The 113,851-nt window shown below is 42.7% G+C and overlaps 2 protein-coding genes and 1 non-coding gene across 8 annotated transcripts; 1 reads left to right on the top strand and 2 right to left on the bottom strand.

The window, feature by feature from the left end:
* Positions 1 to 6,815: 6,815 nt before the first annotated feature.
* On the bottom strand, positions 6,816 to 61,751 carry ZFR (zinc finger RNA binding protein). 3 transcript variants are annotated; one of them, XM_075932589.2, is made up of 20 exons: positions 61,564 to 61,751; positions 61,308 to 61,392; positions 42,578 to 42,860; positions 40,328 to 40,472; positions 37,582 to 37,800; positions 35,566 to 35,813; positions 31,182 to 31,373; positions 27,216 to 27,516; positions 26,303 to 26,499; positions 25,608 to 25,727; positions 24,607 to 24,752; positions 24,264 to 24,426; positions 23,096 to 23,301; positions 22,690 to 22,840; positions 21,122 to 21,263; positions 16,297 to 16,394; positions 15,384 to 15,479; positions 10,931 to 11,042; positions 10,698 to 10,795; positions 6,816 to 9,293 (listed from the first exon to the last, which is right to left on the bottom strand). In XM_075932589.2, the coding sequence occupies exons 1-20, from the start codon at positions 61,598 to 61,600 to the stop codon at positions 9,114 to 9,116; spliced, it is 3,219 nt and encodes a 1,072-aa protein (XP_075788704.1). In that variant the 5' UTR covers positions 61,601 to 61,751; the 3' UTR covers positions 6,816 to 9,113. The 3 variants fall into 3 exon arrangements, 2 of the variants coding, with proteins under 2 accessions (XP_075788704.1, XP_075788705.1); XM_075932590.2 differs by having other exon boundaries at positions 27,228 to 27,516; positions 61,564 to 61,750; XR_012904961.2 differs by lacking the exons at positions 6,816 to 9,293; positions 10,698 to 10,795; positions 16,297 to 16,394 and having other exon boundaries at positions 11,027 to 11,042.
* LOC112544719 (small nucleolar RNA SNORA66) lies at positions 46,150 to 46,286 on the bottom strand. The gene has a single exon (XR_003088060.1). It is a non-coding gene; the product is annotated as a small nucleolar RNA SNORA66 (small nucleolar RNA).
* A 7,813-nt stretch (positions 61,752 to 69,564) lies between the features above and the next one.
* On the top strand, positions 69,565 to 97,301 carry SUB1 (SUB1 regulator of transcription). 4 transcript variants are annotated; one of them, XR_012904962.2, is made up of 6 exons: positions 69,565 to 69,671; positions 73,827 to 73,899; positions 74,965 to 75,084; positions 79,357 to 79,465; positions 80,266 to 80,533; positions 85,003 to 85,256. XR_012904962.2 is itself a non-coding variant. In XM_014570199.4 (5 exons), exons 2-5 carry the CDS (start codon positions 73,828 to 73,830, stop codon positions 96,846 to 96,848), a joined length of 327 nt encoding a protein of 108 aa, XP_014425685.1. In that variant the 5' UTR covers positions 69,565 to 69,671; position 73,827; the 3' UTR covers positions 96,849 to 97,301. The 4 variants fall into 4 exon arrangements, 2 of the variants coding, with proteins under 2 accessions (XP_014425685.1, XP_006116587.1); XR_012904963.2 differs by lacking the exon at positions 85,003 to 85,256 and adding an exon at positions 82,706 to 84,507; XM_014570199.4 differs by lacking the exons at positions 80,266 to 80,533; positions 85,003 to 85,256 and adding an exon at positions 96,823 to 97,301.
* The last annotated feature ends 16,550 nt before the right edge of the window (positions 97,302 to 113,851 follow it).

Here is a 113,851-nt window from a genome sequence, read left to right as displayed (position 1 = left end):
AGGCGCGCTGCTGTCCCCAGAGTAATCCGGCTGAGGAAAGCCCAGGGCCTGTGGTTCACCAGCACGGGCCAATCTGCAGCGCAGCGGTGAGTTCCTTCCCGCCCTCCCCATCTCCAAGGCTATCTCCCTTGCATCCCTGCAAACTCCCTGGCCTCAGACACACCTGCTATGTTGGGACCTGCTCCTACCAAGCATACCAGATTTTGCAAATAACCCACTGCATCCCCCCAACCACCATCCCTCCATGCCTTTTTGCAAGAAGGAGGCTGCCCCCAGGTTTTGACCCACCAGACCACACTGCAAAGGAATCTGAATTGCAAAGCAGAGAGTTGACACTTTCCAGTCCCCTGCTGCGCACTGTTTGCAAGCCCAGGACTGCACCCTACTTACTGTGCTTGCTGGAAAAAGGCAAATGGGCAGCAAGAGCCTGCCTTGAGCTCGCAGGCTGCACGGAGCACACAGTGCTCCTGCCCCAGCTTTTGGCTCCTGGCTGGCCCAGCCAGCACTGTATCCCCTTTGCATTTTCCTCTTACAATGCCACATCCCTTTAATGAGCTGATGGGAACAATCTGAGCCAAGACCTGCACCACCAGAATGAAACCCACAGAGCAGTTCAGAGAAATCCTATTTGTTCCCAATCCCCAGCCTCCCCTTGCCTGTGCAGCTGGAAACACCCCAGCTGGGATCTAATTGCAGCCTCTCCCTGTTTAAGTGCCTTCCTCCTCTGCCTTTGCACCTCCTCCCCTATGCCCAACCTGAGGAAAAACTGTGTGGAGAGAGGTGGGGGTGAGCTCAAGCCGTGGACCACTTGTAAGGTGGCCGAGGACCACTAGTGGTTCATGGACCGCCCTTTATCGCAGTGATTCTCAGAAGTAACCAACAGCTTTCAGGCTCTCTGCACAAGCACTATGGTGGAGAATGCTTTGACAGAGACCTCTCAGGGAAGGGATCAGAAGATCCCATTGACTGGAGAACATAGGATGTGTAGTTCTAGGGATTGGGGTTTCATGAGCACCGACCCCAAGAGAAGATGGATTGTGGTGGTCGGGGCCTCCCTTCTAAGAGGGACCAAGTAATCCATTTGACATCCAGATCGGTAATCTTGAAAAGCATACTGCTTACCTGGAGCTAGAGTTCAGGATGTGACAGTCTTTTGAGGCTGGACAAATCTTTGGGTCGCTACCCCTTCCTACTTCTCCCTGTAGGAACTAACAATATTGCCAAGAATGACCTTGAGCAGGTCACTGCAAATTATATAGCGCTGGGAAGAAGGAGTTTGAGGTACAAATGGTGTTCTTGTCCATCTTCTCTGCTGAAGGAAAAGGTCCAAGTAGGGATCATCAAAACTTGAAAGTAAATGAGTGGTTGTGCAGGTGGTGTCAGAGAGCGCTCTTTGGTTTATTTGACCATGGGATGCTATTCCAGGCACAAAGGTTGTTAGGAAGAGATGGAATCCATCTAACAAAGAGAAGGAAGAACATCTTTACAGGCAGGCTTGCAAACAGTGAGAGCTTTGAATAAGGGGATGGTGATCTACACCTTGAGGGAAGTAGGGTATTGGGAAGAAACAAAAGGAGGAAAGAGCAACAAAGGAGGATTCCTGATTTGTATGGAGTAGGGAAATCAGCTAGTTATCTAAGCTGTTTATACACAAATACAAGAAGCCTGGGAAACAGGAAGAATTAGAGGCCCCAGCCCAGTCAAAGAGCTGAGGTGATTAGAATAACAGAGACTTAATGGGATGAGTCATGACTGGAGCACTGTCACAGACAGGTATAAATTATTCAGGAAGGACAGGTGGGGGAGAAAAGGAGGAGTTGTACTATATGCAAGAGCACTATGATTGCTTAGAGCTTCAGTATATAGAGGGAGAAAAACCTGTTGAGGGTGGGTTAAGTTTAGAAGCACAAGCAACAGGGGTGATGTTGTGACTGGTGTGTACTATAGACCACTGGATCAGATGGATGAGGTAGACGAGGCTTTCTTTAGACAACTAAGAGAAGCTTCAAGATCACAGACCATAGTTCTCACGGGGGACTTTAATCACTCTGACACGTGTTGGGAGACCAATACGGCAGTACACAGACAATCCAGGAAGTTTTTGGAGTATTTTGGGGATAACTTCCTGGTACAAGTGAGGAGGGAACCAACCAGGGGCAATGTGCAGCTTGACCAACTGTTCACAAACAGGGAGGAATTAGTAGGCGAAATAGATATGGGTGGCAACCTGGGAAGCAGTGATCATGAGATGGCTGGATTTCAGGATCCTGACAAAAAGAAAGAGCAGCAAAATACCCTGTACTTCAGGAAAGCAGATTTTTTACTCCCTCAGAGGATTGATGGGCAGGATCCCCTGGGACGCTAACATGAAGGGGAAAGGAGTCCAGGAAAGCTGGCAGTAATTTAAAGAAGCCTTATTGAAGGCAGAGGAACAAACCATCCCGATGCAGTAAGAAAAGCAAATATGGTAGGCGACCAGCTTGGCTAAGCAGGGAAATCCTTGGTGAGCTAATACACTAAAGGGAAGCTTACAAGAAGTGGAAACTTGGACAGATGACAAGGGAGGAATACAAAAATATTGCCTGAGAACGCAGGGGAGTTATCAGGAAGGTGAAAGCACAATTGGAATTGCAGCTAGCAAGGGATGTTAAGGGTAACCAGAAAGGTTTCTACAAGCATGATCAGAAAAGGTGTGGGACCCTTACTGGATGAGGGAGATAACCTAGTGACAGATGATGTGGGAAAAGCTGAAGTATTCAATACGTTTTTTTGCCTCTGTTTTCACAAACATGGTCAACTCCCAGACTTCTGCACTAGGCAACACAGTATGTGAAGGAAAAAGGCAGCCCTCGGTGGAGAAAAAACAGGTTAAGGACCATTTAGAAAAGTTAGACGTACACATATCCAGGAGTCTGGATTTAATGCATCCAAGGGTACTAAGGGAGTTGGCAGATGTCATTGCAGAGCTTTTGGCCATTATCTTTGAAAACTCATGGAGACTGGGAAAGGTCCCAGATGATTGGAAAGAGACAAATGAGCCCATCTTTAAAAAAGAGGAGGATGACAATCCAGGGAACTATAGAACGGTCAGCCTCACCTGTCCCTCGAAAAAATCACTGAGGAGATCCTTAAGGAACAAGATGCAATGGGCTTAAACTGCAGCAAGGGAGGTTTAGGTTGGACATTAGGAAAAACCTCATTTCAGGGTGGTTAAACACTGTAATAAATTGCTTAGGGAGGTTGTGGAATCTCCATCTCTGGAGATATTTAAGAGTAGGTTAGATAAATGTCTATCAGGGGTGGTCTAGACAGTACTGGGTCCGGCCACGAGGGCAGGGGATTGGACTCGATGACCTCTCGAGGTCCCTTCCAGTCCTAGTATTCTAGGATTCTATGAAGCACTTGGAGGGGAAAGATAAATTGGAGGATTGGGGCAAAAGAAATCGCGTGAGATTCAATAAGGACAAGTGCAAAGTCCTTCATTTGGGATGGAAGAATACCAAGTACTGTTATAGGCTGGGGACCGACTGGGTAAGTAGCAGCTCAGCAGAAAAGGACCTGGGGATTACCGTGGATGAGAAGCTGGATATGAGTGTGCCCTTGTAGCCTAGAAGGCTAATGGCATATTAGGGTGCATTAGGAGGAGCATTTCCAGCAGATCTAGATAAGTTACTATTCCCCTGTATTCAGCACTGGTGAGGCTACACTTGGGAGTACTGCATCCAGTTCTGGGCCCCCACTATAGAAAGGATGTGGACACATTGTAGAGGATTCAGCAGGGGCAACCACAATGATGAAGGGCTGGAGCACATGACCTACAGGGAGAGGGTAAGGGATTTGGACTTATTTAGTCTGCAGAAGAGTTGAGGAGGGATTTGATAGCAGCCTTCAACTTCCTGAATGGAGGTTCCAAAGAGGATGGAGAGGGGCTGTTCTCAATAGTGATGGATGGCAGAACAAGGAGCAATGGACTCAAGTTACAGTGGGGGATATTCTAAGTTGGATATCAGGAAAAACTAGATGTGGTGAAGCACTGGAATGGGTTACCTAGGGAGGGGGTGGAATCTCCATCCCTAGAGGTTTTTAAGTCCTGGCTTGACAGATTTAGTTGGGGTTGGTCCTGCTTTGGGCAGGGGGCTGGACTTAATGACCTCTTGAGGTTTCTCCCAGCCCTAGGATTCTATGATTCAAGAAGCTGCTAGTATGAATTTTTTTTTATTAATTACTCACTGATTGTTAGAAATTGGGTTAGGGTACAGTAATTATGAGCCTTATGTACCTTCTCCATATTAGTACTACACTCCATATAAATCAGCCAGACCCACAGACCACCTTTAGAAGTGGGAAAAATACCTCCTGAGTTTGTATCTGACCCATAATTGGATAAAATAAGAGCCCAAACAGTACCAAAGTATGTATAAAGTTCACATCTGCCTGTATCTTGAGTTCAAATATAGCAGAAGTTGTCTGCTGCTACCTAAGAATCCAAATCAGTGATAACTTTCACTCCAGGCAGTGTCAAGAATAAATCAATGGGAACATAGCACTTCTGGCTGATAAATTGATACAAGTAAAGATGTTATGTAAAACTATTTATTACATTTAATCACATGCAGACATAAGCAAAAGATTTAGACCATCCCAAATAATTATCTAGAATTACGATGAATTGAGTAATTAGCATCAGGTCAACAGTGGCCAGTCACTTCCCCAAGAGGAAGTATGGTGTCAGGGAAAAAGGCTCTCAGGCTAGCATCTGATGACTTCTACAAAGTACACACTATTATCTCATCTTTTTATGACTAATTGTTACAAAACACATAGCTGATAGTGACCATTTGGTCCTCACTTTTCCTAAACTTCAATGAACTGCTTAAAATATTTAACCATCTTGAATCATAATAAATTTATGCATAGAGGGTGCCCAAACTCAAGGTTTCCATCCCCTTATTTTCTTTTACTCTCCCTTTGTTGACTTTTCTTCTTGCCGGCTCTCATGACCTACAGGAGTTAGAAAAATGGCGTGGAAAAAATCTTGGGCAACCTGAAGCCTGCTAAATTGTGTGTTCACAGGTGTACAGATCCCAATGTATTTCCACACGATCCTCAAGTTTTTAGGGAGTGTGAAGTGAATCATCAGTAGACTGAGCAGTTTGTTGCCCTCAAAAGGAAGGTCTTTTTTATTTCCCTAGGGAAATAAAAAAAGCTGCAGCCAAGATGCATGTTGCATCACAAATTGTGGGAGATATGGATTGGGCTGCAGTACTGGTGGCATCTAAGGAGACCTGTAATGTTGTTTTTGCCATCAGCTAGCCTTCTTGAAGGATGGCCTTGAATTGCTCCAAATGATTCTCTAAATACATTCAGTACAATAATTAAACCATAGGATCAGTAGATGAGGGATAATTATGCCTCTTAGAATAAAGAACAACCCTAATACTGACATTTATGAGTCAGAGGAGTGCTTCTTAACATATTCCAGGAGAGAGAACTTTTCACCCTGTATGGTTTAAGTCAGCAAGATTGCCTCAAGGACAAATGTGGAGCTGGTGACTTAGCAGACTGCAGTACCGTAAGATGATTGGTATCAGTAAATAACACAAATTTAGGCTCAGTGAAGACCAGCAGGTCTTTAGCATATCTAAAATCCTGTACTACTGATTCCACATTGGTGGGAATATGATGATTTTCTTTGGAGACCAGTTTTGATATTGATGGTACAGACAACTCAAATACTGGATATAAGAAAGATCAGGGTAAAATTCTATTGGTACCAATGCAGATTGTATAGGTACCAAAAGGATAACAGAGTCCGATGCAGACATTTTGAAGTATAATCTTTACTGTCTGTAGCTGAAGAGGTCCTCAATATTGAATCCCATTGCAAAGCATGTCTCTTAAAAGATGTTTTAGAAACCTTCAGGTTACCAGAGCCCTTTAAAGCCTCAAAAACTCCTTTTGAGATGGTCTTCTTGCAGATGGTGATCAAGATTTCATAGTACAATAGGTGCTCCTGCTCTCTATTGGTGGTCAGACACTTCAATAATTCAACTCTTTAATCTGTAGCTACTGTCACAGAAGCTGTCTCTCCTCAGGCTTTTGGTGACCCTGAGGATGAGACACACTTGAATCTACAGAGCTGCTCAGTGAGTGTGATCGAGATATAAATAGAGCGCCTGTGGTACTGCAAATAGTGTACCAGGAGTTCCTTGGTACCTGGGTTAGAAGCAAGCCTTAATGCTTGTTCCATCATTAAAAGTCTAAGTTTGATTTTTTTGTTCATTTGAGATCTGGTTTTGAAAGATGAGCAAATCTTGAATGTACTGGGGATGAGGGCTCTCCCTAACAAAGGAGCACAGAGGATGCCCATCATTTACTGGGACAGACTCCCAGCCAGAAACCATCTCTTAAAACACAGGGAAGCTGGCATACATTAGAACAATCCAAGATGCAGGACTGTATGTACTCCTGAACTGGAGCCTCTACAGAGACACTACTCAAAGAAGATAAATATTTGCTAAGAGTTATGGAATGTGTTATCAGCATTATTCATATTAACTATTACTACATGGGATAACTGAATTCTCAGTTTATGTAGTATTTGCATTTGCAAACCAGTTTTAGGTGCTTTTTTGTAAATGCAGTCACACAAAGATTTAATAGATTAAACAGTTTGAATAGAGAAGTCTTCTATACATTTGTTAAAAATTAAAAAAAAAACCTGTCTTGTTTTTCCTTCTCTTAATTCTGCAGAAGACAGTAAATTTTGTGGAGATTATCTCTGGATTATTTTATGGTTAGGGAAAAACAGGAACAACTGCAAATCCACTCTTTACTACAGAAGATGAAAAATCATAGTCACAGCTTCATATTTAATGGGGAATCATTTCAAATATACAATATTTCAAACATTCAGAAACTGGTTAAGTTATAAGTCAGTGAAACAAAAATGCAGGAAATCCAAAACTCATCTTTGATCTTTTTGTCTTCAAGGATAGGGTCAACATGACTGAAGTGACAGCATGTGTCATTTGGGCAGGTAACTTTGGTATGGAGTTAAAATGGCCAGATGAACAGCAACTGAAATAAGACATAAAGCAACTTCCAGAATAATAAATGGCAATGACTGGATATCATGCCAGCGGAGGATCTTGCGCCACTTCACACTGCTAAACTGATTGCCAAACTAGCACTAAGTAAGTTAGAGCAAACCTCTTTTGTTAAAAATGATTTTTGAGCATTACTCTATTTCCCATACTTAAATTATTTTAAGGAATCCTTTTCTGTAGTGGGAAAGCTTTGCATTATTTTGTTTGCTAACCACTAATGTCTATGTATTAATTTTTCAAGTTGCAGAGTTTGATGCTCATAGGATATTTTATAATTCAACTTACCGAGATGCCTCTCCTATATTAATATTGTATATACATTCCACAAGCCCATTGTGTTAAAATGTTTTGGAGTTTCTCCAGTATATTTTTAAGGACAAGCAAAAAACAAACGAACAAAAAACCCACTTACAAGCTCAGAGATAAGTTTGACCTGATAAATTGGAACAAAGGTTTTGAAGTCATTTTAAAATCAAGAAAGCCAGTGTTCTTACATTTTCCTACAACAATCTGTAAAATAGTTATAGGAATGTTATTATAGTCAATATTAAACCCATGTATTTTTCCAGGTCATTATCAAAGCATAGTGCACACCAACAAGGAGTGAAGCTTCAGTTTCCAGTGTATAATGAACATTAAAGTCCTTTAAATAAACTTTAGTTTTTATTTGCGTATTCCACTGTTGCGTATCCCACTGTAGTGCTGACACAACAAATCACACCGGTGTACTGGAGCATACAACAGTTATGATGTAATTTTACTTACACCACTGCTATAATATTTAGCTTTTTGAAGAAGACATAAGCATACACTGTGGCCACACCAAATAATTTTCTGGGTTTTTTTTCTTTGATAACCTTCACTTTGTCAGCAATACTTTATCCACTTTAGTTTTAGTATTCAAGTTACTGAAAGAAAAAAAAAAAATCACAGAAAAATAGCTATACAGGAATAGCTACTAGGAGTTACCTCACAGGCACTGATATGGCAAACATCTATTTTAAGGGCTAAAGAAATGGCATTACTATCATATTGACAAAGCTGTTTGAAAACAACTGCCAACTTTGTCCAAATAGGAAAATGCCCTCTTTTACTAGCATCTTAAGAAAAAAAAATCAGAAAGTTATTTTGGCCTTGCTATGTCACAAAGTCAATCCTACAAAGACCTATGCATTAAACCTAAAATGATAGTTTTAAAAGCCCTTCTATTAAAAACAAAAATGTCATGCATTTTTGATCAATTATGCAGCTGCTTTAAAACGGTTGCAAGACCATACTGTATATATTAGCTTTTTATACTGCTAATGCACAACTAACAGCAAACTTGATTAGATTAACACAAATCTGTCTTAATTACACCGTTATATCACACTAAAGAGACAAATGCCACAAGATTGGCAGAAACATTTAATTCTGAGCACTCAAATGGCAGGATAATTATGTGTTGTAACCCTTCACATTTAGAAAAAAAACAAAATCCTGCGGTCTCACTTTACAAAAAAAGTTCTGCTGTAAAATATTAAATGGGAGGGAAACTATACCATCTCTAACACAGAGTAACTTAAACAACTAGTGTCAAAGGCAAATAAAACTTCTAAATAAAATATCAAAATATTCATAGCTACTGAAGCACAAATGCTGCATTACATACAGTCAGGATTTTAGACAATGCACTAGGTTAATAAAAAGGACAAAAAATAGGGAAGGTACTACAGTTAGCAACTTATTTCTAATTAAAAAATATAATGGGGGAAAATTAAGCTAGTATTTTAAATCAGAGCACAATTTCCATTTGTGGTGTCTTTACATCCATAATTTGTCTGATACTGCACATCCATTAAAGTTTAGAACGTCACAGAAGAGTTAAGTCCTCTTTCTACAAAACTGATCTTCCATCTGTCTTTGGATGTTTTAAAACAGACATTATTATGAATAAAAAAAAGAGTCAGGTAACAAATGGACTCCTATTATCACCTCCTATCTTAACACTGATGACAGACATTTTTAAAAGTTATCATAATCTTTTTTGTCTTTTTTCCCCTCTGCTTCAAATCCATCAACTCCATCACTGTCTCTTCTCCTTTTACGATTGTTATGAATGTTGAAACGTTGGTTCATCTGTGGCAATGGATCCATTCCTAGAACTTTGTGTATTTGACGGAATGCAAGGAGTCTCAGTGCAAACTAGTAACAGGGAGAAAATAACAAAAAAATCTTCTGTCAGAAACAAATGTTAAACCTAAATATGACAAATGGAGACAGTTAACATTTTCTTCATAAACCTCATTTAGAAGAAGTCAAAGCTAATGCAAATGTATCTACAGGAATACTTTTCATTCCAACAGTTTAAAGCTTAAAAAGGTACAGTCATTTAAACTAATACAGGCAATCATGAAAATCCTTGCAAGTACACAAGGATGGAACTGCAGTAATCCTTTTCCTAACCTGGGCAGTTGCAACAACTACCCTTAGTCCTGTATCTTAGCATAAAATAAAGCACTCTGTGCCACAAAATTGACTTAAAACTGTACTAGAAGTGCACCTGGAATGCGCCACTCCACCCAAGGAATCCTTGTCTGGCATAAAGCCATCATAAAGACTATCTTAATTTAAGAACTAATTTGACCTCCAGTGTAAGGCTACATCTAGACTACGGTGTTTTGGTATCCCGGAAAATCTCCGTCACATCCAGGGAACGTGTCTGCTCTTTCAACAGTTTTTGTGGAAGAGCAGATGCGCACTTTCAGAAGTCCCTAAGAGCTTTTTCGAAAGAGGAGGTTTTTCCAAAATTTGGCCCAGTGCAGACAGGGGGAAACGCCTCACTCCCCCCCCCAAAAAAATTGGAAAAAGGTACGCAGATTGTGCAGCGCAATTTGCTTACCTTCTGCTAATAAAACTCCATAGTCTAGACGTAGCCTAAGTGCCCTCAGGATCAGTTAACAGCAAGGCTACGTGGTAGCAATGCCTGTCCCCGGGAGGTCAGAGTTCTCTGCAGACAGCGGCTGCTCCACATCTCCCAGAGCAGCCGCTGTCCGTAACGAGTCTGGGTCTCCCGTGGGCAGAGCCTGCTTCCCAGTAGCAGTCCCTGTCCACGTGGGGTGGAGGTGTCTGGGGTCCCCGCGGATGGAAGCTGCTCCACATCTCCCAGAACAGCCTCTGTCTGTGGGGAGCTTGGACCTCCCATGGACAGGAGCTACTGCCACCCTGGGCTGCTGCCTCTGAAACAAAGGCAGCAGTGCAGGGTGGAAAGGGCTCCCAAGGAGTGAGGCCAGGAGCGCACTTGCTGCCAGCCCCGCCCCCTGGCAGCTACCGAGTAGTGGTGTAACCAATGATGTTTTGTGCAGTCACACAACTATTAAATTATACACTAGCTAACATCTCTAATGTTTACTGCTCATTTCTAACAGGTACACTGAGCAGTATGTTAGAACAGGTGAGAACTCAGCCCTTAAAATGAGCATATATCTATGAATTCATTCAAACTTTTATTACATGCCCATTTGTTTTCATGTTGAAGGAGAAAGATCTTCAATATTTAAGCAGAATACTACCACCAAACTTGGCTACCTTTATTATAATTTTCATTACCTGTGCACTCGAAGTAATATCCTCTCGCTGCTGGTCTGTCATTAAAGCAAGTGTGTCATAAGGATCTTTCTCACAAGGATCCAAAAGGCCAGGACCACCTATAACAATACAGCTAGTTACCATTATTAGCACCTATATATACTGACTATATAGTAACTATAATATATATTTTAATGGAGATTACATATTTTAGATTTTCTCAAGGGTATTTCATTTGTTCAAGAGCAACTTGCCTTTAAGGATTATTCCTGAGGATATACACTCAAAAACTCTCCTTAGTGCATCCCCAGGGCTTTGTGGTGCAGAAGCACTGCTGATTGCTTTCTCTACTAGTAACTCCATAGCCTAAATAAAGAATAGAAAAAACACAGACTATTTTACTAAGCTGCGTTTAAAAAAAAAAAAATTCACATCAGCTCTTATGGTATAAACAGCTTAATAAGAAATTACACAAAATACTGTATCCAGCTGAAAAGTAAGGAAAAGTAAAGACTACCAGATTTTTAGGTAGCTAAACAGTGATACAAAATTAGTCTAAGAGTAATGAACCCGGTGTTTAGGTTGTCTAATACTTCTGTTTGAAGCAGCAGCAACTCTCATCTCTGGTCCATGCCCTTTACCATTCCCTAGAGCTGGAACTGAGAGCCAGGACCCTGCATGCAGGGCAGGCCAGCTGCAGGCAGCAGCAGGCCCAGTAGTTGGAATTCCAGGCAGTAGGGACTGGTGGCTGGGCACAAAACCTGGAATGCTATAGCACCCTCCCGAGCTTCTATTTTCCATGCCTATGTCCTAGGGATACAAAAGTACATTTTCTTTGACTCACTCAATTCTGTTCAGGCTTAGCTGACAGTAAATAAATACAGGCAGTCCCTGGGTTACGTCAGTCCGACTTAAGTTGGGCCCCTAGTTACGAACCGGGGGAAGGGGGGGCAGCTAGTGCGGGGTGCCTTCCCCACTGTCGCCGCCTCCGGCGGCACGGGGGGTGCTTCCCCCCAGCAGACCAGGGAGATGCCGAGCTAGCGCCCCCCCCAACAGACCAGGAAGACGTGGAGCGGCTTTTCTCGCTGCGGAGGACGCGGGCGGTGGGACTGCGGTGCGTCTCGGCGGTCCCGCCGCCCGCGTCCTCCGTGGCAAGAAAGGCTGCTCCGTGTCTCCCTGGTCTGCTGAGGGGGGGGGACGACGCAGCTAGTGCGCGCCCCCCCCCCTCCAGCAGACCAGGCTTTTCTCGCCGATGCCTGGGGTAGAGCAGCCGGGGGGCTGCCGGGTTGGTCCCACAGCGCCGAGGTGCGGTGCTACTGGACCAACCCAGCAGCACCCTAGCTGCTCTGCCCCAGGCGCCCAAGTCAGCCGCTGCTGAAAATGACCAGCGGCTGACTACAGGAAGCCCGAGGCAGAGCTGCTCTGCCCCAGGCTTCCTGGAATCAGCTGCTGATCAGTTTCAGCAGCAGCTGACTTGGGAACACCTGGGGTAGAGCAGCTGGGGTGCTGCTGGGTTGGTCCAGTAGCACCGCACCTTGGCGCTGCGGGACCAACCCGGCAGCCCCCCGGCTGCTCTGCCCCAGGCGTGTCCGATTCAGCCACTGCTGGTCAGTTTCAACAGCGGCTGAATCTGGATGCCAGTTCCAACTGGCATACAAATTCAACTTAAGAACAAACCTACGGTCCCTATCTTGTACGTAACCCGGGGACTACCTGTAAGTAAATAAATCACAGCTTCCCTTCCATCACATCTACTGGCAGTATGACAAAACAGTCCTGTGAACATGAATAGATTAAGCAAAGTCTGGCCCACCCCACTGCCAAAGCAGCACCAGTAACAAGAGACTGCACTAGGAATCCCAGAGTGAATGCACTCTTCAGGAAGAGGAATGGGATGGGGATGGAAAGAGCGCTACCTGGCCTTGGTTCCCCCTTTCATGTGTGAGTGTGAGTGAGAGAGAGAGTGTGTGTCTATATATGACACACACACACACATACACACACACACACGGCCAGACTTCCTCATGGACTTAAACAGTTCTATAGCTCTAGCTGTGTGGCACAACTGAAATTTCAGAGTTCAACCCTTGCATCTGGTGATGTATGATGGTGAGGATGATACATCTGCACATAAAACAAGTTAGTGTTTTTTTCTTTTAGAAGACTAGAAAATTCCATAAAAAAATTAAAAACGTTATTTATGTTACTAAGTTGAACATCAGAAAATAAGACATTTGGATTGCCTGTGCAGCCTTAATTCTGCAACTTTGTTCCCATTCATTCTAATAGTATATGAACAGGTTAATTAAAGACAATACTTTTCAATGAATCCCTCCTTTGTTCAGTGCACAAGATTCACAGCAAGCAAAGAATGAATCGTAACAGTTTGTTTGTAATATCCCTGCTTCATTTGGTCGAGCAATTGGATTGTGTGTAGAAAACAAGGTAGGTGATGGCAAAAAGAGAAAGGCTTGAGGCTAAGGTAGGTGAATGGAATACAGGAGAATTCAATTCTGTTCTTGCTTCTGCCACAATCTTTCAGTATAATGCTGAACAAGTTACTTAAGCCAGCAACTTGCTACCAATTGTCTATTCCTCATTCCTGCTTTGCTCAGCTAGAGATTCTTGGGAGTCTGATATGCAGATATCTGGAGCACTAACAGCTATAACACAAGTCAATGGGAGCTGTGAATATTCAGCAGCCCTAGCAATAAGCCAAATGAAACAAAGAAAGGATGAGAACCAAGTTAGGAATCCGGAACTGGTGTTCTAATTCTAGGTTTGCCACTGATTCACTATGGGCTTGTCTTCACTACCGCAGAAATTGACACTGACGTGGTCAAATCTTCTGGCATTTGACTTAGCAGGTCTAGTATGTCTACTACTGCTATGAAATTGTCAAAGCTGGAATTGAGTATCTTATATCAATTTTCTCTGCCAGTGAAGATCTGGCCAAATCGGCCTCAGGCAAATCTTTGTGTGTCAGTTTCTCTACCTGTAAAGTGGATACCTCCCATCTTTTAGTATAAAATAATTCACTAATGTTTGTGAAGAACTCACAGACTAAGGTGATGAATACCCTTTTTAAAAAAAAAAAGATTATGGGGAAATAAATAATTCTTCGGAGGGTATCTGGTAAATAAAGAAGGGAGGGCCACTAATTGAATGGGGAGTACCAAAATATCAAAAAGTTGCCTCATTCTCTGAGCACTGTCCATCCTATAAACCAAATGAGGTAGGGATCACGTGGAAACACAATGTAAGATCGTCCAATAAATAACACAGCATAATGAATATGAGCAATCTGGCAGAATTTGCAATGAATACATAACCTAAATTCTGGCATTTCCTAATGCTGAGGGTTTGATTATTTTTTGCAATCTAAAACATGGTTTTGATGTAGTATTTTGCCCTGAATGCAATGCGTTATGTAACTTGCTCGACAGAAAGCGAACCTGTATCTAAATTCCTTGGGGATACCAGGAAGTATGTATTAATGAAGAGTTTAGTAGTAAACTTCCTTCTCCCTCTGGCTCTCCACTCCATTTTAAATCGTTAAAGGATCACTTTCACTTTCCTAGAAGAGGAAGTTCAAACCATAAATAATGAAACTCTTAAGCACCTTTTCTACCTGCAGAAATGTGTAACATATGGAGGAATGAGAGTAAAGAAACTATGAAGTTGATTTTATGCCCGCTTGGGCTCCCATACCCCACAGAGATGCACCAAGCACATAGTGCCACATACAATTTCCAGTTTAAGAGGTTTGTTTCAGGGTCACAGCTGTAGTTCTCATCACTATGGAGACCCTGCAGCCCTGAGGGCATCCAAGGAAGGCCATCTTCTGTCAGAGCAGCCTCCAAAGCGCTCTTAGCTTTTACTTGGGACTGTTTCAGCCTCTCAGCAGCTTGGAATCATGATGGCTCAAGGAGGGAACCTTTGCCTTCTCTCTGCTGGACTTAAGCATTGTGTGCTTAATGAGGGGTAATAGAAGGGGTACTCAGCAAGTAGCTTATACACAAAGTTAATTGTGTAATGGTTATCCAGATACATTTGACTAATTATTTCAAACAAACCTCAGGAAAGGCCAAATAACTCAGAGCAAACCGAGAAGAAAAATAATCATGGGTAACTTCTATACAGGCTCAAAGAGGAAAAAAATGTACTGAAACCTTTGGTATTTTTGTTTGTATGAGAAAAAATTCTTTAGAAGGTATCTAACTTCAGAAATCAGAGAATATCAGAAGTTTGGGTCCTTTAAAAAGATGTTTAAAAAACTGTTTGCTGAGGGAAGGAAAAAAACTAATCCTTGATATATATGGCTGTGTTTTAAAAAGTTGCATCAGCATTTTCTGACACTCAACTTGTAGCAACATTGTGTACGCAATAGAGGGGAGTTTCCCAAACTTTTCTGGCTGCAGTTCTACCAAGTCTGGAAAATTTGGTGGAGCCCTTATAATATCATGATTTTTAATTCAATGGATGCCCAAATAAACAGACAAGATTTTGGAATTCTATTTTTATTTCTTGTACATTTCTTATAAATTCCCTCCCTCCCCCCAAAACAACAATAAGAAAATTAGTAACAAAATAGCAGGGTCATACAACTGTGATTAGTATTTTCTGGTGGAAAATTGCACTCATTGCACAGAACCCAAGGGCTCCACAGAGCACACTTTGGGAACCCCGCAACAGAGAATTACTCACCCAGCTTGGGAAGTCAGACCAAGTTGGAACTCTTTGACAGAGGTCACGAAGAATACGTATGATAATCACACAGGACTGCAGACCATTAGCTCTAGCCTTGAGAGCAATACAAAATCAAGTTAATTAATCCCAGCACCTACAGAAAACAGGCCACAGGTTGAAAAGCTAAAACACCACTGTTCAATGGAAGCTCAGATTTAGAATAGAAACAAGTCACTCTTAAAGCGGTGTTCATGAGCTGCCATTCATAGCAGTATTTTATGCCAGGGTTAGTAAACTGAAAGTGGTAAAAGTCAAAGTGCACAGGTTATACAAGAGTAATATCTTCTTGATTCCCTGTATACTTTGACCCATGTTCATCTGTAACAATACATATATCTTTCTATATTAGAAATAAAGAGAATAAAGATCTAAAAGTATGTATAGAGACTGAAAGGTTGAGGGAATCTGTTTGGTTTCTTTTTTGTGCCTTTGCCAGAGTGCAAAGTCACTAAACCAAACAGTTATTTCTCACCTTTCATTCCCTACACTTAATGCACTTCAAGAAATAGGAAAAAAGTCTTAAATCTAAACACAAAGCTTTAAACACATATTCCATTATTTAAAGCAAAGTTACTCTGCAGCCTTATGGAATATATTATAAATACACACACATTGTGATCATCCAAAGCGAGTCAAGCTTTCAACATCGCCTTCTCAATGACCAGAAAAAAAGATTGTGTCAGATCAGCATTAACTGCATAAAGCAGTTCTTCCATACTGAGCTTTCTATATTAACATTTGTCTGTTCATTTAATTTAAAGTATTATTATTATGGGCAACCTTGAGTGTTTTCACACAGTAAAACATTTATATTGCAACTGAACTAATCTCTCATAAGGCTACAAGAAGAAAGTAAAATGATGTTCCGAACCTGGAACCACTTAGCGTGGCGTAGAGCAGCCAGAGCGTCAAGGCATTTTTGCCTGTCCAAGACGTCCGGTGGGTCTTTCACCATACCCGAGGTTACATCTAAAATGGATTGAATTGGCAAAATGCAGTGAGGAATGGGTGTTTGACCAGGTGAGCAAGACACTTCTTTAAAGTAGCTTCGATGTCACACGTGCCATTTAGAGTTTAAATCCTTATCCAACATACAAATAAAATCCCTTTAGTTGGGATTAGAATATAACCCAGTATAAAGATCAAGAGCACAATACAATTTAGCCCTCAATCTACTTTTTAAAAATGAATAGCAGATTCTGCAATAATTTGCAGTTACTCATACAAGCTAACTCTGGAAATACAGATTTCCCGAAATTAAATATTGAAGGAAGGATGGTTGGACACAGTGCACCAGCACAAAGAACACAGACAGAAGGAACACAAAAATCCACTTTAATGGAATAGAGTTTACAACAAACTGAGTTTGCTGAACAACTTTAAATGGTCTCATGTTATTCTGAACCTATTTCTAATGAAAAGGGGCAAGTATAACAAATAAGCTCTGGAAACACACAGTCTGGTGATATTAAATTTTAAATTAATGTAAATTATTTTGCTGTAATATGACTGAAAGAATGTGAAATATTCTAGAATTTCAATAATTGTTTATTACTCTCTACTATAATTTCTCTAATTTCTATAGCTTCTGCACCTCCAAGTTACGTGTATACGCGCGCACAGTCCAATTTCTCTAGAAAAAACTGAACATCTGAGAAGACATATCTTGTTTAAAAGTCTAAGAAGGCAAAAGAAAGAGGAGTAGTAAAAGCATTAGAATGTTTGGAAGATAAAGAGAAATACTGATTCATAGTGCAAAGATACAGGGTTTTGATCAAATCATGTTGAACATGACTAGCTAATAAGGGACCAAAACAATAAGTTTTTCAAATTAGTTGCCGCAAAAAACAAGCAACACAGAATGATTCTAAACAGTAGCTTCTCACTGGTTATTCATGTACTAATGGTGTAACTCAAGGATTAGTTTTATAATTTTTTTAGCTTATATATGCAAATGGCTTTTGTGGTGAATAACAAAATATGTTGATAGAGTAGATGAGGACTAATTAAACAACTCCATTTAACTCATTCAGAAAAATGGTAGAGTAATAAAACGTAGTCCAATGTTGGAAAATGTGACATAAGCAAGGTAAAGCACCACACAGAGCAAGTGTTTACATTTAGTACAACACCCAAATACTGTTTGGATTTGGTCTGTTTTTCACTGGAAACGTTATTTTGCTTTGGACCAGGTAAAATATAAAAAGACACAATGATCTTACATTAAGAATTTTTGTCGGGGGAAAGTTTAGATACAGTTTCAAAATTATACTCAAAATTAAGTATTTCATAAAGTAGAACAAGGACCTTTCACACTGATGAAAGGATCAAAGAGTAAGTGAAGTCAGTAAAAGTAAAATTATTTCAGTCAAGAATAGTAAACCTACAGGAAAAAAAAAGTTGTCAAGTAAGGTCATCCATGAAAGAAACGTGAGTATTAGAGAAAATGGATACACTTGGAGAAAACCCCATAGTAGAAAAAGCAGGGCAAGAGGCTGAGAAATTAACACATGCTTATGGGCTACTAGGTGAAGTGGCGTCTGTGTATGTCAATTATCTACATTCTTATGACATGAATAGGCAAATAAGTGTGTCTGTGCAATCTTTCAGCATAATAATTTACTATGCAACTTGAAACTCCAATTATTCAGTTTCAAGCACTGAAACACTTTGGAAAATAATTCTATTATGAAATATTTACATTGTAATGCACAGCAGACAATCTGACTTTAATGATGGAAACATGGATCTGAAATATGCCATGTGCCATTAATAATGAAGACTCTGAATAACTTTGAAACAAAGCTATTATATGAAAGTCAGAAGATGCCAAGGCACCTATTGCAACTAAGAATAAATTTTGGCTGAAAATACATTAGAAAAAACTCTTGTAAAATTTCATCTGTGGATTTTTGCACCTGTTTTACGTTTCAAGTGGATTAACCCCTTAAAGACTATAGTAATTAGACTCCTAGCCTACCACCCTGTTATCCTACTATAAAAGCTATGTTAATTTACAAACAAATACAAATTCTTACCCTATGTAACTGTACTCTATAAATAACCTAAACATAAGGGGTTAATCTTTGGTTAGAAGACATGCTGTGTCCACACTATTTCCTCATTAAAAGTTAACAGGTATATCAATTTCAGTAAATTTCACTATGTGAAATGTGTTACCCAGTCAACTATTTCAAAACTAGTGTGAACACTGCTTAATTCTAGAAGAGAGACATGGACAAAAAGAAAAAAAACAAACAAACACAAAAGTAACAGTAAATGCTAGGACTATGCAACCAAAACCCCTCCTTTGTGCAGTATGGCAGGTGTGACACCGAGCTTTAGAAAACCTTGGTCAAAAATCCTTCCGATGTCTTGGCAGCAACCCCTGACAGGATTCACCCCTCTCTGCTTAGAAGGCTTTGGACCGGGGCTGATAAGCTAAGGATTTAAAACAAACAAAAAACAAAACGCACACATACATCTATAATATGCTTTGTTTGCTGAGAGAAAGGATTTCACAGCAAGCATTAGAGCATTTTGAACGTATCAGATTCTAAGTCAATTCAAGGAAATGTTGTAGAACTGTCAAACACAATACTGTATATAGCATAATTGATGCGTGGTTAACAGTTTTATTTTTAAAATACTTAGTTTTCTTTTTTATCCTTTTATCATTTAATGGCATTATTATTACATGCTAAATATAATTTTATTTCACATGCAAGTCAGTCTCATCTTTAATCAAACTGTTTCTTCCGGCAAAGCCTTCGTTATCACCTAAAGCTAGTTGTCACCTAACCTAGCTTTTCCCAAAGCCAGCAAGAGACTTTAAACCATTTTAAGACACAGAGCATTAGCAGCTGCAGGTAAGAGAAAAAACACACACTGTTATTCTGCAGCAAATAAGCAGCAATCTTCATAATAAGACCTGTTTTATTAAAATAATCTGCAGTTTAATATTCTGCATTCTCTTCTAGTTTCACAAGTAAACTTTTCCACACATCCAGTTTACACTGCTCAATGTCTTGAATTTACTCAATTTACTTCTTAGTTAATTTTGCTTCCCTAAAGGCAGTATCCTCAACTCAGCAAGTGATTCAAATTCAGAATGGCAATTCTAGCTCAAGTCTGGGTCAGACAAAAATATAGTTTTGTTTCCTTTGGAAGGCATAAAAGCATTGAGGAACTGAACCCGGTGATTTTTTTATATACTTTTAAAAGATAGCATACAATTCTAACAGCCGCAAACCAATTTTACTATAGTTTAGAACTGCAGGGTGGACTAACTGCAGTTTTCCACAGTACATTAAGCAATAAAGATAATGATTTAAATTAATCTAATTTCATAGCATCTATACTCAAACCTATAACGGGGACAGTTTTTTTTCTTTAAATAATTGTTAACACAATGAAATGCTTTGTATATTCATTCTGGGTGAATCAATTATTTCTGACCATTTCAATTGTCAAAAATAAGAAGAAATGGCTGGGTCTGATGTAACAGTATTCGTGCAAAACATGTATAGTCAAAGATACACACACAGTGCATTCATTACTTGTGTACAGAACACTACTAAAGATCAAAACTAAAAGACATCTAATCCATATCCCAGCTTTGTTTTCTGGTGTGGGGAGCAGATGATAAGTTAGTTAATTCTCTAACTTCAAAAATATCTAACATAAGGAAAATATTTTAAAGGTTAGATAAAACTATATATTTATATATATATAAAAAACACACACACACACACACACACACCCACACACCCTTCCCCCCCCACCCAACCTGTATCATGAAATAGCATTAATACAGACTTAAATTGCCTGTTTGTAGGTTCACATTCAACAACCTGGTTTATCATCTTTTCGGACTACAAAAACACAGGGATGAAAGGAAACAAAGTGAATTTTATCTGACCCATAGAACAACAGAACCAACCTACTGCAGACATGAATCATGCTTGTTGGCTTAAAAGCTTTTGGAGCTTTGAAAAAGTGTTACAGAACAGACCCTAAAGCAACACTGCTGGCACCAGTGAGATTGCACATTCACAAATATAGATCAGTTTAAGAGCTCTGACTGACTTCTGCTTTAACTCAGTGACCAAACCATTTCTTGTACTTCTTAATATCAGGAGCTTGTATAGTTAACAAAATCACTCCAGTCAAAAGACAAATCTCAGATAGCTGGAAAAATGCACATCTTCCAGACAAAACTACAAGAACTATGAACATCAAAATCACGTGTGTATATTATAAGTAGCAATGGTGGCAAGACACATTCAGTTTCAAAACCATAATGTAAAGATTTAGTTTTGTAATGTACTGAAAAAAATCTGAGGACAGGCTTGTAACCAGTTGCCATAAAACATGTTTTTCAAATAACTGAATTTTGTAATGGTGAAGGGAGAGAAAGGTTCACAATTTAGCATCTTTTCCAGTAAACTGAGGTTGCATATTATGATGGGGGGTGAGGGGGAAGAGATGTTTTGAACTAAATAAATGCATCATAAAAGCATTTAATTTTAGGAAATGTTCTATAGCAAGACTGGTTGTTGAAGAAGAAGGATTTCAATCAAATATGTATATTATGCCAGCATGTTGCCTTCCAGGACTTAATGTCATCTTAAACAGACTAGATAAATGTACAAAAGCTGAGTATATAGAGATGTCATCTTTAACAACTTTCCAACCTCCATCCCTCATGTTCTCCTCGCGAATGATTGGAGATGTCAATGTGATAGTAACTTGCATTTTGGGTTCCACACATGAATTCAAAATTATCGCTGCTTCTGGTACTGCACATTTTATTTCATACTTCTCAGGACTTATTACCTAAATAATGAAAAAAATCAGAAGCAAATGCAGTTTGAGCACTTATACAAAAACAGAGAGAAGGGAACATATTCCCAGGGGGTCACGGAACTTCTATACAATAATGGTATTTGCTCAATACTTAATTATATGATTTTAATAATTCAGTTTTTAAAAAATATGGACTTCCATATCATTTCAGAGATATTAACACATTTAATCATTCCCTCAAAAGCATTTTTAAAAACACCACAGAGGAAATTAATGCACAAAATATGTTAAAATAGAAGCCAAATTCTCAGTAATATTTAAGTTAGGAAAACAAAAACAGTTGTAAACCCAGTTTAACCATTAACCTGGTTTTAAAGAAATCTTTCCATCACACAGGGCTGACGTGGTTCTAATGCACAACCTCTTTAAGTGCAGGTGAACTGCTATATTTACTTTTATTCTTCATTGCTGGAGTAGTCCTTGGGGGGGCACTTAACAGCCCACACAATAAGGAAGTCATTCCTTAAATCAAGACAGCTGACTCCTAAATAACCCAAGAGAGCTGTCAGCACCTTCATCCCTTCCTCTGCAAGCTGCAAGCTGGTCTTGAGAACCTGACCCAAGGTTTGCACATTTTGCTTATAGCAATAAAAGAAAACAAAACAAAACAAAAAAAAGGCAGTGAAAGCTAGCTATTTCTCAGTTCATTCACTGTGCCAGCAGGTTATTTTACAATATTTCCATCTGCAAAGTGATGCCAGAACAGAGGATTTTTGGAGTAGGTGAGGAATGGAACAATGGTTTTAAGTATGAATTTTTCATTATTTACAGATTTATGGTAGATCTTTTACTTCACAATGAGTGCTATGTATGTGTGCAATCTCAAGAGTAATGATGTAAGTGTCTTTTTTTAGGATACTGGAAAAAAGATGCACAAGGTATGTTAAAACTTTAGTCATCTAATTTTGGAACTGTAAATCATTTTCGTATACAGATCTCATTCTATAACTTCTATATAAAAACTGCAACAAGTGAGGAGTGTATAGTGACTGATAACAATATACTCTCCATTGAAATAAGCCACCTACAACTGTTATCGTGCATGTATATTCTGTCTTTGGCACTGATGGCAGTTTGGACAAAAGGGGATTCTTACATCACCTTCTATCTTCACATATAAAGGGAGGGAGGGATTACCACATCTAAACTGGCACTCCCTGTGAGGGGTAGAACAAACACTTCCATGCTCTCATGAAGTGGATCCCACTTCTTGCTTAACCAAGCAATGTCAAAAGGACACCTTTCGTGGGCACAAAATTCAGACACAAATACTCGCAAACTGCATCAACTTTTTAATGCCCCTGCTGTAGAACTGGGGCACAGCCAGCCCTACAAATCATTTGACCTCAGAATACACTGTTTATGTCATCTTCTCAAAAATCCAAATCCAACTTACTGCAAGTTGTTTGGGAAGGCTTTCTGCAATACGACTGAGTAATGTCTTTGAAGGCTTCTCAGCACACAGCAAAACAAGGTTTACATTTCGGTCTCCACGGAGAAGCAAGCCTTTAGCCAAAACTCCTACCCGTAAAACTCCTTTCAAAGCTCTGCAGGGAAGTGAAGTTACATTTACAAGAGGTGCTTCAAATCATGTTCATCACTCCTAAAAAACTTTGAAGATTAAAAAAGGGGTAAAGTAAAACAAAGCATTCCACATTTTCTGTTATCATGGTGATGTACGCTTTCAAAACCTAAAGAGAACAGAATCTCAGGAGGCACTAAAGAATATGTACAGAGAGAAACACGGGATATTTTTTTCCTCCTCAGCACAATGTTTTTAAAAAAACATAATACCGACATACCTGTCTTTACTGCCATCTTTCTTATCCTCTCCCTCTTTGCCCTTGTTTTTTTCATGGTCAGTCATGCTGTCAGACACAAGTTTCAAAGCACGCTCAGTGATGGAAACTATTTTTTGGACTGCCTGAAGTTCCTCCTCAGTTGGATAAATGGCTGCATGTTTGGTCATTACGTAACGGTCATCGGATGAGTCTGGACGACGAAGAGGCTACATTGAGAAAAATAAAAGTTACCATAACAAAACAAAACCAAACCAAACCAGTAACAGCATCATAGCAGCAAACAAAATGCACTATTTTACAAGCAACAAAAATGTGAAATTAAGGATTGACGTCAAGGACACGTAACTTTAAGAATATTCAAGCAAACATGCATAACAACCAAATATAGTCTCAGAAGGGTAGTCGTATTAGTCTGTAACTTAAAAATACTTAAAACAAGTAAGTAAGGCTGGAAGATTTAGATTTTTTATCAGTAAATGAAGATAAATGTTGACCACACACATACATACTCTTAACACATCCCTGTGATGAAATAACAGCTTGATCTATACTTTGCCTTGTTTCAAATTTAGTAAGAAAAGTCTGCATAAGAACTAAGTATATACTCTGATATGTATTTTAATTGTTAAAAAGCTTTAGATTTTTTAATTCCAATGCCTACTCATTAAATTATTACTGTATGACTCCTACCCCATAATTTCTTGTAATAAAAATTCAAATGGATAAAAATAAATGTTTAGATCTAACCTAACTTTTACCTGCTTTCTTAATACAAGTAGGACAATAATTACTTGAACTAGGAAACAGATACACAATAATCAATGCACATTTTTTGTAAAGTACTTAATTTCTGTTTCTTGAAAATAATATTTTATATGACTATTAACTCATGGTAAATTTATGCAAGTAGACTTGCAGATGGTGTTGAACATATACTTTTACTGTGCGCATGTACTGACAATGAATCCAACTGGACTCTCACTGACAGATCCTTATACCTGTAAAGAGTCCCACTGTGATTTTTTTTCACATTTCTAAGCACTTTATTAGAGAATAACTTCGAAACAGATTAATGTGGTAATAAAAATGGATAAAATAAAATATTCATAAGAACTACGCCTATAAATGAGACATCAACTTTTAATTTTTCAATTTAAGAAAAACTTACAGCTGGTCCCTGGGGCTGAGGAGGCATTCCTGGTCTGACACCTAGCAAGCCTAGAGGTCCTGGAGGACCATGTGGATATCCTCCATCAGGTATTCGGCGACGGTCATCCCAGTGATGCTGTTCTTCCTCCATTCTCCTCCAGTACATGTCCTCCTCGTAGCGTCTGAATTGCATAAATCAAAGTATGTTCTTTACACAGCAAAGAGGATTTTAAATTATTCTTAAAAATTATTTGATACTATTCACTAGTTCACCCTTAGCAGTTGTGACCTTGGGAGCTCCAAAGGATAAGTAAAAAAGGAAGGTCACATTAACAGCAATTTAATAACATTAGACTTGTTACCTCATTTCCATCCTCCAACGTTCCTCCTCTTCTCTTCTTCTCCAATATTCTTCTTTCTGCATCTGCTTTCTCATCTTTTCTTCTTGAATTTTCCTTGCTCTGATACTGGGCTTTACTTCTACTTGCAAATCTGGATTTACTTTTTTCTAATGTTTCAGAGACAGAGAAGTAAAACCAACATTTCAATTCATTATACAGTTATGAGGGGCGGCGCTAAGGGACCAACCCAGCACCCCAGCTGCTCTGCCTTGGGCATCCCCAAGTCAGCCGCTCCTGAAACTGACCAGCAACTGACTCGAGGAAGCCCGGGGCAGAGCAGCTCCAATTGTCCGGCTGCCTGGAGCACTTCCGGTTGGTGCCGGACTATCAGAAGTGTTGGGCCACTGGATGCTAGACAACTGGAGTTTTACTGTACCCTGTTTTTAGGAATTTCTCTTTATAGTATTTTTCTACTATGTCAAACATTAGCAGTTTAGAACACAGGATTTTGCTCATTGAAAGCAAATTTCAATAAATCATGTTTACAAGATTATGGAATAACTGAGCAACAGCCAGAATTAAATAAAATTAAGAAAAATACTGCCACAAAAATAGCAAGTTTCAATTCTCCCATCACCCCAAGGCCAATTTAAAGAAAAATATTCTGTAAACTAGATCTTCATGCTAATCCTATATTATTGTTATTTCACAGTAAAGATCGCCCAAGGACCTACTGTTGCTTTATTTAAAAATACATGTAATGTTTCTAAACACACTCAAGTACAATGATGCTTCACATTTTCAATTAAAAAAAAAAAAGAAAAGAAAAAGTCACAGTACACATCCCTTCTTTGAGCCAGATATATCATCTTGAAATACATATCAAGAAAGATAAAGGCAATATTTTTCTATACTTTTACATACCATTTGGGCATTGTAATCATTTCATCTTGAATGAGTAACTAGTTACTACTATTAAGGTCTTTAAAGTTTAAGCTGTCAGCAGCAGCATATAAACTAACTTTATATTGAAGCCTGTGCCTCCTTCCTTTTAGATGCATCTCCTTGGCGTTTGGATCATTAAAGCTGCACTCACAAAGTTTGCAGTGGAAGCGGATCACCTTCCCTTCATCATTCCGTACCTTGGAAAGAAAGTGTTGTACGATTTTTTTTTTTAAAGCCAAAAAAGCCCGCCCCTCTCCAAAACCCAAAATTTAACTTTTCTACATACTAAGTTAATTTTACAAGACTCTCTCTCTCCATATACACACACTCACAGGGATCTGCAGCGAGCCCCGTTCACCAGCTGCGCTGTCCTGCAGATCGCCTGAACCCGGCTCTTCCGGGTACATAGTTTATCGAGCCCTGTGTTTATATATGTGTATGTGTGTGTATATATATCTCCTACTAAAAATGTTAACGTTTATATATGAATGTTTTAGTATGCACTTCTGTAGTTTTAAAAAAATTCTTTGAGACAGAAGAATTAGTGGAAGCCCTTTTTAGTATATTCAGCTTAGACCCTGGATCCTACAAAAACATGCATACATATGCTTATACCATAACACAATGTGTAAAGTTCCATTGACTTTGAAGGTTTAGTCACAATGTGTGACCTTACGCATGTTCTTAAGTGGGGTCTTGTTTTGAAATCTTGACTGACATTAGATTATAATCAAACAAATATATTTATTTAAGAGGGTTTTCAGATTAATACCTCCTCCACGTAGTCATGACCCACTGGCTGGACATCACTCTGCAAAGCAGCAAGAGTTGTGGGAGTCACTGGTTCTGAGGCTGTATCTGTTTTTACTTCCTGGGTCTGTACAACAGCAACAGAAGGAGTAGTCTTAACATTTTCAACAGCTTTCATATCTTCCTGTTTACTTCCTGTTGTCTGTAGCTTATTACCACCTACAAATCAAAGAAGTTAAAAATGAATTGTTAATTTTGGTAGAATGATTATATGCTTACAAAAATATCTACAGATTAAAGATTTTACTTGAAAAAGTCAATGTTTTGGCCAGTGCCATCATTTTTCCAGAGTTATAAGTAAACTTAAACACTATAAACATGCAATTGAACAGATCATTTTAAAGGTTCAGCTATAATCAACTTTTTAAGCTGTGTTTTTTTTCTTGTAAATAACTTAATGATAAACTTTTTAAACTCTGTTCGAAGTTCTCAATTTTCAAAGTAAAGACTTAGTAGGCTTGAGCAATTTAAACTATTAAATCTAGCTTACTGCTCTGCAAGTAGGAGACAAGACTGAGAAGGAGCAACTAATGAAAGGTATTCAGACAATCTTTTTTGCTTTCATAAGTAACAGAGTATGTAATTGCTTTCAGAATATAAATGTATTGCTAATTGGCTGGGGAAAAAAAAAACAAACCACCACCAGAAAACATCCCAGAACTGCATGTCTGTATCAAACAGAACATGTAGCACTCAATGCTGCCAACACTTATGGCACTTGACTTCTAGGGGACTTCTCCATGTGGACAAAGTTAACAGGGCTATTCACATGCATAGTTATGCATACGCATTAGTGTTTGCAACATTGAGACTGTACAGACTAAATATAGATTTAAAATCCCTATAATAGGTTAGGTTTCAAAATGAAGACTGACTTCTGTACTTGCCAACAAAGTTTATTTTCGGTGTAGATATTTTCTTTACGGGTATATTAGCAGCAGCTATGGACACTTTGTTGTTGGATGCTGCATTAATTGGTGTGCTTGCTGTGGGAGTAAGAATTTTCACTGCTGAAGATGTAACAGAGGAGTTCACAGTGCTGCTGCTAGTTGCAATATTTGAAGCAGAGGCAGTTGGCTTGGAAGCAGATGCAGATGTTGAGGAAGTAGCCTGGGTAACAACATTTGGTTCAGTTGACGGAATGGGCTTGCCAAGTTTTGTGTGCAACTTAACCACCTACGGGGAAAAAAAAACCCAAAAAATTAATAGACTCATCATTAAAAAACATGAACCACTTGGTTTACATTTTTTATATATAATTTGGCTATTATTCATTAAAAAGGTGATCTGCAAGTGAAGAAAAATGCACTTTTGGCCATATTGTTTTTTAATCATTTATAAAGAAAATTTTCAGACCTGTATACTTCTCTCTGTTTATTTTTTACATTAAAAATACAGGTCTTATTTATTTCAGAAAAAAAATCGCGCCATGACTGGACAACTTGTTTTAAGATTTCATCTGTTCTCTCCCATCCTGGCCATGCCCCTTGGTAGGGAAGTTATTAAACTATTTTATCTACCATGACTAATAAAGCATCTGACAAAACAAAGTAGGTCTTTGCCCATGAAAGCTTATGCTCCAATATATCTGTTAGTCTATAAGGTGCCACAGGACTCCGTCGCTTTTGCCAATTCAGACTAACACGGCTACCCCTCTGATACATGACTAATAAACACTTTGCAGAACAGATATCTTTATTGAAGATAACTCTGCCCCATCATTTAAGTGTGATATCCCACAGCACAGACACTGACTTGCGCATTAACATGCCCTTCAGCAAAACCAACTAAGATCCAGTTGATGATATCTAAAAGTAAAAAATGAGCAAGAAAGCAGGAAAACAAGTATTCAGGTTTCCTTTATATATCAGATAAAATCTTTTGTAGGACAAATTTTATATTACAATTAAATTTCAGTTTCTGATGAGATTCAACAAGGACAAGTGCAGAGTCCTGCAGCAGAGTCCTGCACTCGGGATGGAAGAATCCCAAGCACTGCTACAGGTTAGGTTCCTAGTGGCTAAGCAGCAGTTCTACAGAAAAGGACCTGGGGATAACAGCGGATGAGAATCTGGATAATTTAACAGTGTACCCCAGTAGCCAAGACGACTAACAGGATATTGGAGTGCATTAGGAGGAGCATTGCCAGCAGATCTCAGGAAGTGATTAGTCCCCTTTATTTAGCACTGGTGAGGCCACATCTGGAGTACTGTGTCTAGCTCTGGGTATCCCATTACAGAAAGGATATGGACGCATTGGTGAAAGTCCAGTAGAGGACAACAAAAAAAACCTATTAGGGTGCTGAAGCATATGAATTATAAGAAGCTGAAGGATTTGAGCTTATTTAGTGTACTGAAGAGTGAGAAGGGATTTGAGAGCAGCCTTCAACTACGGGAAGGAAGGTTCCAAAGAGGATGGAGAGAGGCTGTTCTCAGTGATGACAGAACAAGGAGCAATGATCTCAAGTTGTAGTAAGGGAGGTCTAGGTTGGATATTAGGAAAAGCTATTTCAATAGGAGGGTGGGGAAGCACTGGAATAGATTGGGGAGGGATGTGGTGGAATCTCCATTCCTACAGGATTGACAAAGCCATGGCTAGGATGATTTAGTTGGATTGGTCCTGCTTTTAGCAGGGGATTGGACTAAACTACCTGAGGTCTCTTTCAACCCTCTGATTTATAAAAAAAATAAATAGACAGGCTCCAAAAAAAGTAATTTAGTGATCAACAATAAAGGGTACAATATGGAAAGTGAAGGTGATGAAAGGGATAAAAATCGTCTTGGAATAATCTTAAAACGTTTGACAGCTATAGTCAAATCTCAGACTTACTAACACCAGAGTTATGAACTGACTAATCAACTACACACACCTTATTCGGAACAAGAGGAATGTAATCAGGCAACAGAAGATACAAAGGGGGAAAAAAGGAAAATGCAGTATAGTACTGTGTCAAACTATTAAAAGAATAAAGGGAAAGTTTACAAAAATATATAACGTGGTAAGAAAACTGTTTCCGTGCTTGTTTTATTTAAGTTAAGATAATTAAAAGCAGCATTTTTCTTCTGCAGAGTAAAATTTCAAAGCTGTATTAAATTAATGTTCAGTTGTAAACTTTTGAAAGATCATAATGATTTGTTCAGTTAGGAACATTTCAGTTATGAACAATCTTCACTCCTGAGGCATTCATAACTCTGAGGTTCTACAGTATAGCATTCACAAACAAAAACCAGAATCTAAATCACATTATTGATCAGAACACAACAATTTCAAAGGAAGGTAAAATTTTGGATTAAAAATTCCAAAAATGTAATCAATGCTGTACAATGATTTTTCATAGCAGATGTTTTCGGTAGTATAATCCAACGAATTGCAATAGATCCATTTATTACCTCATTTTTACACATATAGCAACTTTAATCTTATAAATATTTCCGAAAGTTAGTTAGTTTGTCCCGAAAGATCTCTGAACGGTAAGAGCTAGATACACAAAATTTTGCATGGATACTACTGATTCCTAAACTTAAATAACTGGATGGGTTATATCTCGAAATTGGTTCCCCCGGAGCCTCAACTGGGCCACTAATTAGCTTTTAGTAGCGCCGGATTATAGACATTTGTTGGACTCTTCTGTTAAGCGTGTCACAAACTGCAACTACGAGATCCTTTCCTTATGATAAAAGAAAAAGTATTTCCAATAAAATACGTTACGTTAACGTAATTTACGTAGTTCATTCACCACACCTTTTGTTATCAAGAAATGAGTTGAATGTAAATGCATTTTGTAAGCACGTCAATAGCTATGTTAATTTCTTAAAGTAATATATAAGAGAAAAGGATTTTCAATAAAATATGCTATGTTAATGTCACTGACGTAATTCATTCATCACACCTTTTACTATATTTTCCCTGGGCAACGCTGGGTATTTCTGCTAGCTAGAAATAAAAAAAAAGATGTGGTGAGGGTTCTCTGTCCCAATTTATAACATTTAAAAAAGCCATCAATAAAAACATGAACAAGCAATGCCCTTATATTTAACACTGCGCATACGTAGTGTTCCATTCTACTGTCTGGAATATTTAAGTTGTGTTGTGTAAAATAAAGTTTTCTGTATCAATTTCAGAGAAAAACGTATCAACTGGGCACATTTCTATATTAAAGTGCTTTCATTTTTGATGGCTTAGTCAACAGCACAATTCTGCTCAGACACAAAAAAAGGATTTATATAAAAATGCTTTCTTGAAACAAGAACCAAAACTGAACATCAAGAATTTAGTAATGGGATAGTTATGTCACTAGCATGAATATTGCCTATTTTAGGTGCAATAATCTCATAGCTGGTAATCCAGGTGAAATCTACACACATACTCAAGTAACATAGGGCACCATCACAATTCTTCAAGTGCTCCAAAGTATGGCTTTGAATTGCTAAGCACCAGACATAGTCCTTAGGCCAAAGAGCTTACTATCTAAGTAACTCACATTAACCACTTCAGCAAAGGCAACAAGTATCATGCAGACCCCCTCGAGCTATTCAGTAAACAGTGCTGTTACTGAATCCTCTCTATTTTTGCTTCCGTACCTATTCCATTCTGCTCCTTGACTGCCCTCCGCCTCTCTACTTTCCAATGCAAGAAATATTTCATTGTGCTCCAGCAAGCCCTCCTAAAAACTCATCTTTCATGTTAATCAACCCTCACTCTCATATTTCATTATTACATAATTATACATATAAAATAATTACACATTAAATATACATACACAATAAATCTAACCAATAAGGGGATGTATGTGCAAACCTAAATAGTTTCAATTGGATGATTAATCAAGAATAAGAACCTACCTTCTGATGTTTAGCTCCCCGAATATGGGCAGCATATGCATCTGCTCCTGTACAAGACACATCACAAAGCTCACAGCGCAACTGATTCTGAGTTCCACGAGCAGAAGTACTGCTGTTGCTAGTGTTCTGAGATGCTTTTAATGCCGCTTCTTTCTTTTTGTGTTTCTGGCCTTCCAAATGTTCTTTATAAGTCTATTTAAAAATGCAGTAAAAAAAAAAAAAAAACCCACACATCTCAAGTACATTATTTTTACTCCATCAATTATGTTAATCATTATACGGGCAATAAGCCAGAAATAATTTCAACACCACTTAATTTTGCTAGGGAAAATATTTCCTATGCACAGGACTTTTACTATGTTCATGCTTTGAGGCATAAACCCACTGCTGACAGGGACTAGGAAATAATTTTTTTCTTTCAGGATATACAGGACTCTGTACCTGGCAAAAGCATGGACTTTTTTCACCTTCCTACTTTCCAAATCAAATATTAATCAATATCAAGTGACAGATATTAACAAATAAGTGATCTTAATCAGTAGGCTGTACTCAGTCGAAAGTGACTTAGAACACCCCAAAGAATACAGTAATTCAAAAAGAAATACTTCTTAAATATAGCTGGGCACAAAGTAAAACTTTCAAAACAGAGTGTCCTTACATGGGAACGGACAATCTAAGAAGGAGAAGTAGAAAGCAGACACTTTTTAAATGTGACATGCAAAAAAAACGGTTACTTACCTTCTCATAAATGTTGTTCTTCGAGATGCGTGTTGCGCATGTCTATTCCATGTAGGTGCTTCTGCAGCACGTGCGGATTGTCAGAAGGCTTTTCCCCTCAGTAGTACACATTGGGCCAGCAGGGGAGCCCTCTGGAGTGGCACCTGCATATATACCCCTGCCAGCCTGCCATCTCCACAGTTCCTTTTTGCTGGAAAGCTCCAAAGGGGAGATGGGTGGCATTTGGAATGGACATGAGCAACACATCCTGTTGTTCCAACTGTTGTTCTTGGAAATACATAACAGGTTTTTGTTTTTTTTTGAGTGATTGATTATGTTCATTCCATGTAGGTGATTCCCAAGCCGAATCTTCAGAGATGGGGTCAGAGACTAGCTGGAAACTGACTACAACACTGTTCTGCCAAAAGCTGCATCAACCTTGGTAGTGATTCATGAAAGTATGGACCAAGGACCAGGTAACCACCCTGCAAATATCCAGGATGGGCGACTACACAACAAAGGCAGCAGACAAGGCCTGAGCTCTGGTGGAATGGGCTGTAAGCAGAGGAGCTGGTAGTGCCAGCTTGTAGCATACCTTGATGCAGGAGGTAATCCAATGCTGGGTCAAACCTGGGAGGTCATTCATCCTGTCTGCTATGGAGATAAACAGCTGGGGGGGACTTACAGAAGGCTTTTGTTCAGTCTAAATAAAAAAGGCATATCTAACATGTAATGTGTGTAAAACCTGTTCTTTACTAGAAGCATGTGGATTGCGGTAGAACACAGGTAGGAAAATATCCTGGTGACACGACCCTGGGAAGGAAGGCAGGGTGCGGGCAGAGCCTAATCTTATACTTAAAGAAGACAGTTTGGAGGTATCCAAGGTTAGAGCTCGGAGATCTGTCTAGCAGAAGTAATGGCTACCACAATGGCTCCCTGCAAGGCTGCCCAGGAGACAGCTTAGCCCTCATCTGATAATGCCCAAAAGTCCTGGCAAGAATCTTGGGGTAGCAAGTCTTTAAACTTGTTTAGAGCTGACCAGGAGTTGTAGGCTTATCTGCTTAGGAGCACCTGCTGGTTGGCGATCTTGAGCTGCATCCAACCGGATGCATAGGCCTCACAATCTAGGAGGTCCATTTTCTTGGCCTCATTTTTCAGGGTGGGATCCAGCTAACTCTGGCATTCACGGTGGTTAGTGGCCTTCACCACCAGTATACCGGTGGGAGGTGGGGGGGTGGGGGTGGGGATGTGTGAGTGTGAGTGAGAGAAAAAGGGTGCTCATGGCTGGTCTGTGGAAGAAAATACTTCCAGTTGGCAGGCCTATTTATAGAAGGGATTGTGGTGGGAGTCTGTCACAAAGTTTTGGTAATCTTAGTCCCTGCCTTATTGAGCAGCCAGGATATCTTCAACAGGGCCTCAACATTAATAATGTCCACTGTTTGGCCAGTCTTCCAAAATCTGTTCTGCTTGGCTTCTCAGGCTCTGGGCCAAGCATCTAAGCAGTTCCTGATGGGCCCTGAAATCCACAGAGGGCATGAACGGTGACAACTCCACCAACGCTTCATCAGGGGATAAGGAGGAGGACTCATGAAAGGCCTGCTCCTGGAATTGCTCAGTGTCATGAGAGGCTGCAGTGATGCTTTATGCAGATTTAGGTCTGACACACCCTCTAAGGGGGAAACTTATGGACTGAGTGTCTATGGTCCAAGACTGGGGAGGAAAGGTGCGGGGTGGTGGGTGGAGGTATCGAGGGCCCGAATTAAATGAGCTGGGGTGTGAGGTAGTGGTCCCCTAAGACTAATGGCATGCACATGGGGTCCAGAAGGGCCACTGGATGGGAGGCTGCCACTGAGGCAGCCACATGGCCTGGAATGGCTGCACTAAGGTGCTGCAGTGCCAGGAGTGGTGTCAAGAAAAGGATCGATACTAGGAGTGAACACGGAAGGCTGTTGCTCTAGAGTTGACCAGCTCTACATCAGAGTCTGAAGAGTACTCCAATGCAGACCACAGCAATGTGGTGGTAGACAAGGCCGGAGAACAGAGCAAGGACATGTGCTGTGCCATGGCCTCTGGCTTAGCCCAGTGCCATACCAGTTGGAGGAGCCAACACAAGTCCTGGTGCTTGGGCCATTGGCAGTGCTGCAGAAATGGACAGTGCTCTTGTCTCAGAAGGGGTGGTGGTGCTGTGAGGTGCACGCAGCACCAAGGATGATGTCAGCACTGCTGGTGCCAAGACCGGAGTCAAAGATACTCTAGGGGCCAAACACCACCACCAGTGCTGAAGTGTCAATGCAAGATGGCACATGGGAGTCCTGTTGGTGCAGAAGTAGAAGCTGAGGAGGAGGTTAATTTGATCAACTCCCTGGCTACCTCGAAGGTGCCTGGGGTTGAGGACTGGTCCTCTGAACTAGGCTCTCTGGCTAGGCCTGACTGTTGCCGCGAGGGACCTGGAGCCGGAGGCCTTGACATTGACGCCTGAGCATTAGAGTGTCCCTAGTGGAGACATACTCTCTGAGCACTGTGTGATGGAGATCTTCACCTACTAGATACCTGCCTTCTTCTGTGGCACCGGAGACTGGGAGTGGTGCTGGGCAGCAGAGCATTTTGGCCCCAGGGAAGCTCTAGATGGGCCCAGAGTGCTGTGAGTGGATGGCGCTGAATGCCTGGCGGGTGCCAGGTGAAGAGCTAACTCCATCAGCATGATCTTGAGGTATGAGTCTCTCTCCCTCTTGGTGCATGGCTTGAAACTGTGGCAGATCTTGCTGTTTGCTGAGAGATGAGCCTAATCCAAGCACTTAAGACACGCATCTTATGGCTCACCACAGGGCATGAGTTTGAGGCACTTCGAGCAGGACCTAAAGCCCAGAGGGCCAGGCATTCCCCAGCAAGGGAGAAAGCGGAATGAAAAGTGAGAACCCCTACTAACTCACTAACAACAACTAGAACTCGAACTATTACGAACTATACTGTTAAGGCACACTTGCACACTAAGGAGCATTCCAACAACCATCATAGGCAGTAAGAGGGAATTGAGTGGGTGGTGGGCCAGCAGGGGTATATATGAATGCATATGCAGGTGCCACTCCAGGAGACTACCCTGCAAACCCCATGGGTACTGCTGAGGGAAAAACCTTCCAACGATCTGTGTACACAGTGCACCCATACGTACATGGAATGGACATGGGCAATTACTCAAACAACAAATATACTAAACAAGTATGTAAAAAATTCATGTTCTTTGCTGTCCTCTTCTGAATGCACTGATAGTACTTCATTTAGCCATTTCAAAACTAGACTGTAGTATGTTTTCTCTTTCTAGCATCCAAATAAAATATTTTTCAAGAGAAATTGCATAAAAGCTTAAATTCACAAGGATCCATCGGTCTGAGAAGGAAGTCTGCCCAGGAAGTTTGCTAGTGGGCAGTACAAGTGCTTCAAATGGAAAATGTAAACAAGCTTTTACAGTGGTAAGTAAAATTCAGCTGTTCAGGTAGAGCCCAAAAATCAGTATTTTTCCTTTCATAGTGATACACATTTTCAAAGTACTTCTACAGCCAAGTTATTTAAATAATTTCCTTAATCCACAAGTGTTTTTAAATAATGTCTATTTTTAACTATATGAAAAGATGACTAAAAGATACAGTGGAATGTCATGTAGTTCAGGTACCTGTGGTCCAGCACAGCTGATTTTACAAACATCACAATAGTGGATCTGTGGTGGTTTGGGAGGTTGTTTTGGTTTCAGTTGCTTATTTTGGAATGGTGCCTTTTTAGTAAAGGTGGTCCCTGTCCATGCAGCTGTTGCGGCAGCAGCAGCAGCTGCTGCTGCCGCCTGTTTCTGTTGCTGCTGCTGTTGCTGGTAATAGGATGATGCAGCTGAATATACTGCAGCTTCATAGCCAGAATAAGAGGTACCTCAAAGATCAAAATAGAAAAAGTTACCTTATTATATAATGTATATCACAGTTAGTTACATATAAGCTAGTTCCAGCTACACGATATTTAACTTTTTTCCAAGAAAGGTACATTTTGACATGGCAACAGTGATACAATGTGTAGTGAAATGATCTTATCACTCAAACAGAATTTTACTTGACCTTTTATGATATATAAATTTAAATGCTGTTTCCCATCTATGTCAGAGGGATGTTTTCTCTCAGATGGATCTTTGTAGATAAATAACTTTAAATATACTTCAACAACAAATTGTCTGGTAGCACTTTACAGACTAACAAAACATGTAGATGGTGGTATGAGCTTTCAGGGGCACAGCCCACTTCTTCAGATGACCAGAGTTTTGAGTTTAGGATGCGCAGACCCAAAATAAATGGGGGAGGGGAGTGGAAAAGAGGAAGGAAAAAAAGGAAGGGGGCAGGAAACAAGGAACACAGGGTATGAAAATATCAAAGAGAAAAACAAGTAAGAAGAACTGGCAAGTAGGCTTGTTTTTCCCTTTGATATTTTCATACACTCTGCTCCTTATTTCCTGCCCTCCCCCCTTTTTCCCTCCTATTTATTTTGGGTCTGAGCATACTAAACTCAAAATTCCGGTCATTTGAAGAAGTGGGCTGTGCACCTGAAAGCTCATACCACCATCTACATGTTTTGTTAGTCTATAAAGTGCCACCAGACCATTTGCTGTTGTTTTAAGTTTATCCTGTACAGACTAATTTGGCTATTCTCTGAAGCTTTAAATATATGGTGGTCCACTATGCTGGCAGAAGTATCAAAACTGCCATTCAAGAATGTGCTAAAGCTCCTGGTACATCTCAGAGGGCTGGTTATGGCACAGCAATGATGAGACTAAAGCACTAAAAATGAATGTTTGTTCAAACTCAGGTTTATTAATAAGTATTATGTAAGATTCAAAATGCAAATAAAAGGATACACATGATGTGAAACAAAAACCACAACTGGGTTTAAAAGCCTCTACTCTCTGATATTTAAACCAAGCAACTACAATTTGCCAGTTGATTACCATCTGATTACAAAGCCAAAGAGGATTCTCCTTCTACTCTTAATCAAATCTTGAATCTCTTATTTTAGAACCAAGTTCTTATACCCACTCCCTTCTCCCACGGGAGATGAAAATAATCTGAAGTCTAAGTTTTACTCTAAATTATCCCATCAACCAGTGTTCCCTGTAAGGAGAGTGCTTAGTCAGCTGCCCAGGAGAGATTCAAATGCTGCCCAGATAATTAGCGGAGCACCCACAACCGACAGCATATGAATCTACTGATAGTATACATCCACACATGCCTCGGTACACATAAAATTTATCCTGCATACTGATGGAAAAAGTTACAGGGAACATTGCCCTCAATTCTTTAGAACTGTTGCCTGATGGCAGTACATTGCTTCCTAAAATTTTATTTTCTTTGGACATTTGTCTCCTTTCCCCCGCTCCCCATTCCATGGTCTCTGTTCCCTTCCCAAACTGGACCACTACAAAATCTTAACCAAGTAGTGCTGCAATCTCTCGTTTATGAGCAAAACAGGAACACTTACAAATATATCCACATATTTTGCCAATATAGTGATCTAACTGGCTGTATATATCCTGGTGCTTTATTTTATAAACACAATTCACTCAAACTTAATTACCAAAATGTTGAGATTTAAAATCCTTTTCCTTAAGATGAATTGCAAAACTCATAATAATGTAACATGCAAAAATTCTTACCAGAATAAGTAACTGCTGTTGTACTATATGTAGCACTCTGAGTATAGGATGGAACTACAGTTGCTGCAGCTGCTACTGGCTGTACAGTGGAGGATACTGGATATATGGAGAAAGTTGTTGTAGCTGGACTTGGGGTGGCTGGTTTTATGGCTGTCACTTGTCGAGTTTGTTGGGCTTGAGTGTACTGAGTTGCTCCTTGACTATACCCTGCTTTTGGAGCTAGTTAGGATGAAAGAGTAAAATTGTTCAAAGATGTAAAAATTTAAGACTAGGTGAATTTTGAACCATATTGAAATAAATAATTCAAATTATATACTCAAGTAATTAAGCAAACAACAAACAAGGATTGTTCTGTTAAAACACACATGCCAGAGGGATAGCCAGGTACTAAAATGAGTACAATCCCAAGGAGTTACATCTGTGTAACTCATTTCACTTTTCTTCTCTAAATATAGCCAGGCATTTTTCTTAAGGGTTTTCCAATACAGGTTTGGACCTCCCTAGTCTGGCACTCCGGGGACATGACCGGATGAGGATTTTGCTGGACCAGGGAAGGTCATTTCTGTCCCCTCCGCTCCTGCCGCCAGCCTCCCAGTCAGCTCCCTCCTGCTGCTGGCCCTTCAGCACAGGGCTCCCAGCCCCACTGTGGCAGCCCCACCCCACCACTGCCAGGCTCCCGGCCTCGAAGGTAGCCCCCCTGCTGAGTTCAGTTGTGCCTACAGACAGTAGCCCCGCTTGGGCTTCAGCGTTATTGGGCAGCCTTGCTGCCTCCCAGCGTCACCTGGCAGCTCAACCAGGTACTGGCAGGGTTGCCGGGCTCTTTGTTGCACCTCTCAGCACCCCCACTCCCGGGTTCCTGGCCTTGACACCAGGCAGCCCCACGGTCAGGCTTCCAACCCCATAGGGCAGCTCCGCTGCCTCCCAGTCCTGCCGCACAGTTGAGCCACTGGTCAGCAGAGGGAATGCAGAGCTCCTGGTTGTGCTGCTAGACAGCCCTGCTGCTGGGCTTCCTGCCACCAGCCCTCCACAGGACTCTGGCCCTAGAACATCCCTGGTCCTTCCGAACCAGAGATGTTGCTGGACCAGTGTCCTGGTTAAGAGAGGTTCAACCTGTAGCATGAAAAGTAGCCAGGCCTATGATGACCACTTCTAGCTTAAAGTAGGGATGTAATCATGTAGTCTATTAATCAATAAGCAAAAGCTTATAGATTAATGCTATAGACTACATGCATTTCCCCCACCAGTAAATTTTTTAGCATGCTGGCCAGCAGCTCGTCTCAGCTCCGGCTCACGCCAGGTGCGGGAGCTCATCCCCACCCCGGACAGGGGCTGCTGTCACCCCACGCTGCTGCTTCTGTATCAGAGGCAGCAGCACAGGGCAACAGGCAGCTGGTTCACAAGGGGAGCTGTTTTTTAAACTGGCTTCCCTTGTGGGCCACCTTCCACCTGGCAGCAGCCCAGAGTGACAGGGGGCTCCTTGGGCACGGGGCCAGAGCACAGTGGTTGCTGGCTCCACCCCCGGGGGCCAAGGAATAGTTGAACAACAGGTAAGATTAATCAACTATTCAATTAACCGACATATAACATCTCTAGTTTAAAGCTCATTAATTTACAGTAGTTCAGAAGCATATTACACAGAAGCTAGTTTTAATTTTAGCCTGGACTTCACGCACCCTGAACCACAGCAGGAACTGGGAGGAGAGGAAGAGAGTCCCAAGCACCTACAGGAGCTACAGGGCAGAAACCTGGAATCCAGGTCTGTGGTTGCAGTGCAGAAATGAGGGTGTCACACTCACTTCTATAATGCCTGTGAAGATGGGCCTGATCTCGCCTCCAAAACAGCTGTTCTAGGGAAGGACAAGTTCTGGTCCCTTCCTAGCTCTGCAGAACTTGCAGATTTCAGGAAGATCTGGTTTCACAGGGAAAAGCTTATTTCATGGTCCAGGACACAGTTTTCATTGCAGTGAAAATGATAGGACCCTAGATATAGTTAGTGACACTTAGTTCACACTATGTTCCTGTCCTGAGCAGAGAAGACTGCCTCTCCTCCTGGAGCATGAGAGGCACTAATTATGGACTCAAAACTGTGCCCTATATTTATGGTATTAGAGTATAAAGTTCCTTCCAACAACATTTTTTTTAACTGTATCCATATATTGTACAACTGGCATTTTAAAAAAACCACATACATAGTAACTTTGGTCTCTTTGCCCACAGACTAGTGTTATTTCTTAAGCAACTTGCTCACCATATTGTTTTCTTGAAGCAAACCTTTTCTCAACATATAGCTAAAGTCTGCCATCCATACCACCACTACTTGTTTAAAAAGTATTTCAACTTTGTGACGGCCAAAATGGGTTAATACTGATTTATGCTATTTCATGTAACAAATCGGTGTTCAAAAATCTTTTTCTTATTCAGGTCTCTTTCTGTTTGCGCTGGCCAGCCAAAGTGAATTTGAACTTGGTAGGCTCAACAAATTTTAAAATATACTTAAGTATTGTTAAATTCAGTTTGCATAGAAAAATGTGAGTATATTTTTAGACAAAAAAAGTATTTGAGGCAATGTCTCATGAAGTGCTGGGTAGCAGTAGGATTTTTGTCATGCATTTATATTCATGAGGATTACATTATAAAGCCAAGAATAAAAGTCAGTTTGAGATATGCAGATAATGTTTTTTAAAAACATATGAAGCAGCACACTGTTTTGCACGGACCAAAAAGGAATTTCATGCACTCAACCTACCTGTCTGGTAGTATGATTCGGCTACTGAAGGCTGAGGCTGGGCAGCAGCAGCAACTGCAGCTGCAGCTGCTGTTGGTTGTTGATAGTACTGCTTGCTGTCATAAGCCACAGCTGGGGCAGTAGATCTAACATATGAGTAGGAGTCCTTAAAAAGCATGCAAACACAGAAAGAACCTAAGTTTCTGCTTAAATATGTCTGGTACCTGGGATAAATCAAAGGCAGCCAAAGGGAAGGATAGTATATTGAACTAAGTCAATCAATTCATTTAAATAGGTACATGATTTTAGAGTTAAGTAAAGCTTTTATTTTAAATTCTTTAATCTTAAGATAAGAAACAAGTGTTGAACAGCTTTGATGAACAATATTAATAGACCCATTAAATTCAACTCTTGCATTTAAAAGTATTTTCTCATTTCCCCCTTAATTATTTCCATTAAAGAACAGAAAAACACTACTGTCAGACTTTTCCACTATTTATATCAGAACAAAAATTCTATACAATTTTAAGGAAAAACTCACAAGCCTACATAAAATATGTATATTCACAAAACTCAAGTTTTTTTTTTAAAAGAAAAGCCCACCAACCCCTACTAGGTGTTACAAATTTGATTTAGCATTTTTTCCTATTTGCATTAAATTACAGAGGGAAATGTGCATCTTTTATAAGCATTCTGTTATATACTGTATCAACCATTCTGCAGTCTAGAGCAAGAGTTTTCCATGTTGGGTCGTGGGCCCACCTGCGGAAAGCCACTGACAGACTGCGAGATGCTTTGTTTAGCTAAGCGTCCATAGGCATGGAGCCTCGCAGCTCCCATTGGCTGCAGTTTGCCTTTTCCAGTCATGGGAGCTGCAAGGCTCTGTGCAAATGGATGCTTAAACAGCATCTTGTTGCCCCCCCAGTGGCTTACTCTGGCAGGCCCACAACCCAACTCTGAAAACCCCTGGTTTACAGACTGTTCCACTTGGATTTACAGTATTTGTTAAGAAGCAACATTTCATTCCCTGGAAATTTGGGTAATCTTCTATTTTATTTTCTTTGATTAAGGCTCCTTTTTTGCTGTCTGTGCATCAACATCTAGGAGGCAGCATAACCACTGCTCATGTAATTACTAGGATGTGTTAGCTAATTGCTGCTTCCAACCCTTGAAAAGAGCTCTCTTGTTTTTAAGGACTCAAAACAGAAGCGGCTATTAAAAAAAAAAAGATACCTAGAGGGAACATTTAAATAATCAGTTGTACCATCTAGCTCTTCTAATGTGCTTTTCATCAAATTAAAGTATTTAAAATCTAGAAGGATCCCCCACTAGATAATTGTATAATGTGGCCCTTTAAATAGAGCAGTCTTTCAATGTATTCTGCTTTACTTAAAGGAAAATAGCAATATCAATACCTTTAATTGGTACACAAAAATCAGTTTCAATACTTCCAATACCACATTAATTATAACCAATGCCTGTATATTTACCTCATCTAAATCTTGGAAACAAACATGAGCCTCAAAGTAACCAGGAACACTCCAAAGCTAGGAAAAAACTCCCACTCATTTTAATGGGAATCGAGATAGCAAAATAAATAATTTAATGTATAGGGCCCATATCCTGTAAAAAGAGCTACATGGGCAGACCTGTGCCCGCAAAGAGCCCCAGTGACTTCACTTTATGTCCCACTGACTTCAATGGACTATACACATTCATGAATATTTGAGCTTAAATTAGCAGACAGGGATGATGGCAGATTTTAGTTTATTTTTAAATGGAGTGAATACAAGTTTGAGAAGAGTGCCAGATTAACAGTTCTGGAGACTAAAACAGATGTCTTGCAGCCATTCTTGGTGTAACTTTCTTCACCATTCCCTGGTTATATGCCTCAACCCTCACTTGGAGAAAAGGACAGTGCAGTCGCCATGCCCAACCCCTCTCCCCCAAATTTGTGGCCTTTTTAGAGGATAACAATGAAGTTGCTAAAAATGATGGTGGTTTTTACAATTTGGACATTTGCCCTGTGGGAACTAGATAGATTACCAAACTCATTTCACACAGATCACCAAACATCAATCAGATAATTTTTCATCAATACTAATCTGAGATAGATTCAAAATGAGACCATACATGTACAGCTAATTCTAATTCCTGTAACCATCCATTTTTGTTTCCTCTGCAAATGTTATATATTATAAAATTTACTAGCTGTACAATAGGATTATAAAAGAGTAAACTGAATTGCAATTTTCCTATAAGTACACTTACCTGGTAGTTTTGTGTAGTGACTGGAGGTGGGGGTGGCGGTGCTTCCTGTTGTCTTTGGGTATAACCGTAGTCTGTCGCCGTGTGCGCTGTAGGATAACCTCCATAGGCAGCAGCTGTTGCAGCAGCTGCAACAGCTACTGGTGCAGGCCTGGCTACTGCAACTGTAGCTGCTGCTGGAGCATAGGCAGCAGTAACCGTGTGTGCAGCTACTGGAGCCTGATGCACAGTGTAGCTAGCAACTGTAGTTGGATGGGAATAGGCTACACCCGAAGCTGGCTGCTGGCTATATTGAAAAAGGACAGTATTACCCATCAAGTAATGAGCCCATTTAGCTCAACAGTTAAACATGCTAGAGTCGGATACCTAAATATTTCATTCAATTTCAAAATACCAGAAAAGTCTTAAACTAAATCCTGATTTACACTTAAAAACATAGGCCAACATAACTATGGTGCTCAAAGGTGTGAAAAACTCCACACTCCTGAAGCACCATTGCTATCCCAACCTCAGCTATAGTGTAGATAAAGATGGGTTAATGAAAGACTATTTCCTTCAAAACCATTGCTCAGGGACATGGCATTCCTATAGTAATGAAATTCTTCACTGTAATATGCCTCAAGACTATAGGGTCAAAACAGCATACCCCGCAACAAGGGTCCAGCCACCCCCACCTTCTGCCAGCAGCTGTGGGGGAAGTGGAGCAAGGCGGCTTTAGCTGCTTTACTCTCCTAGCATGTGGTTATGTGACGGGTGGCCCCCTGAACAGTCGCCACTGCCAACCCATGCAGGCCTGTTGACTGGGACAGCTGAATGAATGAAGGAGAGTGACTTCTCACAGGTTTTATAAAGACAGTGCAAAAATCTCAACATGGAGAGACGTTTGAAACTGATTTCTGATGAGGGAGTCTCCCTCCAAATGTTGAGATTAGATAGGTAGGCCATTCTAGCTAGAAAAAAAAAAAGTATTAACAGAAGGTCTGGTTAGCCAAATCAAGCATACTATAGAAGTGAATGTGATGATTCTATCAGATTCTGCCAATCTTACATGCACAAAGCAGCATACAGGGAATTTCAATTAACAAGAGGCAGATACTAATAGTTCAAAAAGAGAAGGATGGTGTCTTGGAGGGTGCAGTGATTATTTCAAAATAGAATCTAATAGCGGCCATTGTCCTATATCAGTGGTCTCCAACCTTTTTACACCCAAGATCACTTTTTAAGTCTCAGAACAGGCGAAGATCTACCGCCCCGCCCCTTCCTTGAAGCCCTGTCCCTACCTTGAAGCCCCGCTCTCTCTATTCTCCTGTCCATCACTTGCTATCCCCAGCCCTTATACACTCTGATAAACAGTTTATTTTTAAATTATGCAATATATAAAATTAAGATCACATGTTTATACTTATGAAATAAATGGTCTGTTTTTAATTCATGCTATTTAAATGTCAAATGAAGCATTTACAATTATACATTTTGTTCTCTGCTATTTTGTAAATCTAAAATCAAATATTGATAATTATATATTTTTTCTTCCAATAACAAAGCCTGTGTGACACCTGTGACTGAACAGTATCTGCCAGTGTCTTGAAGTCTGAGTTGTAGTCTGAGATTGCTAGTTGTATATAGTCCATCAGATGGGCATCTGTGATCCTGCACTTAGCCTGGGAAGCTTGCTCCAGCACAGCTGGAGCTAAACGCAACCTCCCCGGGCTGAGTGCAGGGCAGCTGGGCTGGAGGGAAGAGAAGTGGCTGCCCGGCCAGCTGGCCATGGCGCTCAGCCAGGGTGCACCAAGCTCCACATGGGCAGGCGCAGAGGAGAGGCCGCCAATCAGCTGGAGCATGGGGCAGCCTCTTTCAGCTGAAAGCCAGTCAGCTGGCTGGGGTGTTTCAGCCCTCCTAACCTCCCAGCTCCCACCATTCCTCACAGCTACCCACCTATGTTGTTGCTCGGTGAGTAGCTGCTCCTCAAATGAGGAAATCTAATGTAAATGTACTGCGCAGTTCAGAGAGGGCTCAAGAGCTACTCTTAGAGCCCCTGAGATCTACCAGTAGATCGCGATCTACTGGTTGGTGACCACGGTCCTATATTGATTTGCAACATATGTACAGTATGAATGTATCAACTATCCGATAAGCAAAAGTTTCCATCAGAAGCACTGGATTTATCTTCCAGTGTAGGGCACTGGCAGCTGACATGTCTCCATGCTGCCAGTCATAGCAGGACTCCAGGCTTTCAGCTGCAACAGTCTGATGCAAGCAATACAGCATCTACATTGACATTGCATTGACCTAACTACATCAATCTAACTTCCATACTTCTTGCAGAGGCGGAAAGTTGCTGCTGTGGGCAAAAGCACACCGTAGGTTAACGTAAACTATTTTAAGTCAACTTTAAGTGCAGACCAGGATCTGCATGCACAGATTTCTTTTTTCCTCTTCAAAAGGACAAAGCAAAGAATTCAGGCTCTGCAAAAGCAGACCTGAGCAGACTGGCTTCTGGTGGTAGAAGGTGAGAGCTGCTACCCAGAGTCAAACAGCTAATTATCAACAGAGAAGTGTGCATTTCCTGTATTTGAGAGAAGTTGTTCATCACAAGCAGCTACTAAATATAAGCTAAATAATGAAATGCTCAAAAATGTTGACAGCAGGCAATTATAGTAATAAGGCTTCATTATAGTTTACATTATACAGTAAAACTCAAGTGGGGATCCAGCAGCTGACTTGGGGACACCTGGGGTAGAGCAGCTGGGGTGCTGCTGGGTTGGTCCCGCAGCCCCGAGCGGCAGCGCTAGGGGACCTACCCAGCAGCGCCCCAGCTGCTGTGCCCCAGGTGTCCTTAAGTCAGCCGCTGCTGAAACTGATCAGCGGCTGACTCCAGGAAACCCGGGGCAGAGCAGCTCTGCCTCGGGCTTTCTGGAGTCAGCCGCTGATCAGTATCAGCGGCATCAGCAGCATCAGCAGCATCGGACTTGGGGACACCTGGGGCAGAGCAGCTGCGGTGCTGCCGGATTGGTCCAGTAGCGTCGAGGAGCGGCGCTGCGGAACCAACCCAGCAGCACCCCAGCTCCTCTGCCCCAGGCGTCCCCAAGAGCAGCTGGGGTGCTGTCAGGTTGGTCTTGCCGTACCAAGGGTCGGCGCTACCAGACCAGCCCGGCAGCACTCCAGCTGCTCTGCCCCAGGCGTCTCCGATTCAGCTGCTGCTGGTCAGTTTCAGCAGTGGCTGAATCAGGGACGCCTGGGGCAGAGCCGGACTATCGGAAGGGGGGCTATGAGGTGCCTGGGGTGGCATCCCTCCCCCCACCCCAGACCTCTCATAGCCCCCCCTTCCGATAGTCCGTCATATTTGATAATCTGGCACCCCCTGGGCCCCAAAGATGCCGGATTATCCGAAGTTTACTGTACCAGGAAGTATCCGTTTAAGCTAGGGTCACGTCTATCAAACTAAAGGTCCCCTCACACGGTATCCTTAATTTTTTTTAAAAATCTTGTTTGTCGGTAGGAACCAATTTCTCAGCCATTAGTGAAAGTTTATCAAGATTGATCATAAAATCTGAAAAATATTGTTTGTCAAGAACAGTTGTCATGGTACAGAATGAACAGCCCATGTCATGTGATATCTAAGGCTAATAAGGTTCTATTACCATGTTTACTTTAGCAAATCTGTTTCCCTTGCTTCCGCAACATCATGCAGAGCTAGTGATCGAATTTGCGAGATTATGGCCAAGTATTCTTGTTTGAGTGACAGCTTCTTAGGCAAATTTTACATGATTACTATCAGAGTCCTACTATTTGGAAGAATATACAATAGACTTCGGATAATCCGGCACCTTTTGGATGTAGGTGGTGCCGGATTATCAGATTTGCCGGAGAATCGGGAGGTCTGGTACAGCTGCACGGCTTAACAGCTGGCCAGGACACAATCTCCCTCCCTCTCCCCACCCTCTGTCTTGTGTCTCTCTCCTCCCTGCTGTAACCTGATCCTCCTCTCCCCTCTCCCCTTCCCCTGAAGCTGAAAGCTCTTCTCCATACTGTAACACTGGTTACAGCCAGCACCTGTGCTAAGCCATAGGCTTTTTAATCAGCTCGTCAGGAGCGCTTGGCATCTTGATGCCGGAGTATCAGGACTGCCGAACAGTTGGATGCCAGACTATCGGAGTTTTACGTACTACACTTTTCTGGAATCTTCAAATCTGGCTCAATATTAAAAAAAAGCCCTCTACAGTTCTTTTTTTCAGTATCTTTTACTCTACCACAGCTGGCCTCTATCTAATGAGTATCATATCATCCCTGCTAAATTATGGGTGGTTTTGTCAATATGGCTATAAACCACAAGGTATGCATTTATAAGATACAACGCACACCCTGGGTATGTTACCACCAACCACCCCACATACCATCCTAATGCCACACACCCTGGCATGACTTATTTATATAATTACCCACACTTCTGAAATATAGACAGACATCTAAAAATTAGAGAGAGAGTAAAAAAGGAAGTGGGGAGAAGTAAATGGGTAGTTCCGCAGAATAAAAAATGGTGTTGATTGTCATACAAACCAGAAATCTAGAAAAGAAAATATCAAACGAGAAGAGTTACACTGCGCTTTTGGGTCCAACTTCTTGTCAATCCACTCCTCCCTATCTTTTAATTTTTAAGTTCCATTCTACACATCATTTGATTGCTTCTGGATTATCTACCTTCTGCCCTCTTGGTTTGCTTAAACCCTGGAACTTCAATCCACTGAAGCTTATCTTTTCAAGTGATACTATATAAATTGAGTTTCACAACTTAAATTTTAATTCATTTGATTTTAAAAGGCTCTCACTATTACTTTGAAGGTACTTTAGATCTTGTCCATCCACTCCTGTGCCTTCTTCCTGTTAACCCCAGTAGCCACACAGGCAGTGACCAAGCCTGAAGAAATTTCCTTCCTTATGTACCCAAGTTGTAGGAAACATTGCTTGCCTAGACATTGGAAGCAAGTTTTGCATCTGATATATACATGGATTTCTGGAGGAACATTATAATGTTTTTAGACTAAGGACAGGATATTATGGACTCTCAAGAGAGAGGCTTTTTTTTTTTTTTAAAGGAACAGAGCACTCAGGAGGCAAGTAGGCAAAAGGTCAAAGGGTGAAAAAATCATTTTCAGTGAGTTCGTTTTACATACAAGACAGACTTCTTTCCCTTAAAAAAAAAAAACCCCAACAACCTAAAGGAACATACCTGGATGTGGATCCAAAGTGGCCTTCATGTAGGTAACAACTAGGGCTGGAATTTTTAGATCACAGCACAGACCTCTACTACTTGAGTTAACAAGGTATTTGGTAAATTGGTAAGTAGTAAATAGGCTGTTGACCTATATATGTTGGACCAGCCACTAATTCTTGCTTCTATTTCAAGTTTCAGAGAGGAATGTATTCCAGTCATCACAGCTCTTTCTGACCCATTCATTTCCTATAGCCTTCCCTCGAGTGGCTACATCTAGCATCTGCTTCTCTCCCAGTCCCCACATACAGGCGGTGCCCAGTCTCTCTCCTCCCATTGTCCTCCCCTCTCCAGTCTGAGTCTACTGAGCTAATCTTAACCTTCAGGACTACAATCTGAGCCTGTGCCTGTCCCAGTCTGCCTTCATTATCCTCAGCTTCCTCAATCCCCTACACACTTCCTGCATAATTATGCCAGGAGCACAGCAGATTGATAGCCCTGTCTCTGTCTCTCTCGAAAATTTCAGCGTGAATATTTAAAGTTTCATAAATATAAGCAACTAAAAACAAAGACAAAGTCTCATAACACCAGGTATAATGCACCATTAACTGTAATGTATCACTACAAACACCGCAAATATTTACAAAAACTCATCAACTTGCCCCCCCCCCATATTTTTAAGTTCATAGCATTTAACTTAGTCTGTTTCTGAAAGAGAAAACCAATCTGGAGTAACAGAAGACTAAAGAAAAGCACCTGCCTATATTGCAGAAAGTATTGTATCCAGGATATCTGGGCAAATAGCTCCTAAATGATATTATAGGGGGGAAAACAGCAGTCATGGACTTCAGATAAGGAGAGGACATGGAATGTTAACATGCATTTAATTTTGTAAAAGTGTAACCCCTGAAATTTACAGTGGTTACACATTTACACACAGGGTCCAGAAAAAGCAGGCTCCCGCAAGTGCTGGCTCTCTCTACCCCATTCTGCAGGAAACTCCATGAGAGACGGATTCCCATGTGCACCAGCTCCTGCAGCCCCTTTCCTCCCATCTCTGATATGGGGAAGTGGGGGGGATGCTGCATGTAACCATTAGGATTAACCAATGAGCCCAGGCTCATTGATTAATCATTTAAACAGGTACACATTCAGGTTATACCTACACTGCAAGGTTTTTGTGCAAAAACCTGCTGAGCGTCCATAACTCAAATGCACTTTTGCACAAGTAAATCAGCACTAAAATGGCAGAAAAGAGAACTTTTGCCAGTGTAGGTAAACTCCTATGAGGAATAACTCCTTTTTGCACTACAGCTGTTGCGCAAAAAAGCAAGTGTGGACGCTCACCAGGGTTTCTTGCGCAAGAAACCCCTATGGGAAAAAGCACAGGTGCTTTGATGACCATTCTGTGAATGGCAATCAGAGCTTTCTTGTGTAAGAGCACCCATACAGAGTGGATGCTCTCTTGCGCAAAAGCACATCACTTTTGCGATGCGCTTTGAGGTGTGGACGTGCTCTTGCACAAGAAGTTTTTGCGCAAAAGGCTTGTTGCCCAAGAAGCTTGCAGCGTAGACATAGCCTCACTTTCTTAGAGGGGACTGGCAAAATAGGCAAATTATCGTAAGTGGAAAAGGTTTCTAGAAAACAGAAGTAAACTCATTGTGAGAAAATGGAGTATTGGAAGCTTGGAACTTCAGCTTACAAAATGTGATATTTTCTAGCTCAAAAACTATAAGGATTGTTAAAATTCTAAGTTTATAAAAAAACCAACATTCTAAGTTGCAGTGAATGCAGATAATATAATCAAACCTTGATTTACACAATTTTTTTGGCATGGTTTCAGTTATACAGTCAATTATGACCCTTGTATTTTTGTAGATTACAGGGATTCACTTTTACATGATGCAGCACAGTCACCCAGACATGCTAATGAGTGTCAAAAGGATCTTGACAAACTGGACAAATGGTCTGAAATGAATAAGATGAAAGTCAATAAGGACAAATATAAAGTGCTTCACGTGAAAAGGAATAATCAATTCCAGGAATGGGAAACGACTGCCTAGGAAGGAGTACTGCAGAAAATAATTTGGGGTTACAGTAGATAAACCTAAATAAGGATGTAAAATCCCATTTAATTAGTTAACTGGTTAAACATTAAGTTTAACTAGTTAACTGATTAGTGCACCCCCCTCCACATCCACTGCGGCCAGGTTGGAGTGGTCACCAGTCACAGGTATGGGATGCTACATCCCAGCTGCTTCCAACCCCCAGCTCCTAGCCAGTATGGGGCCAGCAGAGTGGTCACTGCTTCTGGATCCAGACAGGACTGCTCTCCGGGTATCAAGTAACTTGTCAACCTGTTAACCTCCCTAACCCTAACATAAGTCAACAATGTAATAATGTAGCAAAAAAAAAGCAAACATCATTCTGTGACACTTTAGCAAGTGGTGGTTAACAAGTCACAAGTAGTAATTCTTCTACTCTTCACAGCAATGACAAGTCCTCTACTGCAGTATTGTGCACAGCTACAGGAATCACAATTTGGGAAAAATGCAAACAAAATAGAGAAAGTGGAAGGATAAAAAAAAAGCAATGAAAACGAGTGGCCTCAAAAACGCAACCCATGAAGAAAGACTGGAAAAAACCCTAGGTTTCTTTAGGTCATAGATGAGAAGACTGAAGGGGGCACGATAACAGTTTTCAAGTAAGTAAGAGGTATTATAGAGAGGAGAGTGATAAGTTGTTTTCTGTATCCACTGACGATGGAATAAAAAAATAATGGGCTTAAATTGCAGTAAGGAGATTTAGGTTAAGACATTGAGAAAAGCTTCCTAACTGGAAATTAAGCACTGGAACAAGTGGCCCACACAGGGAGTAGAATCTTTATCACTCAAGGTTTTTAAAAACAGGTTAGAAAAAACATCTGTCAGGGATGGAATAGAAGGAGTGGGGAACATTTTTTGGGTCAGGGGCCACTGACTGACAGAAAAAAATCAGTTGAGGGATGCACATAAGTGAGAAAAAAAAATCCAAAACAAACCTTCACTGATGTGGCCCCTGACTGAAAAGGAGAAAGACACTCCTCACACAGCAGAGCCTTGGGGGACCCAGGCTAGTACACTGTGTGCGCCCAAGCCCCATTAGGAAATGGAGCACCACCACGGCTCCATAATATTGGGGGGAACCTCAAGCCTCAGGGGGCCAGATCTAAGCAAGCCAAGGACCGCATCTGGCCCCTGGGCTTGAGGTTCCCCACCCCAGAATAGAAAATACTTAGTTCTGCCTCACTAAAGGGGACTGGATTAAAATGAACTACTGAGGGACCTTCTAGGGATGTAAGCAACTAATTGACTATCCGTGCTTAAAAGCACTGTCTATCCGCAGGGGAGGCAGAGGCACATCAGACAAACGGCATGAGCGGGGACTGCAGCAGCCCAGGGTTCAGTCCTGGCTCATGCCACCCCCCAGGAGCCAACTCCATTGTGACTCTGCAATTTAAATGCAGTAGGAACCGAGCTGCCTGCACGCTCAGCTCCTACTATATTTAAACTGCAGAGCCGCAGTGGTAGTAGCAAGCGCACCCCTCCCCAATTGACTAATCCAATAGTCAATGGAAATTTGCTTCTCAATTTGCTAATTAATCGCAACTTAACATCCCTAAAAGGAATACAAAAGTGTCATACTAGATTAAACTCCCCACCCAACTAGTCAAATATCCTGTCTGCCACACTGACTAGCTGAGAAATGTCCAAGAACTACCTACATAGATGTGAGAAACTCGGGGCAGGAAGAGGAGGGCGAAGGAACCTCTCAGCAGGAGACAGCCAGGTCAGCTGTGGCCTCAACCTGGTCCGACACTCCTGGAAGGAGACCTTGGGTTACCTACCCCCCGAGAGGGGGGCTGATGAGTGTGTAGGGAGCAAAGTGCACTTCCCACTAGTATTTTTGTAACAGGGGTTCCCAGCCTTTTTGATAGCAGGGATCAACAAACCCATTCACAAACTTTTGGCAGACCAGCAACATTGTATTTACATATTCATTATACACATAATGAATATTCAAATATGCTGCTGGTCCACCAAAAGCCCTGACCTCCAGAGTCCCCCAATTCCAGCCCTGGCCCCTATAGCCCCTCACCCCTCGACTACCCCCAGCACCAGCCCCTGACCAGAGTCCCTTGCACCCAGCCCCCCAGTGCCAGCGACCCACCCCTTAGAGCCCCCCAAGACTTCCCATGCCAGCCTATTTTCTGAGCCCCACTGCACCCAACCCCCCCAGAGCCTCCCCCCAGCATCAACCCTCAGTCCTCATTAGCCCCATCCAAAGAGCCTCCTAATACCAGTTGTGCTCCCATAGCCACCCCCACTACTTGCCCCACCCCCAAAGCGCCCCTGCACTAGCCTCACCCCTCTCACCTAGCCCTGTGCTGACTTCCAGCCACCAGCTGAGCATTGCTGCCTGGGTCACAGCTACTTGAAGGCTGCTGTGACCGACTCCACACAGCCCTCCCGCTGCACAGCAAAGCACTCACTCTTCAGTGACTGGGAGGAGATCCCTGTCCCTGACAACCCGGACCCTGACATTCACAGGATAGGCAGTGTTTGCAGCAAAAGCAAAAGGGGCAGGCACATATTTTTGGTGGCTCGAGAGTTCCTCCCCAGGCCATTAAGTCGGGGCCTAAAGGAACAGAGTCACTCAGCCCATGCAGGTCTTGGGCTCACGGCACCCACCCAACAGCCAGACAGTACTAGCCCACCTGACACCCACTGGTTTGGTTAAGGGAGCCCAGCCCCTCTGCCAACTCTGACTGGCACTGCTAGCTGTGGCACCCTGGGATGTTGGGAAGCTGGGCCCTGCCTGAGGAATGGAAAACATGGACACCCAGCATGGCTCCCCAGGGCCTCTAACCTGATTCTCCTTGGTAATATTGATAAAAAGGTTGGGACCCTCATGGCCATGAAGGCTCCGCTCCCTAGTCCTGAACATGCCACCCACAAAGGAAAAGATATGGGGTAGCTGCCAACCATGCAGCCCCATTGGTCAGCTGCTGCTGCCAGTAGGGACAGCCTCACTGTGGCCCGGTTCCAGCTGCAGCACATGGGGCAGCCTGCAGCACCACTGACTGTGGGAGAAGAAACTTTAGTGCGTGCGCAGGTATGCACCTTACAGGGAACTGTGCTTCCCAGCAGGCAGGGCTCATTAGCAGCTAGGGGCATGGCCTGGCTGGCAGGCAGGCATCCATCCATGGAGCAATGGTTGGGAACTGCTGCTTTGTAAGACGGAATGACCACTCACTCACACTGTATAACAGATGAAGGCAAACCATAGGTTTTAGCATACTTTATTAGTTTCCATTCCATTCTTTATGTGACCTAATAGATGATTTGCTTTTGGAATGGAGCTACATACAATGGACAACTCGGTGACCATCTCTACTTAAAGATACCTAGGTCCTTCTTCCATCACTCTATTCCTAGTGTCATTAATTTTATGAAAGAAACTTTCACAAGTAGTGATATTTGATAACATACCTAGACTGCTCAGGAAAAAGGAGAAACAATAGCTATGGTACTCTGCAGAGTGAGACCCACGACATTATTTTACAGGTTTTTAAAATTAAGAATTTATATGAATTTAATAAAAACATCAATTCTGAAGATTTTCTGCTTGGCACTGATATGGAAGACCTTAGATATATTGTGCAATGCAAGAGACTCGATCAATATGAAAAAAAAAAAAATCAGTCAATTTGATAAGCCATTCTACATTTTCTGTCCCAAAATAAGATGGCTTCCCCCCCCCCCCGGTTTCACCCTAGAATGTGTTGCATTTAAACAGTGGGTAAAAAGTTTTTAAAATGGACCACATTAGGGATCATGGCTGACAACTGAAAAGTTACAACTGCAAACACCTTAATTTGACCTTGCAACCTATATTAAGTAAGCTGTTCCTAGGGGAAAAAATATTCTAAACCTTTTTCTTTAAGTGTTCAATCCTAAAAAATTACCCTATTTGTCAAACCTGAAAGTGAGTCACGATTTTGCAGCCCTCAAGACTATAAACCCACAAATGCACACACGGATGTTGGCAAACAGTATAGTTTAGAACAAAGCTAGATTTAAATAAACGTTATTTGTAGTGATCATTATTGACTTGAACTCATCAGCTAAGACACTATAATGGACTACACATGGATTTATGCACTGAAAACTTGATGCACTAAAATACCTCACTGACACTACTATTAGTTACAGATGTTATTGCCCCAGGAAAGTACAGAGTAAGAGAGAACAACTCTTGCAATTACTTTCCTTGCTCAGGTAACGTCCAAAGTTTTCTAGGCAGAAACTTCGTGTTGAGACTCCCTCCTTCTAGCTCGGTGGTTTTCAAACTTTTTCCTTGCAACCCAGCTCAAGAAAATTGTTGATGCCTGTGACCCAATATAATTATATGGATCCAGAATGGGGTTCGTGTGTGTTTGGAGGAGAGGGCTCCGTCTGCGTGTGCAGGCACTAATTTTGGAATATCATAGTGGACTCCAGACTGGGGGTCAGGGTACAAGGGATTCAGGGTGAGAGGAGAAACTGGGCTGATGTGGTGGTGGGTTTCAAGGTGGGTGCAGGACCCCTCTAGGAATGCAGGCTCTAGGGTGGGACAGAGACGACATGTTTGCAGCATAGTAGGGGGGCTCTGGGTTTAGAGAGGCTCAGGGCTAGGGGCTGGTGCTCAGGGTTTGGGCATGGACTTTCTTCTGCAATCTCCGAGTTAGAAGTGCAGCAGGGTTGCTAAAGCAAGCATCCTGCCTGTCCTGGCACCATGGACTGCACTGCACCCCAGAAGTGGTCAGCAGCAGGTCTGGCTCATAGGAAGAGGTGCACAAGTGGGTCTGTATGCTACTTTCGCCCACAGGCACCACTCGCACCGTAGAACTGGACCAGCTTCTGGGGAAGCCTGCCATAGCAACCCTGCTGGTCACCCTACAACATGGGTGGGCAATAATTTTTAAGCAGGAGCCACTTAAAATTTTTTTGAAGTGGTCACAGGCCACCCCGGGAGGGGCGGAGACTTTAAACAGCAGTAATTTAAAGAGCTTGTGCCTCTCCTGCAGCTCCCATGCATCACATTAGCAAGAGACAGGATCTACAAGCCCTTTCAAAGCCTGCTATTTAAAGGGCTCAGTACTCCCAGACTCGATGATAGGATGTTGCTTGGGAGCCAGGCGGCAACCAAGCCCTTTCAACAGCTTCTACTGAAAGGGCTTGCCGGTTCCCTGTGTCTGTTGCCTGCCAGCCATAGGGAAGGCACAAGCCCTTTAAATAGAAGCAGTTGAAAGGGCTTGCGTGGCTCCAGCTCCCAGGCAACACACTAGGGGGCAGGGCCTGGAAGAGCTCAGTGGGACAGATCAAAGGCCTAGGTGGGCTGGATTTAGCTTTTGCCCACCCTAGTCGTACAGCAAGGTGACTCAGTGCCTGACATTCTGTGATCCACTACTGGGTCATGATCCTTAGTTTGAAAAAAATCTCTGTTCTATTCATTGTCATCTTTCTATTGTGGTCTATGAACAAAGTCCTGAAATCTCTAGTACACTTACATGTATCTGTGCACTCAGACATGCACCCATGCAAATAACAGTTTACGTGCACAACTCCCCTCTCCCCCCCACACCCTCTCCACAAATGAGATATTACGGCGGGTTTGAGACTACACGAGAGAAATGCAGACTGGGAATGATAATGAACCTCCCCTTCGCAAAACACTTCATCTCCTTTATGTCATAATTGACAAAAAGTTGATAAATATTTATTCATCTGTAACTAAGCCCAATGTAACTAATGCAAGATAGCTATTCAATTAGTCAGTAAGAGTTCCTCTGCCTTTGAAGTGTAGAAACAGTCTCAGGGTCTGAGTTGCTAGCTGACTCCGGGCTTCATATGGTGGTGCTGCCCCTTTGAAACACCCCCTCCTTTTCCTCCACTCCTTGATGCCTCTTTCTGATAGATGTAAGGAGGGGGCGGGGAAGGAAAGAGGAGGGCCCGGAGCAACTAGTCAACTAGCGTGCTGACATAGTCAACTAGTTGTTCACATTCCTACTCCACAGCTCCCAGGGCACATCTACACAGCAGAGCAGAAGTCGAATTAAGCTATGCAATTTCAGCTACATCAATTGCGTAGCTGAAGTCAAAATAGCTTAATTCAGCTTTTGGCACTGTCTACACAGCAGGAAATCAAAAGAAGAACATTCTTCCTTCCACCTCCCTTACTCCTAAAATTAGGGTTACAGGACTCGGAGTAAGAAGTCCTCCATCTTGACATGATTTTGAAATAATGGCTTGCTGTGTAGATGCACATTTTGTTATATTGAAATAACATCGGTTATTCTGAAATAACACTGCTGTGTAGATGTACCCTCAATGTCTTGTGGCAAAAGCTGAATTCATATAAAAGAAGAGTTAATGCTAGCCAGAAGAGGAAAATATGGAGACATATTCAATACCCACTCTATTTAGGGCATGTGATGTCAGATTGTTAAATTCTTCTACGGCCTTATGGTCTTGTAGATTCTGCACGGCATTCGGACACTGAAATAGTCACAATGGCAAAAGAGCTCTCCCAAGACCATATCCAATTCTAACTAGTGTCATTAAGCCCCGAACAGATCACTGCAACTGTTTTTATCTAAAATATGAGAAATCTCTGAGGAAGATCAGATTACAAGTTCACTACTCTCTGCACTGAAAGAATATAGTCCAGTTCCAGGTAGGGATGTGAATGTATACACTAGTAACAGATGAGCCTGGGGTCATCATTTAACCTTCATGGTTACACACAGCCTCCCCAAGCCCATCAGTGCTGCTCCCTCTAATACAGAGACAGCAGCTGGAGGGGAAGCAGGAGCTGGTACTTGTGGGGGGAGGGGGCAAGAGTGGGGAGGGGTTTCATGTTTTTCAGCATGTTTGACATTTAACTAAATAAACACATTTTAACATTCCAGTTCAAGATCACTGAATGGATTCTCATTTGAAAAACTGTCTCTCTGTAGCTACGACCTCTTTCACTGAAAGAGTGAAACTGTCAACCAATAGGGGAAGACGCAAGATGTTAACAGGAACTAGATCAGGACTTTGGAGCTCTTTTCCTGATGATATAAGGAAGGTCATTAACTCCATCATATTTGGAGCCAAAGTAAAACCCCACTTATTTGCTCAAGCCAGTGATGGGGAACCTACAGTTTACTTGGATCTGACCTGCATCAAGCCTCAGATTCAGTAGTGGTAGGTGCCAATATAAGAACTTCAGGATCACAAGAGGGAAGGATTACTTCACACGGTGCCATTTGTACTTAGAAGCTCTTAACATAACATTTTTTTAACTGTCAAGAGATTTATGTTGCAAATCAAGGTACGTACAGTGAATTTTTGTGCGCTATACCATTACACATTATACATTCTGTTCAACGTAATGGAGTACTTATAGCGGTTACCTTAACTGGTCATTTCAATAATGTAATTTTTCCCCCTTGTACACTGTAACATTATAGCTATCTAGTTTATGTAAATAGTTTTAATGAAGATTATGTAGAAATAATTAGTGCGCAGCACTAAGGAAATAAAAACATGTACTCAGTTATTTGTGTATAACATTTGAGCACTTAACAGCTCTTGTTTCCTAGTCCATCTCCAGTTTACAAATTTTTCACTCACAGTTTATGTATTACAAATTCAAAATCTTATAGTGCTAAATAGGAGATAAAAGTAATAGACTTCCATGCTTTTTTAATCACCTAATCAGTTCAAGGACGTGCTCTGTTTTCACAATTTTAAGTGTAAGTGATGTTATGACTGTTGCACACCTGAATTACATATGAATTACCTAAACTCAGTCCCTAACACTTCAAATTTAGAAGGTGAATTATAAATGTATTTTATCTTTAAAATGTTTTATTAATTTTACATGTTAAAATACTTTAGATTCATCCATCATACAAATAATATTAGACAAACTAGAGCCACAGCAAACAATTTCTATTTCACTTACATTTTCACCTTTCTTTTTTGTCATTGTTCATAAATGGAGGAGTTCCCTAGTTTATTTCTCTCTGATCCAAGTAGTTCTTGCGTAATGTACATAATTTTTCGGTTGCAAAACTGCATATTTAGTCAGTGTATTCAGGGTGCTAAAAGGATTGCTATTTGGTCTTTAAGTTTTAATATTGCAATATTAAAAAAATATAAATTAAGATAAAGACTCAGATCCTAGAAAGAAAATAATGCAAAGAGATTATTGTATCTTCATCCATTTCCAGTGAAGTAAATGGGATTTCACATAATCATAAAGTAGAGATTTAATAGTGCAGTCTATCTGCTTGTCAGTTAATGCTATAGACTACTCGCATTTCCTCCCTCCCTTGCCAGTAAATTTTTCAGCAGGATGAACAGTCTGGCTTATGCCCGGTTTGGGACCTACTCCCTACTCTTGTGATGGATTTTTTATTTTGGATTTGATTTTCCAACACAATTAATATCTTCTTGTCTTAATCTGTCTAGTATACAAAGGTTATGCAAAATACTTTTTACTTAATCTCATTTCACATCCATATCTGTGAAGTCTCTCTCTCACTTAGAGGAAGGCAAGGTTTGACATTAAGAAAAAGTTCCTTTCAGGGTGGTTAACTGGAATAAATTGTCTAGGGAGGTAGTGGAATCTCCCTCTCTGGAGATATTTGAGAATAGGCGTTAGATAAATGTCCATCAGGGATGGTCTAGACCATGTGTTCACAAACTGGGAGGCGGGCCCCTGGGGGGTGGGGGTGAAGAAATTCCAAGGGGGGTGCGAGGTGGCCCAGCCACAACCCCTCCCCCATCATTCCCACCCCACGTTTTGCTGCTATTTTTTGGGGGGGGGGGGGCATAAGGGTTTCTCAAAAGTCAAAAAGGGGGCATGATGCCAAAAAGTTTGGGAACCGCTGGTCTAGACAGTATTGGGTCCTGCCATGAGGGCAGGGGACTGGACTCGATAACCTCTTGAGGTCCCTTCCAGTCCTCGTATTCTATGTTCTATGAATTCTTGCACTAACATATCTACAAAACAATAACCTGCATTTGTGAGGGGAACACAAAATATAAAGACTGTTTCAGCACTAATTCCTAAGATCCTGTTTAAAAATTGATTCTGTAATTAATTCTGAAGTCTCATCTCCTTCCAATGAAGGAATTTTGCTGTTTGCTTCAATGGGAACTTCCATCCCTCACTCTTAATTTTTCATTTTGTCAACTCAGCAAGATCCTCCCACCCAATACAAAGGGAATATTAATTATTTTGTGATAGTCTACAGCTCAAAACTACAAACCTGCAAGATTCAGTAATTTGGGATACAACAAAACTGTAAAATGTGTATTTAAGTAGTGTTTGTCATTCAGAGTTAAGAGTGGTGTTTACAGTTTTCTTTTGGGTGGTAAAGGATTTTTGCAGTTTTCTCAGCAAGTCATTTGCAACTAAGACTGTAAGTGCCATATATGCTTACTGTGCATAGTAACAACATAATTGGCAGACCTATCAAGTCTCACTTATTAATGAGGGAGGTTCTTTGCCTTAAGAGCTGATCTCTCACATTTTATGTTTCAATTCTGTACTTCCAGAAGAGGATGAAAGCAACCATCTCTAATTTCCAATATGCATTTTTCTATTTTGAGTTATTTCAAGGGCACTTTTCAAAGTCTCCTCTTGTGATCAATTTTGGTAAACATTAGGGTTATTAGATAGCCTGTGATTGAACAATCATGTAACCGCATCAAATTAAAGTGGTTACACAACTATCTGACAGTCCCAAGAGATGGGGCAGGTGGCCAGTGCACTCCCAGCCTCACTCCCAAGGAGCCCCTGCCACCCTCTGTTGTTGCCTCTCGCAGGGTAGGGGTGGGTAGCCAGTCCACAAGGGGAACCAGTTTAAAAACCCTGCGCTCTAGCCCGTCTGCAGGGAGTCCAAGCAAGGGGATGGGAAGATGGGTCCGCAGAGCCAGCATGCAGAGAGAGCAGGCTTAAAAGCTGACTCCCTGTGCGTACTGGCTCCTATCTACCCTCCTCACCCTCCCTGCAGCTGACTCTCTATCAAGAATGCATGAAGTTGACAGGAGTAACCAATAAGTCGAGGTTTAGCGGTTAATCATGAGGTTGTCTACAAGTTGACATCCTTAGCAAACACCAGACATAGATTGGAAACGATCTCAAGGCTCCTTTTAAACATAAACCTTCCCTAAATCATCCGTCAGACGAATAGTTACATTATGCATACACCTTATCTATAGGAACACAGGATTGTATTAGCATCAGATTACCTCAACTTCTCTCTTGGTTAGCAACAAAACATAGGTGGATAAAATAAAGACTCCTAAGGGTAGAGCCTGTCTTTACTACATTTGTACAACTCTTAATAAAAACTGTTTTTGTCCCATAGGTGCTGTCATCATCATAGCTGGAGACTGAAAATAATTACTAGGTACTTATCACCTTTTGCCCACCAACCCCACTGACCAACTCCTCCTGGGCTCCCCCAGTGCCTCCTGCCTACAGGAAGTGACACTGAGGAAGCTCCATGAGGAAAGGCGAGGAGTAAGGATAAGGTGCACTTGGAGGAGGATACAGGAAGAGGCTGCAGCTTGGTGAAAAGGGGGGTTGAATGCTGACAGGAAAAGGCAGGGTGGGGGCTTTGGGAAGGGGTAGTGTGGGGACAGGGCCTGGGTGGGAGGTTGACCTGTAACACAAACAAATCATTTTAACAGCCCATCAGATCACCTATCCGAAATGTTGCCACTACTAGTAGACAGTGTTGACAGAGAAGCCTTAGTGAAAAGGTCAGTCCATAATTATAATTATTAGCATGCTAATACTTTACTGAAGTGTTTTTTCAAGGCTCCTTTGCATTTTGTAAGCCATATGTAGTTATACTCCGAGCTCCACTGCTGAAACTTCAAACCTCACATCTGAGTAGAGACACCTTTTTGTGGGAATGGGTTTTAAGGGTCCCTTCCTTTTTCTCCCTTCTGCAAAGGTTTTAATTTAATATAGAGAGAGGCTCAGAAAAATAAAACCCTACATTCCTGGTGCTTCAACTCTCCTTCATTGACCAGGTTCCCCCAAGAGGACTCTGCAGGGTAACAAAGACTCTCCCATCTCGCAGAGAGGGAGAGAGTCTGTGTGCGTGTAAATAAAATCCCTTCTCAGCGGGAGGGGATGAGAGGAGGCGGCAGCTCTGTCTCCCCAGCGTCACAGACTGTGAGAGGCCATTTTAATTTAAGGGCCTAGGGATCTGCCGCTGCTCCTCCTCCGCACGGAGCCCAGCTCCACCCCCACCCCGCACCCACCCCAGAGAACGGGGAGGCCCAGCCGCACACGGCGTGGGGCAGAGGAATCCCAGGCAGACGGGGGCGGCCCCACATGAGCAGCGGGAGAGGGGCTCCCGGCGGGCGGGGGAGTCGGGCGCCGGGCACAGGCCCCCCAAGCCGGGCGGAGGGCGGGGCGCTCGGTTACCTATACTGGGCAGCAGCCCCGCTGTGGGTGAATCCAAAGTAGTTGCCGGTGGCCATTTTGGCATCTTCCCCCAACCGGCTGGGCACTGCGGCGGCGAGGCGGCGGCGGTCGCGGCCATGGCGAGAGGCCCGGCGGGCGGGGAGGGGGGGGGAGAGAAAGGGAGAGCCAGCGAGATCAGACACGAAGCCTCAGGCGGCCCCCGCGCGCGGCCCGCACGGCTGTCCCCCTCCTCCCCCCCCAGTGCGCCGTTACTCACCATAGGTGAAGGATACTACCGGGCATATGGGAATCATGGGTCCGGGCTGGCAGCAGTGGCGGCGGCCGCTGAACTCTCAACTCTCACCCCCCTCCCTCCTCACCGCCGCACTCTCTCCCTTCCCCCCACCCACCTACAGCCTCAACAACGACGGAGTGATGGGCGAGCAGGCCTGGCTAATGCGCGTGCGGCGAGTGGCTCGTTGGGGCTGATGGGAGATGTAGTCCCCGCTCATCCGGCCGTCACGCGCGATGTCGCGCATGGCTCCTGGGGCGGGGAGGAGGAAGCTGGGGAGGTTGGCGCGGTGACAATATGCGATCGCGGCTGTGCGGCGGCTGATGGGAAATGTAGTTTTCTCCTACTGCTTCTTCTCCAGCGTCAGCAGACGTGAAGAAGCTTATGAACAGGCCCAATGACGTATAGCAGCAACCATCTCAAACACACGGTCGGTTTTTTCCCCTGGGGAAAGACGTTCATTTGTTTTGCACTCCCGTGTTTTATACTGAACTGCATGTGGCTGTAGTTCCGTTACCCCGTTCTCTGTACATGTCCACATATACACAGTCACCCATTATATAATATAACATTGAGAGTAGCCATTCACCTTGTGCCATATGCTATCTCTCCTCACCCTCAACTTTTGCAGGTCCATCACTCCGACCAGATGATATTTGCACGCACCAAAGGAATAGCCACTTACACCTTTATCCTGCAATAAGCTTCAATCAGGCCCCAACCAGGGAACATCTTTAAAATCAATGAGGTATTAGACAGCTTCAGGGTTCTGCCAATGAGGCCCTGATCCTGCACACAACAAACGGATTCCTTATAGCCATGTGAGGATCTACCAGCACATCATTGCATGAAATTAAGAGGCCACATAGGTGGATCCCTTTGCAAAGCTGAGGCATAAAGTCCATAAACTGCTCATTTCACTCTCAGAAATGGATCCATAGAAGATTCCTTTGAAAACATGGGTTTTAGGGTTGACCCAGTATGAACAGTTTAGAGACAATTAATATGATCAGCTTTTGTTAGTAAACTTATTGTCCCAAGAGTCATCAAAAAACCTAAGCCTCCAAATATATGGGCCCAGGTTCACCATTTGTGTAACTGTAGTCAAAGCTATATTCAGTAAGCTAGATGCATTTATTTCTGGAATGGACTATATTGACCTTAAGACCCAATAGCTGCAGCAGCTTCAATAAACTAACAAAGGTCTGTCAAGTTGCACTCTTAAAAATGTAATTTTAAAGTAGACAATTAGAAGAATTTCACAAAGTGTAGAAGGATTTTGCTCTGTATTTCAAACAGATTTTTTTTAAAAAAAACTTTAAAAACAAGCTTTTTTAAAAAAGTTTTTGGTCATATCCCTTTACAATTATCACAGCTTGAGAGTATCTACTATCATTAAAAAACAATGACTCCCAAATTATTTTAACAGCTCATTTTTACCATTTATTTCACTATGGACATTTTTATTTATAAAATAGGCATAATTAAAAAAAAGAATCTGATTGTCTGTGCTTCTGCCTATGCATCTGTGATAGTCTAATCATATAACTTTCCACACAATTATTAGCATACCAATAGCACCAAATCACTCCCCCTGCTTTGTAAGCAAGTGGAGTAGCTTCCTAAGAGGAAATAAAGTTATGTACTTCTTGTTATCTTCGTTCCCAGTCCCACAATACCCACTCAGGCAGAGAAGGGAAAAAAGTCTGCACAGGTAAGAGAATCAACAAGGTGAACATAAGTGCTTTAAAGCTTCAGAGGGGGAGGATAAACTTAAAAAGCAAATAGGCTGGTAGCACTTTATAGACTAACAAAAAATGTAGATGGTATCATGAGCTTTCGTGGGCACAGCCCACTTCTTCAGATAACCAGAGTGTTGGATGTCCAGAACCAAAACTACTTCAATTATCACTTGGGTCCTCTCTCTGTGAAGAAATCAACTGGTAGTTAGAGCCATTTAATTGCTCTGCTTTCAAGCCAGCTAAAGTATTTATCCTGCAAGAGGGTTTACAGCGGTGGTCCCCAACCTTTTGGGGCTGCAAGGCGCCTGGAGCTCAAGAATGGCTCGGGCTGGCCCTGGTCACTAGGCCGGTGCACATAAATGCCATGGCGCCCGCAGGCACTGCATTGGGGACCACTGGTTTACAGAAACTGATACCTATGTACAGCAAAAGTCAACAGAACTAGGAATTAAGTCCCTTACAGCCTCAGTTGGAGTCAGGACACTTATTTTTAAGTCATTTTGTTTCTAAGAAATTCTTGACTTAATTTTCCAGAACTGGATTTAAAAGTTTACAGTATTTGGGAGTCTCTTCTCTACTTCATCCTTGAAATTTTTCCTCTTCTGACAAATGATTGCCAAATTTGTGTAGGACTATGTACATAGAAGATGCTTATCCACATGGTTTAATTTTGACTAATTCTTCATGCTTATCTTGTTTTAAAGAGACAGTAATATAATCACTTAAGATAAAGACCTTAACTTGTTATAAGAGTATTTTTTAACATCCTCAGAGCAGCAGGGTAGGGATCTACTTTTAGAAAATTCTGTAGTATTTTCTTCAAAATGTCAGCACTATTTGACTAAGCATTACTCCTCAGCAATGCCCTGCTAAGAGTGTTCATACTCCACATAGTCACCAGAAACCATTAAGTGAACTACATTCATTATTTACATGAATAAGTAGCTTGCAGGATCTGGTGCACAGAATGAATTGCAGCATTGGACACACTAAAAGCTCAAAGAAACCCCACATCTTAATGATGGAAGTTATAATCCAAAGCAAATCTGTTTTATTATTTTTTTCTGATAAACTCTTCTCATGGCACTTTGAATGGAAGCTGTGTCTGCATCCTTGAAAAGGAAAGCAGTGGGGGAGGGGTCAGGAGGAAAGTGCGAAAGGAGGTGGGAAATGGAGTAAGCATGTTAAATGGGTATCTGCAAATATTTCTTAAATAAGGAAAGAGTTCTGTCCCACCTTTTCACCCAATGAGATACTACAAACACAGACAAACTATTTTAAGAGATGGAAAACTGTTGTTGGGGGACAAAAAATAAGCATGCTGCATGTTAGCCCATAGGGTAAATTCCTTCTTTCACCCTAACTTAAATACCCTGTACACCAAAAAATAGATAGGAACACAAATAGAAAGTGGATCTTTAATTTTGTCTCCTCAACTTGGGAGCAGGAGCAAGAGAAGATCTCCATAGTGAAATAGAAAAAGAAGCAGTTTAGCATGTACCATCCATTCTCATGATTTAATTTCAGTATCATGGTACCCAGACAGGATGAAAATATCTGCCACTGTCACAACATTGCACGATGTAGGTTTCTCTCCATCTCTTCTCTCCCCACAAAACCAGTCTCTTTGGAAGCTCCCAATATCATAGAAAAGCAAACCTGAAGTGGACCTGAAAGTTTTTGTTCCAGGAGCAAAAAAGGCTTATTTAAAATATATTCCTGCAGACTATAGGTTGTACCTCCCTAAACCAGGACTCTCAGATCCAGTGTTCCTTGGCCAGAGAGCCCAGGGCAGGGAGACCAATGGTGGGCAGGTGGCTCAGGCAACATGGAGAGCACAGTGCCAGAGAGCTGTGTCGCAGGGAATCCCACTATGCATCCAGGAGTCCTGCGGTAGGGGGCGCTGGCAGTGTAAGTAACCCCACAGCTGGGGATACATCAGTGCAGGGAGCTCTGGTGGTGTAGCCAGGAGTCTCGTGGGAGGGGCTCAGGCGGCGCAGGGAGCTCCAACAATTTATACAGAGCTGCTCCCTGTAGCAATGTGCTACTTATGGAGGACTTAGAGTTCTACCGATAGCATATCATTTTAGGGAGGAGCTCTGTATGAGACACCGGCGGAACATCCAGGAGCGTGGCCAGGGCTGAGGCAGACCGGTTTGTGTGTATGGTGGGGAAGGGGGAGGAGTGGGGCTCAGGCAGCATGGCTGGAGCCCTGTGGCAGGGGGTTAAGGCGGTCCGGAGAGCACTGCAGCTGGGAGTCCCAGGGCCGAGGTGTGCAGCCAGGGCCAGCAGCACAGCTGGCTGAGGGCAGTGGGGCTGGCTAGGGCCAAAAGCGAAGTCAGCATATGCCTGGGAGGCCATTGACAGGCGACCTCCCCAGTCTGGCAAATTCCCTTGTTCGGGACTGGTCAGGTCTCAGGGGTGCTGGACCATGGAGGTCCAACATGTATTAAAGACCTCATACTGGACATCCCCACTATAATTTGCCCTGGTATACATCCCTTCCACAATAAAGTCATTGACTCTTGCGGAAATTGATGAGTTATAAGTCCTCCTGTTTTCCACTCTTAAGCCATAAAAAAACCCCACCAAATTTGTGCAAATTGAAGTCAGCCACAAGAAAAAAAAACAACACCACACACACACACACACACACACACACACAACTGGCTAGGTCTACACTGCAGGCTTCTTGTGCAAGATCGGCCATTCTTGCACAAAAACTTGAGGAGCATCTACACTGCAGGCGCATTCTTGCACAAGTAAATGTACAGTAAAGCATCAGAAGAGGGGGCTTCTTGCGCAAGAGTTGGGATTGATCCTGCCTAGAGCAGGGGACTGGACTTGATGTCCTCCTGAGGTCTCTTTCAGCTCTATGGTTCTATGATTCCTTTCCCCCTGAGGAATAAGCCCTGTTGCGCAAGAGGGCAATGTAGATGGACAAGAGGGGCTTCTTGTGCAAGAAACCCCTATGGCTAAAATGGCCATCAGAGCTTTCTTGCACAAGAGAGCATCCACACTGCCATGGACGGTCTTGTGCAAAAGCACATCTCTTGCGCAAGAGCAAATGGCAGTGTGGATACACTCTTGTGCAAGAACTCTTGCGCAAAGCAGTTCTTGTGCAAGAAGCCTGCAGTGTAAACGTAGCCAATTTGTTTTCTTCAAAATATATCTTTTTAAAAAGGGCTAGTTAGTTATCTTGCTGTAAAATTACCCTGCTTCCACACACACCTTTTTAAGACATGAAGAAAAAGCCTAATACGAACAGTACTAATTCTCTTCTCATAGGTTGTATCTACATTGCATGCTTCTTGCGCAAGAACTGCACTTCTTGCGCAAAAACTCGCCGGCTGTCTACACTGCACGCATATTCTATATTTTATACATTTCATATTACAATTATAAAGCTGGTAATTATAATTCATAATGCATGTGTGACACAGAGAACCAATAACTGTATAGTGTAATAAAATCCTTCACACTTTCTCTCCTCAGCCCATTGTTTGTCGTCATTACAGGTTGCATAGGTCTAGAACCTATTTTGGGGTAAGATAGTGGAATTAAACTAAAGCCTTCAAACTTTCACTGATAATTGTGAGCTTCAATACATTCTAATTCATGTGAAAAAAACTAATGAAAAGACTAATACTACAGACATAATAAAAATACCTTGTTAAATACCTTGTTCTGCCTTGTATGGTTTTAGGAGTAAAGAACCATGTGCAGTTAATTACTGCTATATGGCTAATGCAGATTTTATTGGAAAAGTTGCAACATCATATTTTCCCTCATTCTCATCCAAAAATCTAAGCATGCTAGTTAAAATTTCTCCCTCTGAATGCAAAGTCAAGAGCCAACCCCACAATATTATTTCCAGACAAATTATTAGTATGTGAAATGAAATGAATTTATCATACAATTAAGGAAATTCATGAGAGAGAGAGAGAGAGAGAGAGTTTGGATAGAGAATACACACTATGGTAGGTATTTTAAGGGTTCTGAAAGTGAAATTGAATCATCTGTGTCAGCAAGTAGAAAAAGGGTTTACCTTGGGAGAGTAAATCTTCTTCAAATTTTCTTAAAATAGCTAGAATATTTCTTTCTTTTGACACAGAACGATGGATAGAACTAAAAAAAGATAACTGGGTTAAGTAATGAAACAGCACTCAAAAAGGAACCTCTATTCACAGGAAAATGTAACATTAGAGCCCTCACTTGAACTAAACATTCCCATCCTGAGACCGCTCTGCTGCTTAGAACTATTGATACTAGAAGGGATTTGAGTGCCTGCTTGGAAATATAGCCCAGGTGGAATGCATTAACTAATTAAGAACCATAAGGGAATATCCTTGTCTCCTTTATTTTGATTTCTTCCAGTGTCAAAGTCCTTGATTTAAAGTACAAATATTATTTAGCATATGCCTTATCAACCATTCTCTATTTTGATGTGAATTTAATGTCCATAAAAGTTTCTTGCATTAGAACTAAGAAATAAAATCTGTTAGCAGCTTAGAATACTTGCACATTATAAAAAAAGTGTGCAGGTATTTTTATTCTAAGAGTGTGTTAATTAGGTAAAGGATCTGAAAAAAACACCTTCCATATTTATCTAAGACTCTTTTGTATATTCCTAAAGAACACCTACCTATGGAAATACAGGTCTGTTCTATATTTATGCAGTCTTTCTTACTGTAATTTAAAGTAATCATAAGATCCTGCTGAATGTATTTGTGGCTGTGGGACCTTGCTAGATGTTGCTTTTATTTCCACCACAACTCTTGATTCAAAATGTGACCAGCTGTGCATGACTCTAATTTCAAATGCACATTGGCTGCAGTACAGGTTGAACTTCTCTTGACCAGGACTCTCTGATCTGGCAATATCCCTTGGTTGGGAGCCCTGCAGTACAGCTGCCCTGTGGCAGTGAAACCTGGAGCACTCCAGTGTGAGGGCTGGGGAAGGTAGCAGGGCTGACCAGGGGGCTGGAGCCCAGCAGTGGGACTGCCCAGCAAGACCAGGAGGTAGTGGGGTTGCTTGCCTGGCAGTACAACTAGGAGCCCTGCAACCCTGCTGTCGACCAGTGGCTCAGCTGCGCAGTGGGACTAGGAGGTAGTAGGGTTGCCTTGTGGGGATGGGAGCCTGACCGGAGGGCTGCCTGGTGGTGGGGCCAAGAACTCAGGAGTGGGACTGCTGAGTGGTATAGCAAAGAGCCCGGCAACCCTACTGCCATCTGGTGGAGCTTCCAGGTGAGGTTGGGAGGCAGTGAGGCCAACAAGGATTAAGGGGTGTTTCGGAATAGCGCTCTATTTTGAAATTATCTTGAAATATGCTATGTAATTTGTATAGCTCAAATTGCATAGTTTATTTTGAGCTATGGGTGCAGTGTATACATACCCTATTAGAGTTGCTGGGGCCCAGAACAGAAGTCTGAAGCCCTGCTGCATGAAGTTCAGCCGAAGCCTAAGCAATGTAGTCTTTTAGGCCCCTGTGGCATAAGACCCCAAACAATTGTCCTAATTCCTACCCCTTAACACCGGCTCTAGTTTTAATATGCAGAAAAGCAATTATTGTGGCACAAGTGGGCCATGTAGTTTTTATAGCATACTGACGGGGGTTTCAGAAAGGAAAAAGCCTGAAAACCTCTGTTCTAAATTGTAGCAGATAATACCTTTTGTAATCATTCCGTGGACGCTGGGCCTGCTAAATGACTGAACTGGACTAATGCTAGAATATCCCTTGCCCTGTTCCTCTCCCTACAACCTTGTCCTACCTCTTTCTCCTGAGGCCCCACTTCATCCACTCCTCTTTGCTGCCCCACTGCTCATTGTTTTTACCTTCCCACCCCTCTGCCCAGGGCAGGAGGGAGAGGGACTCGCCTGCAGAGCCAGGGCTGCCTGCAGGTAGAAGGGGGCTCAGGCTGCATGGGGGCTGGTGTGGCTGCTGAGCTGGCACCTCCCTACCGCAGCTTGGCAGATGTCGAGTATCTGCGCAGTAGATTGCACTGGATATTATCAGGTCCCCTGTCCAACCAGACTTTCTGGACGAAAACTGGGCACCTGGCCACCCTAGTCCTGTTTCCCTGCTCTGTGGGGTCCCTGGCCCTGTCTGACGGGGGTGGCTAGGCCCATGGTGGTGGAGGGGAGATAATGCCTGTTCCCTTTTACGCTGCGGGGGGGAGCCCAAGGACATCCATAGAGACGCTTCCCCTTTAAGCGCCGCCTTCTCCGGAGCACCCGACGTGACGCGCGGGGTGACGTCATTGCGCAGGCAGGTGGGTGGTGCTTTTTGGGTGCGTCATTTCCGTTTCTCTTAGTGGTGGTTCGGAGAAGAGAGTAGCACGCAGAGCGGGACGTGAGTATCGCATCGCGCCCAGCTCCCGCCGCCATTTTAATCTTCTCTCTCAGCTCAGGGCCTGCCGAAGCTGGGGGAAGGGGGAGCCTGCAGCTCCACGCTCGGAGCCGCGGGAGGCTGAGCCGCTGCCTCTGGAGCGCTGGGGAAGGCTCGGCCCGCGTGGTTCCCGCTGAGCTCCTGTTCTGCCCAGTGCCCCCGCTCACCGTTGGGGAGGGGGAGGGTGTCAGGAGACGCTGCCATTGTCGAAGGGGGGGGGCGAAGGAGAGCGTCTGAGTATGGGAGAAAATGGCGGCGAGGAACCGCCTACCCCTAAACCCCCACTGCGCGACCCGCCCCGTTCCCCCCCCCCCCCCGTCATGCTGGCACCGCCGCATTGAAGCTTCCCCTCCCCCTCCCGGTTATTGATGCCTCCCGAGTCGCCCGCCCGCTCTCCCCACGCTCGGTGATGCGCCGCGTGCTCCCTCTTCTTGACCCGCCCCGTCTCCTCCCCTTCTCTGTTCTCGTGGGGGGAGGAATCCGAGGGAGAAAATGGCGACTGGGATCTGCCTCCCCCTCTTCTGTATTTCTAGGCTGTGCCCCGTTCTCTACTCGGTGACCTGTCCAGTCCCACCTCCCTCGAGTTCCCCCTTCAGTTGCTCCTCCCACGCCATTTTCTTCTCCGCGTGGTGCCCTGTCTCCTTCCTATCCCTGTATACGAGATAACCTTGTCTCTGAGTGACCCATACAGTGACAGTCCCTATTTTCTCCTTCCTGTGTGTTCTTATCCTAACCCTAACCTATACTCTTTATCATTCCCCACTGATTCTCTGTGCCTTCATCCTATTCTCATTATTGGTGTCCACCCTCTTTTACATTGCTGTCCTCTTTTGCTTTAATTCTGCCCTTTAAAAAAAAAATCTGTATCATTGCCTGGCCTTCCTTTCTTGCATGCTGTGTCAGAGTCACTGGCTTACTTATGTTCCTCACCCACATAATGGGCCCTGCTCCTTTTCAACATATTTCCAGTTCTCTAACATGGCTAACAGATCTTTTACTCTCATCCCTTTTGTAATCCCCAGCACATTCTAGTTTCCCGTTTTCCTTCTAATCTGTTACATTTCCCCTCGTGGTGGCTGCTTTTCACTTCCTGTTCTGTTTCTCCACTTTTAATCATTTCATATGTCAGGTCCAAATTTACTGACCTTCTAAGCCACATAAGACAGTCTTAAGAAATTTGAAAGCCAGAGTGCACCTGACTGGGTCCCATTGAAGCCTTGAGATATCCTTCCCTGTTTAAATAGAAGCCTGTACCCCAGGGCTGGGCATGCGGCCCTGGGGGCCTGATCCGGCCTGCAAGGCTACATCTGGCTGCTTTCTATTTATATCCTGCTGCCCATGCCACTGAATTTCCAGGAGGTGGCTCAGACAGCAGGATTCTATTTAAATGGCTCACACCTCCTAGTCACAGTGCTATTCGAGCCACAAGCCCTTGTAAATAGTTGCAACTACCCTGGGTAGCTGCCAGGCAACAAGGTAGCAGCAAAGCTCGGAGCCAGAAGCCCTTTGCTATGTTTTTAATTCACTGTCTCCGGTCCCAGACAATTTTGGGAGGAAGCTAGTCACCAGGCCCACTCCTTCCTCCATATGCCCCTTCTGGGAGTGAAACCAGCCCATGAACATGTACTAAATTCGTTAAATGGCCCCAGTGTGAAAATTATTGCCCTTCCCTGCCCCGCCATCCTGCTCCAAGAGGGAGATCCTGAGCGGCCCCCCCTTTTTTTCCTGGTTGGTGATAGGTGGAGGATGCTCTGACTTATGCTTTTTAACTGTAAAGAGCCACATGCGACTTACAATCAGTTTGGTCAGCCATGTCCTATATAGTTACGCATTCATCTGAACATACTACTTTGCACTAAGTTATTACCCTGATAGTCATTCTCCCCTTATTGACATAAACCTATAGTTCACATACTCCCCAATCTCCCACTATAGTTCCTTTCTTACAGACTTTGCCTCTTTATAAGATACTTTTCTGTTTTGTACTTTCAAAGTCTGGAAATGTATTAAAAGCAGTTTATTAGAATCTATGCCTCTTTTGAATACTGAATATTATATGTTCGCATACTATAGTCATAGGTTTAGAGAGTAGACCCAGGCCTTCCAAAAGATAAAGATTTCCATGCATGCCTAACTAATGAAAATGGGGCCTTAAGTGGTTTGCCTGAGTTCACGTAGGAAATATTTGGCAGTTTAGATTGAGAATACAGTTTAGATATTCTTACTAGGGATGCAATAGTATAGTCAATTAACTGATAACCAAAAGCTTATAAGTTAATGCTAATAGACTTCATGCATTTCCCTCTTCCCACCCTGGCCAGTAAATTTTTTAGCAGGCTGGCTAGCAGCCCAGCTCAGTTCTGGCTAACACTGGGTCCAGAACCTACTCCAGCTGCGGTTCTGCATTTAAAGTGTATAAGGAGGCACGTAGGCAGCCTGGCTCAATTCCAGCTCATGCTGCGTCCAGGAGCTCAGATCCACCTTGGGTCGCTGCCACCTTGTTCTGCTGCTGCTTTATCAGAGGCAGCAGCACTGGGCAAGAGGCAGCTGGTCCACAAAAGGACCTGTTTTTTAAACTGGCTCCCCTTGTGGACCAGCTCCCACCAGATCCTGCACTGCTGCCTCTGTTAGAGCAGCTGCTGTCCCCATCCCCAGGGCCTATAGAATAGTTGATTAACTGATAAGTCATGAGGTTACTTGACTATTCAGTTAACTGATATTTAACATCCATAATTCTTATCTAAATGTGGCTTAACTGCAATACTATTTTTTATAATACCTTGAAACATAGTAGGAAAAGTGTGTAATTATAGCTCTGTACTACTTTGTTAGCACTTGTCTACTTTGATTTCCAGGTCACAGACAAAGTAACAGTACATAAAAGTGAGGGAAGTTTTTTCCAGATAATGCTGTACACGTTTTATGACATTAATTGAAAGCTTCTATTTAAATGAATGTAAAAATGTTTAGTTTGTTTTGATAAATTTAAATTTTAGACCAACCTGTATATTTTGTGCTTCCCCAAAATATGCTAGTTGTTAGGGATGTAAGTGACTTGTCGACTATCTGATAAGCATAAGTTTATTGGATAGTCTATAGTTTATTGGAGACGGGGGAGGGGACAGGAGGAGCACGGGAGCGGATGCTGGGGGAAGCCAGTTTAAAAGCTGGTTCCCCTCAGCACCGTATCTGTGAGGGGGCAGGGAAGGTAGAGGTGCACCAGGAGTGAGACTGAATTAGTCTCCCCTTGTGCCCCTTCTGCAGTGATTCTGCTTTTGAAATGTACAAGAGCCCTGCTACATTTCAAAAGCAGAAGCCCCACAGGGAGTGCAGGGCCAGCAGGAGACACCTCTGCTGCTCCGTGCTCCCTGCGGGCTTCCTTTGGAAAGGCTGAGGTGCTGCAGGAAGCGTGAGGCCAGCAGAAGTCCAGGCAGGGCTCTTGTTACAGTTTATAAGGGCACCTCTGCTTTTGGACTAATCGAGTAGTTGATGGAAATCCCATTGACTATTGAATTAGTTAATCTAAATTTAACATCTCTTCTGGGTGTATCAAAAAGCAACTAAAAACTGATGCCAGGTCTGTGCTATAAAGTTATACTGATATACTGAACAAGTCATACCCCTGAGTGCAGTATTACACCACCCTAACCCCCACGGACAGTGCTGTGTCAATGAATGGGATTCTCTCATTAACATAGCTACTGAATCTTGAAGAGATGGGCTAACTGCACTGAGAGGAGAAATGCTCCCTTCAATGTAGTGGTGTTTTAGTAGAGAAAACAGTACTGCAGTGCAGCTCCTGCTAATGCAGCACATTAAATGTAGACCTGCCCTGAGTCCTTGTTCTGATGAGGTTACAAACTGAGACCATACACAAATGAAGGGAATGGATCAAACAGAAGGGAGATGAAGGACTAGGGTGATATGAAATTCTGCAATTGTTCAGATAGGCTATATTGACTTTTCTGCCCCTTTATGTTGGCTTCAAAGCAGTAATGAGTTTTAGGAGAGATTTAAATAAGATGAAGGACAAAGCTTTGCGAAAGGGTACGGAGACTATTCCTGTAAGGGCAACGGATCCTGTATAATATTTTATCACAATATATGTCTTCTCTCCAGAATGCCTAAATCAAAGGAACTTGTGTCTTCAAGCTCATCTGCCAGTGATTCAGATAGTGAAGTTGACAAAAAGGTGAGTATTGGATACAATTGCTTACTGCATTTTAGTCTAGAAATGAAAGAAACCCACCAAAATTATTCTGTTTTGAATTAGGAGGCAGTTCTGTTGGCATATGTATATCATGCTATTTGTGTTGCTTAGCTCTTTTGTTAAAACTGGGATCAGTGATTGGTGGGTGACGTGCTTGTAAATATGTAATCTATCTTTTTAAGATTGGTTGGCTTTGCCTCCTTTGGCATTTCACTTGGGGCATCTTAATGACAAGGTTCTTGGAGTTCTGTGGATCTCTGAGAGAAGAATACTAAACCGTTCACATACTCCATTAACATTTCTTTTCTTTCTAACCTGGTGAAGAAGTGATGTTGAGAACCATGATTGTTTAGTTTCTGAAGCGTATTGAGTGGAACATGCTGGGCTAACTTGATTCTAGTGAGCATTCTGCATTTGAAATGCTGACTGAAGTTTTCTTTGTTTATGACAATACAGTATTTTGATGTGTATTCTGTAGTCCATTTTGGATACTAATACTGTGGAAACATATCCTAGAGTAGTGTGTGTAAATTAGTAACAAAATAGTAAAATCAGACAAAAGAGAGGGGATAATTCTTTCCATCCTTCCCTCTCCCTTGAATTAGGGAAATTTAAAATGCAAGATGAGTATGTATACAAAAAAAATATACTGTCCAAATAACTTTTAAGATAATCTTTGGGTTCCAAAAGATTATTTTAAGTCCCACATGTACTCCTTTTTTGAAATAGCCAGTATTTTTTCCTCCTGGCTCTAGGCAATTTTAGTGCAAGGTAAAACTTTAAGGATAAGGTCAACAAAAGTGTTTGTTCTTGGTTTATATCTGTTCCTGTTGGAGCCACTGAGGTATGTTGACACCAGCGTTACTTTATTAAGCTGAAGTTGTGTACCTTAGGCTCACCTTCCCACCGTAATTCAGGATTTTGGAGACTTACATTTATGGTGAGATGCACTGTATAATATAGTAGTTCTTAGCAGCTTTAATGTCTCCTTTTTAATAACCAATAAAATGGAGTGTCTTATTTCTGTTTTAAAATTTTTTGTTAAAGGCAAAGAGGAAAAAGCAAGCAGCTCCAGAAAAACCTGTGAAGAAACAAAAGACTGGTGAAACTTCTAAAGGTGCAGCTTCCTCTAAGCAAAGCAGCAACAGAGATGAGAATATGTTTCAGGTAATATTGATAATGCTAGGTCTAGAGCTGTTAGATTTAAGGATTCCTAAGGAAACATTTTATCATTTGTATTTATCCTGTTATGTTTATGAAGAGAACTTTGAACACTTTGTTTTCTTACCCAGGGATAGCATAGTATTCAATCCCTTGGAATGTTTTGGCTAAATGTTGTTACAGTGTTAGAGTGAAAAGCCTAGTTTGCACCACTGTGGGCCATCAATCTAAGTTACACAACTTCAGCTATCTGAATAACATAGCTGAAGTCAACATATTTAGGTCTGCTTACTGTAAGTTGTCAGCTGACGCTATCCATTGCCTCTGTTCATTCTTGTAATGGTGGAGTATAGTAATCGCTGGTAGAGTGCTTAGTGATTGATTTGTCATGTCTGTATTATACATGATAAATCAATCCTTGCTGGCTTGATCGCTTCCCATAGATCCAACCTGTAGTGAAGACAATACCAAAGTGAGATGTTCAGAAAAAGTAATGATATTTATTAGAGTAAAATAAACCATACTGTGCCATTCAATTCTAATTTTAGTTCATTGATTGTATCGGTTATTCCCAGTACAGGCAGTCCCCGGGTTACGTACAAGATAGGGACTGTAGGTTTGTTCTTAAGTTGAATTTGTATGTAAGTCGGAACTGGTACATATTGTAGGGGAAACTCTAGCCAAACATTTTTTTTAGTTTTGGATAGCATAGGGAAAGGTTAACTCCCCTCTAATGTTTGTTTTGCTGTCTGTTCCCCTGTTCAGAAGATTTCACATCTATTTCTGTCCCTGTGACAAACTCAGGACTAAAGGAGTAACTCATCAAATACCAAACAGCTCTGCACCATGCTTTGAGCTAATAGCTTTATTTCCACACACCACCCAGGGTTCTAGGAGGAGGGTCCTTTTTTTGCTAACACAATGAGGCCAGCACTTTGTTTGTTTTGGTGGAGTCTTTGTTTGCCCAGGGAGCCCAGCATGTATAGGGGGAGGAGGGGCGGAGAGGCTGCTTTTGTCTGCTGTTCGGCAGCCTGTTGCTCAGGGGAGGGGGCAGCCTGTTGCTGGCAGGGGGGGAGGGGGGAGGTGTGCAGGATGCGAGGCCGCGGGGGGGGGGGGGGGAGGGGCAGCGGGCGTGGGGAGGCACTTTTCCTCTGCCCGGCAGCTCTGCGGGATCCCTGTCCCTGTGGCCAGCTGCTGCAGGCAGAGGCCAGTTGGAGCCGGCCGAAGAGGAGGAGGAGGAGGTGGATTCTAGGACCCAGGTGAGCGAGCCCCGGGGACGCTGCTGCGCTCCCGGAGCCCGGCATGTATAGAGGGGAGGAGGGGCAGAGAGGCTGCTTTTGTCTGTTCGGCAGCCTGTTGCTGGCAGGCGTGGGGAGGCACTTTTCCTCTGCCCGGCAGCTCTGCGGGACCCCAGTCGGAGCCGGCCCGAGGAGGAGGAGGATCCTAGGACCCAGGTGAGCGAGCCCCGGGAATGCTGCTGCGCATGTGCGGGAGTTGCCTCATCCCGTTCGTATCTAGGGATCCGATGTAAGTCGGATCCACGTAAGTCGGGGACTGCCTGTATTTTGTCATAGTAGAAGTTTCTATTGTAGACTGTGTTAATAGAATTAGGCTGTAAATGTTTATTTAAAACAAAATCTATGTGAGGAAACTTTCTAGTCAGGGCCTTTTGATTTCTGGGAACTTCTTGTCAAAATATGACTTCTGTGTTTACCCAGCTAGACCAAGAACAGCTGTCAGAGCTCTTGCCAATCCAGACATGCTCTCAGGATAAGTTTGTCCTTGAGTTTATATGTGCTCCTTTCTTCTGATACTCAGTTAGTAAAAACCGAATCTCAGAACAGACTGATTTTAAAGAATACCCCCCCCCCCCCCCCCCCCGAAAAAAGGTCAGAGTACTGCCACTGGTCTTGAAGTGTGTGCTAGCCTCTTTTAAGACATGCCCAGGATCCAATAATATCTTTTTGGCAATGAGGAATTCTGGGTATTGTGGTTCCCAAGGAATCTGATCTGTAAACTGTATGCAGAGCTATAGTGATGTATCCTGCATCCAGAATCTGACTTCAATCAGAACACTTTCCAAGTTTGAAGTTCTGATTTGCACTTTTGTCAGACAGACTAGCAGCAGTGTATCCGAGCAAAAATTAAATGTTTATATGTTGACACTTCTTTTAGGGGTTTTTCACAGTGGAAGAGGGTGACTTCTGGAAGTTCTAATAGTGCTGCCAGGTTCAGTTAATCTTAGGAAATCATATAGTTGCTTATCATGTACAGGCTGTCCTCACTATAAATCCAAGATATGTTCCAAAAAAATTGGATTTACAGCAAAATAACTTAGTGGGGAATTTTTTCCCTACAGTTGACTTCCATTTGTGCACATTTTTTTTCTCGTGACTTAAGAGTGGGGAAATGGAAGGACTTAATAATGCATCAGTTTCTACAAGACTCAATGATGACTTCAGTGTGAACCGATGTATACTGGGGTGACTTATAGCGCCTTGTGTGTATATATAATCTGCAATTTTTTTTTTGTGTGCAACCTAGGTTTAAACTTGGTTGTGAGATCCAATTATCTAATTCCGTGGTCACCAACCAGTCGCTCGCGAGCTACTGGTCAATCTTGAGGCCTCGACCAGTCGCTCGCGAGGCGTCTTGTCAGCCCCGCCCTCATTTCCCTCCCACCCCCCAGAAGCCTCACTGCTTACCTCGAGAGAAGACGGAGGTAGTGTTGGATTCCGGCGGGCGGGGGTTTGGCCCCAGGGCTTCCCTGCGCGGGAAGGGGGTTGGCGCCGGGACAAGCGCCTGCGGGGCTTCCCTGCGCGGGTGGGGTGGTCGGCCCTCTGGGCAGGCACGCGCAAGGCTTTCCTGCACGGGAGGATTGGCCCCGGGACAGGTGCGCGCGTGGAGGGGGGAGTTGGCTCCGGGGCAGGCGTGCGCGCGCGGGCCTTCCCTGCGCCGGGGGGGGGAGGGGTTTGGTCCCCGGGCAGGCGCGCGCAGGGCTTCCCTGGGGTCGGCCGGGGCAGGCACGCGCTGGTTTCCGGGGGAGGGGGGAATGCTGGGAGGAGGGAGATGCAGGGGACTCTCTGCCTCCACTGGCATCCCACTCCTCTGTCCCCACTCCCCGTCCTCAACTACAGAATACTGTCCCCATTCCTGTCCCCACTCCCCGAACTCTGTCCCCAGCTACAGAACTGTCCCCACTCCCCTGTCCCCAACTACAGAATTCCGTCCCCACTCCCCGAATTCTGTCCCCATTGACACTGTCTCCTGCTGCAGAATCCTGTCCTCTGCCCTCCCAGCACCCTGTTCCCTCTCCCCTGCCCCCAGCCACAGTACTCTGTCCCCACAAAATGTATAACTATAAATGCTTCATTTTATATTTAAATAGCGTGAATAAAAAACAGACCATTTATTTTATAACTATAAACACGTGATTTTAATTGTATGTATCGCATAATTTAAAAATAAACTGTTTATCGGAGTGTGTAAGTAAGGGCTGGGGATAGCAAGTGATGGACAGGAGGAGAATAGAGAGGGCGGGGCTTCAAGGAAGGGGCGGGGCGGTAGATCTTCGCCTGTTCTGAGATTTAAAAAGTGATCTTGGGTGTAAAAAGGTTGGAGACCACTGATCTAATTTAATTCTATGATGATTTAGCTTTGAGCTAAGCTTCAGGCAATGTGTTTGGAGCCTGTCGTCTCCCCCAGTTGAATTTACTGGAAAAAGTAAGAAGTTCAAGGATTTCTGTTTATTTAAACTGTACAGATCTCTTTGTTTCTGAAAACATGGCAATGAGTTCAAATTTTGAGCAGGGGGGAGTGATAGTTCTGATATCATTTTCATTAGTCTCATCGCTTGAAAGCAAACTTGAATGGATTGTTTTCTCTTAGCATTTTCTAGCTCCATCAACAAAGTTTGTATATGGAAGCAGGATTGTTTCCGAAAGAATCAGCAATCTAAGTTGGCAGTATTTATTAAGAATTCCGCTTTTTAGGTATACGTGACTTTTTTTTTTTTTTTTGAGGACATCCATTTTCCAGGAAATAATATTGAATTCTCTTAACATGTTTAAAGTCTTTCATCCATTAATGCTGCCATCATTTACTAGTCCTGATGTAATTCTCCAGGAAAATACTTAATCCAATCATTTCTACTTAAATCTAAAATAAGTTTCAGTAATATGAAGTGACTTGTCAAAGTATTTCATGCTGATAAGAAAAAAAAAATAATTCTGTACTGTGTAAAATATCTTAAATTGTTCTGATTTGCTTTATTGGCAGATTGGCAAAATGAGGTACGTCAGCGTTCGTGACTTTAAAGGGAAAGTCCTAATTGATATTAGAGAATACTGGATGGATCAAGAAGGTGAAATGAAACCTGGAAGAAAAGGTGAACGTCTGTTTTGTGTCATTTGTTACATAATATTAAAATACATGTTGCTTAGCCTTGTTGAGGAAAGTGGAAAATCATCTAACTTGGAGAATTTTGAAAATATCAGATTCATACTTCACAGCTAAAAAAGGAAACCTTGAAACTTGTGTATATATGGTCATTCTTGATTACAATGCAAAAGTTTAATGTGCCTCAATTATACTTTTTTTCTTAACTAATAAGACTTCTTCTAAGTAAAATATTTTAAATGGGAAAGCCTTAATTTTGGTAGAAAATCAAGGCACATGCTGCAGCTCTTGTCCTTTGCCTTATCTTCTGTTCCTAAAAGTCTATTTTGGCTCTTTGCCAAAGAGGATATAGTCCATTTTTTTGTTTGTTTTTTAGAATGGGGCATACATCTCCCTGTAACTTGAAGAATTTTAAAAATATTTAGTTGCAAAGCTAGGTTTAAATGTGACTTATCTGCCTGAAAAATGTGCTTTAAATTTTGATAATTAAAAATGAAGTTTGTGTTGCAGTGGATTGAAGTTAGGCACTATATAGCATACATCAAAACAAATCTGAATTTTATCTCTTTAGAAGCTATAGATGGTAAAGTATTAAAAAAAAATCTGTAGCTTGGACTAATACCTATTTCCCCAGATAGTTTTAAGTTACCTTAGAATGGGAGATTATAAACTGCATGATAACCTATTACCAGTTTTGGAGCTGGACAGGGTTCAGTTGAGAACACTAAAGTGGAGAAACAGCTGCTTTGATACAAATTCTGCAGAAAAAATTTTGTTTAATTTTTACAGTGTTATACCAGTAAGTTATAGTACTAAACATTTTTGGGGGAAATCTACCATGTCTCCAAGATGCAAAAGTCCCATATGGGAATATTTTTGAAGAGATTCCTGTATCATTTGGACATATTAAGAAAGGATCACATGCTGTATAAGCGTGACAAAGAATGCAGGGCTTGGTAGCAAGAATGAAACAACATTTTGAAAAGTGTGCTACCCATGCCAAGGATGACATTGAAGATACTGTTTCTGTGTCAGTCTGAATATTCTGGATCTCTTGGTGAGTAATGCTAGTGTTTTTTATTGCATTTTAGAAAATATATTTTAAAACAAAGTTAAATATTTCTGGGTTATTTTCCTGTGTGGGAATATAATAAGAAGCAGGGAAATTTATCTGAATAAGAGTTTGAAGATGATTTTTTTTCCATTAAAGGTTCCATTCACTATTAATATTTAGGGAAAGACACCCTCATTCATTGTAGAATCATTAGATGTCCCTTCCAGTTCTAGTATTCTTGAGGTCATCAAGTCGAATCCTCTCCCCTCACGGCAGAACCAAGCACCATCTATATCATAGATGTCTATCCAATCTGCTTTTAAATATCTCCAGTGATAAAGATTCCACAACCTCCTAGGCAATTTATTCCAGTGTTTAAACATCCTGACAGGAAGTTTTTCCTAATGTCCAGCATAAACATCCCTTGCTGCAGTATAAGCCCCTTGCTTCTTGTCCCCTCGATGGGCTTAAATTGCAGCAGCGGAGGTTTAGGTTGGACTACAGTGGATATGGGACTGGACCATGAGAGACTATCAAAAGTGGCATAATGTAATGGAGATGCCCAGGTATCCATATTGATTTGACAGCCTTGTACAGTTGAGTTTTGAAATTGACCCAGCTATTTGGTGTGAACTAATTTAGGCAATTGATAAATGAAGTAAAACATTAACCACAAGGACGTTGAACTACTATACTGCTGGTATAAACATCATTTGAGCAAAACATGATACATTCTGTAACTTTTTTTAGTTTAAATTTCTTGAAATATCCAGTGTTAAAATTCCCAGTGCAGGCTAAATCCATTGAAAGTTTGAAGCTGAAAAGCTAACCACTTTGAATTATCTGAGTACAGATAAACTGTCAGCTTATTTTAACCATCTTGGGTTGAGGCTAGGCATGAGAGATTTAATTAGACTATTTTAATTCAGGGTAAAATAGAGGTTTGACATGCAATGGCTATTCCAATTTTTTTTATCATGGCAGCGCAATTCATATTGGAAACACAACATAAACAATGACACTTTCCTCATGTCTTTTTATGGCACCATTTATTATGGAGCTATTCCTGGTGTCTTTTGCCACCTGGAGGGATGATAGTTAAGGTACATACCATCCCTGCAACACAACCATAACTTTGTAATTCATGGTTTTCTGAGGTTTAAATTTAGTCACTCTCCACATTCTGGAAAGGCACGAGGCAGCACTGGGCAGCATTATCTATTGGTCAAAGAAGTTTTCAGGAAATTAATTTTAAAATTATACAGGTGAGATGAATGACCACTTTCTGTATTGTTAGATTCATCATTACCACTATCTGATGTGCCTGGCAGCAGTAGTACAACTAAACTTGTTAGAATGCTGGTTTGATGTACAATCAAAGAAATAGCAATTTTTATCATCCAAAACAACTCTGGGATGTTTTATAGTTGGTATATCATTGTTGAAGATTGCCTGGTTGATCTATGCATCTAATTTTTCTTTCCGCTTTCTTCCAAAGAATGAGATGGTTCAAAAAATTTGACAAGGATCAGTAAACATTTCAGTGGTACCCAAAATCCAGAGTTGTAGATGTGTAAAGTATTTCTTTGGTCTAATTTGCTTTCCCGCATTATCATCTAAATTACCACTATAAATGTTAAATGATATGAATGTTGCTGCTCTGATATGTACGTTTCAAAGCTGGAAAAGAACCACTCAAATGCATATTTGCTGATGAACTCAGTGAATTTAAACCTGTGTATTGGTAGAAATGGCTGGCCAGTCACACAGATACAGAGCTCAGAATTTTTTTTTTCCTGGAGTAGAAGCCACTGCAGGTGCACAAACGACATCATCTAAATAGAGACTATTATTTCTAATTTCAGAAACTGATAGGGTGTAAAGGAAGTAAGAAATCTCTCATTTACAATCAACGAACGAAATCCAGGTGGCAGATGAAAGACTGCACTGAAAAAATTTCTTGAATACAGTTTCTCTTGTATATTTAGTCTGATTAAAACTGAAAAAAGAAACTTATTTTGCCATTACCTCCTGTTGATTTAACACACATCACATTGAAGCTTAGTTTCAATTGAGGCGGTGTTACTTCAGCAATTGGGAAAGCAGAGCCCAAGCACTAATGTTCCAACGTGTTGGTTTTGGTATACTCCCAACAATTTACTTGTATTGTTTCAGGCTAGGATTTTCAGTGGAACCTAATGACTTACACACCGAAATCTCATTACAATTTTGTGGGAATTAGACACTTAATTCCATAAGCCCCTTTGTAAATCCAGCTTGACTAAACAAATGTTTACTAAATCAGAAATGTAAATCACCAAATTTGTCAAACGCAAACTTTCTGAGGAAATTTGTTGGATAAAGTAAGTTGCTGCTTGAACAAGGTATGTATATTTATATGCATCACTGCAGTGCATCTGGTGTAGATACTATATTCCAATGGGAGAGAGCTCTCCTGTCAGCATAGAAAAATCACGTGTGGCGTAAGCTGTGTCAGTGGAAGAAGCTCTTCCTCCAGCCTACCATTGTACTCGTGAATGGTTATGTTGATGCAACTTGTGTTGATCAAGGGTGGAATATTCACGCCCACGAGTGACATAAGTGTTGCCAATTTAGTCTGTAGCGTATACATACTTAAAAACTAAGTGATATTTAGTTTAAGAGGAAAGCGTTTCTTTTATCAACTGAGTGAGGTTTCCTTTCAGAAATGAAACTAAAATCTAACCCTATGAATGTTGTCTTTCTGCTATTGATCTAAATTGCTTTGGCTAAAACCAGCAGTTTGAAAACCCATGCTAGAATACTTAATATTGTTAATCTTTCACCTCTGAGACAATTTGATAAATCCGTCTATATATTTTCTGATTGGAAGGGCTTGATAGTATTTTCCAGTGCAAAATTAAAAATTCAATTTCAATGAAGCTGTCAAGATTTTTTTTTTTGATCTTCTCTGAAAACTTGATAAAACTACATGGCAATATGCTTAGATTAGCCGGTGTCCAAAACATGAAACTACAGGAAATCCCACACTTCTGCCCGCCCGAGTTACAACCATTTTTGTAAGTGCGGGGGGTTGTAAGTGCGGAAGGGGCCGAAAACCCCCAACTTATATCCTCATCCTGTATTTATGACGGCGCATGGCACCTATTGTAGATGAGGGTTCAAGTTATGATGTCCCGACTTGCAACGTTTCCCCGGATACCAATCGCATCTCAAGTCGGGGGCCGCCTGTATATAGGAAATATCTCTTCTCCCCCTTCCCCCCCCCCCCCAGTTTGAGGTTCACAGTTATCTGACAACAGCAGTATTTATGCTCTTTCTTGTATACATGAATTATAATGTTGGTGCAATTTGTGTTCAGTACAGGTTGGACCGCACCCTCGGGATCTGACTGGTCCCAGATGAGGGATTTTGCTGGATAGGAGAGATCATATCTGGCCCTCCTGCTGCTGCCCCCTCCCCTCCTTCGCCATGTTTCCTGCCGCTTCCTGGCTCCCTCTGCAGCCAGTTGAGCTTCCTGTTACCTCACCTAACGCTTAACCCTCCCCCCCCCCCCCCCCCGGCAGTGCAGTGTGCTCTTGCCGGCCCCCCACACAGTGTTCTGGGAATCACTGACCATGGATGTTGCCACACTGGAGTGTTCCAGTTTATAGAGGTACAACCTGTACCAAAAAGGCCTGATCTTATTTTCTTTGGGAAAACTTATGACAGGATCCAAAGTGCTCCTAGATTGCTCTTTTAATGAATGGAAACAAAAGCCTAACCCCTTAAGTAAACAATGGGCTAAAAGTATTAAGAAACATGCATAGAGGCATGAGTAAGTTTGGCATATGTTTTACTGTTTTGTGTGGTGGGAAAGAAGAATGGTAAACACTTCTGTAACTACACTGGGTGTGCAGCAGTGGTTTTTATGCTGTTTCAGAAATACCTCTTTCTATGGTTAACATACAGATTTTAGTTTAACAGAAGATTAAGGGGTGACTATGTATATGGGAAACAAGTACTTAATAAGTGGCTCTTGATTCTAGTAGAGAAGTGTAACAATTTGATGGCTAGAATTTGAAGCATGCCAAATTCAGACAGGTGAGAGCTTAAATTTTTAACAGGGAAAGTAAGTATCAGAGTTATAGTGGATTGTACATCAGAGTTGCATTTGTAGCTTCTTGTGATTCATAACATGTGGGATGGGTTTCTACAAAAATACTGTGCTCCAATTTGAATCTTCCCATATCTAAACAGAATCGATAAACAGACTAACTGCTTGCTTAGCCTGAAGTTAAATATAAAAATTCCAGTGAATAGTCATAAATGAGTAATTACATAAAATATCTAACACTACAGTTGACATTATAATTTATTAAAATATTGCTGACCTAGTAAAATTGTCTTGAGTTCAAATATTGTTAAAGATGTATGAAATCTTGACCGTAGTTTTCATACTGCACTAAGGATTTGTTTTTAATGCATTTCAGGTATTTCTTTAAATCCAGAACAGTGGAGCCAGCTGAAGGAACAGATTTCTGATATTGATGATGCAGTAAGAAAACTGTAAAGACAGAGCCATACAGTAATCTTTACTGTTTTAGTTGTTTTAAGCAGTCTTTTTACACATTGGCTTTTGTTTTCTAAAATATTTGTTTTCCAAGCTATTGTATATTTGGATTGCAAAACAATTTGTAAGATGAATACTTTTTTTTATGTGCATTAAAAGTGTATTCTAAGTGAGGCTATTTGTGTGTACTTTATTAAAGAAGAAAGATTTGCTTTCAACACATTGAAGAATAAAATCCAATCCTGGTAATACTTTGTAAAGCTTAGCTGTTTGTGGCCTTTTTGACTGAAATTCGTTTGCTGGTAATTGCAGCTAACAGTTTAGTCTTTTATTTTGGTTTCAGTTCAGCTAAAACATTTTCATAACTGTTAATCAGGAGACATTAAAAAACGTTTGTTTATTGCAAATATTCCTAACTTTTACATAGGACATTTTAGCTTCAATCCAAACAGTGAATAATTAAAGTATCTTTTGTAGATAATCTTAAATAGTGTCTTGGAAAATTCACCATGTTATTTGTTCTTTTGTAGGAAAGTGCATAGGTTTTTTGACATTACCTACATGAAGTATTATTCTAAACAAACATATATGATTATCCCACAATTACACTTGGATACAAGCCACATTCTTCCTTTTCATTCTTATGCAAAACATTTGACATAGAAAATATTATTAGCTTTTATTCTTAGACATGCTAGATTTTTAGTATGATATACATACATGTATATTATTGGAAGATTTTACCTCAGAATAGGATTTGATAATATTGTATTTCAAAGGTCCCTGTTTAAACAGGTGAACCAGTAGTATCCTTACCTACTCTTTCAAGCTTTGCATTAGATTAAAATAGTTTTTGTTATCCAGAGATCAGTTACGCTAATTGGAAAGAACCCATACCCTGCCTTGATAGGGCATTCAATCGTGTTCAACAGTCTTGCCAAAGTGACTAAAACTAGGTCAGCGGTTCCCAACCGTTTCCAGATGGGGACCCATTTTGACAATTCAGGAAGACTTGGTGACGCAGGGCAATTCAAAAAAAGTGGCGCCCCTTTTGAAATGTAATGGCGACCCATATTTGGGTCCCGACCCATAGGTTTGGAAACCCTGAACTAGGCTGTTGGTGTTGAGTAAAGTGGGGTTAAAGCTGTTCTATCCAAGGTTTCAATTGGGACTAAAACTGTTCTGCTTTGTCCATATTACCTGGCCAGACCATGTGTGTGTTTGGCTTACACATGCACAGTTGTTTTAAGAAGGCCATGTTTGGTGCTGGCATTTGGCAGATCATGATTTTAGTGAATTTTACTTGAGTGTCAGCATCCTGATCTGAAGTGGTGAGGCTTTTTTCAGTAGAAGTTTAGGTAGCGTAGCTGCATCGTAACTGAAGGGAATTTTGATAGATGGCTAGTATTGAAAGAAAAAGGGAAAGCATGAAACTCTTATTACAGAGGTTATCCATAAAAATGAGGGTGAAGTTCAGTTAGTGGGCGAATTAACACAGTGAAACTTATGTTTAAGGGAGTGGTGCATGTGTGAAATTTAAAATAGCTTCCGTTCAAGAAAGAAGATAGAGACTTGAAAATAGCAATTTTGGTACTGTATATCACTGAAAGTACAACTAATGAATGCTGTATTTTCCCATATAATGTTAGTGTATTTTTCAACTTAACCTTTTTGCTATACATGTAATTTCAGAATATCTTAGTATAGTTTGATGTCTGAGTTGAGAGGAATTCATTGATATTGCAGAGGCCTGTTTTAAGTGACACACACACGCTGCCCCTGCCCTGAAGAATGTTGATCTTAGACACATGATGTATGAAGGCTGAGGACAAAGGGATGTATTTAAACAAACACTGTTTAATTTACATATGCAATGTCAGATTTTCCTCATTTGTCCTTTAGCTCAGTCATCAGTGAATGATTTCAAGTGCAACTAAGCAGAGATGATTTTGTCCCTTGTCACTTTTAATATCTCAAAGTTCCTCACCAAAGTGGTGTTTATGTGGTGGAGGGGAAGATGAGGCATATGGTAGGGGAGCAATCTCAAGGTTCCACTGTTCCTCTTCCCCCCCCCCCTCCCCCATCCTCTCTTGCTTGCAATGTACCTGGACCAGAAAGAATAGTAAATAAGTACTCACCAAAATTCCCCAGAGCAGTGAAGGAAACAAATTGCTGCATATCTTTACTGTCCTTATTAATGTAACTTTATTTTTTGGAAGAGTTTCTGGTCCACTGTTGCAATATTTATATCATAATTGGCTTTATAATGTGCAGATCTAGCTAGAAACTTTAACTACAGATGTCACTTGCCTTGCCTTGGTTTTCATCTGGTTGTTTTGAAGAACAGAATTGTAATTACAGGGGGAGCAATGCCATCTCTTTGCAGCTAGATTACTGAATGTCACAGCACTGGGCCTTGATATTCTTGCATGGTAACTGTGGACTAAGGCACAGTATAACAAATGTGTGTGTGTTTAGGGGAGATGAGAAGTTTAATTCTCTGGTTTTGGAAATGAATAAGAAGGCTTAATGTGGAATAGTGTTTTATTGTGGAAATAATGATGGCAGAGATTCATGGAAGCAATTATTTTTTTAACCAAGGGGTATTACTCTTATAGATTGAGTTTTTGCAGGGATTACTTGAATTCACTTGAACTACTAGTCTAATTTTACTTTAATCCCTGGTTCTGTTGTTTTATGTTTTCAAATTAATAGTTTGGTACAGGTTCATTTTACTTAACTTACATTACAAAAATAATTTTTACCTGCCAGCCCTATTTCCTTCTGAATGTCTTTGAAAGCACTGTATATTTTACTTCAGAGCCTTCCATTCCCTCACCCATCTATAGCAGTAAAATACTTGTTTATTTTTGGAAGAGCAATTGTCTTATCAATCAGCCGTTTCATGATTTAATTTAACATGCTCTGGAAAACAATGTTTCAGAACATGAAGAAAGCTGGATTGCTGAATAGCTGATGTGGAAGTAATTATTTAGCAAATAAGTGTGCCAATTACTAGGAATTTTGCATCAAGAATTACAAGTATTTAAATTTCATCAATGTACATCATAGGACTATCTTTTTTTAAACTGGAGGGATTGGATTTCACATCTAAAATATGGATATTAGCTTGCAAATGAAATAAAAATGGGTGGTTATAAGCATACTTGTGACATGAACGTACACAGGAAAGATATGTAATACTTACCTCTTCATATATTCCAGTTAAATGTGAACCAGTCAGGATAAGTATTCTGTACAAAAGAAGTTTGTACAACTGCTAAATATTAAACTTGCTACAAATCCATAAAGTCTCAATATCGAACGTTTTGCCAGAACGAGTGCTGATTGAATACCTTATAATGTACATTATCTTTATGTACAGCTATTCATTTCATTCCTATTAAAATTAAACAGATGTAGTACTACCCTTATATTGACTGTTAACAGAAATACCCCGGTAACAATACTGTCATCTGTAAACAAAAATTTGTACAAAACAATAGTTGTAATTCTAGTAACTAAAGTGTTGTTTTGTTAACCACGTGGAATGTATGTATGTTTTGTTTTGGTGGTATCTACTATGGAGATGCCGCTGGAAATATGAACCCTCCAATTGTAATTATCTTTAATGTTCAAATAAAAATTAAACATGGCATGCATGATACCAGTTTCAAGATCTGAAAAATGAATGACAGCTATAGCATATTATGATTCAAAAATTAGGGCGTTAATTACCATTTAAATGTAATCTTTAGGTTTTGAGTTGGACCATTATTAAGGCTTAAATTCTGTCACCTGAGATTGTGGAAATTATGATTTTCTGCGACCTCCATGACTTTCACAGTGGCAGGTGTAGTTGACTCCAGGGCTGTCATCTGTTCAGAGACCCCACAGATCAACCATAATCACAGGATCAGCCACAGCTGCTGCTGCTGGAGTTACCTCTGGCTTGTTGCTTGAGCAGTTCCCGGGCCAGTCATACTGGCTGATGCTCAGGAGGGCCTGGGCAGTTGGCTTCAGACACAGCTTGGGCAGCAGCTGATATGGCTGGTCATATGGACTGCGTGAGTAGCAACCTGCTGATCAGAGCAGTAATGGTCCTGGGGCAGCTAGAGCAGTAGCCTCATGGGCTCCTGAAGGCCATCTGCTGAGCAATAGCTTGGGGCAGTCAAACGTGAATAGTGGTGTCCCACAAGTAGAGATTTAGTCGGGTGGTTTTGGTAAAAAGTCATGGATCGGTCACAGATTGTGAATTTTTATTTATTGCCTGTGCCCTGTCCATAACTTACTAAAAATACTCATGACTAAATCTTAAGCCTTTTCCATTATGAAGGGAACACTTCATACCTCATGCAACTATTGGTTTAGTTGGTACAGGTTGGACTTCCTTGGTCTGGCAACACTGGGACCTAAGCGGTCCTGTATGACGGACTTGCCAGACCAGAGGACGTATCCTGTCATTGGCCTCCCAACCCTTTCCATCTGCTTTCAGCCTGCTCCTGGGCCTATTGCCTCTAGGCTCAGGCTCCAGCCCCCTGCCACCTGCCCAGCTAAGGCTCCTTAGCTGCTGCTAGCTCTATGGCTGGCCCCAGAGCTCCATGGCTGCTGCTGGCCCTGCTACTGAAGAATCTCATGGCTGCCAGGGCTGGAGTTCCCTGCAGCATCATCCCTACCACGCCCTCCAGACCTTCCTATCTCTGGGTTCTGTGGTCCTGCAATATTTGTGGTCCTACCAGACCATGGATGTTGCCAGACCAGAGAGCTCTGATTTAAAGAGACAGTGTGTATTCTCAGGTGGAGAACACTGCATTTGTTTTGGAAGGTTTTCCTAACAATCCAAACTGTATTTCTATAACAAGAAGTACAGTCCTGTAGAAAGCTCTGGATGCAGAATCCCAAGATATGCAGGCCCCTGCCTTTGAGTACTTTTATCAGTGTTGTTTTTCCAGGTTTGAAAAATCCATGTATGCTTGGTGAGTAGAAAATTTCTCTGTGAATTATTTTAACTACAGCAGAATCTATACTTTAAGTGTCTACTCCTTGTGCTGGTTCCTTTAAGTGTTCCTTCCCCTTATGCTTCCCTTGCAAAAAAAAAAAAAACAAACCAAAAAATGAAAGCACTAAATCTCACTGCCTCAACATTTTTATGGTCAGGATTAGTAGTTCAATATAGTGTTTTCTAGAAAAAAGATTCCAATTTTTTCATGTTTGCTTGAGTGGCCTGTAGAGAATGGATTTTCTGGTTGCATTGTCCTTCCTTAATTTTTTCTTGTAGAGCAGTCCTTGCTATGTGCCATGATTGTTTTAAATACAAGCAGCACTGAAAGTGCAGTGATGTAGTTTGAGTAGAGATCTCATGGTATGAGACCAATCAATGGAGATTTTCTTTTGTAAATTGTCCCTAGTGGAAATGTTCTGTTCTATTAAAAAAAAAAAATCCACTTATCCTTGTGTTCCTTTAGTGAGCAGAAGGTTGTAGTAGCACTATCCTCCAAAGAAAGAGTCACCAAGGATCGTTTGCTGGGCAAATAAATTGATCATATGCAAGGGCAAATTCTCCATCTTTGATTATTGCTGATGCATAGTTCCGTCTTTTTGTCTTTTAGGGTTTTAATTTATTATACATTTAAAAATGTTAGCATTCTTATGTGGCCCTTGCCTGATTGGATCACAAAAGGAAAAACTGATTGGCAAGCTGCTAACAAGCTATACTTAATTTTAAAGCTAGGCAGATGGCTCTTTACAGCTAGAGAAGGACTGAAGAAACTAAAGAATTGTCAATGCCGTTCTCAGATTTCAGGGTAGACCCAATGTTCATTTTCTGATTCTATTAGCTGGTGCACTATAGACTACTAGTGTTTAAAGCTGCATCAATGTTAACTCAGGGCATGTCTACACTAGGAAATTATTTTGAAATTACTAAAATTGACTTAACTCTTGATTTAACAAAATCAAAATAGTGTGTGCACACAATGGGGAAGCCTCGAAATTAGTCAGAGGCAGGCTCTGTTAATGTGGACATGTTACCTTGACTTAGAGCCACAGGAAGCACTGGGGAGTAATTAGTTCAAATTACTCTGGGAGGTAGTTATTTCAAAAAAGTAGCACTGGAGCATCCACGCTACCTCTGTTTCTAAATACCTTATGCTAATTTTTAAAGTTAAGGGAGGCAAACTGTTGTTCTGGTGATGCACCTAAGATCTACCATTTCTATCAGGAGCTGGCCACTATCCTACTGGTGATCCCCAGGAACCCTATGGATACTTAGGAGGGTACGGGGGAAGCAGAAAGAGGAACTAACTTGGAGGAAGAAATTGTTGAAGTAGTGGAGCTCTGCCTGTCCCTCCAGGTGAATCCACAATCAGGAACTGCTCTTCACACCTAGGCTGTGTCTACATTGGCATGATTTTGTGCAAAAACATGCTGCCTGTCTCTAGTGGCCGGGAGTTCTTGCGCAAGAACACTGACATTCTAATATGTGAAATCAGTGCTTCTTGCGCAAGAACTATGATGCTCCTGCTCAGGAATAAGCCCTCTTGTGCAACTGTTCTTGCACAAGAGGCCAGTGTAGACAGGCAACATGAATTTCTTGCTCAAGAAAGCCCGATGGTTAAAAAAGCCATCAGAGCTTTCTTGCGCAAGACAGCATCTACACTGGCACGGATGCTCTTGCGCAAAAACACATCTCTTGCATAAAGGCACATGCCAGTGTAGACGCTCTCTTGTGCAAATACTTTAAAGCCGTGGTCCCCAACCGGTCGCTCGCGAGCTACTGGTCGATCTTGAGGCCTCGACCAGTGGCTTGCAAGGTGTCCTGTAAGCCACGCCCCCATTTCCCTCCCACCCCCCAGAAGCCCCACTACTTACATCCAGAGAAGACGGAGGTAGTGTTGGCTTCTGGTGCGCGGGGGTTTGGCCCCGGGGCTTCCCAGCACGGGGAGGGGGCGCTGGGACAAATGCCCACGGGGCTTCCCTGCGCGGGCGGGCGGGGGGGTTGGCTCCCTGGGCAGGCATGTGCGAGGCTTTCTTGCACAGGGGTTGGGATTTGGCCCCGAAGCAAGTGCGTGCGGGCGGGGCTTCCCTGTGTGGGTGGGGGGGGAGGTTGGCCCCCTGGGCAGGGGCGGGCGCGCAGGGCTTCACTCTGCGGGGGGGGGGGGGTTGGCCCCCTGGGTAGGGGCACGCGTGTGAGGCTTTTCTGCACTGGGGGTTGGCCCCAGGGCAGGTGAAAATGGGAGGCTTTCTTGTACGGGGGGTGGGATTTGGCCCTGGGGCAAGTGCGTGTGTGCGGGGCTTCCCTGTGTGGGTGGGGGGGGGGGGGAGGTTGGCCCCCTGGGCAGGGGCCCGTGTGTGCGAGGCTTTCCTGCATGGGAGTAAGGGGGGGTTTGGCCCTGGGGCAGGTGCGCACACGTGGGGCTTCCCTGCGCGGGTGGGGGGTTGGTGTCCCGGGCAGGCGTGTGCTCAGGGCTTCCCGGAGGGGGGGGGGGGGTCGGCCCGGGGTAGGCATGTGCTGGTTTCTGGGGGGGGGGGGAATGCTGGGAGGAGGGAGATGCAGGGGACTCTCTGCCTCTACTGGCATCCCACTCCCCTGTCCTCAACCACAGAATGCTGTCCCCACTCCTCTGTCCCCACTCCCCGAACTCTGTCCCCACTGGCACTCTGTCCCCTGCTGCAGAATCCTGTCCTCTGCCCTCCCAGCACCCTGTTTCCTCTCCCCTGCCCCCAGCCACAGTAGTCTGTCCCCACAAAATGTATAATTATAAATGCTTCATTTTAGATTTAAATAGCATGAATAAAAAACAGACCATTTCATAACTATAAACACGTGATTTTAATTATTTTCAGATTATGCGATGCATACAAACTGTTTATCAGAGTATGTAAGTAAGGACTGGGGATAGCAAGTGATGGACAGGAGCAGAATAGAGAGGGCGGGACTTCAAGGAAGGGGAGGGGCTTCAAGGAAGGGGCGGGGCGGTAGATCTTCGCCTGTTCTGGGATTTTTAAAAAGTGATCTTGGGTGTAAAAAGGTTGGAGACCACTGCTTTAAAGCAAGAACTCTTGTGTTAGAGTAGTTGTGCAAGATCATGCCAATGTAGATAGAGCCCTAGGCTGTGTCTAGACTACATGCCTCTAATAACAGAGGCAGTAGATTAGGCTACCAGGCATAGGGAAATGAAGTGGCGATTTAAATAATCGCTGCTTCATTTAGATTTAAATGGCTGCTGTGCTGTGCCGATCAGCTGTTTGTTGGCTCAGCAGGCTAGTCTGGACGCTCCACGGTCAACATCAAAGGCATTTGTTGACCTCCCCGGTATGCCTTGTGGAATGAAGTTTACTGGGGAGGTCGACAAATGTCTTTGATGTCAACCGTGGAGTATCCGGTTGGGCCGAGCCGACAAACAGCTGATAGGCACAGCGCGGCAGCCATTTAAATGAAGTGGCGATTATTTAAATCGCTGCTTCATTTCCCTAGGCAGAGTAAACAAATCTACATGCCTGTGACGACAGAGGCATGCAGTGTAGACATATCCCTGAAGTGCAGAGCAGCTCTCAGCACTTGTTCTCTAGGAAGCAGGAGATGAGATGCAGGGTAAGTGGCTATGGCTAGTGGAGTACAGAGGTGGGTGTGAAGCAGGGGTTGGCAACCTTTCCGAGCCAAAGAGCCAAACTACATCAACATTCAGAACAAATGGCCAGCAAAGAGCCAGTATAGAAGAACACCCATGAAACATTCAACTCAGACTTTATTTAATGGAACTGTTCTTCTGGGGGTGCAGTTTGTGGATGTGGGGGTGCAGGAGTCAGGGTTGGAGTGTATGAGGGGCTGGCAGTGGGAAGTAGTGCATGGGGAGCGGGGGTGCCGGGGCTGGATTACCTTACCTGGCTCGGGCTGGGTTGCTGCTTTCTTTTAGCAGTAGCTGGATGAGGGGCCTGACCAAGATCTCCATAGTTGGAGTGTGGCTTCCCCTTTTACCTGTACTGCAGCAGGAGGGGAGTTGTCACTAGTCCTTCCTGCAGCTACATGTGAGCCATGCTGGGGATAGGACACTGCAGCCAGATGGGGGCTGGGTACTTTTACTGTCTCATATTAGTGTACCAAACTTCATTTTAAATAAAGTAAAATATGAATTTATGTCCAACACAAAAGCTTTCAACATTGTCTTGATGGCACGGGTGGGGAACCTTTTTTGTGTCAGGGCTACTAACCCACAGAAATGTCAGTTGGGGACCTGTAGCCAGACACAAAACCCCATCTTGTTTTTCCACGAGCCCCATCTTGTTTCCCCCCTCCCCCCCAGAGAGCAAGAGAAAGGCAGTCAGCCTTTGATGCCCTGGGAACACAGGTTTGCTGCCTGTCCCTGACTCTACCATAAACAGAAACCAGACAGTAAATGGGCTAGCTGACGACCCGGGGCCTCCCGTTGCCCTGATGGCTAGTACCAGTAATTGACACGCCTGCACTGTCCCAGAGAGGAATCTTCGCCCATCACATACCAGAGGTGCCCATTGTCTGCATTTTCCCAGGTGTGAATTATGCTTTGCACCCTTCGTGGGAAACTTGGCATTCAAAGCCATTTTTCCTAATTGGCCACTTGAACCAGGAAGAAGCCTACATGACCCAAGGGGTATAAAAAGAGGTTCAGCCGCCCACCCCATTTGAGCTCCAATCATCTATACCTGCTGGCAGGTATTGATTGTCTCCCGAGGTCTGTGGGACGCCCAACCTCGCCCTACTTCTTCCCGAGGGATTGAGAGAAAGACGCTGGCCACGCCAAGTCTGGAACGCAGGGGTGAGAATATATACCTGCTATGTGTCTATTTTGCATGCATTTAATAAGAGCTCAGAGAACCAAAGGGTTTCATGGTACCTGTAAGTGACTTATTAGTGTAATTTCTGTCCTGTCCTTTGTAGTGTCTGTGTTATCTGTAACACAGTAGTAGCATCTAACAACTAAGTTTACCCTGTAACAATAAAATAGTAACTGTTTAAGCTTTAACCTGACTCCTTCAGTTGCTGTAACAGAACCAAGCACAATTTAAAAGAACTTCAGCCGGTCATAAGGGACTCACTGCCCTGACCGTCGGCTGACAGGACCACACATGTGAAGCAAAAAAACCCCCATAAAAACACACCCTCCAAACTCCACTGATGTAGCCCCCAGGTGGGGCACCTCACTCCCCTGGTGTTCCAGCCCTATGAGAGGGAGGGGCAGGGATGACTGAATTTCAAGGCCTTACACCAGATTAACTCTTCTGAGGTTCCAGACTTAGTGGATTTTCTCAACGGACCCCTCCCCCCCCAAAAGGCTCTGTCATGGGAACAAAAATGAGGGGTCCAGTGTGCAGGACAGACCTGCCAGTGAATGGGATAGGATTGTGGGATCTGGGTGGGAGTAGAGTGTCTTCCCAGGGGGAAGAGCAGGATCAGTCTGGGGCTAGGGTGTTACGCCACTGGGAGGGTACAGGTGGGTGTCTGGCCAGGAGAGAAGGGGCAGGTGTGGGTTGGAGGTAGGTTTCTGACCACAGGGAGGGGCCAGGAGCAGACTGGGAATAGGGTGTCTGGACAGGGGAAGGTGCAGGAGCAGGGTGTGTGTGGGTGTCTGGCTGAAGGGAGGGAGCAGGAGCAGGCTGGGCGTGCAGGGTCTTGGCATGGGGTGGGAGCGGGCAGGGTGTGAGCAGCACTTACTTGGTTTTGCACCTGTGCTGTTCTCAGGTTCCCTGTCCAGGCATGGCTTCCCGCTGCTCCATTGGCTGGATTCTGGCCAATCGAGCTGTGGGAAAAGCCTCCAAGCAGCATGTCTGTGTGCTGCTGTTCCCCCAGCCAGGAGTGGGGGGGAGAGGAATGGGGAGGGGAGTGCATGGGGAGCTATTTGTGGCTCCACTTCTTTCCCAATCACATAGTGAGGCTTGGGGCTACCTCCAGCCACCACGCATCCCCCCCCCCCCCCCCCCAGGAAGCCAATGCTAGTTCCAGTTTTGCAGGGGGCATGAGTCTAGGGGTCAGCACAGGCTTCCCGTTGGAGGAGGAAGGAAGTGAGGGGTGGGGCCTGAGCTCAGGCTGCCAGCTATATTTGGCTTGCGAGCCATAGGTTGCTGACCCCTGGTGTAGGGTATAGAAAAGTGGGAGACTGGCTGTTTCTGAGAGCTGCACATTGTTGTTAGCTAATCCACATGGCCAAACATGGTACTGGTGGACACAGATCTCAAGGGGAAACCTCCAGAGAGATCTCCAGGAAAGTTTCCTGAAGGTACTTCTTAATCTGCTGCTGCAGGTTCCATGGCAGTGCAGCTTTTTTCCCATCCTCCATTGCAGGACACTGCTCCATGCTATTCTGCAATCACTTGTGAAGGAACCAAAGCAGCACATAGGTGAGCTGCATATGAAGCAGGGTGAAAACTGCAAGCATGCAGTAGTTGTACCCTCATTTCCGAGCTTATCCTCAGTGAAATGTCTGATAGAATGATCCCTGCCTGTGGAAAAGTGTAGGACAATTTTAGAGTGGGTTCCCAGCAAAGTTGCACTGCAAGCTTGCAAACACTGTTTTCTTTTGTCTGTGTGCACCTCCCTTCACCCAGCAACACTGGCTATGCTTTCGGTGCTTGCAGAGTTGAGTGCCTGTTAAGGCTCAGCCAGAAAGTGACTGGTATGTTGCAAAAGGTGCTTGTAAGTGAAATGTTTCTATGCTGTGATTGAATTTAACTATCTTCTGTGCATTGTCTGGTTATGCTTCAGCAGATGTATGCTTGAGGTACACACTCTGAATCCCTGCCAGTCGTCTATAAGGAGGAGGAGAAGTCACAGCAAAGATGACATATTCAGGGAGGTGCTGAACTACTCTGGAGAGAGAAGCGAACAAAATAAGTGCTGGGAAGCCAAAAAAGAAGAACCAAATGTTTTTAGGGACATAACGGAGGGTAAAAAAAAGTAATGGAGTAGCAGAGATGCTCAAGTTTTTAATAATATTGCAGAGTGAGTAGATCCAGACTTGACCTCCCCTGCAGCAAATGTACAATTGTTGATCATGCAACCCCTCCTTTATGCCCACATATGCCTTTCTTCTTTCTGGGACTCAGGTTCCCCTTCACTCCACTCCTTCTCACAACTTTAACAAGGATAGCTGGACCTATACAAAGTTGTGAAGGTTTGTCCTGACCAAGCAAATGCGTGTTTTGGTAAGAGACTGTGCTTGATCAATAAAGGCAATGTTTAATACAGTACTGATTGTTTTTATTGTTCCACAAAAAAAATGCTATAGCCATTAATCACTTTGATTAACTGCAGGCTTTTTGCTCATATATATCACTATGGCCCCATACATTTACATGGGGTGCACCAGGGAAACAACTCCCAACACAGAGATGATACTCATTGTCAAAATGCTTCCTCAAAGTCTCCCTTATGTCAATTTCCACCTTCTGGGCACCTCTCACTGCCCTAGTATCTAGCTGCTCAAACGCTGTAGCCAAGTGCTCTGCTTCAGAGCTGTATCCCTTACCTAAGGGTGAAATGTTTGCTTACATCTACACAGCAAGCCATTATTTTGAAATAATGTTGAGATAGGGGGCATCTTACTCTGACTCCTGTAGCCGTCATTTTAGAAGGAATAAGGAAGTTGAAGGAAGAGTGTTCTTCCTTCGACTTTCTGCTGTGTAGACAGTGCCAAAAGCTGAATTAAGCTATTTCGACTTCAGCTACGCAATTGATGTAGCTGAAGTTGCATAGTTTAATTCGACTTTTGCTCTGCTGTGTATTTGTGCCCTGGGAGCTGTGGAGTAGGAATGTGAACAACTAGTCGACTATGTCAACACATGATGTTTGTGAAACTTTCAGGTGATCCACACCACCGTGAAGTATCTGTTGCTATTGATGTACTCTGTTGCAAGGTGATCCAGTGTGAAAATTGGAATGTATGTGCCATCTATCACCCCACCGCAGTTTGGGAAGCCACCTCTACAAAACCATCCACTATTTCATGCATAGTTCCCACAGTCGCAGTCCTTCATAGGGGGATATGATTTATTGTCTGCACATTTGCATTAATACATTCCCAAGTGTGGGACTTATCATAGAATACTAGGACTGGAAGGGACATTGAGAGGTCATCGAGTGCAGTCCCCTGCCCTCATGGCAGGACCAAATACTGTCTAGACCATCCCTGATAGACATTTATCTAACCTACTCTTAAATATCTCCACAGATGGAGATTCCACAACCTGCCTGGGCAATTTATTCCAGTGTTTGACTACCCTGACAGTTAGGAACTTTTTCCTAATGTCCAAGCTAAACCTCCCTAGCTGCAATTTAAGCCCATTGCTTCTTGTTCTATCCTCAGAGGCCAAGATGAACAAGTTTTCTCCCTCCTCCTTATAACACCCTTTTTGAAACCTGAAAACTGCTATCATGTCCCCCCTCAATCTTCTCTTTTCTAAACTAAACAAATCCAATTCTGTCAGCCTTCCTTCATAGGTCATGTTCTCTAGACCTTTAATCATTCTTGTTGCTCTTCTCTGGACCCACTCCAATTTCTCCACATTCTTCTTGAAATGCGGTGCCCAGAACTGGATACAATACTCCAACTGAGGCCTAACTAGCGCAGAACGGAGCATAAGAATGACTTCTCGTGTCTTGCTCACAACACACCTGTTAATGCATCCCAGAATCATATTTGCTTTTTTTGCAATAGCATCACACTGCTGACTCATATTCAGCTTCTGGTCCACTATAACCCCTAGATCCCTTTCTGCCATACTCCTTCCTAGACAGTTGCTTCCCATTCTGTATGTGTGAAATTGATTGTTCCTTCCTAAGTCGAGCACTTTGCATTTGTCTTTATTAAACTTCATCCTGTTTACCTCAGACCATTTCTCCAATTTGTCCAGATTATTTTGAATTATGACCCTATCCTCCAGATTAGTCACAACCCCTTACAGTTTGGTATCATCTGCAAATTTAATAAGCGTACTTTCTATGCCAATATCTAAATCGTTGATGAAGATATTGAACAGAGCCAGTCCCAAAACAGAACCCTGCGGAACCCCACTTGTTATGCCTTTCCAGCAGGATTGTGAGCCATTAATAATTACTCTCTGAGTATGGTTATCCAGCCAGTTATGCACTCACCTGATAGTAGCCCTATCTAAGTTGTATTTGCCTAGTTTATTGATAAGAATATCATGCGAGACCGTATCAAACGCCTTGCTAAAGTGTAGGTATATCACATCCATCGCTTCTCCCTTATCCACAAGACTCATTATCCTATTAAAGAAAGCTATCAGATTAGTTTGACATGATTTGTTCTTTACAAATCCATGCTGGCTGTTCCCTATCACCTTGCCACCTTCCAAGTGTTTACAGATGATTTCCTTAATTACTTGCTCCATTATCTTCCCTGGCACAGAAGTTAAACTAACTAGTCTGTAGTTTCCTGGGTTGTTCTTATTTCCCTTTTTATAAATGGGCACTATATTTGCCCTTTTCCAGACTTCTGGAATCTCTCCTGTCGCCTATGATTTTCCAAATATGATAGCTAGTGGCTTAGATACCTCCTCTATCAGCTCCTTGAGTATTCTAGGATGCATTTCATCAGGCCCTGGTGACTTGCAGGCATCTAACTAGGTGATTTTTAACTTGTTCTTTCTTTATTTTATCTACTAAACCTCCCTCCTTCCCACTAGCATTCACTATGTTAGGCATTCCTTCAGACTTCTCGGTGAAGACCGAAACAAAGAAGTATTAAGCATCTCTGCCATTTCCAAGTTTCCTGTTACTGTTTCTCCCTCCTCACTGACCAGTGGGCGTACCCTGCCCTTGGTCTTCCTCTTGCTTCTAATGTATTTATAAAAAAAACTTCTTTTTTCCCGTAGCTAGTTTGAGCTCATTTTGTGCCTTTGCCTTTCTAATCTTGCCTCTGCATTCCTGTGCTGTTTGCCTATATTCATCCTTTGTAATTTGTCCTACTTTCCATTTTTTATAGGACTCCTTTTTTATTGTTAGATCATGCAAGATCTCGTGGTTAAGCCAAGGGGGTCTTTTGCCGTATTTTCTATCTTTCTGACACAGCGGAATAGCTTGCTTTTGGGCCCTTAATATACCTTTGAAAAACTGCCAACTCTCCTCAGCTGTTTTTCCCCTCAGTCTTGATTCCCATGGGACCTTACTTATCAGCTCTCTGAGCTTACCAAAATCCACTTTCCTGAAATCCATTGTCTCCATTTTGCTGTTTTCCCCTCTACTTTTCCTTAGAATTGTGAACTCTATGATTTCATGATCACTTTCACCCAAGCTGCCTTCCACTTTCAAATTCTCAACCAGTTCCTCCCTATTTGTTAGGGTCAAATCTAGAACAGCTTCGCCCCGGTAGCTTTTTCAACCTTCTGAAATAAAAAGTTTCCAATGCAGTCCAACTTATTGGATAGTCTGTGCCCCGCTGTGTTATTTTCCCAACATATACAGGCAGTCCCCGACTTACACGGATCCGACTTATGTCGGATCCGCAGTTACAAACGGGGCTGCCCCAGAGTACACGGACTGCGGGACCTCGCGGTCCTGCCGCCCGTGTACACTGGGGCTTTCTCTGTGTCTCCCTGGTCTGCAGACCAGGAAGATGCAGAGCAAAGCCGCGGAGGGGCTCGGGCAGCGGGGCAGCCCCGTTGCCCGAGTCCCCCCTCCCCCCCGCGCGGCTTTGCAAAGCCGCGGGGAAGCCGGCAGCGGGAAGCGGAGCAGGCTTTGCAAAGCTGCGGGGGGGCTCGGGCAGCGAGGCAGCCCAGGCGCACCTGGACTGCTCCACTACCGGCTTCTCTGCGGCTTTGCAAAGCTGCGGGGGGGCTCGGGCAGCGAGGCAAACACCATCCTTGGCTAGCAGTCCTTCCTGGAATAGCATCCCGTGGTTGAGGAAGCCAAAGGCCTCCTGGCGACACCATCTACGCAGGTCACTCCAAATTAATTGTTACCGATTGGTAGCAGTTTGGAGTTGCCAGCTTCCAGAAAACTATTGCCACGTGCTTCTCTACTGAGGGAGCAGCTCTCAATCTAGTGTCCTTACGTCACGGGTCTGGTGCCAGCTTAGCTCAGCACAAAGCTCAAGGAAGTTTGCTTTATACATCAAAAAGTTCTGTGCCCACTGCTCTTAATTCCACACCTGTATGATGATGTGATCCCACCTATGTCTGCTGGTTTCTCTAGTTCAAATGTGATGGTTTACCCTTGGGTTGTGAAAGCCAAAAGAAATGCTAAGTTGCTGCTGCCCCTATCATGCAGAATGTCAGGCACCTGTGAGTCTTCCTCTGTTAGTAACTTTATGATTAACTGTGCTGCCATGTGTGCTCATGGTGCTTAGAGAGCATAGGAGACAATTATGGGAGCTATCCCTTAATACTGCAGATGGTGGAGGGGACAGCAAAGGATGCCAGTTGAAAAATGGCATGAAAGGAAGCTGGAAACAAATGGAGGGCTGGGATAGAAACCAGTGCATGACGGGACGTTTAGTATGGTCCCAATATGCTCCGTGCTCTGGTCTACCTTTCCACAATGACTAACAACAGAAGGTGTCACCAGGTATTGTTGGATACATACCCATAGTGCATTGCTCATGCTGTTGATAATGATGCCCCCTGTGTGGACATGACTGATTTACAGAAAGAGCAATTGTGAATGTTTGCTGGTGATCTTTGTTTTTCTGATTTTGCTCTGTTAACATGAATTTTGGCAATATAGCTTTGTAGTGTAGGCAAGCTCTCAGAAGGGTTTAATCAATCTTTATTTAAATGAGTCTCCTTCTACTCCCTAGATATTTTGTCTGTTTTATATTGGTTATTTGAATAGAGATTCTGCCATCTTGACTCACAATGGATGTTCAAGTCAGTGGAACTAATTATAAAGTCAGGGACTACCAGCTGAAACAAGGGTGACAGAATCTGATCTTAGACTGTGAATTCTGAAGGAGGGAGAATGTCTTAGCTTTAATTTTAGTGCATTCAGTGCAACATCTATCATGCCTTATACTCTACAGATAATTTTACAGTTTTCGCATCCGAACCAGGAACCACAGAACTCTGGAAAATGTTTGTCTAGCTACTGAGATTAACTACTTGAGTTTTAGAAAGAGACAATGAGAAAACGCTGCTGAAAAAAAGATTTATTTTTTGCATCACTAGAGGGCATCGTTTGCAAATTTATTCCAAACTTATCTAGTGAACTTAAATGTATAGTTATAGAAAGCAGCAGTAGCCACTTGTCAGAAACATATGCAGCCTAGATTCATACAGTTATTTCATAAGAAATGCCAGATTCCTAGGCTTTAAGTCCAGAAGGAACCATTATAATGATTAACCTGAGCTGCATAACAGGCCATTCAATTTTACCTTGTAATTACTGCATCAAGTCCATCACATGAAAAGTTGGGTAAACTTTGCTGTTTAAGAAAAATGCAGTTTCAAACAAAATAAGATACAGAAGCAAAAAGTATGTGAAATGTCTCCTAAAAATATTGCTTCCCTTACATTTTAAACTCAAACTCTGATGATGCTGATATAAAACTTATTTTGAAGCCAATTTTTATTCAAGTAATTTCCTGTTAAACATACACAGGACAGAAAAATCTGTTCATTTTACAAATTTAATTTGCATTGAGTTAGAATATGAGTTTTTTCTTTCAATAGATGGACATTTTTGTTATATTTTATTTTTAGATACACTAGAAGCAATTCTGCTAGTTTAATTCTATAAATATTCATTTCAAGATTTTCTTTTGATGTGTTATATTTCCATGTGTACTGTTCGGAGAATTGAAAATTTCATCTTGTTAAAAGGTATTACATGAGGTGGCTCTATGGGGTAAAGTGCTCATAAATTCTTTGAACCAAAAGTAGTATAGATTTTCTTGAAAGATTAGTAGTCTTCTCTTGACAGTGGCTTCCATAATTCATCTTGAGCGGCACACTATGTCTACCTTGCATCCAGCTGACTTCTCTCCAACAAGGAAATTTGTTCCTGCTCAACAGGGTGCAAACGTTCATCAGAATAATTGGAATTGGTCTTCCTGAACCCTAACCCTAACCCTTCCTGAAGTGAAGAGGAATCTGAGTCATTTCCTTGTTTCAGATTGTCTGGAGGGAACTGAGAAGGTGGTCAGGACCCAACACCAACTCATAAGCACCATGTAAGGGAGGTTTGAATGTATCAGCCGGGTTGTTTTTCTATGCTGAGGGGAAAGAAGTGGAGTACCAACCCTGTCATTCGTGATACCGTTGACTTGGCAGCACTGATTGAGCTGTTCTAAGCGAAACAGACAGATTTCTTTTGTGACAAGATTGCACAACTGACTTCCTTTAGCTTGGAACTCAGCAGATCTTAACCACTTCCAAAGGAGCACTAATCAGCTTGATTAGCAGAACCATGGCTGTTCTATTTCCATTTTTAACCTTGTATCTCTGTAAGTCAGATTTCTCAACAATATTGGCAAGTGGAAATCAAGTGTGGTAGTCACCCGTTGATCACAAGTGTATTAGTACTGTATTGTTCAATATTTTCCATCAGATTTAATTGTTTTTAATAGAGTTCAATTTTTGAAGCTTCATGATTAGCTTATATTACAGTCACAAAGTTTTGCCTAGTCAACATAAAGCTTTGAGGGCTTGAAAAGGAATAAAACATTTCTTACAATGGAAAGAAATTACTAGCTTTGGATTTTTTTTTAAAACATTGGACTAGATTGTAATGTTTCCAGTTTCCCAACAGATGGTCCATTGCTCACAGTGAAAGCATAAAAATTGCTACCCTTAAACTAACCGCAACATTAGAAGTAAATTAAACAACATAGCTAGCAAACAGATATGCACCTTGATATTTAGGGAAAATATCTAGGATATGGTTTTTGGTTTCTAAAAAGCTGAAGTTACCATGAACACAATAAACTGATTAACAAAAATGTGTCTTTATTCCTAATCACAGATTTTCTTGTGTCTTCAGTAGCAGGACTGTTGATTTAATTTGTGCTTGGTATTCTTTTATAATGGAAGTGGTTATATCTGACTACTTTTCATTTGTAGAGGAAAGATAGTCTTGTGATTAAGATACTAGATTGACTGTAGTTCTCCTTTGTCCCAATTTCTAGCTTTGCCACAGAATTCCTGTGTGACTTTGGGCAAGTCTTGGTCACCATGATTCAGTTCCCCATTTCTAAATGGGGTGTGATAGAACCACTTTTCTTCCTTTCTGTTTTATATAATTGTAAATGCTACTGGAGAGGGACAGTCTTAGAGTTTGTAAGTATCTAGCACAATGAGTTCTTAGTTGTAGTTGAGGTCTGTAGGCATTATTACATTACAAATTAAAAATAGCAATATATCCATTTTATAGTTTTAAGGACTACATAGCTGTAAGTAACAGGTCAGTCAGTAGATGTCAGCATTGTTCTACATATTCTTAACTCAAGGACCACATGCACAATAGTTTTTTGAAAGAATAGTCTGATGTGAAATTGACATTTTGTCTAAGGAGGTTTTAGGAGAGTCGTAGCATTTCTAAACTAAAAGTACCATAGTAAAATAGAACTGTTTTTGTGAATAATCATCATATTAAGACACAATTTTAAGAGACTCACTTCTGTGCTGAAATTATACATAATTTTCATTCATATTAAGGATTTTTGTATTATCAAAATATGCAGTGAAGCCAATGCTGTTAGCAGATAGCCATGGAGAATTCTCATAATGACTAGTAAATTTCATAGAATGAACCTCTTGAGAATTAAGCAGCCACCTGTTTAAATGGCCAGAAACAAAGCAGGCTTCAATAATGTGGCTTTAACAAGTTTTGCTTTATGAAATATTTGCATTCATTTGTAAATAACTCCCAGCAGTAAAATAGGTCTCAAGTTTCTTCTAGTTGACCTTCAAATCTCTAGAGAAGTCTTCTCCAATCTCCCTGTCTGATCCTGTTGTTTTTCACTTCCACTTCTACCTCCTCAGTAATGACACCTACACTGCCCTATTTGTATCTTGTCTTATTCCCTCCCTTTCTGTGCCATTTTTCATGCCATCATTGGATATGGAATGCTCTCCCCTTTAAAAACTGCGTGGTGAAGCTTTTGGCCCTAGTAGAATACTGGCTGCCATCTGACCTTCCTGTGCTGGGACAGACAGCTCCCCTGTGGAACCCAGTAAGCACTAGGGTTATCAGGCTGCCTCTGTATTGAGCCAGACAGCCCGGGATTTTCGCCTCCAGGCTGGGAAAAAATCAGAAAGTACTGGACATTTTAGGAGTCTGGTATTTTCTGAAATTTTTTACCGGACAGGAGGCGAAAATACCAGACTGTCCAGTTCAATACCGGACACCTGGCAACACTAGAACTGACTTAATTGGGGCCTGTGTGTTGTGTAGTCTTCCCTTAATCTTTGTATTCATGCCTGTCAGTATGACAGAAGCTATTTGTATATACTTGCAAGTATATGCAACCAAAGTTAAGTTGTGGCCCTTGGCATGTGCTGTGAGTATTATTGCAGCTCCCCGGGCTTCTGAAGTTCAATAGCCCTGGTATAAAGGGTTGGCCTGTTCAAATCTGATTGCAGGATTAGGGCCTGTGATTGTAAATTCTCTGGGGTAGGGGCCATCTTTATTTTGTGTCTCGTATAGGGCTGAACATACAGTTAGTGCTAACAACTAGTAAAGAACGAAATGATAATAGCTAAAGTAAGATATTGATATCCATATTAGCGTGTGAAACAATTTTACCTGTTAACTTCACAGGATTATAGAGTCATCTTTTCTCACTCTTTCTTTTATACCACTGCACAGTGATGATAGTTTATCAGTTAAAATGGTTTATTGCTTTATTTTATGTGGACCTTGTATCATTTGCCTCCATTTATCAATCCTTTTGCTGACCTCATATTTTACGTATAAATGTTGTTTCTCATTTCAGAATGATTCCTTTTTGCCTTTAGGGAGGAAGTGAATTTGGACACAACAGACTGTGAATCTCTGTGTCTCAAATGTACTGAAGACATGAGTGTGGTATGGTGTTTGTTCAAGAATGATTGAATTCTGTAGTCCCTCAAGTCCCCTTTCCTGTTTTCAAAATTGTTGTTTGGTAGAATCCAGTGAATACCATCAAATAGACTTTATTTTGAGTTGGGAATTTTATATTCTCTTGTCCATTACTGGAACAAAATACTTTATTTCCCTCATGTTTTCACTACATTATAGTGGCGCCTTTCACGGTGCTATAGTTAAGGCAGTGTCAGCATTCTCATTATAAACTCTGTTTTTCAAGCATTTGTTACTTGGCTGTAAAAAATTTATTTCAAGTTGGAAACTTGATCTCAATCCAGGAGCAATTAAGAAAAACAAATACAGATCTTATATGAAATTCATGTGGCTGCTTGGAAGGCGAGATAAATTTAAAACTCAAAACATTGAACTCTGAAAAATGGCAACTGTGCATATGTAGTAGCTACTTTTAATTAGGCACCAAATACAGGGTACAAGCCCAGGCCCTTGAGCAGGGTGGGGCAACAAATACAAGAAGATGAGCCTAGGCCCTGGTGCAGGGTGGGGCAGCTAATCAAGATGGGGGCTCGGCCCTAGCTCAGGGTGGGGCAGCAAATGGCAGCTAGGCCCTGGTGCAAGGTGTGGCCGCAAACACACACAGTGAGTAAGCCCTGGAGCAGGGCGGGGCAGCAAAACACAAACACACAGGTTTGTAGAAGCTCCTAGTTCAGGAGCTGGGCAGGTAGCGCACCTGCAGCAGTGGCAAGGGAGAGACTGCCATCCAGTCGGTGGGTGGCAGCGGGGCGCAGGCCCACCCACTCCACTGCGCCCCGGCCCAGGGGCCCTGGATGCAGCAGTGCAGCTGCTACTGGCTCAGCAGGGGCTCCAGCCCACAACATGCTGGCCTAGGGCTGCTCTCAGCCCGTGCTACCCCCTGGGCCACTCCGTGTCTCCCCCTTTGCAGGTACCTGTGTCTCTGGCAGGTCAGTCAGGGAGTTGAGGGCAGTGTCATCCCAGCCGGGTCCGGGCGGCCCAATCCAGGCTTCCGTGGGTTGGGGCTCTGCAGCCTCCAGCGGGTTCGTCAGGCCCCGGGGTTCAGCCAGGCATCGGCGTTCCAGCCGGTCCACCGGCTCCAGCAAGCCCTCAGGGTCCCCGTCAGTTGGTAAGTCCTCTAGCTCGGGCAAGACCTAAGGGTCCCTAGGTATCCGCAGGCATCAGGGCTCCAGCAGCACCTCAGGCTCGGGCCAGTCCTCTGAGTCCCCAGGCACCAGCAGAGCCCCGGGTTCCTCTGGGGCAGAGGGTAGCTCTGCTGGCAGGCTTGGCCAGGCCTCTGCAGCCTAGGCAGGGCCGTCTTCGCTAGCCATGTGGAAGGCGGCTGTGGGTGGCCCCAGCCAGGTCTCGGCCTCCAGATCAGGGAGTTTGGAGCAGGCCTCTGTCTCCTCCAGAGGCTGGGCTCTGACTGAGCTCCCTGGCAACTTTCTTATAGTCCTAGCCACGCCCCTTAACTTCCTGTCAGGTGAGGGAGCAGGGCTAGGCTGCACATAAAATGGCTTCCAGAGGGGTATTTTCTCCCCTCTGGTAGTGGGGGACGTCTCTACCCCACTGCTGGGGCATATTCCACAAAAATACCCCCAGTGGTCTAAACTCATGGCATGGGCGAGATGCGATAGGGAGATGAGGCTAAAAATGCTGTTATTCAGTTAAGCATTACAGTCCACTCAATCAGATTCCCCCCCAACCCGAAAAATCATCGGACTCTGACAAACGCTGTGCCACCTCACCAAAATCAGCCCATCTAAGAAAAGGGTCCTCTCCATCTCATTCACTACCACCGCTGCGGGCACCTCAGGTGTTTCCATACACCATCCTGACAAGCGAAAGACCAGACACAGTACCTCATCACCGAGTCCAGCCCTATCTAGAGAATTGGCACCAGTAGAACAGGCACTGAGAGTGGCCCCAACTTCAGCATTGGCACGGGAACCGACGGTGGCATCGGGTGCCCAAACGGCACCACCAGCGCCTTTGGCACCTAAAATGTTGGCACCGGTGGAGAAGGTGCCAATAACACGCATTATCCCTTCACCGTCTCCGGCACCATCATCATCCTCAGTACTGTCACCGGTACCGGCACTGCAAAGTACCCAGGCTATGGTGCCAATGAAGGCTAAGCAGAAGTCTCAGAGGCCTCTTGACTCCCTCTCTGAGCCCCACACACATCAGATTTTCACTGGGACTACTTTCACCTTCATCCATTCGCTCATATAAATCTGCAGACAGGTCAAGGCTTCACTCTCCACATCTACATCATTACCCATTGGCACGTACCTCCCCGACATCTCACTATTATGACCAGGACTGACGAATACCATCACCATCACTGCATCCAAGGAGAAGATCACAATCACCAAGATCTCCAATGTGATCATCCCACGCATTTGGTATCTCTAGTCACATGATGACAAATATTCGCCTAGATACTCTCCAAGGTACACTTGTCATTACAGTCATGCTCACTATGACCGTCGTCATTCTTATTCGAGGGACTGTGCTTGACAAAGATCACCATGTTGCCATCACTCACATATTGAACCCACAAAGAGCCATTCTCCCACACCTTCTGGCACCAAGCCCCCCACTCCAACGAGGGCTGTCCCTGTTCTGCCTCCCCCCCCATAGTCGGAACTGGAAGAGGGTCAGTTATCTGATCAAGACCACGATCAACCACAGGGAGTTTCTTCCACAGATCCGTTGTCCTCTTCTCCTGATGATGCTGTATTCCTGGGAAATTCATCAACCACAGACGATACCCATCAATTTCAGGAACTCTTCAAAAGAGTCACCTAAAGCCAGGAAGTACAAACTCACAGAAGTCCGAAACAACATTGACTGCTAAAGAACCTGCAACCATCCCAAAAAGCAAAAATAGCGTTACCATTAGATGAGGCAATTTTAGAGGTAGCAGACAATACCTGGCAAAAGCTGGCATCCACTGCAGCAACCAAAAAGAGGGTGGACAAGAAATACTTTGTCCCCTCTAAGGGAATGGATTTCTTGTTTACCCATCTACAACTGAACTCCTTAGTTGTGGCTGCGGCACAACAGCGAGCTAAAGCCCTATAGTACAGACATGCTGCCTCAGACAGGGACAATAAGTGATTAGACTTGTTCGGCAGGAAAGTATATTCTTCTGCCACGTTGACATTAAGAATGGCCAATTATGCCGCTTTTCTCGCCAACCACAACTTTGATAATTATTCCAAGTTGGAACCCCTTCTTGAGCACCTGCCAGATACGAAAAGACAAATACTCAAAGTGGTAGTACAAGAGGGCTATACCGCCTCATGAACAGCACCGCAAAATTGCCCTCGATATCGTACTGCTGCACGGACCACCGCTACATCTGTGATCATGCGATGGGCATCTGGTTGCATCTAGTGGTGGTTCCAAAAGAACTACACACAAAAGTGGAAGATTTGCCATTCGACAGGCTATTCGACTATTCACTGAAAAAACCGATCAGGTCCTACATTCTGGGAAAGATACCAGGACCACACTTAAGACATTAGGCGTGTATACTCCACCATACCGCCGTAAGAGATACATGCCCTACTATAGACAGAGGCCTTTCCCATATGCCACACACAATACAGGCAACAAGACCAACAGCACCCTAAGCAACGCCCGTAGAGGCGACGGCCTCAAAGTAACAGGGCGCCTAACCAGCAAAATGTCAGACAGCAGGTTTGACACGGCGGTCGAGGGGCTGCAGACTATTCCCATAGCCACACACCATCTCAACAACACACAACTTTTTCACCATCGTTTGAGGCCATTCACACACCAATGGGCTGCTATTCCCAATGACAGATGGTACTAGATCTGATAACGTACGGATACCTCATCCCCTTCGTCTCTCTCCCTCCACCATCCCCTTCTTCCCCGTCCCTCTTCAGGGACCCTTCTCACAAGTCCCTTTTACAGCAGGGAGATGGAGGCCAGTCTTAGACCTACGATGCCTCAACCGGTATCTCCACAAAGGTTCAAGATGGTGACACTAGCTACTATTATTCCAGCTCTCAACAATGGGAATTGGTTTGTGTCCCTCAACTTGCAGGATGCCTACTTCCATGTGACAATCCACCCTGCACACAGACGTTTTCTACGTTTTCAAGTGGGTCCCGAACATTTCCAATATAAGGTGTTACCGTTCGGCCTCTCATCAGCACCCAGGGTTTTTTCAAAGACTCTGGCTGTAGTGGCAGCCCACCTTCAATGATCGGGAATAATCATATTTTCTTACCTCAATTACGTAATCAAGGCTCCTTCATTCACCGATGCTCTGCAAGCCACCAATATAACCAAGCCTATATTCCAGACATTCGGTCTCATAATCAATTTAAAAAAATCATCACTAACTCCTGAGCAATCTAGGCGCTTGTCTAGATTTGACTACCACCCAACCTTACCTGCCCCAAAGCAGATTTCAATCCATACATGATCTCATACAAACACTCTCTACGAGTCCCAGAACCTCCATACTTACCTGTCTATGACTACTTGGGCACATACCAGCAACCACATATGTGGTACCCAATGCCAGATTACATCTCAGATGCCTACAACACTGGGTAGCCATGGTATACATCCCCGGCAAACAAGATGTACATGGAATGGTCTCTGTTCCACAGAATGTAATTCAATCATTAACATGATGGACCGTCCCTGCAAACATGTTAGTTGGGACACCGTTTCACTTACCTCAGCCCACTATGGAAATAACAATGGATGCGTCCCTCGTGGGGTGGAGCGCTCACCTGGGACGTCACCAAATACAAGGGAGATGGTCCACACAGAAAACCCTACTCCACATCAACCTCCTCGAGCTAAGAGCGGTGTTCAACGTGTGACACATTTTATTACCCTCATCCATGGACGAGTAATCCATATATTCGTCGACAACATGATGACGGTGTACTATATAAACAGGCAGGGAGGAGCTCGATCACATTCCCTTTGTGCAGAGGCAGTTCGGCTATGGAACTGGTGTTTCCATCACAACATTACCCTCACAGCATCGTACCTCCTGGGCAGGGACAACACCATGGCCGATGCCCTCAGCAGGTACTTCATCTTACAACACGAATGGGATATTCATCGATGTGCTGAAGCAAAATGCAGGACTACATTTTGCTTCAGCTACACCAGACTAACACGGCTACATTTCTATTACTGATGTGCTGAAGATCATCTTAATGATATGGGGACTTCCCATCATAGACCTTTTTGCAACACACCACAACGCGAAGTGCTGTTATTACTGTTCCAGAGTGGGTATAGGACTGGGATCTCTGGGGGATGCCTTCCTCAGCTGGAACCATCACCTTCTCTACGCCTTCCCTCCGACGACTCTACTACCGAGAGGTCTAGAGAAGGTGGTCAGGGATACGGCAACAGTAATACTTGTAGCCCCCTTCTGGCTGTGACAAATGTGGCTTCCCTATCTATTTCACATGTCACTGTTTCCGCCAGGAGACATGACCTGCTCACTCAATCCCAGGGAACACTGGTGCATCCTCAACCAGAACACCTCAATCTTATGGCATGGTACCTAGTTGGTTCTACCAGACAGAAAACTCCTGCACCCAGGAAGTCAAGCACATATTAATACATAGCAGACGACCTGCTGCCTACTCTACTTATCTCCACAAGTGGCGTCGATTCCAATCTTGGTGCATGGACAAGAATCTCGACCCTTTGTCCCTTTCTATTTATCACATCTTGGACTATATTCTATACCTCAAGACCGCTGGTCTGGCCATTTCCTCAATCAAAGCACACCTAACCGTTATCATGGCATTTCAGCCTCCTGTAGACAGCTATTCCATTTTCAGCCATTCACTCACTAGGAGGTTTATGAAAGGCTTAGTGAATCTCTTCCCACAATACAGACAATCCCCTGAACCATGGAACCTTGAGTTAATTTTGGATGCATTGACAAAGCCTCCCTTTGAACTCCTCGCCACTTGTGATCTTCCCACACTGACCATGAAAGTCATCTTTTTGGTGGCAATAATGTTGGCATAGAGGGTAAGCGAGCTAGCTGCCCTCTTGGCTCTCCCTCATTACACAGTCTTTATGCCTCCAGGGGTTGTCCTTCATCCCCAACCTATGTTCCTGCCAAAGATAAATTCGGAATTCCATATTAACGAACCAATAGTTTTTCCAACCTTTTACCCTAAACCACACTTGTCGACCGAACACACCCGACTTCACACCTTGGATGTTCGCTGGGCATTAGCCTTTTATATTGACAGGACACAAGGCATTTGGACCTCTCACAGGACCTGCAAACCCATTCTACTAGGGCAATGGCTACATCCACAGCTTTTCTCAAGTGAGTCTCCCTTAGGGACATCTGTCGTGCAGCCACAAGGTCATCTGGATCTACCTTTGCCAGACATTACACCCTTACTAACATATGTATAAGTGACTCAGCGGCTGCCTCAGCAGTACTCTCGGCCGTCACACGCTCTTGACTCTGAATCTCACTGCCTTACCGCAGGCTATTGCTGTGAAGTCACCTACAGTAGAGCTCCCACGGGGACACTACTCGAAGAAGAAGAGGAAGTTACTCACCTTCATGCAGTAACGATGATTCTTCGAGATGTGTGTCCCTGTGGGTGCTCCACGACCCGCCCTTCCTCCCCGCTTCGGAGTTTCTGTTTTATTATGTCTTTCAGTTACTCAGCGATTGTTCCTAATAATCTGTTAGTCTTTTTGACCACTGCTGCACATTGAACTGAAGTTTTCAGGGAACTATCCAGAGTGACTCCAGGATAGTGACTTCTGGAAGATGTTCCAATGAGGCTGTGTCTAGACTGCATCCCTTTTCCGTAAAAGGGATGCAAATTAGACATATCGCAATTGCAAATGAAGCGGGGATTTAAATCCCCCCGCTTCATTAACATAAAAATGGCTGCTGCTTTTTTCCGGCTCGGAGCTTTGCCGGAAAAAAGCGCCATTTTAAGAGGGATAAGGGATCTTTCGGAAAAGGCTTTATTTTAAGCCTTCATTCGGAAAAGGCTTCATTTTAAGAGGGATAAGAGATCTTTCAGAAAAGGCTTTATTTTCCGAAAGATCCACGTCTAGACTGGTGCTTTTTTCTGGCAAAGCTCCGAGCCGGAAAAAAGCAGCAGCCATTTTTATGCTAATGAAGGGGGGGGGGGAATTTAAATCCCCACTTCATTTGCAATTGCGATATGTCTAATTTGCATCCCTTTTACGGAAAAGGGATGCAGTCTAGACACAGCCTGAGAGTACTGTGAGAGGTCTTGTTGGATGGACTGATTGAGGACTAAGCCCAGGGACAGGACTGCAGACTCAGGGCACTGTGAGGGGCCCTGTTTGGACTTATACTCCCAAATGGTCTGTTTGTTGTTGCACATATGGATTGTGTGTGACTTGGGTAGAAGGCTGCATCACTAAAAACCTACCACAAACAGGGAAAAGTGCAGGCTTGCAGACATTCAACCAGGGGCACTTGCAAGAGGGGAACAGCTTTTATCACAAGAACCTTCATGCATAGTTGTCTCATGCGATTGGATTTGGGAGCCTGTGCATTCTGAATGCCTGTTTAGATTCCTTCTCATTAAAGCAATATCTAATCTCAAGATTTCTCATTGATTTCTGTTGTGAATAGAGGATTTCCTGAAGAATCAGTATAACTGAAGGATCTATAGCATATTGGGCTATCTCAGAGGTCTGCCTGAAGATG

The sequence above is a fragment of the Pelodiscus sinensis genome, chromosome 6 (genome assembly GCF_052426305.1).
Source record: "Pelodiscus sinensis isolate ZL-2025 chromosome 6, ASM5242630v1, whole genome shotgun sequence".
Taxonomy (NCBI): Eukaryota; Metazoa; Chordata; order Testudines; family Trionychidae; genus Pelodiscus; species Pelodiscus sinensis.
The sequence above is the reverse complement of the archived record's forward strand: the minus strand, read 5'-3'. Positions and strand labels throughout refer to the sequence as shown.

Coding starts and splice junctions, on each gene's coding strand:
- ZFR (XM_075932589.2), bottom strand. CDS start 61,600: ATGATTCCCATATGCCCGGTAGTATCCTTCACCTATG. Junction 35,814..37,581: donor AACAGCAGTTACTTATTCTG/GTAAGAATTTTT, acceptor TTGATCTTTGAG/GTACCTCTTATTCTGGCTAT. Junction 31,374..35,565: donor TCAGCTGTGCTGGACCACAG/GTACCTGAACTA, acceptor ATTTTTAAATAG/ACTTATAAAGAACATTTGGA.
- SUB1 (XM_006116525.4), top strand. CDS start 73,828: ATGCCTAAATCAAAGGAACTTGTGTCTTCAAGCTCATCTGCCAGTGAT. Junction 73,900..74,964: donor ATAGTGAAGTTGACAAAAAG/GTGAGTATTGGA, acceptor TTTTTGTTAAAG/GCAAAGAGGAAAAAGCAAGC. Junction 79,466..85,002: donor AATGAAACCTGGAAGAAAAG/GTGAACGTCTGT, acceptor AATGCATTTCAG/GTATTTCTTTAAATCCAGAA.